The sequence below is a fragment of the Oculina patagonica genome, chromosome 2 (genome assembly GCF_052425735.1).
Source record: "Oculina patagonica isolate OP01 chromosome 2, crgOcupat, whole genome shotgun sequence".
Classification (NCBI taxonomy): domain Eukaryota; kingdom Metazoa; phylum Cnidaria; class Anthozoa; order Scleractinia; family Oculinidae; genus Oculina; species Oculina patagonica.
This window is the reverse complement of record NC_135759.1, coordinates 31,997,116-32,138,084: the sequence shown is the minus strand read 5'-3', so window position 1 is coordinate 32,138,084 and position 140,969 is coordinate 31,997,116. Positions and strand designations below refer to the sequence as shown.

At 38.4% G+C, this 140,969-nt stretch overlaps 14 protein-coding genes and 1 long non-coding RNA gene across 17 annotated transcripts in view; 6 read left to right on the top strand and 9 right to left on the bottom strand.

Annotated features, from left to right (window-relative positions):
• Positions 1–7,909, bottom strand: part of LOC144644191 (carboxypeptidase Q-like) — an 8,195-nt gene extending 286 nt beyond the window's left edge. The window contains exons 1-5 of the mRNA XM_078503618.1: positions 7,753–7,909; positions 5,544–6,048; positions 4,096–4,273; positions 3,062–3,237; positions 1–871 (exon numbers count right to left, since the gene is read on the bottom strand). The exon at positions 1–871 is cut by the window's left edge and continues 286 nt beyond it. Of these exons, the coding sequence (XP_078359744.1) occupies positions 302–871; positions 3,062–3,237; positions 4,096–4,273; positions 5,544–6,038 (1,419 nt within the window). The 5' untranslated portion in view covers positions 6,039–6,048; positions 7,753–7,909 and the 3' untranslated portion in view covers positions 1–301. The remainder of the gene's footprint in view (positions 872–3,061; positions 3,238–4,095; positions 4,274–5,543; positions 6,049–7,752) is intronic.
• A 2,950-nt stretch (positions 7,910–10,859) lies between these two features.
• On the top strand, positions 10,860–40,001 carry LOC144644188 (cleavage stimulation factor subunit 3-like). Its single transcript, XM_078503615.1, has 26 exons — positions 10,860–11,277; positions 12,024–12,137; positions 12,909–13,004; positions 17,371–17,403; positions 17,978–18,075; positions 19,991–20,057; positions 20,449–20,483; positions 29,181–29,241; positions 29,469–29,534; positions 29,803–29,880; positions 30,986–31,066; positions 31,762–31,843; positions 32,629–32,738; positions 33,660–33,776; positions 34,319–34,393; positions 35,325–35,426; positions 35,675–35,716; positions 35,822–35,863; positions 35,995–36,055; positions 36,324–36,387; positions 36,960–37,056; positions 37,185–37,283; positions 38,023–38,164; positions 38,536–38,627; positions 39,157–39,229; positions 39,472–40,001. Exons 1-26 carry the CDS (start codon positions 11,212–11,214, stop codon positions 39,660–39,662), a joined length of 2,184 nt encoding a protein of 727 aa, XP_078359741.1. The 5' UTR covers positions 10,860–11,211; the 3' UTR covers positions 39,663–40,001.
• A 136-nt stretch (positions 40,002–40,137) lies between these two features.
• LOC144644196 (BLOC-1-related complex subunit 5-like) lies at positions 40,138–42,069 on the bottom strand. The gene has a single exon (XM_078503624.1). The coding sequence runs from the start codon at positions 41,973–41,975 to the stop codon at positions 41,343–41,345; it is 633 nt and encodes a 210-aa protein (XP_078359750.1). The 5' UTR covers positions 41,976–42,069; the 3' UTR covers positions 40,138–41,342.
• Positions 42,070–43,160: 1,091 nt separating this feature from the next.
• On the bottom strand, positions 43,161–49,742 carry LOC144644179 (E3 ubiquitin-protein ligase MYLIP-like). The gene is made up of 4 exons (XM_078503602.1): positions 49,522–49,742; positions 49,177–49,367; positions 48,537–48,992; positions 43,161–45,655 (listed from the first exon to the last, which is right to left on the bottom strand). Exons 1-4 carry the CDS (start codon positions 49,606–49,608, stop codon positions 44,929–44,931), a joined length of 1,461 nt encoding a protein of 486 aa, XP_078359728.1. The 5' UTR covers positions 49,609–49,742; the 3' UTR covers positions 43,161–44,928.
• A 2,776-nt stretch (positions 49,743–52,518) lies between these two features.
• On the top strand, positions 52,519–55,837 carry LOC144644178 (protein LTO1 homolog). 2 transcript variants are annotated; one of them, XM_078503601.1, is made up of 6 exons: positions 52,519–52,583; positions 52,650–52,755; positions 53,505–53,575; positions 53,911–54,025; positions 54,365–54,499; positions 55,615–55,837. In XM_078503601.1, exons 1-5 carry the CDS (start codon positions 52,525–52,527, stop codon positions 54,428–54,430), a joined length of 417 nt encoding a protein of 138 aa, XP_078359727.1. In that variant the 5' UTR covers positions 52,519–52,524; the 3' UTR covers positions 54,431–54,499; positions 55,615–55,837. The 2 variants fall into 2 exon arrangements, with proteins under 2 accessions (XP_078359727.1, XP_078359726.1); XM_078503600.1 differs by lacking the exon at positions 55,615–55,837 and having other exon boundaries at positions 54,131–54,495.
• A 367-nt stretch (positions 55,838–56,204) lies between these two features.
• LOC144644176 (uncharacterized) lies at positions 56,205–57,596 on the bottom strand. The gene has a single exon (XM_078503598.1). The coding sequence runs from the start codon at positions 57,497–57,499 to the stop codon at positions 56,462–56,464; it is 1,038 nt and encodes a 345-aa protein (XP_078359724.1). The 5' UTR covers positions 57,500–57,596; the 3' UTR covers positions 56,205–56,461.
• LOC144644177 (transmembrane protein 19-like) lies at positions 57,563–62,841 on the top strand. Its single transcript, XM_078503599.1, has 2 exons — positions 57,563–57,941; positions 60,516–62,841. The coding sequence occupies exons 1-2, from the start codon at positions 57,692–57,694 to the stop codon at positions 61,151–61,153; spliced, it is 888 nt and encodes a 295-aa protein (XP_078359725.1). The 5' UTR covers positions 57,563–57,691; the 3' UTR covers positions 61,154–62,841.
• A 1,852-nt stretch (positions 62,842–64,693) lies between these two features.
• LOC144644175 (bcl-2 homologous antagonist/killer-like) lies at positions 64,694–69,635 on the bottom strand. The gene is made up of 2 exons (XM_078503597.1): positions 69,054–69,635; positions 64,694–67,149 (listed from the first exon to the last, which is right to left on the bottom strand). Exons 1-2 carry the CDS (start codon positions 69,615–69,617, stop codon positions 67,045–67,047), a joined length of 669 nt encoding a protein of 222 aa, XP_078359723.1. The 5' UTR covers positions 69,618–69,635; the 3' UTR covers positions 64,694–67,044.
• Positions 69,636–71,108: 1,473 nt separating this feature from the next.
• LOC144641995 (uncharacterized) lies at positions 71,109–72,516 on the top strand. Its single transcript, XM_078501001.1, has one exon. The coding sequence runs from the start codon at positions 71,497–71,499 to the stop codon at positions 72,469–72,471; it is 975 nt and encodes a 324-aa protein (XP_078357127.1). The 5' UTR covers positions 71,109–71,496; the 3' UTR covers positions 72,472–72,516.
• Positions 72,517–76,495: 3,979 nt separating this feature from the next.
• On the top strand, positions 76,496–87,562 carry LOC144644174 (CUGBP Elav-like family member 3-A). 2 transcript variants are annotated; one of them, XM_078503595.1, is made up of 13 exons: positions 76,496–76,804; positions 76,873–76,955; positions 78,217–78,265; positions 80,146–80,274; positions 80,390–80,469; positions 80,828–80,992; positions 81,783–81,861; positions 82,330–82,545; positions 83,132–83,302; positions 84,016–84,087; positions 84,662–84,805; positions 85,179–85,314; positions 87,112–87,562. In XM_078503595.1, exons 1-12 carry the CDS (start codon positions 76,621–76,623, stop codon positions 85,304–85,306), a joined length of 1,500 nt encoding a protein of 499 aa, XP_078359721.1. In that variant the 5' UTR covers positions 76,496–76,620; the 3' UTR covers positions 85,307–85,314; positions 87,112–87,562. The 2 variants fall into 2 exon arrangements, with proteins under 2 accessions (XP_078359721.1, XP_078359722.1); XM_078503596.1 differs by having other exon boundaries at positions 76,497–76,804; positions 81,795–81,861.
• A 2,543-nt stretch (positions 87,563–90,105) lies between these two features.
• On the bottom strand, positions 90,106–92,159 carry LOC144641994 (D(1) dopamine receptor-like). The gene has a single exon (XM_078501000.1). It carries the CDS (start codon positions 92,011–92,013, stop codon positions 91,033–91,035), a length of 981 nt encoding a protein of 326 aa, XP_078357126.1. The 5' UTR covers positions 92,014–92,159; the 3' UTR covers positions 90,106–91,032.
• Positions 92,160–93,095: 936 nt separating this feature from the next.
• Positions 93,096–95,421, bottom strand: LOC144641993 (adenosine receptor A1-like). The gene has a single exon (XM_078500999.1). The coding sequence runs from the start codon at positions 95,201–95,203 to the stop codon at positions 94,184–94,186; it is 1,020 nt and encodes a 339-aa protein (XP_078357125.1). The 5' UTR covers positions 95,204–95,421; the 3' UTR covers positions 93,096–94,183.
• Positions 95,422–98,636: 3,215 nt separating this feature from the next.
• On the bottom strand, positions 98,637–100,397 carry LOC144641991 (adenosine receptor A1-like). Its single transcript, XM_078500998.1, has one exon. It carries the CDS (start codon positions 100,185–100,187, stop codon positions 99,168–99,170), a length of 1,020 nt encoding a protein of 339 aa, XP_078357124.1. The 5' UTR covers positions 100,188–100,397; the 3' UTR covers positions 98,637–99,167.
• Positions 100,398–101,094: 697 nt separating this feature from the next.
• On the top strand, positions 101,095–102,609 carry LOC144642316 (uncharacterized). The gene is made up of 5 exons (XR_013568720.1): positions 101,095–101,102; positions 101,367–101,444; positions 101,535–101,618; positions 102,044–102,174; positions 102,431–102,609. It is a non-coding gene; the product is annotated as an uncharacterized LOC144642316 (long non-coding RNA).
• A 16,368-nt stretch (positions 102,610–118,977) lies between these two features.
• LOC144642315 (uncharacterized) lies at positions 118,978–120,275 on the bottom strand. Its single transcript, XM_078501282.1, has 3 exons — positions 120,153–120,275; positions 119,965–120,075; positions 118,978–119,559 (listed from the first exon to the last, which is right to left on the bottom strand). The coding sequence occupies exons 1-3, from the start codon at positions 120,186–120,188 to the stop codon at positions 118,978–118,980; spliced, it is 729 nt and encodes a 242-aa protein (XP_078357408.1). The 5' UTR covers positions 120,189–120,275.
• Positions 120,276–140,969: the final 20,694 nt, after the last annotated feature.

The following is a 140,969-nucleotide window of genomic DNA, read 5'->3' as shown; positions in this document are numbered from 1 at the left end:
CTAATTTTCAATATGTCAACTTCTAAAAGGAATATGTTTTGCCTGAAAACTACTTAAACAACCTGCAAAGTAATAAACACTTCAAAATAAACTTAGAAAACAATTCTAGAACACAATTCTAATACCAACCCCCCCCCCCACCCCCCCACCCTCCCCCTACAAAAAAAACCCTCATCCAAAGCGTCTTTTGGACAAATGTAAGCTTGGAGCTTAGCTTCGTTTTGGACTTTTACGATATTTAGTGTCACACAGAAATTCTGGTGTAACTTTTAGAACATACTCTTACATAGTTCTATTGCCACTACTGCCGTGGCAGCATCTCATCTAGATCTGCCACTGTATAAGCCACTACAGCCCACACTGCGGCACACAGGTCCATTGCATCAGGGTCCTGGACGGTCATGGTGTCACCATCTGAATGGTGAAAATAGAAGTATTTGCTGTTTGCATTGTCCAGGGATCCACCCGGTACCCCCTCACGGACCCAGAAGGTGATGTCACCACCAACATCAACAATGCTAAGGTTGGTGGCATTGATTGGTTTTAATAGACTCATGATTTCCCTCATTATATCGACTGCTTTGTCGCTGCCATGAAAGGCTATACCCTCAGGCATAAACGTTCCAATGTCAGACTCCATCACCAAGCTGAAGTTGCTGGCGTTCACTTTGTGACGGTTGTAGTACTGCTGTGCCCCCAGAAGACCCTCCTCTTCACCTGTCCATAGCACCATACGCATGGTGCGCTTGGGTCTCAGATTTAACTGACGGATGACTGACAGTGCTTGCCATGAAATGAATGCACCGCCCCCATCATCCATAGCACCTTGGCCAACATCCCAGCTGTCTAAGTGACCACTAACAAGAACAACCTGTGTGGACAAGAGGGAAAGACAAGATCTATGACCCTATGTCATGTTTATATCATACGTCTTGAAAAAAATATCACTCCTATGAGGGGTGGGGGCGGGGGGTGGTGGTATTCTCTTGTGGACTATATGGGAGGCTCCACCTGAAAGGGGTACCTTTTTCAGGCTGTAGGTATATTAAAAGGTAGGGGTTTCACTAATAAAGTATACAAAAGGGTAGGGAAAACTGTCATTTAGGTGACCTTTCAAAATATCGCAAACAGACGCATGTAACCTTAAGTATTTTGAGGGGTTCTTCAAGTGAAAGAGATGCAGTATCACTTCTGTAGGTATGTGAAAAGGGTACCATTTTCCTATCAAAGGTATCTGTCAAAAGGGTAAGGGTTAAAGCCTCGGAGTGGAGCATCCCCCCCCCCCCCCCCACCCCCAGAAGACACATAGCCCATCAGAGTTTTAGAAATCAAAATGCCAAGGATTAAAGTGAACTCTAATTTCAGTTTGAGATGCTTGCAAACATACTCAAACCTCCGCTAATGGCCACCTCCCTGCAATAACAGCACTCTACAATGGCCAAGATATTTTGTCCTGATCATGCACTTTAGTCAAGTTCTTGAAACCTCCCGACAACCATCCCCCTCTTTATGTAACAGCCTGTTCGTTCCACCACAAGGTGGAAGTTGTAGAGAGGTCCAAATGTAATTTGTTTGATTGTATAGTACATTATCCTCCCTGCTTACTCATTACAGGGTTTTCAATTTAAAAAAAAGTAGGAGGTGGAGATTTGAAAGTACCCGGAACACAACTGCGGCGCGCAAGCGGCGCCGTGCGGCGAAGCCGCACGGGGGGAGGGTGCGGGAGGGGGGTACCCCCTCCTGCCGTGGGGGTCTGGGGGGCCTCCCCCGGGAAATTTTTAAAATTTACATCCCCGGAGATGCATTCTGGTGCATTTTCAGTGCCAAAAAGTGTTTTTGGAGGCCCCCAGTTAACTTGATTAAACCACATCAAAAGAAGACGATACACTGTTTTCTGAGATTTACATTTCATGCGAAATGCTATCTCTTTTGCAGACAAGGAGCTAATTCAATTAGCATGTTGCTCACGTTCAGTCACGAAACAGGCAGTTGCGAAATAAATTATACGACATATTTAATGATTTGAATGTCTTGAAGCCGAAAAAAATTTAACCTAATGCATATTTCATTATTTTTGACCACTGTTTCATTCACAACAAACGAAAAAACCTATTTTTAGTTAATTAGAAGCTTTTGTTACAGACAGGACGGCTACAATTTGTAGTCGTTCCTTTCGACAAATGTCGGCAAGCTTGTTATTTTTATCACAATACGTGGGATCGGAAAACGCTTACCATCTGTCCTCCTTTGCTGTTTGAAGCCAAACTGGGTTAAAAGCGGCTGTGAAATCCGTCTTTTCATTTGTGGTAGGCTAAATTTCTTGTAGAAAGTAAGAGCGTCTTGAAAGATGTCTTTTTACCGAATCACAATTACCGAGTCGGAGGAGTGGAGACGAGTTTCACGATTCGCTTACGCAAGATCATGAAAAGGAAAAAAAGCGGGTGTCAAATGTCTAAGTATACGGGAAATGCAAATGGTTCCCGAATCACGCTAAATACTGTTGGAAACAACCAAAATCATCACTGAATAAAACTATAAAAAGCCTGTCAACAAGCAAATGATGTGGATTAATTTAATTATTACAGCAAGAGTTACAGTCTGTGCAAAAAAATCTTTCTCTTGAATCAGCTACATCATTGACGTGAAGTAATACTTTTGAGTACAAAAAGTAGCCGACGCAAATGTTAAAAGTAGCCGGCGACTTGCGTCGGGCGTCGGGTGCTTTTGAAACACTGTCATTAGCATTTATTATTGGGTAGTGACCCCTGACAGGCAAATTCCAGGAGGTATGCTAAGAGAGCTAAGAGCAGCAGGGGGTGTGGTGGGTGAGGCACATCGTCTGCCATTGGCTAAATGTTCACAACAACTCACAATTCTAATTAATTTTACTTTACATAATGCTAAGTGACATCACCAGGGAGGCTAACGAACTATGAATAGCTCTTATATTTTGATTTGTGCTGATCTTAAACTCCAGTGAAAAAGTAGAGTAAAATCTTTTCTAATGCCACAGAGCCAACTTTCCATACAGTAAAACCACCGATAAACAAAATTCACTTACCTGTTCTGGATACTCACTGCCTTTGATCTCAGCAACGGTGTTCCTAGAAACTGCAGGTGGCAAAGTTTTAGCTTCCATTTTTAAATTGATAACTATTTTTGTTCCTCTAGCAGCCATCCGTGCTAACATTTCTGCATCTTCCACTGTAATGCAAGCTGTGGGAATTTTCTCTACTCCTAAAGGAACAAATCAGAAAACAATAAAGAAATAATTGGAGTTGAACCTCCCCTTCAATGGATGTGAACAGTGATTAAATGCACAATAAATCACTGCAGTCTGCCCTTCTTCCACCCCTCCCAATGGCTGATAAAATTCCAGCGTTAAGAGTGTTCTGTCGGCCAAAGACATTGTTTTAAAATTCATCATCTTTGTGTATGTGTCTGCCTGAATAATTAAAATTGCCTTGTCATGACAAACAATACATGCTGCTATTCTTGGAGGCCGTGTTTAAAAACTTATTTAAAACTGCGGCAACTCAACTTTGCCATAAAATCACTTAAGGAAGTCGCTTGCCGTAATTCTAGGGGTAAGCTCTTCCACAGCTGAGCACCACTGTATGTAAAACTTCTCTTTAAATAGTCAGTGCGTGGTTGTGGAAGAGTCAGTTTGTTTTCAGTGTCCATTAAATGGTAAGAATTCAGGCTATTGCGAAAAACAAAACTTGATGTCAAATTATTCTGGAGTCAGACCATTAAAGGTCTTATACATCATGATAGCTTTTCTTTTTTATCTTTAAGTTATAAGACCGAGTTTCTGCCACCCAAGTGCCAGGAACAAATTGTTCAAGTTTATATATATGTTACTTTCATAGCTAGCAGACATTAATTACATTGTGTTGTTCCAAAAAATATCCATATGTGATACAACTCCCACGAAAGGCTTTTTGTATTAAATCCCCCACCCCTCTGAAAATTCCAGATAATTTCCAAACTTTCCTTTAAAAATTTGGGCTTTTTGACCCCCTCCCTCCCCCTTGGAAATTCCGGTGACGTTCCATGGGGTGGGTATAAATATTTTCTGGAATTACATATTACCTGTTTGATAATCTTGCCAGCCAGTATGGGGACTGTAGATAGAGAAAGGAGTCACAGAGCGAATAAGAGAGGCCAGTCCACCAACTTTGGCTGTTTCTGCAGCACCAAGCTGTCGATAGATCACTGATGTCCCATAATCTACATACTTCTCATTAAAAACCACAATTTTACCCTTAGCCTGAAAGTTGAAAAAAATAAACAAATGCAGAGTAAGAAAACTGTTATTGTGTAGAGCTTCAGAAAGGAGAGGTTTTGATGACCTTATTCTTTCTTTCTTCTGTGATATGAGTGCTTATATAGCACATTTACAAAGCTTGTGATCAATGTGAAGATGGTATCAAAGAATTTATAATAAATATTACATATTAGTCACAACCTTGGCTGTCTCATAGCTGAGGCCACTTATCTTGGTTTCTGAAGAACAGATCAGAGTGACTTACAGTATTACAGAGCCGTAAACCTATGGAACAGCCTTGATATTAAAATCAAAAACGCTAAATCTCTGTACTCTTTTAAATCAAAGCTTAGGGATCATCTTCTTTTAAACTTTTAATCATTATTTTATTTAGTTTTCAATTTTATTTGTAAATATTAGTGTTTAGTAGATCAGGGTTGGAAACTAAAATTTCGGAGCACTCGCCATCTGGGCGAGTGACCTTCAAATTGCGCTCGCCCAGATAAATTTTCTCTCGCCCAGTCTCCTCCATTAAAGAAAGGAAAATTTAGCCCCCCTCCTCTAACAATTTTAATCACGTTCAATACTCATTGTGCCACAGTGGTGGTCGATCATGATACAGACTGCAATCTAATTCTTGAATGAAAAATCGCCAAAAAAGACCTTACTTTACAATTTAACCATGAGCATGCTTACTTCAAAAGTTGATACGCAGTTTTCAATTTGATACATCTTCCCAAATTCCTGTATGTTGCAAGCAAAGTGTCGAAATTGTACAGAAAAAGAGGCAGGAAAAGCAATCTTGCCGCGTTTCGTGGATCAGTGGACGCTTACTTTGAAAACTATAATCTGGATATGAAAATCGTACTCGCCAAACTGGGCGAGTGATCCGTGATTTGTACTCGCCCGACAGTTTTCACACTCGCCTGGGCGAGTGGGCGAGCGCTAATTTCCAACCCTGGTAGATTTATTTTTTATTGTAAATAGTTTCTGAAAAGCCCTATGGGGAGATTACTATTAAAGTTCTTATTCTTATTTCTACTCAGTCCCCCCTGGATTGGATACTTGTCCATCCATCCGGCCCATGGAGCATTTTAATACACTTAGGTGGAGAGAGGCAGTATAAGGGTAAAGTGCCTCATCCAAGAAAATAGTAAAATGACACCATGGTCAGCCAGGGCTCAAACCCAGACATGAGTGTTACCAGAAATCCTGCCGTTTTTGTACAAGTGTTTGAATGTATGGTTATTGCACAGTAAAACATAAAACACACCTTTGAAGCATTAGCATGAAGTTCATCAAAGGAGTTGACCACAAGAACCTCCGCGGTAATACCATCTGGTGGCGTACCCACACTACCTCCCAGGCCAAGCAGGGCAATAGGTTGAATTCTTGGTTCAATCAATTGCGCCGACTCCTTTCCTCGCACCCAGTGCGTGACATTTACATCTTCACCATGTACATTGTCAAGCTTGTCATTCTTAAGCTCATCTAACATATAATCTATTGCATGTTCAAGATTAGCAGAACCTGCGACTCGGTTACCAAAAGTGTCCACAAATGTTGCCAGTCTGTTATAGACTTGATGCTTTCCTGGCCCTTTAGTTAGGAAGTCTATTATCTTGTTTGCATCATCTTGGTGCTTTGCTATCTCGGTCTTTAACTGCCTGGAGATGTGCGAAGCTTCGTCAACTCGACTGGCTGATGCCAGTGAACATAATGGTGAGCACAAACACGAAAGGCATAATGCAAAGTTCCAAAGGTCCATGGTGATCTGCCTTATAATTTAGAATGGTGAACATGCATGAGATGAGGAAAGAACTCTGGTTGGGTCAAAAGCAAATTACTTTTTGAAAAAACTGTTTGGAAATTGTGGACTAGCTAGGTTTTGAGGTAGGGTGTTAACCATTTGGAAGAACAGACCACTTTAGATGATCATTGATTAATGGTAAGTGTTTTTCCAAAAAAACTGCAATCCGACCAAAAGAGATGGCGTTCCAATTTATAATTTAGTTTGTTTTCCTCCCGGAGGGAGGCTCCACCCCTAGGTCCAACCCCTTTACCCTTTTATATACCATTTTGACAGAAAAGGCACCCCTTTCGTATACCTTTTATTGGAAAAAGGTCCCCCTTTCATATACCTACATGACATGACATTTACTTAAAACAGGACGTTTTCTTGACATTTTAGTGTAGGGCTTAAAAAATTAAGACGATACAGCCATAAGTTGTGCCTGTTCAAAATATTTAATTTAAAGGCCTTTTAAGCTTGTGAAATCCCTACCCTTTTTGCGTTAGACGAAGGAGAGCGCAAGCCTAATTTTGTTTTTGCGTCCTGTGTCTTTTGAGTTGGTATGCCTGTGTACTGTTATGCGGAATGAATCGAGCCTTAATGTGCGCGCACATGTATGGACGCCAGATTGGCCGCCCCGATTGATTTTTGCAGGGGCAATTCTCGACCGGGAAACTGGTAGCCACAGATGGCCTGTCATGGAGAATAGAAGGTTATCATCCAAGGTAGCAGAGTTGTCTTCAGCCACCGAACGTCATAAAAAGAGTGGAAAGCGAGTAAGTCGATGCGTAGTTTCGTACGGAGTTCGTTCGTAGGTAAACCAGCGTATTTCGTTGTGTGAATGTAATCTGCGTATAGTGGATTACTGTGTGAATTATGTCTGTGGAATTTTAAATCGAAGTAAAACTATTTCCAGAAGTTTGTGGAAAACGATAGTGCCAAACGATAACAGGTCAAGTGAAATAAATAATTATTTTTGTGTACATAATATTTCATTCATTCTATGTTCTTTTGGCACGTCACACAATCTTTCTCACACTTATCCTCCTCGCGTTTGGTTCGGTACTGAAGCATAGTAACTAACTTTGACATAAGGCATACTACAAGTAGGCCGACCATGTCGGTTTTTTTGCCACTGCCTGCTTACCTTGGGTCTATTTTACCTATAGGTCGAACGCACTCCCCTGATCTCTGATTACTACTAGTATATACCTGAAGCCTGCAAATGGTAACCCTTTCAGGCAGAGCCTCCCCGTATAAGCCATTATAGGGAGTAACCCCCCCCCCCCCCCCGGGCGGTTCCTTTGATGGGAGACTGGATCATGGAAACGGTACAAATGCCCGTACAAATGCTACCGAATTTTTCTACAGAATGAAATAACTACCTCAAAACGAAGTCCAAAACTCCTGATTTCACAAGCTTTTACACCGAGGTTAACCCTAACTTTAATGACTACCTAGTAGTATATTTAAAAGAAGGTTTATTACAGAAGACACAAAAATGTCGGAAATGTTTTATAAACACGAACAACCGGTAAGTTATATATGAAATGTGTTCGCCATGACTGTACCGGTACCCGTCAATAAACTGTGACACCTAAACATTCTGAAAGTAAATAGCTTACCGGTAGTTAACTCTACCACAAAGTACAAAACCAGCAAGTTATCAGAATATTCATTGATCGCTCACCTTCTTCCGCGCTGAGACCGCTGAGACTGAAATAGAAGACCCCAGCGGTCAGTCACGTGTTACGATTTCATTTCCCCGATCTTTTATCACAAACAAGGGATCCCCCGCTGGCATTTGCACGGGTTCCTTTTGTGTTCTTTTTCACTCAAGCGAAGTTTTCTATTAATTGTTTTATCGGTCGTTTCTGTTACGTTTAAAGCGACCACAAGAGCCCTCAAGCCGAACATTCTTTCTGCACCATCCCTACTCCCCTCCCCATTATAGCACCACCCACACAGGCAGAGTACAGGCGTTTTTCACCATTCTCGTCCCAGCCGGCTGGCTAAGAGAAACGATAGGGCTATGGGGACGAGAATGGTTTTTCACGTTCCCATAATACACCGTGTTTGTCCCCCAAAAATTCTGCACATACATTGTTTTCAATTTATCTTTATCTCCTATAATAATGTAGCATGTACCGTTGGTGTTGTAAGTAGCGTAAGTTTCTGTTATAAGAATGGGCGTCTTTGTGTTGCAACATGAGCCTGGTTTTCCCAAAAAAAATTGTCTTGGGACGATCGTAAATCCCAAGAGAAATTAATACTGCTTATGCAAAAATTTCGGGGGGGGGGGGGGGGGAACAAGTTGTATCATGGGAACGGTGAAAATGGCGAATTATAGACTCCTTTAGATGTTTTGTAGACTCAAGTTCATTCATTACTGCCACAGGAGCCCATTACCCGGAGCGTGCAACTTCGGTATATTTGTGCAACGGCGTTTTTACAAATAAAGTTTTTTATAGCTAAGCCTTTCCCGCGAAAATTACTGCTTCCGATGAATTCAGCTACTTCTTTGCGAGGAAATACTGAAATCATCGCTTGATGAAATGCTGTCAGAACACTACGAAAAAGTTACCTCACATGTATCCGCTATGTTAACTTCCCAGGTGGACGAGGTACTGTAGTTACGTATCAACAGTCTATTAGGAAATCACTTGTGATTGGCTATAGGAAACCAATTCGCGGGAAAATCTTATCTAAAAATAACTTTACTTGTGAAATGCCGTTTCACAGACAAAGTATGGAAGTTGCACGCTCCAAGGTTCGCAAGTCGTCGAGATATCTATTGCGGAACCCGCTTCTAAATGCTAAGCCTAAGGCTCACAGAAGAATTTCTTGCAATTAAATAGGAGAAACCAATTGGACCGAAATGGGAACAGGTGAATTTTTCTGCGCTTCGTATTTACTTCTTGTCTTTATTCGATCCCGTTGAAAGCCGGGATATAAAATGAACGAGAAGGCCAGAACGAGAAGAATAGTTGCTCTGTGATCGAGAGAGAAAGAGAAATATTATTTTTTTTATGTCTTTTTGTATCCTATTTTTGGTAGATTTAATGTACCGTTATTTCGAGAAAAAAGTATTTAAGCGTTCTGGTACCAGTTAGGTGTTAACTTAAACTATCAAGATCAGCTACATCATCTAGCCGTTAGTCTATAAAACGTATGTTACTTACTGCAATGTGTTTTTCTTATTCACTTTGTTCTTCCTGTAACTCCTCCGCGCGCGACAAGTGAGATCTTCTAAGTTACCGACAGTTGATTCTCTGTGGAGAATTCAGTGGATGGGATCTTTAGCGTTTTCTCTTTTTAGGAGTCATAGTTAGAAAAAGAAAACTGACAGTTGACACCTGACAAATACGGCAGGTTACAGCTTGCAAACTGCGCTTGTCTATAAAGGGCACTTCTCTAAGGAAAGGAAAGTTTTGCCCATTGATATTTAGTTTACTAGTCAAAGATTTCCGTGGCGCTGCAAAAATAAAAAATAAAAAAAATACGACAGTCCAAGCTCTCCTTGCTTTCTTGCGACCACTCTCTCAAAGCGACCAGCTCTGAGCTAAGACCACCATTGTAAAACCCCCTTCTATAAATTAAAAGATCTTGAAAGCGGCCGCTCCCGTAAGAGCGCGCGACCATCTCTGGTAATTAACAGCTGGTCTTTTCCTTAGTTTTTAAGCTCTCTTTGCGATCAGTCTAAGATTCAGATTCATATTGGTCAGCACACTTGCACAAAGGTATACAATACTTGATCACTGACATAACACAGCATTGCCCAATAATGTTCGTTGATAATTTCGAATTGAAAGTTGAAGATGGTTTACAGCTGGAGAAAGAGTGTTACCCTGAGACTGAGTTAAAAAGCTTGTGAGGTCGCTTTTGATCAGTTCGACTGTACTTCACTTTAGATAAATGTTAACAAACCTCAATAGTGCGAAGATCAACGGCTATTTTCACAATTCTTAACTTAGGTTTGACTGAGACTAATGATCAGATGTGCAAAAAAAAAAAAAAAAACAAGCTCAAAAGGTCACCGTGAAAAAGAAACTGAAAAAGAAACTGTCAACAAACAGGTGATACTTAGGGACGGACCATTATTTTTTTGGAGGGGGGGGGGGGATGAAAAATATTGAAAAAATTGTTTGCAGGGCCTGGAAAGACAAAATAAATTGTTTGCAAACACGATATGTATAACAAAAAATAGTAAGAATTTCGAAAAAAATGTTTGCAGAGGTGCATAAATTAAAAAAAAAAGTTTGCAGAGGAAAATAATGGTCCGTCCCTTATCCGGAGCAAACTTGCTGGCGCTACTTGCTTAAAAAAATAATCTTGCTTGCGCAACCAGGGGCAACTGGCTAGCAACGTATACCTTGTCTGTCTGTATTGATATTTACGTGATGACTGAATATGTTTGTGAAGCTGACCGCTCACAGTACCATATATTAAACCTAAAACTAACTAGAAACAGTGTCAGAACAAACAGCTATCTCCAGTGGATCTTGATGAGATTTATCTGATAGTTAAAAATTGGTCCATATTAAAGTACCACCTGATGACGCGGCGTTTTTAGCTGGTCCGATAGCTGAGTCGAGTCTGCGCAATTTATTAAAAGCTGAGAAGCAGTCTGAAATTTAACAAAAAGCAAAGAAACCGCTAAATTTTTTTTACTGATATATGAGATTGCAGCACCCGCATATAGACTTCGAGAATTCAAAAGGGTCCAAAAAAGAAAAGAAGTGATCAAACGTGGAAATCTATTGAGGAACCCACTGATTCCTACTCGCTTCCAAAGAGAAATACTGAGGCAAATCTAACTGGAGAATTCCTTCAAATTTAATGGGATGGAGTGCACTGAAAAATGAAAATGGAAGTTGCTTTTCTCTAGGTCTGCTGTACGCGTTTTAATATAAAAGAAAGAGACCCTCCCTTACCCGCTAAGGAGCCTGGGTAACTATGTGCTCCATCATTCCCACAGTTCTTTGCAAGCCCAATCGCCATGCTTGGCGCCGCCGCCATTTTTTGTTCGAGTTCGGTCTGTTTTTCGCTGTATGTTGTATATAGTTTAGTTTCAGGGTTTTTCCACATTGCTGACTAGATCTTTAGGGGTTTAGGGTAATGGTCTAGACTCGTTGTAGAACTTTAAACGATGGAAGGAGGCGGAGAAGTCGTCGGAAATGGCACCAATGAAAGACGAACAAGCTCAGACCACAAGGTGCAGTAAGGTTCTAAAACGTTCTAAGGCTATATTTTGGAGCTGAATTTTCCTTGGCCATAGCTTTCTGGTTGGGTTTTATACACTTAACGTATGTAGATTTTACCAAGTTGTTTAAAAAGTAGTTACTGGTAATGGAATCAATGCCAAATGAAATCTGTTTTTTGTAAATTAAGTTAGAGCGGCTGCACATGTAGCTCAAGGTCACTTTAACTTCATATTAAGCTTATTTGTTGTTTTAGGAATGTTATTTACATCGGTTTGATGACATGGTCTTAGGTATTTTACTAAATGCAAAAACTACCTCTGCATTTCTATGATCAAATGGAGGTTTGAGAAGTCAAACTATTTTGTTGAATCACAAATTTGAAGTAACCATACTGTTACTGCAGCATTTTCCCTTGTGTCTCTTGCCATATGTTATTATATTATGATTAAAGTAAAAGTAATTATTATTTTGATCAAAGGTTAAGAAATAGAAAATGTTTTCTGTTTTTTTTTATCGAGTTATAGAAACACAAGTGGATGTTTTGGAGAACAAGAAAAGCTGTCTGACTATCTAGAATTCAAACAAAGCCAAAAATAACTATATAGTCATTTTGTGGAAATAAGTTGATAAATATTATTTCATATCATGGCTAGTTACAACATACAACAAGGTGACATCAAAAAACCACAATACATGTAAGTTATGTGTGTTTGGAGCAAAGGAATTTTAATGAGTGACATTGACTTTGTATGTTAAGGATGGTGGTGTCACATTCTGGAGTAAAACTGAACGTGGAATAAAAGCAGAATTGCGATTACAGCATCATCCGTATGACACAGAATCCTGGGGAGTTCTGATCAGAGAGGCACAGGTAAAACATACATGTATGTGCATGTGTCATAAAAAAAAAAAAAACAGAAAAGTTGTTGTCACTGACTAAAAAGGTTTGAAAATGGACATTTTGGTTAAAAATACACTAACCTTCTTCAGCAAAAGTTCAAATGGCCTCCAGATGTAAAAAAATATATTTTTTTAGAGAAGTGAGAACCCACTAGCGATTGGCCAGGATTTTGTACATCTCAGGAATGTTGTATGTGTTTGTTGATCAAGTTCGTTTTGCGGATGGAATGCCATGCTTCTCAAAAAAGTCTGTATGACCACTGTGAACAGCGGTCCACAATCTCGTTTAATTTGTGATTAGTTTGTGTGCAATGTTATGCCAACAGGAAGTTCTTGTCACCTGTGAAAACAGCTCTTTTGTGTTCTCTAATTCTGGATCTTAGTGCGTGTGTTGTTTGTCCGATGTAAACTTTCTCACAGTATTTGCAGCTAATTTTATCAATGACTCCCATCAATAAATCTTGTTCAAACTTGTCTTTAGGTTATTCCCCTAGGATGGGATGTTAGTATAACTGTACATCAAAGGCTTACCCCTGGCATTATTTTGTTTAGTTATTCTAACAGTCTGTAAACATCTGGATGGAGAGAGATACTGTGAGAGTGAAGTATTTTACATAAGAACACAACACAATACCCCCAGCATCTGGAGTCCAGCATGTTTAGCATTAGGCCACTGCTGCTTCTCCCATATTTATGCAAAAATTCCCAATCTTTAACAGTCTTTTTGTCCTTCTTCTTTTAGAATACTCCATTAGAAACATCTAGAGTGCTGTGTGAAAAACTTGTAAGACGATTCCCTAATGCCGGCCGTTACTGGAGATTGTACATTGAGCAAGAGGTTTTTAGAATTTGTAGTCTATTTAACATATGTTAGATCTACATTATACTGGTTTCCATCAGTTTTACAATTTTAAGTCTCCATTCTTGGAGTCGACTTGTGTCTTCTGAGTGGTCTTACTTACTAAAGGCCATTTTATACAGGCAATTTTTGCTTTATTTTGAGAAGTGATTTTAAGCAGTATTTTAAGGTGACTTAAATCACTGGTGTAAACTGCTGACAATTTGTCTGTAATTTTCACATAATTTCTAAAATTGCTGGTAATTTACACAAGAATCACCATAAAATACATGTATCAGTACTGTTGAATTTGCCACTCAAATCCAAGCAATAATGCCTGTATAATTGGGTCTTTGTGAAGACAGATTTGAAAGACACAAATTAACATAAGAGAGACTGAGCAAATTCAAAGGTGTAGGTCCACTAAATTTGTTTATTTAAAATTTACTTCACATAGGAGAGGTTAAAGGTAGGCAGTTGAAAAGTATCTAATGTAAAAGCGACACAGAACATAGTGTTTTGGAATTTTGGTTCATAACATACAGTGAAATGCTGTGTTGGTTTGCCCTCTTTAGGGCCTAATAAATGGGCTCTTGTGAAGATTGTGTCCATTCTAACACTAAACAGAGATTGACTCTCAAACTGGTTGTGTGGTGTTTACATTTGTGTGCAGTCTCATTATTTGTCTCAAGTGTGAGTTACTTATATTATTATTGTCAACAGTAGTCTCTTTAGAAACTCTCCCTGAAATCCCTGTTTTTTGGGGGTCCAAATGCAACTTCCTATCCCTTTGCCATGGTGGTCGAATGTCAACTCTTAAAACGTTTGTGGTGAGCAGGTCCTTATTTTACCTAGAAGGTTGAGAACTTTCTTCTCATGTTGCTTTCTTTTTCTGAGATGTTTGATTACAATGAGTATAATTTGTCATATACAGACATCACCTTTTTGGGCATTACCAACTGTGTGATAATCTGTTAAAAGACATGCTTGGGTTGCTTTTCCTTGACACATGTGAATTAAATTTAGTTTAAACAATACCAAAAGACTGAAAAATTGTTTGACTGTATGAATTTTACAAGTCCCTTTAATACACTTTAAGCCAAAAGGGTGCCTTCCCACTGTTTAAAGTAAAACACATAAAAGTCACTTTTAAAACCTTTTTGTGACTTCCCTACCCGCTTCATCCCCAGACCTGAAGCCCTGCTCACCCAATTACTATTTAGGTCTCAAGATTTTGAGAATAAGGTCTCGAAATCTTTTTAAGTAAAAATCATTTTTTTAAATTGAAGGAGCTCAGTCACGGACAACTCATCTTGAAAAAACTGGCAAGTTTTTTCAAGTTTGTCAGTCGTAATCTGTCTTAATCTTCGTCAGTCAAAACCATCCTTGGTTATTTTCGCATTTTGATTACTCCTTTGTTGTTTTCGTACATTACACAACTATTATTTTAAGGTTTCCTTGAATTTGAAAGTAATCAGAAAAATGACTTAAAATGTCGTGACAATGCCCCTTTAATGGAAGGTCATAACAAGTCTCTGCCTTGACCATTCCTTGCAAGTGATTTCTGTTGTGGAAACATTTGTGGAAACATGCCCATAGCACTGTCATCAAAAGCCTGTTTTGGTTTTGTTTGACCCTGGTTCAGGTACTAATCTCAGTTTGTAATCTTTGGAGCCATGTGGATTTTTTCCTCAGACCCCTCTCTGAAGACAAAACCATAACTGGTGGCCCTTGGTCAGGTAAAAACACTGCTCCGAGCAATGATGCCATCATGTCAGTGCTCAAAGTATCTATGTATGTCTGTAGGAAATTCTTGATGGGAAGAGTTTTAAAAAATATGAGTGCACTTGTTTGTTCAAACTGGGTTGCTATCATTGGTTTATTAGGGCTTCAACAATCCTGCGCTTGTGAAAGGATTGTGCTGTACAAAGAATTTGCCAGTTAAAGAAAGAGACGTATTTTCGCATTGATGGTGGGCATGTTGATATGCATTAGAAGGGTTTGAGTGTTCAACAGTGAACCAAATTTCTCATGGTCTCACCAATTTAATTAACAATACAAGAACATTCTCCTTTGACGAGATGCAATCTGTGCATGTTTTTATCTTTAGGTTGAAGACTTTTCCTTTGTCCTGTTTGTCAAAGAATGATTTTAGACTTGGTGATTGACCAAAAGGGAGCTTGATAAAAACCTTCTTACAAATAAAAATCTTCTATAAACACTTCACCCATATAAACAAACTGATGGATAAATGGGCAACCCATTATCTCAGTAAACATCACGACTTTGAACCAAAACATTTTTTCCTGATACATAAGCTCCACAAACCCAACCAATCAAAACCGGTTCAGTTTAATAGAATATGGCCTATATGTAGCAGTCATTTTAATAGTTATTCAATTTAAAATATTAATTTTGAAAAAATGTTTTATTGGTGCACTTTATCCAAGTTGGTCCTAGTATAGAATTACAAGGCCCCACCAAAAACATGTTTTCAAGTCTTGATATGCCATTAAAATATTGTAACTAAAATAAGAGAATTGAAATTTTGACCCTGGTAGTGAAATGATTACATACAGGCAAGTGTGTTAGCGGCCTTTCAATGGAAATTTTGGTTTTAATGAAAGATATTTGCAACCCGCAAAAATGATTGGACAGCATTTAAGGTTTAGATTTTCAGTACTGTTAAAAAAGACTGCAGGTATGAAAAAGAATGATTACTCAAGACTACATGGTATAACTTGGACTATATTCACATAAGACTAGAAATTATGGGAAATCTGATGAATAACGTGGTATCAGTATGTAGACCAGCCAACCTGAACTGAAAATCTCCAGGGTGGAAAACAAAAAAAAAAATGGTGCAGACAAAAAATTCACTGACAACAAAAATATTGTATCAGACTGATAAAATAGTAGCTGCTATAAGAGGAGGTTGGACAAAACATGGGGATCTAAGTGGACTGGGAGACTTGCCAGGTGTGCTGTCTATTTTATGGCAATCAAGGGAAAACACTACCAATTGATAGTAGAAATTGGTCTCTGCTTCATGCTAGTGAACACATTGAGGCCTTCCCCTTCTAGAGTGCAGGTTACACATTAATAATCCTTAAACAGAAAATGGTCAGAAAACACTTTTTAGTGTTTTGGGCTTAGCCCTTCTTTAGTCTGGTCAAATACGAAGTCACACTGTGCACATGCATGAAGAGTATGCATTTGTACATTATACAAATGAATTCTATGAATTACTATGTACTACATGTAAAAGTTTTTGACATTTAGAGAGTCTTTAAGTGTCACGAATCGTAGAATTTATTTCATTCTACGAATAAAAATCAGAACCTCTATGAATGAATGTAAATTTGTCAATACTGCACTTTTTCCTGGACTGATGGGGTGTTGTGTAAATTAGCACCTGTAACTTTTCAAACAGTCTCAGATGATTTGTTAAATTTGTCTCATATTAACCCTTACCGTACCCAAATTCACAAGTAGCCAATCAGAAGTGCGATCTAATGTCCTGATATCCTACGATATCAAGTCACTGACCTGATATGCCACCATATCATGGTCACTTTGAAGTAAAGTAGTGTTACTGTAAAGCTAAGATTATTTCACGCTAATAAAGTATCTATCATCTATCTATTACTGTACGATGAATTGAAAGGAGGTTTTACCAATAAAACAGAACCTCGTAATTTAAATTTAGCAGTGTTTAGCGGTCGTAAAAAGAGAAAAACTTTCCCGCCAAAACTAAACTTGAGCGCGCTTGCCAATTGCGCGATGTTTGCCGCCGAGTTGAGACATTCAAACTGAAAAAATGGAGTCAGAATTTCCAATTTTTTCGCTTAATTTTGATTTTGAAAATTTAGAATATGAAACTCTAAACAAACGAGTGGAAAAAAGCAGAAGAAGAACTTGGTAAAAGTGTTGAAGACCAAGTCAACACAATTTGCAGTACGTACCTTGTAAGCACGCCTTCAACAGAACGATAAGTTTAACCAGATTTTTGGCTGAATTTGGGTACGGTAAATACCTAATCGTACCTTTTTGGTACGCTTCGGCTGCATATCAGGCTCGTTTGGTCTCTCCATGAGTATTTTGGCTCGACTACGTCTCGCCAAAATACGAACCATGGCTCGACCAAACTCGCCTGATATGCTAGCGAAGCGTACCAAAAAGGTACGATTAGGTATAAATATTAACAGTTAAAATGGATCTTTATGGAGACCAGTGTGAAAGTTGTATTGGTGTTCTAGAATCACTGCCTGAAACATACAAAATATTACATACAATGTAGATCAAGATTTGTAGTGTTACCGTTAAGGATCTTTAGAATGAATTTTTGTGGTTGGTTTTCTTTCAGATGAAACATAAGAACTATGAACAAGTAGAAAAGGTAATTGAAATAGTTCTTTGATCCTGGTGTCTCTTTGCTTGCTCTGAGCAGCCGTGCCTTGGGAAGGCCCCCTTGGGAGGTGCAAACATTCCGATGTTCATATTTTGTCCAAAAAAACTTAAAAACGGCAAGGGGTACAATCAAGTGTTTGGAAAGTTTTTCTTTTTTTACACATGATGATTGAATTGACATTTGTTTACCGTAAATGTTCAAATCAGTGCCCAGCTTCAAATAAGTGTCCCCCTCCCTTTAATTTACATGTTATGCCCCTCCTAAGACTAAAAATATTGAATAAGTGTCCCCTTTGTATAAGCGTATGAGATGTGAGAGTAAGACGTGGTTCCACATTACTTACTTCCTTGTAAAACTTTATTCCCGGCTTCTTGTTGTTGACTTGAAAGTGTTGAAAGTTCCAGGAATTATATGAGGCCATTTTTAAGTTTCCTGGCTGAAGAATGTCTTAAGAATCTCCTGGGCAAGTTGGCAATAACTGCAGATGTTATTTGGCTAACTAACTAGCTTGCTGGTGTGAATAACCCAACTTTGTACTGTCTTTTGACTTGTATCATTTCAGCTTTTCCAGAAATGTTTGATCAAGGTGTTAAACATTGATCTTTGGAAGTGTTACCTGTCATATGTTAAGGAAACAAAAAGCTCCCTCCAAAATTTTAGGTAGGCTTTCTTAGCTGATTTATGTCTTAAGATCTGTTGTACCTTTTGAGGGATGGTGACTATAAAAAAATTGCTACCTCTAATGGTAGTTAATTGTTAAGAAGTTCACGATAATTAGGAAAGTAATAAAAGAGAAGTAGTGTTGATGCATGAATGTTGGCTATGGGTATAAAACTTACAAAGAATCTCACTCTTGAATCATCTGTGAAGAGTGGAGTGAATAGGTTCCCAGATTGACAAATTTGGCCCTAAGAAGTGCCCAGATTGCAGATTTCTGCAATGCATTGCAATTGAGCAGATTTTGAAAATACAGCGGATGGCTGATTAGCTGAGAATTTTGGCTCGGATTCCAGACTCTTTATGTCAAAGTTCGGATCACTTTGGTTGGTCTTTGGCGGAATTGTCGCAAAAAGCAATTAAATAAAATGGCTTAAAAAATTCGCATAAAAAAGTCTTCAAGTAAGTGGGTTTCAGATTTGAACAAAAATAGTGTCAGATTGATGGATCAGGCCAAAAAATTGCACAGATTGGCAGATTTTCTTACCCCTATTCACTCTCCCCTGTCAACAAACAGGTTGATCCATTTCCTTTATTAAAATAACAGTTATAGACAAAAAAGGTTCACCAGCAAATTGCAGGTGAGAAGGAATTATATTACTGATAATGAAATTACCTGCAAGTTCCTTAAAATACAGTAAATAATAATTCAGAGAGCTCCACCCCCTCCAAAGAGCACTACCCTGTTGGGATCTCTATATCATGAACACTTGTGATTTTTCTGCTCCCCTCACAACACAGGACGTTTTTTGGTTTGTACCCCCACCCATTTGGAAATTCCAGTTTAGTTCCATACTTCATCATAGAAACCACACAGACCTTTGTAGAGCTATATAACCAGCACAAAATTGTTCCTGTCATCACACTCACAGAGGATGAATTAAGTAAATATGATAAAGAGAAGTTTGATCTCTCATCTCCACACCATAATGATTATCTGTGGCCATTTTCCACAATCCTTTTGGCCCATTCCAAATTGTTTTGTTCCAGAAAATATCAATACTCCTCCCATGGATGGTTTTTTGGTTATAAAACCCCATTCCTTAAGAAATTCCAACCAAGCCTTATACATTCCCTTAAAAAAATTGCCCTTTGAGACCCAACCCCTCACAACATATTGAAATATAAAATAACCTTTCATGGGGAGGGCCTGCAATTAATGGGCTTCTGCTCAAATCTGACCGGCTAGCAGTCAAAAAATAAATGAGTTTTCTGTGATTACTCAAAACATTAAAACCAGCCAGAGCTGATGAAGTTTTCAGGCCAAGTCTCACAGTGCATTTAATTTGTCCCCTGGAATAAGGATAAATCACGAGCAATTTCTTTCAGGGGTGGGGGGGGGGGGGGGTCATATTGTATCTCCAGTATTTGGGGTGTGGTCAAGTTTTGAAGATATTTGGAAGAGGTAGGTGAAGTCTGTGTCCGAGTCAAGTGGCCCATACAGCCAAAGCTTATCCTGGTTTCCAAAGCATTAAGGGACTAGGACTGGAGTTTGGCTACTTCCCCCTGAATGGGATGCTAGTCCATTGCAGGGTTACCCCCCAGGAGTAAATTCACTGGGCTCGAACCCAGGTCATTCGACTTGGAGTCAAGCGCGCTTACCATTAGGCCACTGCCCCTCCCTAAATTTGGAAGAAGATAAATAATTTTCTGTCAGGAAAGGGGGCAGGTTTTTCTCTGTCCAATCAGGATGGCTCCTGGTCCAATTGGGTGTTGGTTTGTTTTGGGGGTTGAATTTCTATTAGTTTCCATATTTCCCACCCCCTTGGAATTTACATTTACCCTGAAAGAAATTAAATTGAAGATTATCAAGCATATCAACTGAGTTACAAAGATCTCATGTTCTTATTTATTGCAGAGATAAAATGCTGCAAGCATATGAATTTGCCCTGGATAAAGTTGGGCTAGACTTTAACTCTTACCAGGTAAGTGTTTTGGCCAACATTTCAGTGTATCTTAAAAAGTCATGTAAAAAGGTAGTGGAAGTCTGAAACAACAAGCAATTACAAAGAAATTATTTTCCTTAAAATAGTAATTTACTATAGTAAACTTTTGTTTGTTTTAATATAATAATGACTTACACTGAGGCAGTCATAGCATGTGGAAAGTCTGAAAATGACAGTCTGTCACTGTGACATCTCCATTTTTAAGCAAACTGGTTGCATGGCCATGGAAAAAAGCACAACAGAACATTATTTTAGACATAATACTATAGATGATAAAATAATAACACTTGACGGTGCATTTCAATATTTTTATGAAAATTCAGTCAGAACTGTTGTACTGATTCCTACTCTACTGTTTTGCTTCCTACAGATCTGGATGGATTTTGTGAATTTTCTGAAGTCAGGGTAAGAACTATTGTAAACAGGGTTCAATTTGTTTTCGGACTCCCAAAATGTTTTCGGACTCCAAATTTTTTTGTTTATTAAACAAGTAATCAGTCTTTTTTGCTTAATAAACAAGTTTGACTAATGAAAGTTGCTTATTAAACAAAAAAGACCCTATTTTTTAATTGATAGACAAAAAAGGTGGTATTTTTTGTTTATTACACAAAAATTTTTTGCTTATTAAACAAAAAACCCGCGCGCTTTTTGCTTATTAAACAAAAGTTTCACAACATTTTGTGCACACGAAAATCTTTACCTTCGGCCGCCATTACATACAAAAATATTGAGAGGAAAAACATCGCTACGGATGAATCATTATTTTAACAACATATATATTAGAAGTCTCTACTGCTAAATCATTCCACTGAGGGAAAACAAAGGCATGACTTCCCTTTTAGGAAGAATATTTTCCAAAAGTTTGACTACGCAGCGCGATCGATCGGCTGCGTTCAACGAGCTGCTTGTTGGATGCTCAAGTTTTAAATCGGAAACGAGCCCTCGTCATTTTATTAATTACAAAATAAAAACATCAAGAGATTTCTAAAAGCAGAAAGAACCGGGGATTTGAACGAAGATGGCCTGTTTGTCGTCGAGTTTGTTGGTGATATTAGATCTATTTTATAAACGACGAAATGAACAACTTTCTAGCGATGTGTTTTACGCGGTCATGAAATTTGTACTTTGCAGCGTAATGTGGGAAAAATAAGGCTCAACTCCGTGCAAAACCTCGGCAGCAATGGATAAATCATTGTTAAATGAAAAACTTTTAACAGAAGACTTGTCTGCTGCATCCTATTTAAGCGACCTTTCTTTTTCTGGAAGAATATTTTCCATGCATTAAACGTTGTGCGATTTCGCGGCGAGCGATCGGCGATTCCGGAACGAGCTGCAAAGTCGAAAGTTTTTAAGCGATTTCTAGCAAATAAGGAGCTTTTTGAAGGCAGCAAGAGCAGAAGATTTAAATAAACACAGCTCTATAAATATAAAGTCGTAGTATTAAATATGCAGTCGAGATAGCCGGTGATAAAATCTATTTTTAGACACGTTGACAAAATAAACAGCAGAGCTAGCTGTCATGTTCAAACGATTCACCCGGCAGACAGGGAAAATTACCACGGTCAGAAAAAAAATTCTTTTCGCGTCAACTTTCAAAATTTGTGCTGAATTCCCGTGCAAAAGCTCGAAAGGACTTAAAATTCCTAGGTTCATTAAAATTAAGCGGAGTTTTCATTCAAGAACTGTATGTATGAAGCGTAAGTCTAGCTAACGATTACTTTCACCACGGACTTTTTTTACAACAGACTTGAAATGCCAGCTTATGTTTTGAATATCAAGCAAGAATAGCGCCTTTTGTTTATTAATTAAAAAAAGGTATAGGTTTTAGTTATCAAACAAAAGTGCCACAACATTTTACGAACTTCATGCAGTCACGAGTACGGTGAAATCGATCTTGCAAAAGAAAACAGCGTAATGTCATACATGTAGACAGCTAATTAGAGTCACCAGTTTTCTTGAAAATATTTATAGGTTTTAACCAAAACGTGGCACGTTTTGTTTATTAAACTATTAAACAATTTGCTTTTCAACCGAAAACGGGTCATAACAGTCTAGTTTGCAAACACATTCGTATCTTCATGCAGCTACGTAACTACGGACAAAAATATTTGCGAGCAAAAACAACGCAATCATTCCACCCGAATTTAATACAATGAGGCAAAGAGTTTTCTGAATGTAGCAAAAATGGGTCACTTTATTCTGGACAGGGCGAAATAAACAGTAGCGTGGTTTGTATATTTCCGCGATTCACACGAAAGTTTTACCCGGTCTGAAATCAAGTTTGTACTTTACGCGACAACTGGACAAATTTGAACTGAATTATTGTGCCGAGTGTCGGTGAAGTAAAATTTAAATAGAGAGAAGGAACTGTAAAGCGAAAACTAGTGTGAAAACGTTACTGAAAAGAAACTCATGTTTTCAGTTCAGTGTTGACTTCTCGACGCGACTGAAACGAACACTTCGGTTTGATAAATAGAATTTAAAGGAAAGATAAAAACTCTCGGCTTTTTGCAATTCGTCGAGTTCGTTCGTACTGTAAAATTGACTTAGGTGCAGACAATGTACACAGGAGAATATTCATTCAAAAAACAATCAAAATAGACTTGTAAAATCTGAGAACACATTCGATTCGTAAACCAGAAATATTTACGAGAAGATCGATCAAGAGATAAAATGTGTGAAGTTTTAACGCATTCCGTCGAAATGGATTTTGGAAATGAAAGCTGGTGTTTAATTTGACGGACAATCTGCTGGCCAAAGATTTAAAACAGTTCATCGCACAAGAATTTATTTGTACTTGTTTTTATACGCTGCCCAAAATAATAATAACAAAAACAATCAAAACAGACTTGTGAAATCTGAGAACACATTCGATTCGTAGATCATGCAGAGATATTTACGCGAAGATCGATCAAGAGATAAAATGTGTTCTTCGGTGCGTTTCCGCTTGATTAAAAAACACACGTCCAGTAGAACAGAAAAATAGCAATACAGTTATTAAAAGGCTTTTACCACTCAAGTAAACAAAGTCTTTCAACTGAAAGAGTTTTTAGTTTGAATCAGGATTCCTATTTGAAAAGTAATGTCACGCAACTCGCCGGCTAAGAAAACGCGAGAAAAGGTCGTTTTGTTAAATCTAATTGCCCTTTATTTTGAGCGAAAGTAGCTACAGAAACTTTTAAAACATCTGGAGATTTTTGAATGATCGTTTCGAGCGATCGTTTTGCCGGGTAGAAAAAAAAACAGAGCTTGACAACTGGAAGCAGTTTAACTTACAGTTTTCGTTGGCGCCAAAATGCTTTGCGCGGGAAAAATTTCAGACAGCTTTTAAAAAAGCTTCGGCAATTAAATTCAACACGACAATGAAAATACAATTTTTTGGTATCAATCCACACTTTTTTAATAAACTTCAATATCAACTGACTGATCGAGAGAACAAATATGAGACATATGAGCTCACCTCTTAACAAGTCACAAGAACATCAGGGCCACGGCGCGGCGTCCTTAGCACAGAAATTTATGCACGTCTGTAGATTCTTTAGTTGTCTTTCCCTTTAAATATTTAAACCGCCATCAGTGATTTGACCTGCTAAAAGTGATATGACTTGCAATTTCTATGTTATACGCTTACAAACACTGTCCGGCCTGGTACATGTACGTATTGAACAGTGTCCAGCACTCCGTTAGTAAGTCTTGCTTACAAACAGAACAAAACGAATAGTTCTCAACCAAAATTGTTTTAAAGTTCGCTCCTGTTTTCTCGAATACGGTAGTCCCGGAACTCGCATTATAAGTCGCGTATGCACGTGTAGATTTCAACGGCGGTTCACCGTCAAAAATGACGACGAATTAAGTCCAATCAGCAAATCGCAGAATAGGCCATGTCAACAAATCTTGATTCCCCGACTGAGTTGAAGAAGGCACTATTTCTCCAATTTAACCAATTTTCGTAGCCAAAACATTTGCACAAATGTCGCCACCGCCGCTATAAAGCACAGAACTGTCGACTAGCCGAAAAACTTACAGAGCTCCAATGTTCACCGTTAAACCGTTGAATTGCGAACACGCTGCTTTGATCGCTTATGGCGCGTCCACAGTGACCAATGACAGCGCTTGCTGTCATAAAGGCACGTGACGGGAACCAATCACGGTGCTCGCTGTCATAAGGTGTCAGTCACAGATTTGGATGACACGCCTATAATGATGAACGTGAGTTCCCTAATAAGGTGGCTCCATAGGGTTTCTTGACCGCGCGAAGACTGGGTACGAAAGGGCGAGCTTGAAATGCCGGCAAATCAAAACAAACATGGCAGCTTCACGCGAGCGTGAAATTTTCGGCGAGAAAACGCGAGACTTGCTTCCTGCCAATGAAATAACACCTGTACTTTCCTGTGTTGAGCAGATTAAAGAGTTTACAACACCCTAAAAAGGTTTTTACAACGTCCGCGGTGCTTCTGGCCGCTTTTGCGAAGTTCGTACGATCGAAAGCAAAAGACAAAATAAAAAATAGTCTCCGCGATTGTGAGATACTTCGAGCAGAATTTCAGAGATTCTGCTACATAAAGGATTAGGGTATGTCTCTAACTAACCTTGGGGTTAACAGATATTCGCACAAAAACCGACAACAACGGGAAACGCTCGTCTTTACACATCAACTCGTATGGTTCGAAAGTTCGCGCATGCTCAAATAGCGATCTTGGACAATTTCTATTCTGATGACGTAATTATTTCGGGGCGAAAATAAAAAATTTCGCCTGGAATTTACTAGAGTTTCCTTCGGTGAAAATCCTTAAAATTTGGCAGAGATGTGATACCTTTTTAACTGCCCATTTTGCCGTTTTTTTAAAAAAATTTGTAAGCCAGTTTTTTTGCTTGGTCAAAAAAACACAAAATAACCAAAAACGAAAAAACGACCTGGACAACCCCCACTTTTTTTGTTTTTAAAAGTTACTTCTCATCAGATTCAATTAGTTGGGAGATTTTCAAAACTTTTCACCGAAGAAAATTAAAGAAAATTAAGATCAAAGCCACAAAAACACCCACAAAATAGGACTTTTTAGGAAGATGTAGCTCAAAAGCAAAGGCTGTTATTTTAAAAAAGAATAATGCACAACATATTTTAGTCCTTGTTTTTAATATTTCATCAGCTTTTATTAAGCTAGTTTAAAAAAATAACGCGAAAATGATCTCTTGATGGGTATCACTTGTGCGCGCGCCGTAATATCTCAAAACCCTACGGAGCCACCTTAATCGTTAGAGCTCTGTAAAGTTTTTCGGCTAGTCGACAGTTCTGTGCTTAGCGGCGGTGGCGACATTTGTGCAAATGTTTTGGCACGAAAATTGGTTAAATTGGAGAAATAGTGCCTTCTTCAACTCAGTCGGGGAATCAAGATTTGTTCACATGGCCTATTCTGCGATTTGCTGATTGGACTTAATTCGTCGTCATTTTTGAGGTGAACCGTTGAACCGCCGTTGAAATCTACACGTGCATACGCGACTTATAATGCGAGTTCCGGGACTACCGTATTCGAGAAAACAGGAGCGAACTTTAAAACAATTTTGGTTGAGAACTATTCGTTTTGATCTGTTTGTAAGCAAGACTTACTAACGGAGTGCTGGACACTGTTCAATACGTACATGTACTAGGCCGGACAGTGTTTGTAAGCGTATAACAAAGAAAATGCAAGTCATATCACTTTTAGCAGGTCAAATCACTGATGGCGGTTTAAATATTTAAAGGGAAAGACAACTAAAGAATCTACAGACGTGCATAAATTTCTGTGCTAAGGACGCCGCGCCGTGGCTCTGATGTTCTTGTGACTTGTTAAGAGGTGAGCTCATATGTCTCATATTTGTTCTCTCGATCAGTCAGTTGATATTGAAGTTTATTAAAAAAGTGTGGATTGATACCAAAATAATTGTATTTTCATTGTCGTGTTGAATTTAATTGCCGAAGCTTTTTTAAAAGCTGTCTGAAATTTTTCCCGCGCAAAGCATTTTGGCGCCAACGAAAACTGTAAGTTAAACTGCTTCCCAGTTGTCAAGCTCTGTTTTTTTTTCTACCCGGCAAAACGATCGCTCGAAACGATCATTCAAAAATCTCCAGATGTTTTAAAAGTTTCTGTAGCTACTTTCGCTCAAAATAAAGGGCAATTAGATTTAACAAAACGACCTTTTCTCGCGTTTTCTTAGCCGGCGAGTTGCGTGACATTGCTTTTCAAATAGGAATCCTGATTCAAACTAAAAAACTCTTTCAGTTGAAAGACTTTGTTTACTTGAGTGGTAAAAGCCTTTTAATAACTGTATTGCTATTTTTCTGTTCTACTGGACGTGTGTTTTTTAATCAAGCGGAAACGCACCGAAGAACACATTTTATCTCTTGATCGATCTTCGCGTAAATATCTCTGCATGATCTACGAATCGAATGTGTTCTCAGATTTCACAAGTCTGTTTTGATTGTTTTTGTTATTATTATTTTGGGCAGCGTATAAAAACAAGTACAAATAAATTCTTGTGCGATGAACTGTTTTAAATCTTTGGCCAGCAGATTGTCCGTCAAATTAAACACCAGCTTTCATTTCCAAAATCCATTTCGACGGAATGCGTTAAAACTTCACACATTTTATCTCTTGATCGATCTTCTCGTAAATATTTCTGGTTTACGAATCGAATGTGTTCTCAGATTTTACAAGTCTATTTTGATTGTTTTTTGAATGAATATTCTCCTGTGTACATTGTCTGCACCTAAGTCAATTTTACAGTACGAACGAACTCGACGAATTGCAAAAAGCCGAGAGTTTTTATCTTTCCTTTAAATTCTATTTATCAAACCGAAGTGTTCGTTTCAGTCGCGTCGAGAAGTCAACACTGAACTGAAAACATGAGTTTCTTTTCAGTAACGTTTTCACACTAGTTTTCGCTTTACAGTTCTTCTCTCTATTTAAATTTTACTTCACCGACACTCGGCACATAATTCAGTTCAAATTTGTCCAGTTGTCGCGTAAAGTACAAACTTACCGTGGTAAATAAAACTTTCGTGTGAATCGCGGAAATATACAAACCACGCTACTGTTTATTTCGCCCTGTCCAGAATAAAGTGACCCATTTTTGCTACATTCAGAAAACTCTTTGCCTCATTGTCTTAAATTCGGGTGGAATGATTGCGTTGTTTTTGCTCGCAAATATTTTTGTCCGTAGTTACGTAGCTGCATGAAGATAAGAATATGTTTGCAAGCTAGACTGTTATGACCCGTTTTCGGTTGAAAAGCAAATTGTTTTATAAAAAAGTTACTGTTTAATAAACAAAACGTGCCACGTTTTGGTTAAAACCTATAAATATTTTCAAGAAAACTGGTGACTCTAATTAGCTGTCTACATGTATGACATTACGCTGTTTTCTTTTGCAAGATCGATTTCACCGTACTCGTACGACTGCATGAAGTTCGTAAAATGTTGTGGCACTTTTGTTTGATAACTAAAAATGCTATACCTTTTTTTAATTAATAAACAAAAGGCGCTATTCTTGCTTGATATTCAAAACATAAGCTGGCATTTCAAGTCTGTTGTAAAAAAAGTCCGTGGTGAAATTCCACCTCTGAAAACTCCGCTTAATTTTAATAAACCTAGGAATTTTAAGTCCTTTCGAGCTTTTGCACGGGAATTCAGCACAAATTTTGAAAGTTGACGCGAAAAGAATTTTTTTTCTGACCGTGGTAATTTTCCCTGTCTGCCGGGTGAATCGTTTGAACATGACAGCTAGCTCTGCTGTTTATTTTGTCAACGTGTCTAAAAATAGATTTTATCACCGGCTATCTCGACTGCATATTTAATACTACGACTTTATATTTATAGGGCTGTGTTTATTTAAATCTTCTGTTCTTGCTGCCTTCAAAAAGCTCCTTATTTGCTAGGAATCGCTTAAAAACTTTCGACTTTGCAGCTCGTTCCGGAATCGCCGATCGCTCGCCGCGAAATCGCACAACGTTTATGCATGGAAAATATTCTTCCAGAAAAAGAAAGGTCGCTTAAATAGGATGCAGCAGACAAGTCTTCTGTTAAAAGTTTTTCATTTAACAATGATTTATCCATTGCTGCCGAGGTTTTGCACGGAGTTGTGCCTTATTTTTCCCACATTACGCTGCAAAGTGCAAATTTCATGACCGGCGTAAAACACATCGCTAGAAAGTTGTTCATTTCGTCGTTTATAAAATAGATCTAATATCACCGACAAACTCGACGACAAACAGGCCATCTTCGTTCAAATCCCCGGTCTTTTCTGCTTTTAGAAATCTCTTGATGTTTTTATTTTGTAATTAATAAAATGAAGAGGGCTCGTTTCCGATTTAAAACTTGAGCATCCCCAACAAGCAGCTCGTTGAACGCAGCCAATCGATCGCGCTGCGTAGTCAAACTTTTGGAAAATATTCTTCCTAAAAGGGAAGTCATGCCTTTGTTTTCCCTCAGTGGAATGATTTAGCAGTAGAGACTTCTAATATATATGTTTTTAAAATAATGATTCATCCGTAGCAATGTTTTTCCTCTCAATATTTTTGTATGTAATGGCGGCCGAAGGTAAAGATTTTCGTGTGCACAAAATGTTGTGAAACTTTTGTTTAATAAGCAAAAAGCGCGCGGGTTTTTTGTTTAATAAGCAAAAAATTTTTGTGTAATAAACAAAAAATACCACCTTTTTTGTCTATCAATTAAAAAATAGGGTCTTTTTTTTTTAATAAGCAACTTTCATTAGTCAAACTTGTTTATTAAGCAAAAAAGACTGATTACTTGTTTAATAAACAAAAAAATTTGGAGTCCGAAAACATTTTGGGAGTCCGAAAACAAATTGAACCCTGTTTGTATTGGTATTGGGATTGCTACTGAGAGAGGAATTTTTAATGTGATTCTTAAAGTTTTATTTAGAGAAAGTGCTGCCATTTGTCATTGTCTTGATATAATCATTTGCAAATGTTTGTCACACAATTGGGCAGCACTGAATTCGTGTTCACCAGACACAAACTGCTTTAAACTGGCAACTATTAACATTGATCATTCCAACTGGCTTAGCATTTCTGTACTGATATGTTATTTAAATTGTTTCGTTCTTAGTGATGCAGTTGGCAGCTATGCAGAAAACCGCAAGATTATCACCATAAGAAAAGTCTATCAGGTAATATACGATATTGGTGACATAAATGCACAGTCGCAAGGGTGCTTGCATTTTATTCTACTTTTAATTTTTTGTCTTAAACAGCAATAAACTTTCTTCAGAAATTGGAGATCATTTTCACTTTTTTTCTATCAGGAAACTAACTTTATGTTAAAATCATTTTGTGGTCTTTCCTGTGCCCTTCCCAGATTAAAAGTTACTAATCTTAATAAATGTATTTCTTTTAGAGAGCTGTGGTGACTCCCATCTTAAATTTAGAAGCACTATGGAGAGAATATAATGCTTTTGAACAGGTGTGTAGACAGCCCTCAAGCTCTGTACATATTACGTATGTCATGAAGATAGTTTAATTGTACCCTTTAGTTGTGGACTCCAGATGTAATCATTAATTTTCATCTTACACAATTTATTGCTGCATAAGATAAATTAAGTAAGAAAATATTTAAGGGGGTATCACCAAATTATTAGCGATAAGCTACCAAATGTATCACTGACACTCCAATAAAAATGTGAATCTAAAAATTAAAAGATTGCAGCTAAGCAAAAGTGTTCCCATTTCAGAATGTAAACAAGCTTTTAGCTAAGAAACTGATTGATGATAAAACAAGAGACTACATGAATGCCAGAAGAGTTTCAAAGGTAAATATTGCTTATTGTGTGGTTTGTAAATTGGTTATTAAGTGGTATGCTAAGGGACCAGCCATTATTCAGAGAGGGAGGCTAGGGTTGATGATTTTAATGCAGGAAAAAAGGGGGATTACATAAATTTATGCACACAGGGACCTCTAAGGGAGTGGGCGAGGGGGGAGGGGGAGTGACAGTAAAAAAATGTGCTTCCAAAAAGGGGAGGGTCAGGAGCATTTGAACATGGCCTCCCTCGTTTCTACCAGCCCTTCCCTCTCCTATAAATAATGGCCGTTTTTATACTTAAGATACGAGTTACCCATCTGGACGAGCTTTGGCAAAAAATTTTTTTGTTTGTCTGGTTATGCGTCTCTAGTATAATGACAGGCACAAGACGAGTTACCCGTCTAGACAAGCTACTTTTCGAAATGCATCTTGAAAGACGGATAACGAAAGGAAGCTCGTCTAGAAGGCGTAATGTGTCTTGTGCCTGTCTTTATACTAGAGATGCATAACCAGACGAACAACAAAATTTTTGCCGAAGCTCATCCAGAGGGTTTTGGGAGGGGGTTCCCCCCCTTTTTAGCTTTCCCTATTAAGAAAACCCTGCAGAGGTAACACTTCTCTAGTATAAAAACAGCCAATGACCAGCCCCTAAATGGTTTTAGTTATTGTGATGGTTCAACCCTTCAATGTCAAGTTTTGGAAAGGATGATCTGTAATCATGTCAATAGGCTCATTTTTGTAAGAGTAATGAGTCCAACAGTACCAGGGCTGTTAGTTAAGATAAGGCTGCCATAATTTGTCTGTCGGCTGTAAATAGTTTTAGAGCCTGCAGGCCCCAACACGGACTACTGGTACTGCAAAACAGCATGAAGATACATGGTATTTTGCACTGACTAAAAACTACACCTGTTTAAACAAATTTGGTGATATTGAAATAAAAAAAAAAGCAATTTAAAGGCCATGTGAGTTATGATATTTTAGAAGTAATTTAAGTCTTAATCATTGTCTACCTTACTTCCTCTCCATTAAAAACCAATTAATTCATATACCTATTACATAGTAATTTAGAAACAACTCAAGTTCGGGAAAATTCACTTTAGCTTCCCTTTTTTAGGAGTATGAAGCTATAACTCGTGGATTAGTGAAAGGAAACCCTGCTGTTCCTGTGCAGGGAAGTGCAGATGAAACTAAACAGGTATTTTTACTAGTATATTTTATAAATTTCTTTGCACTCAACTGTTAATGCTAGGCCTGACTAGGAAAGAACCACAAAGTTGCTTTCACAGAGATTCCAACCCTCCCGCTCTGATCAGGAGTCTCCGGATTTGATGCGTTGCCTCCCGCTCTCCCGATTTTTATCAGATTCTCCTGATTTATCATGAAATTCTAAAAACAACAGAAAAAATGCTAATCTTTTGTACTTTTTTGCGATCTGAGCTTTACCAAACTAAAGAAAAGCTCCAAAAATATCTGTGAAAAGAATAAAGACCTTATAAAATAATTCAGAAATAATGTCAAAATGCCAAAAATGGCACTTGAGAGAACCTTAATTTGCAAAATTTCCCAGTGGAACATGCCCCAGACCCCCCTAGAGGCTCACACCTTCAGCGCTAAAAATTTTTATTAATACTCCCTATTTTCCTTAAAAAAGGGTTGGAATCTCTGCTTTCATTATTTGGGATTTTATCCACAGACTTTAAAGTTAGAACCAGTTAGGAAGTGACACTAGGGAGCCTCCCACTTGGCACAAGTAAAGTTGTATACCATTACATCAGATGTTCTGTTGTGTCAGCGTTCATTTTGATTAATATCATTCAAAGTGTACTAGCCGCAGTGTGTTTAAGTATCAGTCTTGTGAACTTCTTGTTTTTTTTTTTTCAACCACTTAAGTTGCAAATTTGGAAGAAGTATATTGCCTGGGAAAAGAGCAACCCATTGAGAACAGAGGATACAGCCCTTCTAACTAAGAGAGGTTTGTAAGATATTTACAGTTGTAACATTCCAAAAGAGTGGGTAGGCTTACTTTACTGTTGGCATAATTTGGGGATTAGTGTTTTTGGAGAGTGGTTATGGTTGCAAGTTATTGTGCATGGGACATAACTGATTGAAATTCCTTGTAGTAAGAATTGTTTTTTTTTTTCATCCTATTCAGATCAACCACGAAATATATAGTGTTGTTTGTAGCTCTCAATAGATTTCTAAACATTCACAACAAAACAATACATTGCTGTCCAAGCTAAACCTTTGTTTTTGCACATTCAATGCACTACTAAAATTAATACCGGTAGTATTTTTTTGCAAACTTCTCCTGAGTTTTAAAGTTCATAGTTTATAGCTTAATGCTGAATTTAAGTAATATGTAAAGTGAGGTATCATTTCTGCAAAGGGTTCACTTAAGTTTTCTCTGTAAAATACATACTAGTTATTATGCAACACTTTCGAGTGGTATACTATGGAATATCCCACGAGTCACTTGTATTTTCTCGGTATACACACGACCCTTTAGGGGAGTGATACAAGAAAAAACAAGTGAAAAGTGGGATATTCCATAGTATACCATGAGAAAGTGTTGTGTAACTATTTTATACCATACCATAGAAAATACGCTTACTAAATTTCGTCGAAAATACAATCGCAGCGCACGATGGGAAGGTTGGGTTGAATACCGTCGAATATACAACGGCTTTCCTGTATTCTGATTGGCTGTATTTTCTATGGCATGGTATAAAAGTTAATTATCAATGTGTTTCTTTGCAGTGGTGTATGCCTATGAACAGTGTCTGCAAACAATGGGATTTCATCCTAACATATGGTGTGAAGCAGCTCTGTACCTGGAACAAATCAGTCAAAAGATGATGGACAAAGGGGTAATTACAGACTCTGTTGGCAACAACAGCGATAATTTATTATGTTGGAAAAAATAGTTAATTTAACCATGCAAGCACTGCCTTTTAACCCCTTGCCTACCAAGGACGTATATATACGTCTTCTCTGTTGTCACGCCGACCGAGGACGTATTTATCGTCCTCACAGGACATCACTGCCTGGTTGTTCCGATGCCTTACAAATCTCCCCGTTGCTGTAAGGTCTGGCACTACTTCAACACCGCTGACCCATATTGCTTTTCTCGACAATTCATGGCCTTGTGTGCGTGAGGCAGATGGACACAGATGAGCTTTGCTATTGTGCCATCCCACTCTATGTGCGATTAGTCACAGCGAATCAAGCCAGTGATTCTGAGTCTAACAAGATGAGAGGGCGAGGGCCTCGATCGATCGAGAATGCCTCCAATGCACTGGTCAGGAGTTCGACAGGCAGCGTACGAGCCAGTACAAGGATGCAGAGGGGAGGCTCATGTAAGCTATCCGGGTGTCAGGCCATGCGCCAAGATCTCACAGGCCGCCGGTGCTTGTGTGTTCTCTGGTAGGCAGGGGTTAAAATGCCTGAGAAAATCCTGCCCCGAGTCTTACATAGATTACCCATGTCAGTCTTTAGACAAAAATTTTAACAGCTATGTGCTGACCGTTTGAAATTATGACATGACAATATTTTAAATTCAGGTGGGAGACATGAATACCCCTCTCCCCCCAGCAGGCCCCAATACCCTACTGCTCCAGAGTTGTTTCCCAACTTGACAAAGGATTCCTACACCATATTATACCTCAATGGCACGGGTTTTTTTTTGCAAGATTTTGTGCAGTCTCTATTCTGAAGTTCCTTTATGCAATCAGCACACAGTTTTATCTGAACTCTTTTACATGTGTGTGTTTTTACATGTAATATTGCAGGATATGCAAGGATCAAAAGTGCTTGGAGATGAAGCCGCAGCCATGTATGAAAGGGCCATCACAGGACTGATGAAACACAGCATGCTGTTGTATTTTGCATATGCTGACTTTGAAGAGGTAACAAAAAAAGTTTGTTTAGCACCGACACCAAGTTCTAGTCAATTGGGCATATGCATAAAGGATAATTAAGTCTGAAAAAAGGCTAACACATAAAAACTACTGCTTATCTTGCATCTGTTAAGATAGTTAAACAAATTCAAACCACACCAAACTTATATTGGATCAGGTTGACCAAATCGGGATGAGACTTGTTAGGATTACCGCCACCCTCGAATAAATGCTGCATATTACAGCATAAATTTTAATTAACGCCACCCTTGAATTAAGAAAAAAAATAATTTATGCCACAGCGCTTAATCAATTTAATACCTACAGTAGATTGATCTGGTGGCTGTCATGTTCTTTTATAAGTATCAAATGACTGTACATGGTGTTAGTATTGTTGTCACCAGATACACTTCCTCAATCACTGTTGTTAAGGGGATTGTGACCACGTTTTGGTAAAAACTTGATTCAAGTCTTATTGGTCCAGTCCAAAGTACTTAATCTAACCCTGCCAACCACATGTAAAATACTCTTATCATTGCTGTTTTCTGTAGGGAAGGATGAAGTTTCAGAAAGCAAAGGAAATCTACGAAAAATACCTAGCCCTTGAGAATATAGATCCAACTTTGGTGAGAACATAAATTTTAATTTTCCTGTGTTAGACCAAGTAACTAGTTTTGTTTTTAATTCCATTGTTTGGATCCATTCCAATGCTTGCAAAAGCTAGTTTAATAACTTTAATATGGTTCAAGTATGTTTGGGGTTTATAATTTAATTAGTTAGGATACTTAGGATGTGTGTATTAGGATACTTACTTAGGATGTGTGTATATTATTATAAGATTTTATTTGCCTCTCCAAAAATGGGTTTTCAGCGTAAATTACAATGAAATGTACAGCTAAAAAATAAAATCATTCTTACTAAATATTATAAAGGGTTACGTTTATAAGGGTTCTATGTATCAATAAAATTCTTCCAAGTGCGACGTTTTATAGCATCCTTAAAAATACTCAAACTATTTACATCTGTTAGAGTCCGAGGTAGTTCGTTCCAAAGCCGAGTAGCTCTGAATACAAATGACTGCTGGCTGGTAGCCGTTTTGTATAGCGGGACATCCAACTTAATTCTGTGTCTTGTATTGATAGAATGGACGTCAGCTCTAACAATAAATTTGCTGCGCAGATATGCTGGGGCTTGTCCGTGCAAACATTTATAAGCCATTACAGCGTCTCTGACTTCAAGCTGCCAAGCAACCAGCAACCAATGGAGTTGCTTTAACGTAGGGGTGATGTGATCAAATTTCCTTGTTCCGGTGGCAACCCTAGCCGCAGAGTTTTGCACTTTCTGAAGTCGAGCTATGTTTTTCTTTGTTGTACTGGCCCAAACTGATGAACAATAAAACATTTTGCTAGATTATTATAGATTTTATAGATATTTTCTGGTGAAAATATGGTCTTTTTTCAATCTTTTTCCTTGGGCGATAGCAATATTGCTACAATGTATGCTAATTATTCTGTATTCTGATAATAATGTCTTTTTTCTGGTGTCTGGCACTTTCAGGTTTATATCCAATACATGAAATTTGCAAGAAGATCCGAAAGCATTAAAGAGAGTCGAGGAATTTTCAAGAGGGCAAGAGAGGATTCTAGAACAAACTTTCATGTAGGTATCAATAAAAAGAATGTAATTCCAGGATGAAAAGTTAAAAAAGGAACCATCCATCTGCATCCCTCCATCTTTCCAATCCTTTGTCCATCCATCCATCGACTTACCCATCCGTCCACCCTCCCATCCCACCCTCCCACCCTCGGTCGGTCGGTCCGTCAGTCTGTCGGTCCGTCGGTCCGTCGGCCGGTTGGTCTGTCAGTCAATCAGTCAATACATCCATTAATCTATTAATCTGTTTGCAGGTTTTCATATCTGCCTCTCTTATGGAGTACTACTGCAGCAAAGTAAGGCCTACAATTTTTTATTATGTGTTGTCACAATTATTTAATTAAACAGCAGTTTTAAGGTCCATGCTAATAACAGAATGCTTCCTTATTATTTTATTTCAGGACAAAGCAGTTGCATTTAAGATCTTTGAGCTTGGTTTAAAGGTATCGTTGAAAATCATAATTTTCTGTAACCAAGAGTCATCTATTAACCTCTGTTGTTAGTAGAGGTCCATCTAAACTTTGATTTTATTCTTATTGTTAATAACAATTTTGTGCTACCTTTTTGATGACAGAAATACATGAATGAAACAGACTATGTGCTGGCTTATGTTGATTATTTATCACATTTAAATGGTAAGTGCACTGAAACTTAAAATTAATACCTATGTTTTGTTTATCGGAGGGAAAGATTTTTTATTGTACTCCAATATGTCACGAACATCATGGGATGTGTTGCATGCAGTTTTCAAATTATTTGAATGACACTTACCGGTAGTTGTATTGATCAAGATCCTTTCAAAGTTTAAAATTTTAAACAAGAAAACTGTGCCTAGGCATGAAAACTTTACTTAGTTGTAGTTTGGTGTATTCTTAATTTTGAAGACTTTCATTTTCCTTGCAGATGACAACAACACGAGAGTACTGTTTGAGAAAGTTCTGAGTTCTATGCCCAAAGACAAAGCAAGGTTTGTCAAGTGTTAGCTAACTTTCTGACTGTGCCAGGGCTGTAACCAGACCTTTGCCTTAGACGAGGCATGATCTTGCTGGGGGGTTCTCCATAAAAAATTTAAAATCTTAAGAAGCTCTGAAACTCTTTCAGAGACATATTTCGTGATGTATTTCTTGAGAAAAATCAGTCTTGTTCAACGGGGATTATTTTTCTGACGAAACATATTTTGTTCATCATCAGAGAGGTAAACTCTGATATGCCTATCTACATATTAAACAGAACAATTGTCAGAAAAAAATCAGATGCTCCAAGCGGGCATCTGATTTTTAATCCCGCCCGGGTATCTGATTTTTAATCCCGCCCGGGTATCTGATTTTTAATCCCGCTCAGGTATCTGATTTTTTTCTGACATTTGTTCTGTTTAATATATAGATAGGCATATCAGAGTTTACCTCTCTGGTGATGAACATTTGTTCATCATATTTTGTTTTTAATTTTGGGTAAAAATCTAGATGAGGCAAGTGCCTCGTCTTGCCTCTTGCTAGTTACGGCCCTGACAGCTGGTCATTTTAACAATCTTTTTTTCAGTGACGTTTGGGGGAAATTTCTGGAATTTGAAGCCACAAGTGGGGACTTGGCCAGCTTAGTAAAGGTGGAGAATAGAAAACTTGAACTCTACAAAGAGGTGAGCCTGCTTGTCTAGATCTGTTGTTCAGATTTTTCACTCATCAGGAAGACAGTCAAGTATTTTCTTGGCATTTGTCTTTTCTCCCTATGCATCCTCTTTTTAACCATGTTATTTCTGCTTTATAGGAACTAGAGGGCCATGAATCGTCAGTACTTGTTGACAGGTACAAGTACTTGGATCTCTTCCCTTGTACTCCTTTGGAGCTAAAAATAATGGGCTATGTGGTAAGTGACAAAACTAGCAAAATTAGTTCTTACTATTGTAAGTCTGTAACATTTATATGCAAAACAATGGCAATAAATATGTGGAAAAAAGTTCTTACTATTGTGTTGTGCAAGCAACTTTAACTTTTCTGTGTAGAATTACCTATACACGCTGCATTCCCTTTAATCCAGGCTATAACATACCACCAGAGCTTATCCCAGTTTCTGTAACATTTTTTCTACTCATCTCCATGGATGGGATACTAGTCCATTGCAGGGTTACCCTCTGGCATTAATTCTCTTGTACCCAATTAATATACCCTCAGGGGAGAGGGGCACTTTGAGAGTAAAGTGTCATGCCCAAGAACACAGCACAATGATCTTGGCCAGGGCTCGAACCTGGACAGCTCAATCTGGAACCCAGCATACAAACCATTAGGTCACCACATCTGGTGGGGCTGTACAGTACAGTTCTGAACACAAAGTAATAGAGTCCTATAACACCATATAAAGAAAGCCTGTTAACCACTGCCCCTTGCTGTGCATGTATGCTGAAATACAGCGGTTGGAACTTGATGAAAAAGTTATTGAGAACGTTGCAGCCTGCGATGCACTTTGAGTCCTCTGAAGAGTTATTAAAAAGTTGATTACTTGTGGAAACAAACAATCAGTCGTAGTGACGATTTCATTAGTGCTGCATGCAACGTCATGATAAATATTAGACTGATATATCATTTTTTTTTTAAACTTGCATTTGAAGGGTTCCACAAGACAGAGTGGTAGTGTGCCAAACATTCTCTCCTCTGTTGCTTCTCAAGAGGAGCAGAGTGAAGAAAAGCCAGTTAAATTTCCCAGACCAGACACATCACAGATGACACCATTCAAACCAACAGCAGGGGCTGGTAAGAAGATCAATTGAAAATGGTCATAAATCATGTACCTTACTCATTGAAAACATTCTCCTGCAGACTCAGTTGTGTCAGCAACAATTAGTGGGGCGTTCTTTCTGTCAGTAGTTTCTACCAATATAAAAGCCCCCTTTTACAGTCATAAAACCCCAAAAGAATAATTATTCCCGGACTCCCCCCCCCCCCAAAAAAAAAAAAAAAAAAAAAAAAAAAAAATTTGAAGTAATTTTTTTAAAACACGATTATTATGCAAAATAAGTCTGTTAAGGTTAAAATATTGCACATTATTTTTCCTGAGGACAGTTTATTATTTTAACACTTTTGGTTTCAATTACTGATAAAAATAAATGTGCATTACTTTGCAGTTGGCCTTCATTCTGTGCCAGGTGGAGTGTTTCCTGTACCCCCAGCAGCTGCACATCTTATGACCTTGTTACCTCCTCCCTCGTGCTTTCAGGTAATTAGTCAGCCACATAAATATATTTAAATTTAAGGGTTACCACCACACTCAGCACCAGGGGAGGTTTCTGTGACAAGGTGGTTTCTCAGATGATGTTTACTGCTGCTCTTAGTTCTATAGTTCCATCCAGGGTGCACTGTGAAAATCTGATATGACTTTTGTAGTCATTGTCAGAAATACCAGTGCCATAATAACCAGCAAAATAGGCAAAACCACTTCTGTTACTAATTTAATAAGAATTGTGGTGCCCTTTTTGTTGAACATGTATTTAATGATAAACATAGATGAATTATAGACACCAAACTCATTATAAGATGACAGATTTTTCCATCTCACATTGTCTTATTTTGTAGACAATAACACATAATTTATCCAACCTTTACTGTCATAATTACTCTGTGGTCCCCACGTTAGTCAAATGACATCATACAAGCTTTACAGATGATGGCGAATTACAGTTACTGTGAAATCTTCTGAAGTTGCTAAGCAATTATTTATTGAGTGGAATCTCTGCTTTTGTGTTCAGGGTCCATTCGTGATGATTGACGACTTTGTCAGGTTAACCTTGGAGTGTCAAATACCAGATCTTCCACCCTCAGGTACAGGCTACTTTGACTTTTCAAAAGGCACCAGTCTAATTTGCTGCTAAACAAGCTCAGCTATAATAAATTTGCTTGTAACAGTTTGTCTAGTGTCTTACAGATTTCTTTGTATTGTTTTAAATGGACCTGGTAGTTCTAAAACTTTAATTAGAATTTATAAGGATCTTGGTCACAATAAGAGTCTTGGTATCCCATCACGTCTTTAATTTGCACACATTATATTCATGTTGTGTCCACAGGACTACCTCAGGATGCCGAGTTAGGTCCTGTAAATGGTGTTGAGCCAGGCAGTGAAGATGGAATGGAGGTTGAGCAACACAAACGAGGGGTCAAAAGACCAGGTGCTGATCATGAAAGTGATGATGAGAGTTCTGCTGCACCTCCTGTCAATGACATCTACAGAAGTCGACAGCAGAAGAGAGTGCATTAAAGCAGAAAGATGCCATTTCTTCCTGTCATCGTAACCACCAAAATATGAACAGCATTTACTGAAAATGCACCTGTGTAAAAATATTACCTTCCCAACCAGTCCTGTATAAAGTGATGGCCCTTCAATCCTTCCTCCCCCTCACCCTATCTTTCTATAGGGGCCAACAGCCGTCAGTGTATAGATAGCCCATTAGAGTGATAGTATTGGCAATCTTTATTTTAACGTGGACATTTTTTACCTGCATTCCAGTTAATGCAAACAAAACAATTACGACATCAATCTCAAGTTAAATAAGTTATGAAACTTCTTGTAATAAAGGATAAAAACAATTTTATTGAATCTCTCTGTGTCATTTGTGATTATATACTTAAAGCCAACTAATCTCCACTACCAGCATGAATTTTGGTGAGCTCCCCTGAAAACTGTTTTCAAACTAAAGCTGAGATACCGCAATAAACACCTCATAGTGCTTTTCATAGTACTTTTCTAGGTTGCATATTTAATGGCTGTGTATACGTGTTATCATTCATCATCTGCAAAAAAATGACTGTGTTTAATAGCCTGGTCACTAAGCAACCAGAGATGTCTCTAGGCTATATGTTTTGCATTTTTGGAGGATGTGAACCATAATGGCAAATTATCTATTTTAATTTGAAATTAAATGCTTTCTTTACATATTCAGCTGTACTTTGTAAATTCATAAAATAATAGTCACTATTCTGGGAGCATGTACAATAACATAAAGGGGGGGGGGGCACTCCCCTATATGGCCTATATGGGGACGTGCCGCTGGATAGGGTATGGTTTTTTGACTCCTCTGGCCCTGAACAGGGTATATAATTTCAAGCTCCTCTGTCCTAAACAGGGCCTGAACCTGTCCTAGACAGGGTATGTCTGCAAGACTGTCGTCGAGTATTTACATTGTTTTCACTTTCGCTTCAATAAAAAGCATTATTTTATTTGGTGGGATCGGTGTTCTGATTTCAATGCATCGAACGTCACGTATGGGACGCAATCACAATAAAGCGTAAATGATTGACGATGTTGTCCTTTGTCCTAAATAGGGTCTTAAAATAGGGGGTTTAGAGTAGGTATTTTAAGTTTTTATTGTCCTAAACAGGGTCAGGGTTTCAAACCCCCAGCGGCACCCTTATACCTAAACGTAAGTCAAGTACCCCCCCCCCCCACCCCCCAGGCCCAACTAAACGAACACCTCCACCTATTACGTCCAAAATGTTACAAAGGTGTGAGGAAAGATACACAGTATCAGGGCTGTAACTAGAAAGAGGCAAGACGAGGCCCTTGCCTGGTCTAGATTTTAACCCAAAATTAAAAACAAAATATGTTTAGTTGGGAAAATAATCCCCAGTTGAACAAGATTATTTTTTTTTTCAAAAAATGCCTCATGAAAAACATTCAAGGAAGAGTTTCAGAGCTTCTAGATTTCAAAATTTTCCAGAACCTCCTAGCAAGATCTTGCCTTATCTATGCTAAAGGTCTGTTTACGGCCCTGAGTGTTGGGTGGTGGGGGGGGGGGGGGGTCCTTTAAGTTTATTCTTTTGCGCTATTTGTACTGGTATGCGTATTTTGCATGTGTCAATTAATTTCAAATTTAATCATAACCTCTCGGCTATCTTTCCATTTTCAAGAGTCACACTTATTAAACCCCAAGCACATCTGTCAGCTTTGTATACTTCCTATACTGTAAGGAGATAGAGAAAACTCCTCCAAGCGTTCTTCATCCGGTAAAACGTTATTAAGCCTTTCCATCATGGGTACAAGCCGTTTAAGATTAGCATCAATTCTCTTCAGGTTTGCATTCATTTCTTCAACTTTCTTCAGCTGCACAGCTGCCTGGGATAATCTCTTATACCTGTCGTTTACCCTTCGCAGAACTGAAACACAGTAAACATCCATTTCTCGAATCTGTGATGAGAGCATGTGTTGATCAAACGACACGGCTTCTGCACATTGTTTCAAGTGTTTTTCGTACCGCGAACACAAAGACAATCCAGGACGCGGGTCGAATTTATCAAAGAATTCCAGCTCTCTCGCTGCCGGGGCATTTATCGTCCCTCGAAGTAGTGGATAAAAGAATGGTATTTTGTTCAGCTTTTTTATGTCACGATCTTCCTTTTTGGAGACAAGTTTTGTGCTTCCAGTCGGGGCATTGACAACCATAATGTCTTCGAGCTTGGCTCTCTGTTTTGACTTCGATTTCCCGTCGTCATTTTTCTGTACGGAATACGAAGTATAAGGCACATTTGGATGGCCCATCTGACCCGACAAACTACTGCTTTGATCTTGTCCCATGCTTAACTATTATTGAAAGTCTAACTTTCCTTTCGAACTTCAATGAATGTGTTTAGACCAATCTTTTCCGTATCGTCCGCCATCTTTGATTTGACGAAAGGTCTCAGTCTCCTCACGGTATTTTGCACTTGGATCCAGTCAAGCTCCGTTGGGAGCAGTTTGCGAGCAGTTGACGTTTCCAGAGTTCATTCCCTATAATGGCCTATACGGGGAAGCTCCGCACGAAGCGGAGTCGAAGGGGGTACCTTTTTCAGGCTTTAGGTATATAAAAGGGTAGGAATTTCACAAGTTTAGGTGCAACTTATGTCTGTATCGTCTTAATTTATTAAGCGCTACATAAAAATGTCAAGAAAACTTCCTGTTTTAAGTATATGTCGTGTCGTGTAGGTATATAAAAGGGGTACCTTTCTCCAATAAATGGTATAAGAAATGGGGTGCCCTTTCTGTCAAAATGGTATATGAAAGGGTAAGGGGTTGGACCTCGGGGCGAAGCCTCCCAATATAAAACTTTTTTGAGTATCCCCGGGGGTTCATTAGGTGTATTTTAGAATAAAATGGCGGTGAAAGCAACTCCAAGTTGAGCTAGACTGTTCACAGTCCTATTTTTCAACGCAAAAGAACATGACAGAAACAGCTTAACTTAATTTATACACTTCTTAGTAGTTTTTATTTTTCTATTTTGAATTTTTATTTCGTGTAAACTTGCTTTCTAGCTAAGCGTGCTGACCACGTTAATAAAGATTGTATTGGTATTGTAGCAAGCGCGAGTGTTTCTCCAGCGGTTCTTTTACCGCGTGCATTAAGAGAAATTTGAGAAACAAAAGGGCTGTGAACAGTGTGAAGTTAAGGATTTTCTTCTTCTTTCGTGTGGCCAGTTTTATTTTGACTGGACAGGAGGCACATGGGGAACCCTTACCCCCTAGGCTAGGCGTTGGAGGGGCGGGGGGGGGGGGGGTTGGGTCAGGGTCGGGGACGAAAAAAACGATTCTGGGTTAATTAGGGAAGAACAAATTCCGGCGTGCCAAGGGACTTCTTTGAGCACAGTTCGATGACTAAGATGGAAACACAAGGTTAGATCATAGCAAAGAACTCAGGTCAAGTAATGGACAATTAAATCAAAAACAAATCCTACTGCTAAAGCCATCTGGTCAACTCATAGTAAAAGAGATTGATGACATCAATATAACACATTAGCACTTTTATTATGGAATTGTAACTATTTGTTTTAAAAATCTACATCATCTCTTTATTTTAATACCGGGAACAAATGGAATTATTTCGTGTTCTGTATCTGAATTATCAAAGTTAAATCGCAACCCAATCGATAGATATTGGGTATACCATAAATACCGTAACTGCAATGAAATGTTTAAAATGCTAAAATGAAATACTTTATAAACACAACACTTCTTATACCTATTGTGCAAAACCTAACTAAAATCTTTATCTTAGCGCGCTCTAACAGAGTCATGAGTTGTTTTACAACTTTCACAACGCAAAACATAATAAATAACGAGTAGTTTTGGTTTTTCACCTGACCCTGACCGGCCAACTAAAAAATCTTCTCGAATCTTCAAATGATTTGGGATTGCAGAGCTTGAAACCAAACACTACGCTCAATGAATCAAAGAAAAATACGTTGTCACGTTCGCGGCAGTCCGTGTAAAACCATTCAGCGCAAATAACAAAATCAGATTTAAGTCGAAACTTAAATAGTGCGACGCGCCTTACCGTGGCCACCCAACAAACGTTTTTACAAGTGTCATCTTGTATAATTGATTAATAATATACATACAAAAATTTCTGCACGCTCAATGGCTGAGAGCACGTCAATTAATCCCAAACAGGGCAGAAAGTTGAAATTGATTTGAAATTGATTTGATCGTATTCAACTTTGCAAGCGGGAGACGAGTTCATCAAACAAATAATAATATTACGAGAGCATACTTGTAAAAAAGTTTGTTGGGTGGCCACGTTAAGGCGCGTCGCTCCGCTGTAACCATGCCCGATGTTAAAATTAACTTTCGAAAAGGCAACCGTAGGCCCTCAAAAAATCTTCGACTGACTTTTTTTCTCCTCTACACTCTACACTGGCTATAACTAAACAAGATTCAAAATAACTAAAAAAAGGGTCAAGCCAAACCTTTTAAACCTGCCGAGGCACTTATGGGCCCTCAAAAAAAAAATCGATTGATTTTAGCAAATGAACTACACTCTTCGCTAGACAATGGAAGAAAACTTCAGTACCTCTCAGTGGTACAAGAGTGTTACATAATGGTCAATCCATTCATTCATGTAGAGCTCGATAAGCTTTTCTACGCTTTTCTTGCGTAAACTGAGTTTAGGCAACATGCAGCTTTATACGACCAAATTATCTTTTCTTAGTTCTGAACTCGCCAATCTAATCTTAATAGTTTACACAATGTTTCTTGTACAAAACCTTAATCTTATTCATGCATTTTTCTTTTGCTGCATAATAAATATGAAAAACTTTTTCTCTAAAAATTTTTTAGTCTTCTTCTAAGTGACTTTCTAGACTCAAAATAACTGTTACTATGTCGTTACCGATAACATCTTCTGGTACTTACTCAATTTTTGTATAAAACGCAACCTTTTTATCTATAATTGGTACTGTTTACAGAAATATTTTAAGTGTTTTGTTAAAAAGTAATGTTACTGTTTCTCTCCTCGTGAAGCTGAGAGACAATACCTGTTAGGGACTGCGCTGTCTTTTTTAGTTAATTTATATTTAGGTTGCTATCGCATAGCATCATTACCGTATAACTAAGCTTGTTTCCATCCCACAACGATATAGTAGAGCGCATTTTTATTAAGTTCCCATTGGCAATAGATTGGCGTAGTTGATTAAGTTCTATTTTAACCGTAAAACAACGTTCGCCCTTTCATGCTACTGTCACGAGGTTTATGGACAAGGAAGAATCGATGTGCCATTTTATTCGCAGGGAAAGAACACTCGTTGTGCATAAGTGATTTGACTTCGACATAATGGACATTCCTTGCACATGGCTGAACACTCCACACAACAAACCACGTGACCACACGGGCAGAAAGCAGTGGCGACCTCGCTATCCATGCAAATCTGGCAGATTCGGGCGTCCTGTAGATGTCGCACCATAACCTTGAGTTGATCTGGAGACATGTTTTCCGTGAACTCTCTCTCACCTAAAGCCCTTCGACCTTCACCCCTTGATGGTCCGGCTTCGTCAATTCTCTTTGTGCTGTAACACTTGCGATGGGAGAGGGGGGACTGGACAGGGCGATACTCTGCTGACGCACCAACTGAACGGAAACTTGCGGAGGTGGAGCTTGTCATGTCAATCATCCGACACGAGTTCAGCTCGCCCCACGCGTGGCTGTACGCCTGACGTCGCGTGCGCTGTACGTCAAACAAGAAAATCCTGCCAAACTCGTTACGAGGCACAAACACGGAAAACAGCCGGCCGGCTAAAGTCCTCGTACACTGATCGATAACGGATCGTTTTACAGTGTTACACTGGAAAAATGTGTGGTACTCCGTAAAAGTCCGGAACAAGGCCACGGCATCGCTTTCGCACTTCATCTTATAAGTGTCTCGTTGAGCTTGGGGCCCAGTTCCCCCGTGGACGACAGTGAACGAGCGGTTATTGTAGGAGACTGTGGAGACATCTTCAAAGGACACCCTGCAAGACAAGACAAACGGCACGTACGGGCCAATATCAGTGTTATACACCTGTCTCACTAATAAAATGAAAACCATAGCTCTTTTCCTTTTCTGCATGTTAATGAGATCGTTTAAAAATTATTGCCAGGGCAAACAACATTTCCTGACAGATATCCACCTTCGTGTGTGCAATATGGTAACATTTATTAATAGCATGGGTTTGATGAAAGGTTCACTACCGGCGCGCAATTTGAGTTCACTTTCTCTACTCACTTTATATTCAGCGGCCTAAGTATCTGTCTGTCACTAATAGCCAAAACAAGCGACTTTCCTAGCAAAACAATGGCAAATTTCCGAATCCTCGAATAGAAAAAGAAACATTCCGGAAAAATACTGCCATAGCACAACAGCGTGTTAGTCCGGAGGAGGAGCATTGTGAAGGCTGAACGCCATCCTTATAGGGTTTAATAAGCGTCTATAAGAGCTTAAATTTTAATTGTCGTCAAATGGACCGTTTTTTAAAAAAATTCAACCCTTGAGATCCCATGCTAAATGCCAAATCGTGATTGTTGCTACAGTGAAACAAAGGGATTAGGAAAATGAGCTCGTTATGCGGGGGTTGTTTCCACATATATTTACTGTTAATTACCCTGGCTGGGCTGAAGATTATCCTTCATTATACCTGGGATTACGCTGTTTAGAGGTTCTGTTTTTTTTGTCGCTTTCTCGCGTGTTAGTGTAACCAAAGGTCTGAGCGTGTATTTTATTTTGGAAATTAGCGCATCCCCTGACGTTTTTGGCCATTGAAACTAAGCATCATTTTTCAGACATTTTGTTTAAAACAACAAAAATCCATAAGAAGCTGTAACTTTGGTTTCAGCAAGAATTCCAGGTAAACGACCCTCAAATAAAAATCAGCTCGGCACAAATCCAGTTGTACTATTTTCAGTGATAGCTTTGCGTGTTGCTACTTTTTCATTCATCTGCTTCACTGGTTAAGCCTGTCGATGTCTGATAAGAAATCGTATTTGTACTAATTAGAGATTTTCGATCGGATATCGCAATGAACACCAGGGTTTCAGAACTGGAATCAGTAAAAGCAATATACTTGTTTCTTGTATTTCGATTTCCACTTTGAGTGACTATTGATTTGTTAATACAAAATCTGTCAGCCTAAACGACATGAATTATATATTGTATGCAATTACATGTAAAATTAAAACAGGAACTCGAAATGGCAGAGGAAGTTTTCTTTAGCGTAAGTTGTGCTTCACGTTGGGTACCCACTTTGGCAAAGACTCTTTCAATTGGTTATCGCTAAGCCCGCCAGCTTGTGAGTTTTTTTTTTTTTTTTTTTTTTTTTTTTGGTTCTTTTCCGCTGTTTTTTTTTTTTATTGTTTTTTCCCCCCCTTTTTTTTCCCCCTTTTTTTAAAATTAATTTTTGGGGAAATGTCTCCCCCCCCCCTGGCAAAAGTTGCCCGTACGCCTATGCTTGTGAGGTTAGCTTTAGAATTGTAATAAAACACGATACGAGTGAAGCAATACTTCATCTGCCGCTGTTTGGCAAAAGCACTATTACAAAAGCAAACAGCACGGAGTATATAACAACACAAGGCCTCTTCTCATTTATACCGGAAACTGAGGAAAAAGTTGTTAGTCCTTCGTAGATATACAGGAAAAACTGTAACACAAACTGACCAAAAAGGAAACGAAACATTAGCAGTTCTTTTTCCGTCACCACCGATTTTTTTTTTATTTTTTGCATTTCTGCATGCAGTAAATTTAATACTGCCGCGATGTAATCAGTCGTTCTTTCATTTGCCTATTTATGGACACAGTTAGCACTGTCAACACAATGTCGCATTTGTTTGCTTGAAGTCCAACTTTGTTATTTAATATCTGACATCCCACTATTCTGCTCTGTTGAGGAGGCTTTTCAATTGTGTTGCCCATAAAATTATATATTTCTTCTTCAATGCACCGCCGCAGAGAAGACAGAAATAAATGAAATGAAATGTAATGAAACAGACATAACTTTAAGATCGTTTAGTTTGTAAGCCCACTGGTTTCTATCGCATTATTTAGTTAGTCGGTTGAATGCAGCTTATACTTTCCCCGAGAAATATTAGGAAAGTCCTCACAGCCAAAAAATGGCATTCTGCGGTTTTGACTAATAGGAATTAATTATGCAAGTTAAATAATATCTTACTTCTATAACAGACAGTTGGTATAACGCGAAGCTGAAATACTTAATTATTCTGCTTGTGTTTTTGGAAGACTCGAAAGTTTGCGGAAAATTTTTATTGGCACCAAAGCCGATCGAATGATTTTTAAAACTGAAACTAGACAGGAAACAATAAAACAGTGTTACATAAATTTCTCGTTCAATTCCTGCTCTTTGTGTTGACAAAACACCATTCCAGTTGAAGAAAATTTGCTGTTTAGTAGATATAAGCTCTGGTATAAGTTCATTGCTTGAAGATACCTTACCGCTGTTGCAACAGAATTTCAAAACACACTTAGAAAGGCAACTAATGATTTTAACAAAAAGTTTAACCTTTTCAACTTCACGATATTAATAATTTTGTATATGATAATTATCTGCACTCACTTTGAAAGAAAAATAAGAATAATAAGTGATAGGTAGTTACGGGCTATATTAAAACTGTAGTTAACTATGGTGGTTGATCCGCCAGTACGTATTATAGGTTTTATAGCAGCTTTCCACAGTATTGTAAATACCTCACCACAGGCTTATTTAAAACGCCGTCTCCATCAGTTTTATTTAAATATCGTAAGGCCAAAACGATTTTCGTGAAATAATTTTTAATATTACTAATTTTTTTTTTTAACCGCGGTCTTGTCATACACTCAATACACGAGACAAAACACAAGCTTACCTTTTTTCAAGAATTCTTCTGGCTACATCTTTTCCTTGTTTCAAGTCGTATTCGTGGTTAATGCTGAACACGCGTATACCATCATTGCCAACGTAAATATCCACCTTTTTTAGCGCTTTATCATCGCTCAATCTGCCATGAAAAAGTTCAATACCATAGCCCTGTATACCACAGACTATGTGTAAAAACTCTACTTTCGATTCACTGACAGGAACGCCGACTAGCTTGCTGTGTTCGATCGCTGCGTCCTTTTGAAGGTCTGAGGTTTTGGCGTACACATTGTAAACAGACATGGGAATGTAAGATGAATATTTTGGCACCCGCTCTTGGCTAAAATCGCCGCACTCTATATGAGCAACCAGAGCGCACAGTCGAGCGATGGTTTTCGTTTGAACTGACGACAGCTCTAGCTTCCCTTCGTTTAGAAAGTTCTTTAAAGTCAGATAGTACTGGTGCCTGAAAGAAACGAAAAAATTCAGAGAAATATAAACATGTGAAAGTGAAAGCGGCAGTTAAATAAAATAAAGACATATGACAAACACCATCCGCGAGAATTGTGTATATTTTCAGCACGGCGACTCGGCAGGTACAATTGACAGAATGCAAAACATACATCAAAAATTTCACCTGTTTCTCTTACCGTGTAATTTCTTGCTGAAGTTCTTGTGGTTTGACGAAGAATTTTACCAAGAAATACAGTCGATAAGGCGGCTTCCCAGTCAGCTGCGACGACATAGAATTTCTCAAATTCAACCAAAATTTTGCTCCTTTCGCGCCACCGAATTTCAAACCGAAATAATCTTTCTCGACTAGCTTCAGCTTTTCGCAAACCTGTAAGATTTGACAAAGCATAAAATAAGTACCGAACAAAACAACGAAAGCAAGTAATTCGAAAGTGAAGGAAGTCGACTGAAATTCAACTGGCATACAGGTGTCTTGGGAATATTCATTTCACGGTGAGAATCGCCGAGTTGTAATTCCTCACCTTGTCCAAACACTCTTGGCCGACGGCATTTTTCGGGAGGAAAATCTCGTGAATTATGCCGTTCGGCTCCGAAATAAAACACCACATCGTTTCCTCCAGGTTGTAAGTTGTTTCAGAATCACTATAATGACTGTTTCAGCCGCTGTGGCTCGTCCTTTCCTGAAGCTTTTATCTCCTCCATTCACCGGATATTCATGCACAAAGAGAAGCGACAGGCGAACAGCTGAACGCAACAGCTTTGTACTTATTTTGGTCGCCAGCCAATCAGAAGCGTCGATCGACACAAGTCGTCTCATTTGCATAAATTACGGAAAATAGATTACATATTAATTATTGATATCGCGTTGTCATTGGATACATCAGCTCTCTTCTTGTGAAAGTAAAGGAAATCTTTGATGTGAAAGATGATTTCGCATATATTACTTATTTGACGGACAAGAAATAATTTGTGGTTGTTTTATTTTAGAGGCCCCTGAACATAGAAAAAACATAATTTGTAAAAAAAAGGTGGGTTACATTTAGCATTCGTTCAGGAGTTTTATTTTATTTTTTTTTTTTTTCATATTTTATTTTTAGTTCCCTTCGATATAAAGATATCCACACAAAACATTATATTAACACGTCCAGAGTTTATTTCAGTTTGCTTTTCACCTGTTGATTCAAAATGAAGGTACTTGTTGTTATTACGATTTGTTTTCATTTTGACAGAAACCGAAGATTGTTCGATTTTTTTTTGTCCAATCACAAAATGATCCAATGATATTAAACGGAATTCAATTTCGGGAACTTGGAGAACATTCTCTTTCTAGTCAAAGTTTCACACAGGCTCTGATTCCAAGAAACTTTCACCAACTGTTGCACTGTTGTGCTTCCCCTGGAACGACGATATTTTGACATGTCTGGCGTGTTCTGATAATTTTGAAAGAAATGTATTGAATCTTATTTGAGATTATATGTATTAAAATATTTATATCGTTTTGGACGGTATGAAAGACGGTGCATGTATTAATTTTATCTAGCTCCAAGTTACGAGATAAATTATTGACGACAATACAATACAGGATTCTATGAAAAGGATAATAATTAAAAATGTCTTCGTCTAGGTCCAGATTCATTAAGTTTGTTGTAAAATACAAGTAAAAAAACCCATCAAGGTTTAGTTACATATCTCCCTGAATCGCTTTAATTTTCTAAAAAAAAGATTTACACATGCTTGCAACAGGGCAACCTAGTTTTCACCTAAACAAACAGTGTAACTAAAAGAACAGTTATAACCGGTTTTCAAATTAAACCAAATGTTTCATTTAGCTTCATAAGCAGAAACGTGAATTTTCCTCTCCCATGATGGATGAATTGTACGATCACCAAGATACATGTAGATTTTTCAAGCATCAAACATCTTTGAAAAGATGAGAGATTTGCTCAGGGTCATTTGTCAGCTACTAACAAAAACGCTTTGTTTCTTTTTTCTCATTAAAAATCTCCCCGCGGAGTCCAAAGAAGTCATTAACAAACGCTGCATGGGAATAACAAATTGTATTTACATTCGAACTGAGTATTACAGACCACCTTAAAGATATCACGACAATGACCCGACTAGCTATAATTGCTTCACTTGGTATCACAGTTTACTATCAGCCACAATGATGTACTACCTCAGTGTAGGCATGTACTAAAACCCGAAACAACGAAACGAAACGACCGAAACGAAACGACCGAAACCGCCGAAACGACCGAAACGAAACCGCCGAAACAACCGAAACGGCCGAAACGAGCGAAACGAAACAAAATTACCGAAACAAGCAAAACATCAATATTTTAGCCACTTACCGTACTATACACTCAGGTTAGCCTACTATACACTCCGTTTAGCCTACTATTCGCTCCGGTTAGCCTACTATACACTCCGGTTAGCCTACTTTTCACTTAGGTTAGCCTACTATGCACTCCGGTTAGCCTGTTTACGGTTAGCTCTCAATAATTGTAATGGGTTTTGCTTGTTTCAGTGATTTAGTTTCGTTTCGCTCGTTTCGGCCGTTTCGGTTGTTTCGGCGGTTTCGTTTCGCTCGTTTCGGTGGTTTCGCTCGTTTCGGTCGTTTCGTTTCGGTGGTTTCGTTTCGTTGTTTCGGGTTTTAGTACATGCCCTCAGTGTAACGTTGCCCCCGAATAGAGAGCCTGCTCGCAGGCTAACATTTTCTTCGAGGAGACATTTCAGTAATTGATAAAATCTCCTAGATGACCGGACTAAATTGTAGAACTGCAACATTTCGTTTTAAAACTAAAACTTAAACACTATTTAAAACTGAATAAGCTTGTAAACAAATTAACTTACTTGTCGATTTAGTTTGCTTTTTGTTTGTTTGTTTGTTTTTGCCACACAGCCTGTGTAAATTTTAACTCACGCGCGATGAAAATGATTCAGTTCTAAGTTCTCGTATAAACGCGGAACAGAAAGGTTCGGCAATGTTTTCAGACTTTTCTACTCATGGTGAAAGACAATCAAACTGTATTTGTTTGTATGGGAATGCAAGTATTCTCGGACCTCGGTAGGAATTTGAAATATTTATGGAAAGAAAAAAAATGGTTCGACCTTGTTGTTTTCCTCTTTACCTTTTGTTTTGTTATACAGCCACTTCTCTCGAAAACAGACACCTTCGGGACCTGCTTCAACTGTCTGTCTTAGAGAGGGTGTCTGTTTTGGAGGGAGTTGAGTGACATTAATTAATGAAAAACGGCAGGGACGGGACCATCACCAGGTGTCCTGTCCGTCAGAGGTGACTGTAAATTGCTCTAAAACAACACCAATTTCAGTCTTACAGGGGACGGTTGGAGCCGGTCCCGACGGTGTCCGTCTTAGAGCAGATTAGAGGGAGTTGCTTCAGTCCTCAAATCGTTTCAGTTTTTAAAGTCCGTCATTCCATTTCCCAGAGTCCACCATTTCATTTTCAAATTTCCAAGCGACAACTCACCCGCAATGCTGTCTGGGTAACTAGAAAAACCAAGATGGCGTTCAGAGACGAGATAGATGATGCATTTGATGCCGTTGTTTTTCTGGAGGAAAGGTGCTCTTTTACTCTTACATTACTTAGCAATTGAAAGCAAAATAAGTAATATTTCTTTTGTTTTAGGTGTTTTGAGGGTGGTTACAAGGAAGGCTATCAGGATGGTAAATTGAAAGGTTTACAGGAGGGACGTCATCTGGGTTTAATAAAAGGCTGTGAAGTTGGTGGCGAGGTTAGTTGCTAGTGAAGGCAAAAGAAAATTAGTGGGTATTCATTAAGAATAAATTTATAGATAGGGGTGATCGTAAATTATTTACATGTAGTAATTCAGAATCGATCAGATAGATCTTGATAGTTTGGAAGAGAAACTGATTGTTGATCACATTTTAATACTATTGAAAGGCTGTGCACTATGTATTTTTTTCATGTGACTGCCAATGTGATCTGGTTGCTAAAGGTGTTTTGCATTACTTTGATCTTATTTGGCAGCAAAAAGAATGGAAATTACACAGATCCACCTGTGAAGAAATATTACTCAAGTAGCTCAATAACTTCTGTATAAATAGTAATTCTCTTGTGAGGGTAGCAAAGGGTTTATGCGTGACACGTGAAAAGGCCAAAAATTAAATCGTGTCACGTGAAAATAGGGCAAAAATTACCCATGATTCGAAAATTTTGCTGTTTTAAGTATATGTAACGTGAATTTGGTTATAATTTGTGTGTGAAACAGGATGACAACACCCCCTTTGCTATCCTCTCTTGTGGCTCTGCAGCTGGCAAAGGACTAAAAGAATACCACAAATCCTCTATTAACCCCTCCTCGTTTCAAGTTAGCCTCCTCTCTATTTAAGCCTCCCTCCCTGTTCACTATTATCTGAGCCCCCCGAGCCACTCCTGTGCCACCACCTCTGACATAACCCTGTGTAACCTGTTCTCTTGTTGCCTGTTTGTTAATGCTGACCAGTATCCTGCACTTCTCAGGTTGGATTCTATCTTGGATTTGTTTCAATGTGGCTGGAAATTTTGCAGGAAAGTCCTGATGCAAAACAGAGGTACGTGCATCTTTTCAGCCTACTTTGTGTAACCAAACTTTAACTCATTTACAATGTTAGTGAATTTTAAATAGCAGTTGTGGATCTAGGGGAGGGGCTTGGGGGCCAGGCTTCCACCTTGCCCCCTCCCCTGAAAGACTGCACAACTTGGTTACATGTGACAAGCTTATGAAAGTCTACAATGTGAATTGGTTCTTGTAGATGAAACATGTTAAACCCTTCCAGAATCCAGAATCTCAGGCAAATAGTACGTTAGTGGTGGGAGCTTGTTCTCGAGTTATGAGTTATCTTAGACGTGGATGGATACTCACATCTGTTTCTCACTACATTTTTAGGTGCGTTAAATTGTTGGAAACAATGAAAAGGAAGATCTTGGCTATTCCTGTTAATGATGTCACAAATGAGGAGTTGTTTGTTAATCTTGAGAATATACGGGCCAAGTTTAAACAGGTAGTGATGTTAAGCTGTAGCTTTGATCACTCAATCAAAGTATTTATTTGATTTCTCACATATTTTTGCTAGCTTCTTATTCAGTAAGTTAACTTGATATTATAGATTTCAAACTCCTGTATAGGACAGACCATGATTACTGCACCAAACTTGCAACAATCAATGGTTTTCATTTTTTGCTGCTGTCAATCATGTTAGTGGACCTCTAAGGAAACAGAAGTTCACTTAAATGAGTTCAAAAGGTCATGCCCATGATAATGATTAGTTACGTTCTGAACTTCAGTTTTGCATGTTATTTAAAGGTGCAGTAAGTAATTTTTTTTCTTTTCTTTGCCTTAGCTCTGTTCATTGTTAGGAGTTAGTGCAGAGTACAGTGGTGGTGGTGTGGCAGGAATGTCCTTCTGAAAATGGAACATCAGCATTGTCAGCAGGAAAAAGTGAATTACATGGAGATGGAATTCAAATCACTTTGAGGTAAGTTTTTCCTTCCATCAAGATTCAAAAGGTTAAAAAAAAATTAAATTATTTAATTAAAGGACAAATAAACCATTGTTTGTAGATAAAATAATTGTCATATCGTTAATAAAATACAAAATGTTACATCATAAGTTATTGATTCAGGGCTCAAAAAAGCGCCATCTGGTTGTGCAGGACAAATAGATTTTTCCTGCTGGGCAGGTAATTTTTCATTCTTACTTGCTCGATGGGCATGGGTCCAAGCAAGTCATCTGTCAACTTAACCCCAAAAAAAGGAAAGTAGGACAAGCAAGAAAAATTCAGAGCTGCTTGTCCAAAGGGCAAGCTGGAATCCAGGTTTTTTTTCAAGCCTTGAGAATGCAATTAAGAATTTAAGTGTCACTAAATTTTCATTAGTAATTGTCAACTTTTATAATATATATTATATTTTATAATATATTTTAAATTATTAGTTTGAAGAGGTTTATGCTGTTGCAGTGACAGATTGTATACTTGCAGCAAAGAAGTGTAGACCATCTTTTTAATTAATAGAATATTTTTTCTGTTTTGATATTGTGGTACGGATCTTTTGTTGTTACCCATGCTGATTGCCCAAGATATGCCAGGAGGATAAGCTTCTGCCAGGAGTCATTGTGTTAGTTGGATGAATATTGTGCACGTGGTCAACACACCTTATTGTTACTTATTTTTGCGGGAACTTAATTGTTTTTGGTGGGACTTAATTTTTTGCGATTTGGCCGAAAATACGTAATAAATTATTGCAGTATGGGAAACCTAAAAAAGACCATTAAAATGGTTTAATAAAAAAAAAATTTAATTTTGGAATTTTTGAAAATTGCGAAAATTCAGTCCCGCGAAAATTAGTAACAATAAGATAATGGGGGATTGTTTATTCAATATTATTCCCAATTCAGGAAACCTAAGTTGCTGCTTTCAAGAGTGTTTTTATTTGAAATTTTATTAAATTGTATTTCAGTTGTCAACATGCATTGAACATGTTTAGCTCTCTGTATCAGCCCATTCCTTTGAAATGACCCTCCACTTTTTAATTTAAGCATCATTTAATTCATGTTATTTTAATATTTTTATCATTCTTTTACAACTTTTTTCAGGTTCCTGAATAAATTATACAGAAAGGATAAAGAACAGGATTGCAGAGCTCAAGTGATAGTCCTATTTTCACATTTATTTTAAACACTTCTGGAGAAAGATTAAAAGCCGGTCACAGTTGACAAGTGTGCATCTAATGTATGCTGGCTGAATAAGAACTCCAATGGTTCAGAATTTTAGTGTGCATTATACTGGTTGAAACTCTTATAATAAATCTTAATCATGTAAAAAATTAAAAGAAAAATAGTTAATTGTGTCCTTAGTTACTTTTTTCTATTTGTGCTTGTGTGTTTGATGTTAGGCCAGTTCTGGTCCTCTCTCTGTTAAGGCGATATATTACACAACGCAACGATGAGGACTAAAAAACATTGCAAGTTGCAGAGGAGGTGTCACAGGCACACTATTTTGTTCCAACTTGTTGCAGGAAATATTGGGTCGTGTAACATGGCCTTTATGCAATGTTACAAAGAGGTCCAGAACTAGACTAGTTTGATGTAAGTAGTTTTATAATAACCAATAAACAGACCAAAACTTGTCTGAAAGAGTTATCATACTAAACTTGCTTTTATTCGCTCCATAATTATTTATGTGAGGATGGGTCACCCTGCTTGCAGAGCCTTTGCCATGAGAGTTTGGGGAATTAAGAGAGGCTGTAATTGCAGGGTGGAGATGTGTGGGGAATTTACAAAAATATAGTATGTTGAATAAATTTCAAATTTAAAGAAAAAGCATCTTGCTTACAATATTATTAACATGATCTGTGAGGCCTTGCTTATCAGTATTTACTTAATTTTTGCATTAAATGGCAAAAAACTTTCCTGGATTTTAACAACAGAAATTCCCTAACAGTTATTTCTTCTTTTCCTTTGCCTTCCGATTGTCAATGTCTCTGAAGAGAAGAGGTGGAGATGCTGGCTGCATTTCCAGTTTTCCTTTTATTCTATCACTGTTTCTTTTAACTTTTGGCGGCATCCAGGGAATAGGATTACAATAACTTGGTGCAGGATATGAACCCCATTCATAATACCCTGTTAGCATCCCTCCTGTATAACCAAAGCTGTTATAAACAGGTCTAGGTCTTTCTTTAACTTCTGAAATCCATTTATTGTAAGCTTCCTCATTATTCAATCTTCTTGTCACTTCTTTGTCTTTCTTTATTCTTGCATCTTCTTCCTCTTTTCTTCTCATCTCATTTTCCTTTATTTTCTTCTCTTCGATCCAGTTGTTGTATTTCACTGCTGCTTTCTCTTCAGTCATGCGGTTTAAATTCTCTTTCTTTTCCTTTTCCAACTGCTCTTGCTGTTGTTTTATTCTCCTTTCCTCTGCCGTCAACTTCTTTTTGCTTTCCAGCCATTTACTATACTTCTCACTTGCATCTTTCAAGAGTTCTTCCCTTTCTCGTTTTGCCTTCTCATTTTCTTCCCGTGCTTTCTTCCTTTCAAGTCTTTTCTGTTTCATCTTCTCACGATCTTCAGTAGTCTTTTTCACGAGCCAGGTTTCCCATGGTGAAAGACAGTCGCCTTTATTCTCAACCGTTTTAGAGCTATTAGTTTTGCAGCCTTCTGTATTTGACCTCGAGCCTGATCTAGTGCTTTTACTGACGGATTTTTTAGGTCCTGAAAGTGACGAAGTTGGAGTCGTATAGCTTCTTGATGTTTTGGCCTTGTGCTTAGGTGTGCTGTGAGATCTTTCAAATTCAAGGCTATAATCTTTTTCGTTGTCTGTCTCGTCATCGTCGCTCAAGGAACCTTCAGATAATTCTGGTTCTTTAAAACGGCCGCCATTGCCATAAACTGGAGATAGCAGAGAACGAGTCGATTCGCCAAGGGAATCATCTGAAAATGTGTCTGTAAAACCACGTCTCTCTCCTTGTTGTCCCCCAAACATTGCTGCTTCTGGATTCTGTTTATTACGATGTCCTTTCTGTGCCTGAACTTCGAGCTTGTCACACAACGGTCAACAATGCCGCCGCCATTTTGAAAATAACGGTGGGAGACTAAGGCGAGAAGTTTTGGCGGTGGAGTTCGAGAGAAGCGAAGAACGTGTAAGAATGTCCGTTCTTAGAACTGAACGAAAATTATGGATATCCATTTCTTAATAGTAAGAGCTGTATTCGCTGTTTTTTCGTGTTTGGTGATCGTTCGACACGGTCTAAAGAAGAAATCTCTTGATTTGACGGGCGCTATTGCTTCCGTTGTGGTTGGATTCATATTGACCTTGAGCAACCTTTGTTTTTTCGCCTCTTGTGTGACTTTTTTCCTTACAAGTTCTAAACTAACGAGGTTCAAGTCCGAAGTCAAGGAAAAAATTGAAGACGATTTCAAGAAAGGTTTGTATATTGTTAAGATAATGCTAGAGATAGAGGGCGTAAATTGTTGAAAAACTATGTACACTTTGCGAGAGGCGAGAACAGACAAACAACCTGATGTTCGAAAAACTTTTCATTAAATTAGCAACCATCAATAAAAGTATTAAGTCTTAAGCCCTTTTATTGATGGTTACAAGCAATCGCGAGAGATTCAAATGACAATGGTGTGACGGCCATGTTCGTGGAACACAATTAAAATTAAAATCTTTTTTGTGAATGACATGCACCAACATGGCGGCACCAGTGTCATCAGTTACAAATCACGAAATATTTATCATAAATATCATGGCTTCACCACTCAGCAGAAATAAGGATGTGAATATAAAATGCACGTTTTAGTCAGGAATGAGCAGTAGGAACGAGCTGCTCTTAAAAAAGGCAAACAAATTAGTGAAAATATTTCATTAATCGGGCGGGGCCTGGGCCCGATTCATAATCTGTGTCAGATTTTGTCGTTTTTTTTTTGTCGGTAAATCGTTCCAGAACCTCGCACCCCAGCCGATCCCTTGGTCACGGTCACGCAAGTTTTCATTACTTGCGAATGATTACGTTCAAATCGTACAAGTTTTAATGTTCACTCCCTGGAAGCTGTGTTACAAAATCATTCCCGTCTAATTTTACGAGTACTCTATGCTCTGTTAAACGCGAAATATATATATATTTTTGTGTTCGGCATTTAAGTCTTGACTTGGAGCGAGTACTGGAGATTCGCATTGCAAAATATTGCTTTCTTTGCCATTTCCAAACTATTATTGTGAACGCAATACTAATTAATAAATTCCACGGCTCAGACATGCACAATTTTTACGGCTTCAAAACTTTCGAAAATCAAATACTTTTCGAAACATTTCTTGGTCTTATCTTGAAAAAAAAAATCAATCTGAAACATCTTTTTAGAGATTCTTACGTTTGTCTCAGAGCGAGTACAAAATATTCAAATTGCAAAAGCTATTTTTTTGTAGTAAACACTACGTCATTCACGTAATTTTGTCCTCACCGGAAACTGCAAGCGTCACTGCTTTTTACAGTGCACTTTTTTCAGCCAGACTCCACTTTAAAGAAATTTCATTGAGGAAGAACTATTTTATTGAAGCGTTTGGCTCAGAGTGAAAACAAAACGCCGTATTACGTACCCGGAATGTACTGAATACCGCAAAATAACGCAGTTTGACATGTACAAGTGGTGCAAGCTAAAAAAAAAAAACCATTACGTCATGACAGATTCAAAACCCCAGTGTGCTGTGATGCAATAGCATTGTTGATGTCTTCGTTCGCTGTGCTAGTCGAGCGTTTATGGGGAGTTGCTTTGAGCTTTTAATCTACAGCAGGGTTTATTTTATTGAACATTCGGAACAAAATAAATATTTGCATGCGAAGGCAGGCATTTTTCCGGCTAGGCATGTGGTTTTAAAAAGCAAAAGATGACGTGGTAAAGGAAATTCATGTCAAGTTCACTCCGTGACTAAAGCAAACACGATTTGTGTGTTTCTCAAGTGACCGCTTTTCTAAAGATTTTACTGTGCGGCGAAAGAGGTCAGGTGGTCAAACATTACCCGCACGATTATAAACTGCTTGCAGTTCTTGTTAATTATTAAACACTTATAATTAATTCAATTTAGAAGCTTATTACCTGTTTCTGGTACCGGTAACTTACATAATATGGTCCTGAACATTTGTGAACAATAGGCCTGGTTCATACTAGCAACATAGCAATACAACCACATGGACATGAGACACAAAGAAAAGCCCAGTTTTTTCCTTATGTCATTATCTTCAAACTATGTCATTATGTTATGTTGTTTACACTGGTGTCATAAAACATTAACATGAGGTGTTTTTGCATTTGTGTGACCTTGCTATTACCATAAGTTATGTTCCTAATCGTCTTTTACTGACATTATACTTCCAAACATTCATTTAGATGTCGCTAAAAAGTCTTTTTATTATCATGGTGCATTCGTTTTTAATTGTCTTCCGATGATTATTAAGACTATGCAGCCAAATGAACGTTTCCAAGCTATCTCTGCTTTTTATTCTTAGGTTATTTTTAGAACATTTTTAATTCGTAATTTACTTATTTTTATGAGAAAAAAAGTACTTCTTTTAATTTTTTAAACTTTTTTTTAGCATTTTAGCGGTTTCTTTTTTAAAGTAGTTTTTATAGATAGGTAGATATTTTATGCATACTCTCTTTTACTTTAAATTTGTTTTATTTTACATAGGGCCCCGTTGATACCAGTCCTGCGACTGAAGGGGTCACCCTGTTAAAAAATATCGATTATTACTGTGATCCAGGCCTTAGCTTAAGTGATCGGTAACCGGTAAGCGGTACATGTTTCTTGACAACCTTTGATCAGTCAGCTGTATAATTTCCTAAACTGAACCGGCATATTTCAGCTCTTAGAACAGGGGCCATACATTAAGACATAATCTAGACTGTCACTGATTGTTTTCTTTTTATTCATTACCTATTACGGTAGTTTTGATAGGCCGATCACTGCAAACAAACTACAGTTTTTCCACATTATTTTGCAGGAGGCCAGAGAAACTGGATTCAAGTTTTATGTAATGGAGGCGTGCCAACACTTCTTGCTCTGTTTTACATGATTGATGTTGGTATTGGTGAACATGCAATTAATTTCGCTAAGGATTTCAATGCATCAGTACTTTCTATTGCTGTGCTTGGATCCTTTGCGTGTAGCTGTGGTGACACCTGGGCATCGGAAATAGGAACAGCAATAAGTTCCCATGTTCCTGTACTGATAACAACATTTTGTAAAGTTCCTGTTGGCACAAATGGTGGCATTACAATAACAGGCACAATTGCAAGCATTCTTGGCGGCACAGTGATTGGAGTTGCATACTATTTATCCTTGGTATCAATCTTGACAATTCGTAGAATCACCGTCGTTCCACCTCAGTGGCCAGTCATTGTGATTGGCTGCTTGGGAGGCTTCCTGGGATCTGCTTTTGATTCATTACTGGGTGCCACAGTACAGTACTCTGGATATTGCTCAGTAAAGAAACGTGTTGTGTACAAACCATCTTTAACTGCAAAGCACATCTCAGGACGATCAATCCTGGACAATCATGGTGTTAACTTTGTGTCATGTCTTCTTACAAGTATTGTAATGCCTATTATAGGATACTTTTTATGGAAAGGAATGGAATGAGTATCCGTGGAGTTAACTCATGAGTTTTACTCATTAGGTTCTTGGTCATGAATTTTATCTTCTTGGCCTTAGGAAGTAAATAATAACCTTATATATTATAATACAGTGTAGTGCCCTCTAAGGTGAATTACCATATTTATTTGATTAAGCGCTTGGGACACTTATTACATTTTTGGACCTTGAGAGTGGGCGCTTATTTGAGGTGTGAGCCTCTTTGAGGATGGGTGCTTAGTAATTTTTCACCATTTTTAGCAAGTCGTAAGTTTATTAGCGACACAACACTAAAAAACAAAACGTGAAAATGTACCAAGCAGAATTTTAATTGTTCAATGACAGTTCCTTTAAAATACCAGAAAACTCTGTCTTCAGGGGAATCTCTTAGCAGTACTTAATCAATTTCAAACTGATTGTCACTTAGGACAATTAGTGGACTTTTTTAGGTGTGTGCTTATTAACTTTTCCAACCTACAGGGTGGGTGCTAATTTGAGGTTGGGCACTTAATCAAGTTAATACGGTAAGTTGTTCACTAGTACATCTAGGGAAGCAAGGTTGGCCGCGGTATAACACTTGGGTATTATAATTCACTCTTATAGTGCCCTTCTCCATCCAGATTGACAGGGTACCAGCAAATTATTGCAATGGAATCACATCCCATCCAGGGGGGAAGCAATGCCTCTAGTTTCTTTATGCTATAGAAACAAGAGTTTGGCACTGCCAGGCACACAAAAGCATCCCTGTTGAAACACTATTATTATTTTTAACAATTAGACCCGTTGCCTGCAAAGGCGACGGGTCAAAAGCCCATGAGGCGAAAAGTTAGTAAGAACTAAATACATTCAAATCTTTACTAAGCAGAGGCCCTCAGAATGCTTAGTGTCTGTTGAATAAGGGTCCATAAGTCCTTCTTTCCATGATTGCAAGAATATTCCAGTAATATCTTGGCCTCATTTAGGCATGTTAGACAGATTATGGTAGAATCACATTGAAATGACTATTTCAGCCCTATTTAGGTGTCTGTGCCTGCTTTATAGAGGTATTAAAAGCAGAGGTATAATATAATTTATTTTGGGACCTTTGCTACAGTGTTTGCTTAAAATACAGGGTTTGACTGTACTGGTTTTTACCATTAACAGTACCCCATAGTATATGTTGTGATAGCATAATATTTAATTGATGTCATAGACTTTGAGTTTTCCATCATGTTTCTCAGGGTCAGTGGAGTGGGCAAGCACAGATCACTTCCCACAAGGAGACAGCCCTCACATGTTGTATCTCCTCATGCGAAGTAATCATCTTCCGTGCCTACTGACTTTGACTGATCCTTCAGATATTGAAGGGTTCGAGTTTGAGCACAGCCCAGTAGGTTTTAAGCTTGGGGAGTTTTTGTGCAGGCTTACATTAGAAACCACTTGAAATGAATCAATCATTGTGATCTTAAATTAACTGCAGTTTATCAATCAGGTCTTTGACAACTTCAGATTGAAATAGGACTTAAACAAAACTGCCCATTGTTTCCTATTGTCAAAGTTTTAAATTGGTGATGTTATTTAACTACAAGAAAATAGTATAATCATTAACATGTCTGCTAGAGTGCAATTGCACAAGATTAATTATTTATTATTAGACAATTTAAGTGTAAGAAGTCTTTATTTAACATGTGGTGTATATGAAATAAAAATCACCGTTATTACTGTGGACATTCATTCATCGTGTGGGAGGTGCGGTGGCCTAATGGTTAGTGCGGCGGACTCCAGATCAAGCGGTCCAGATTCGAGACTTGGCCGGGGTCATTGTGTTGTGTTTTTGGGCAAGACACTTTACTCTCATAGTGCCTCTCTCCACCCAGGTGTATAAATGGGTACTGGCGACATAATGCTGGGGGGTACCCTGCGATGGACTAGCATCCCATTCAGGGGGATTAGAAATATTCCTAGCCACTTAATGCTACTGAAGCTCTTGCAGTATGGGCCGCATGGCTCAAGGCTTCCCTTTTTACCGAATGGTAATGAGGTTATGTTATGGGCCGCATTTTCTCACTCAAACACTCACTCAGTCACTCGATTCTGATATCAAACCGCAATTAATTTATCATTAAACGAGAAATGTGCTGACAGAAAGGTCCTTTAAACGCATTCAGCACATGTCAATCAGGAACAAATTACTTCTTTTTCAACCTCGTTCCAGGGTCTCTCTCTTTCAGGGAACTAAATTGAATTTCACAAAACAAATCGAAAGAGGATCACTTACACTTATCCTCTGCTGATAAAAGACAATAGAATTTGCTCAACGAAGCCTCAGAGCATAGCTATCAATGACCCATTCACGTAAGAAAACATTCAAAGACGTGTTTTAGTAAACACAACATTCATGCACGTTTTTGTTTTGCGTCACATCATCTTCGTGTCACGTCATCCGTTCTTCATCTTTTTGAGTCGTGCAGAAACGCGCATCTTTCTCTCAAATTTTATTCGCTGCTTAAAATAACGCTATACGTGCTGGCAGAAAAGTAAACATATTCACAAAACAAATTTACTTAATGCTAAAAAGGATCAAAGGTTACACTTAAATATTTTTGTGAAAAAATAGAATTCGGGCTACGAAGCCTGAGAGCACGAACCATCAATGGAAAAATAAAACATTCACAGGGAAATAAAGTGAGATTGTGTTACATTATTGAACGCTTATTTGAAGAAAAAAACTATCAATGACCCATTCACGCAAGAAAACATTCGAAGGCAAATTAAGTGAGATTGTGACATTACTGATAGCACCTATGAACTACATTTTGTTATGCTTAAACTGTTAATATAAAAAACTATTATGCTCGCCCTGTGACGTGTTTTAGTCAACACAACATCCACGGCACGTTTTTGTTTCGCGTCACGTCACCTCGTGTCACATCATCCGTTTTTAAAAAAAAAAAAAAAAAAAAAAAAAAAAAAAAAAAAAAACATCTTTTTGAGTCGAGCAGATACACAAAGTGCTTTTCTCTCAAATTTTTTCCGCTGCTCAAAAATAACGCTATACGTGCTGACAGAAAAGTAAACATATTCACAAGACAAATTTACTTAATGCTTAAAAGGATCAAAGGTAATACACTAACCGGTAAATATTTTGGTTGTGAAAACTGAATAGCGCTACGACCCGAGAGCACAAGCCATCAATGACGCAACTCACATGGAAAAGTAAAGCAAAGTGAGATTGCTTTACTTTATTGGACACTTATTTAGAAAAAATGCGGAGGTCGGCACTTCATTCATCGAATAACCAGGAGGTTGCTCAAAGAGCCTTTGATTTTTTCCAAATTCTATATTGTCTGGTTTTTTAACAGACAATCTTGCATTAAGCCACAGAAAGTCTCTCTGTCAGCTACACCTGTACTATTCAAATTAATTTGAGAGAAAATGTAAGGTTTTCAGCTAAAAACAGAGCAGAAAGGGGGTAATATTATTTTATTCATTACAACCAATTTTCATCTACCGGTATGTTAATCAGTATCTCTACACAGCAGTACATTAACACCAATAACAACAACAACATAAGCATAAAAAAGTTTATTAGTAATCACTATTAGGAATCTATTAGTAAGAATCACATTTTAGCTTTGAGCTCATTTTCAATTTCATTACCAATACGATATCTCAAATATAACAAAAAAATACAATAAACCAAATAATAAAAATATTGATCCTGTACAACCTTACACTCCATCATAAATACCATATGACAATGAAAGGAAATCAAAATTACAAGCAATTTAATAAAATAAAGGAAACAATTTTTAAATGTTCAAAGCTAGTGCAATTATGTAAAAACTACCACATGAAGAGTTTAAGCTTAAGAGTTGGTTCTTGTGCAAATTTTTGTTCAAGTCTTGACACTTAAAATTATTTTACAACAAAAAACATATTTCAAAGTAAGAAATTTTTGTATGTATTGTTACTTTAATATTTATACAGGCCATTTATATGTATATCAATATTGTATTATATTAATTTGGTGTAGTGAAAAAGGGGCTTTTAGTCTACAAGAGACTATTTGAAGGGTTTCAATGCTCCAAAGAAAAAACTATTTTAGTTATTACAAGCGGTATTGTAATAATATTAATACGATTATTAACAATAAAAAACAGTAATATTGAGCCTTGAAGATTGACCCCGGAAGGAAGACCGGAAGGAAGAAACCAACAAACCTAGGGATGAGACCTTTGAACCTGCCGAGGAAAGCTGACATGTCCGTTTCAAAAACTAAAAGCAATGAAAAATTATGCAGCTTTCAGTGGTTCTTAGCTAAAACGTTTGTATTTTACTGAAAGGCACAGCAAAAGTTCATATTTTTACCACGTAAATTCCTACTTCCATTACTTGACAGTCTTGGAAAACACTTGATGTGGCATTAGGTTGAAGGCTATTAATTTTTTTATGTTTAGCTAATCTGTGTATTACTACTGATTCATTTACACTGATTGTTAATACTTTGTTACTGAGTAGTCCTGTTGTGAGATCGACTTAGCTGTGCCAACAGTGAAATGTACTTATTGCGTCTTTCAGTAACACACAAACTCCGAAGTTCACCTGATATCACTTCCATTTTAGGTGTATGGCATTATTACAGGTAAGCTCAAGCTGATCAAGCTGGTATGTCTCGAAATGTTTGGAGAAAGCATATCGATGGCACTTAGAATATTACAACTGATTTCCCACTGTAATTTACAGATTTCATCATAAATGTTACTTATGCTTTAAAACATTAATAATAACAGAATCTTGGATTGACATAGTCTCCTTCGCAGCCGCTTTTTGGGACATCACGCAACGCACCCCCCAAAGAAGCTTCTTTGGGGGGAGCATTGCGTGACATCCCAAAAAGCGGCTGCGAAGGAGACTAGGATTGACAGCAACAAGTTACAATTTAACGACGCCTGAAATGCCCTAAGCTGCCCATGACCAGCATTGGCCTTTGTTACAATTATGGAACTCAAACTTTGATTTGTGCGCTTGCCTGAGTTAAAATATCGTAAAACACGATGCTGATGGCAAGCAAGCTTCTCATGCTGCTGTGGTTTGAGTAGTTTAATCTAATTTAGCTCATACATGTAACTGACCATAAAATGTCTTTAAAATGCATTTTTTTAAAGAAACTCTAGGTCAGTCAATGGGTTAACTAATGTTACAGTTTGTATTCATATCTGATATAACAATTTTTTTTTAAATTTCCAAAAAAACTTTCATCAAAAAATTTTTATATCTCCATCTAAGGGATGTAACTTTACCACTCTGAAAACTTCAGGGAGACTTGCAACCAAAGATTGTTACCATTCATACCATTTTCGAGCTACCATGAAAGGATAACTTTTTTCTGCGTTTTCTCACATGTTAAACATTCAAGTTTTTCTAGACAAACTGTTGCGTTTTTTTAAGTAAACCATTTAACGTAGCTTGACAAAAAAATCCCCCCAAAATATAAAAAATAAATAAACCAGCAAAGATTGCTGTCACAGCATTTAATAGAAATGTAAAACTGCCTTTGCTATCGACATTCAACGAAGAAATATAAAAAGTCGACGCAAAAGTTTTCAAAACCACTGTTTCATGTGCAGAAACACACAGGCAGAGCTGTCAAACTTGACATGTTGACGCTTCAAACTTTAAGTTTCAGTTGAAAAACGCAATGATTTGTTTAGACAATCTTGAATGCTTTATGTGTGAAAAAAGTGAAAAAAGTTGTCCATTCATGACAGCTCAAAGATGGCAGTATGTGAGCTATGATTGTTTGATGGTTGCCATTGGAAACCACTTACCAATCATAGCCCATTTGCCGAAAGCTAATGTTCAGTCTCTTCAAGTTTATAGAGTGGCAAACTATTTGTAAGAGTAACTATCCTTTAATTTCATGTCTTCCTTGCAGCAAAGAAAGCAGCCATGGTTCCTAACATAAGTACAATACCAACTGTGTACCAACTGGGCTCTGACAGCCGAAAATCTAGCACAGCTCTCTGTGGAGGAAAAATCTCAAGATTAGAAAACACATATCATATCACAAAGGGTCTTACATAATTTTGAGGAAAAAACTTAAAGTAAATAAAATGAAATTCTTTGTAAATACCCAAATTAGCCCCACAGTGCTTAATTGAGAGCAGCGCTCAATAAATTATATTCGTTAAAGGTGTGGTGTTTATTCCAGTAGCAACGCTTAATGGATCATTTACAGTAATGAAGAAATCCTCCACTTATACTTGTTGATGCAACACAAAAGTTCCTTTCATAGAAACCAATCATTTTTGTTAAGGTCATTGCCCTGTATTGCATTGTGCATCCTTTCTCACAGAATTTTATGCGTAATAAGCGCGCTCACATAAACAAAATGGCGGCTTTTTTCTATGCGGCTTAGTCCACGAGAAAAATAAATCGTCCCTTTCTAGCAAACCAGTATGGTGACCTATCATTTTTTCTCATATTTTGGGTGTAGCGATCAAGTTCTTTCTGTAAAACGAAAATAGTTCAATTCATATGTTTAAAAAATAAATTATCACTGAAAACATGTACTTTTCCAGTACTTGCAAGGGAATTATTAAGGAATTATACGGTATATACAAGGTCCTCGAACTCCTAAACGAATATGGGGACCCCACTTTTTTATTTCAAAATTTAAGTCCTCTTGAGGTAATCAACAAGTAGGCAAAGTTTGGTTGAAAATCTACGTTCAGTTCTATTTTGGGGCAATGACCTTAAGTGACTAATGACCCTCTATCATGTCAAATGTGTGCACAGACCACGAGTCCCAAGTCAAACATGAAAATTCTCCTGTTTATGTATTTTTAATAAGTTTTCTGAGACTTTCAGGGTGCTTCACTCTCCTGATCTCTCCACTTGAATTTGCTATTATAATCCCGGCCTGACCAATCGATGAAAATCGATGATCGGAAATCAATCAATCAATATCAATCGATGATGGTTAGTTAATAGTAACAGTATATCACGAAAATGAATAAATGAGGTATTGATCACTTTTAAGAGCCACTGAGTTGATGTAATAACACCCATATTTGAATCAAACCAAATAAAAAATGATCGATGAGAATCGATGAAATTAAAAGTCACAAAATTTTCCGTCATCGATTGGTCATCGATTTCCAATATCAATCGATTAATTGGCATAGATTATTATCGATTGGTATCGATTATCATCGATATTTATCGGTTTCATCGATTGGTCAGGCCGGGTATAATAAAAATTCAACTAAAGAGTTATAATTAATCATTCCCATGGATTGAAATCTAAACCTTCAAAATTCCTCCCTTCTGCGTTTTCCTTGTGACTCTAACATTTTGTACCAGGTCTGTTTATCATTTTTAAACCTGGTTAATCTGTGGCCCTAATATTGTTTTTCACAATCACTATAAAGCGCATTACATGTAAGAGTAAGAAACAAAAACACTTCATAAAATTCTTACATCTGTCAAGTTTCAACTTGAAGTCAATGATAGCAATTATGAGGATTGATCACATTAAACGTTTAAAAAATTATCGGTTCTATGATAAACTAACATGACTTCACGCTGAGCTATGGTATAGAAATTGCATTGTCATCGAACATATACATCGACTTAGAGGTGTGAACCTAAGTGGATGTTAAAGTGACAAACAACAAGAAAAATCAGTCACACAAACGGCTTAAGTTCTTATGATGATTTGCCTAAGAAATTATTTATCAGACAAATCGGCATAAAATGAAGGTAAGGAAATAACAAGTGCCAAAGAGAATGTTTGATTTATTATAAAGTCAAAAGAAGGACGCGTTTGTGGTAGATTTAACAAAAGTCATTAGCTAAATTCATGCAACCCTCAATATCAAGGAAGCGATATTTCATAATTATGTGGCAAACAATCTTAACTCACCCATCCGCCGTGCTGAGCAATCCAGCGAGCGATTCTCTCATTGAATATAAAATCCACCACAAATCGTATGATTCTCCGTAGAAAACTCCCACTGAATCCTCTGCGTATGACAGTCACGGCAATTTCGTAGCCAAAACAAAGTAAAGCGACTACTCTTCCCCAGTTAATTCCTGAGCGAAACAACCTTCGAGCCACAGCGGCGAAAGTCTCGTAAGCCGTTGCAGGCGTAAGGCTTAATGAATCGATCATATCCTTGAATTGGTCCTTGTATTTAGCATCTATTTCATCGCCTATCTCTCCCAAGCGTCTACCAATAACAGGAACATGCTGTGAAAATGGATGAACGTCATTACAAGAACGCAGCTCTTCTAACGCGTCTGGACGAGCGCTTGCCGAAGGGCTGCTCATTTCGCCCAGTTCTTCGTCTCTTTGCGTCTCATCCTGAAAACGCTGGAACATAAAATGCCGGAAAACTCCTTCAGTGTCTTGTACGACAGCTATTTCATCTTCTTCAGGCTGATTTTCCTGATTATTTCTGCTAGACTCTTCACCACCTGAAGCCATTTTTTCCAAAACCACCGACTCACCAAACCGCTGAGCCGACAATCGTCCAGCGGAAGCTATCATCAAGAAACCCGCGGAGACCCGCCAGACGACCCGCCAGACCCACTTTTATCCCGCACGATCCCGTACTATTTTATTTCCTGCCCTTGTGGCCTTGTCAGGAACAAATCAATCGATCTGCCTTCCAAACATTTCCATCACAAATGATTACAACTAGGTTGATTTTCCTTCTTTCCTCCTATGTAAAATTAAAACCTAATGTCGGTCTACAGACTGTATTTTAAACTACAGACTTGTAATTTACAAGCCGGAAAAAAAGAAAGCTAAAAAATGATAGTCAAAAAAGTAGTTTGATTTAACATTAAAGGAACTAAATTATTGTTAAACCGCCTTGCTTTTGATTTACGATTTTATAGCTGATTTATGTTTAGTGAATCGTTCACGAAGTGTACGTGTACTCTCATGTATTGTTTCTTACATTTATTACATTCTACTATGCAAGTCAGGTCGAAGATTTGCAAGTTATGCGATGTTTGATTTCTGCAACTCTCTCGTGTTGCAGCGAAAAGTTGCATGAGGTTGGTTGAGTGGAGTGTTTGCAGGATTCTTGAGTTTTGCGCGAACTAATAGGTCACGAAGGTTAGTTAAACGTCGGTAAGCTACAACAGGTGTTTGATGTTTCTCTGTATATTTCACGAAAGCATTCTGTGGAATTTTATAAGGTTGTTTCTTGTGCAGTATTTCGTTGATGTTAGGTTAGGCTGGGTTGTGGGTAATGGTGAAATGGACTCGGCCAGGTTTCTTGATTTTATGACTTTGTTTTTTCAAAGTGTCTATTCTTGGAACTAGTTTGGCTCTTGAGATTTGGCTTTTTACGAAACTGAAACGGGCTTTATATCCTCGTTTCGTTAGGAAATGTTGTAGTTTTTGCTCCAAAGACGATTTCTTCGAAAGCCAATCAACAAAACTCAACTCTATATACTATGAGAGGCGTTTGCACGAAACAATGGTAGTTGTGTAAAAAAGTCCTAGACAAGGCAACATTGAATACAACTACCATAATTCCCTGCAGCTGTGTCTTACAGTAGGAATATTACGCATTTATTCTTTCCTTGATTCCCTCTTTCCCGTGATCCTTTCTTCCTCTCCACAGAAAAAGGGAATCAGTGAGATACTGGAATCGAATTTGCCCTGAGTGAATGGAAAAAGCATATCTTTAGATTAATCAAGAAATAAAGTCGCTTCTTTGAAAACAGTGCAATTTGTATTAAAAGGAGCTATTTTTAGAACTTAATGGCTTTGTGGCCCATTATACACTAGCAATTATGAACATTTGTATGACCACCTTGTATCACACTCCGCGCCAGTGAAAAATTACAATTGCCACCTGCTCGTTATACCGGACATCATTGTCAAAACCGTTGTGAAATGTTTACCGTTAACATATTAAATGCATTGACGACACTGCTTTAATATTCTTGGCTGGAAACGGCGGTCATGTATACAGACAACCTAAGGCTGTTGATATCTGCACGCTGAATGGACTCGATGGGGACCTTCAGAAATTCGAAAATATTTTTCTTCGCCATTGATTAGAAGGGTTGATATTGCTTAAGACTGCGATTAAACTCTCGTGGCTTAATTGGCTCAAAACAAAGAACGGAAGATCGCCTTTAACACATTTTCAATTCTATGATTCCGGGGCGTCCGAAAGTTATCATAAATTTATGAGCTTATATACTGGCTTCTCCATAGATACGGCTAGTTTACAAGAAGTTACTCTCAGATAACGATACATCATATCCGCAGTGTTAAGATATCAGTAGCGCCGGAACGTGTCGGCATAACTGTTTACCATTAAACCAGGTTGCTTTATCTAATGCAAATGTCTGCCACAAAGAAACAAGTACGCTTCAGCGACACCGATGGAAGGAGTCCATCGGTATTGAGTGAAACTTTAACGACGCAGAAAATAGAAACACCGAATTCTGAAACAAGTTCCAGTCGAAAGAAAAAGAAGAAGAAGAAAAAGACGCAACTTCAGCAACTCAAAGCGGAGAAGAAAAAGCTTACAAGAGACTTGAAGGATGCCAAAAGAGGAATTTTGGAAGATAATGAACGAAAAGCAAGCCCGGATTATACTCCATACGAAAATCGACAGCGACTTGCACGGACAACAAGCGACCAACTTTCCAAGCTCCAGCAGCTAGAGGGAAAAATTATGACGAAGGAAAAAGCAAACAAAATGAAAATTCAGAATAAGCTGCACACTAAGCTAAAGAAAAAATCCATTAGGGCTGATAAGCAACACAGTCGTCTTATCAAAATGACTTCAAAGATGGAAAGGATGAAACTGGGTGAAGAAGAACTGCGCGCTGCGATAGCGCGAGAGCTGAGAGAGAGCGAAGAAAATTTGCCAGCCGCAGAGCCAACGATTCGTTTGCCTCGCTTAAACATGATAAACGCAAACTCGGCTGATTGGATGAGGGTCTCCTCGAGCAAAAGTGAGGCATCAATGCCCGACAATAGCCTAGAAGGCGAACAAGAAGACTCCAGGCCCGCTTCTGTGTTGAGTGAAACAGCAATTCATCTGAGCCCCAGTGGAAAGAGAATTGTGGCGGATAAACTCGCTCATAAGTACGATATGACAAGGGAGCTAAGAAACACTATTCACGAACACATGATTTCTCGCTCTTATAGTTTTTCGTACTTTAATATTATTCCTCCTTACAAGCGGAGAAAACCGAAACCACAAAAAACCAAACAAGCTTTCAATCGCATGGTTTACGAGGACAAAATAGGAGTAATGGCTTTCAGCAAGTTGTACCCGAAAAAAGTTGTACTTAGCGCTTAACACTTCTACTCGGTTTCCTTCGAAATAAAATTTCAATTTAAGTAACCCTGAACCTTTGTTTCTTAAAATAATCGGTATCAATTACTGAGTTACGTTTAAAGTAACAGTGCGTTTTCTGGAAGTTTCAATTAAGTGTTAAGTCGTCAAAATAGTCACACCTAAACATTTTTCTTCAGTAAACAACTCTAAAAAATGTTTTTATTACAAACAGAAAAATATCCTTAATCAGACTATATAAAGCGGAGAATGGTTTCGATCAGTAAACGCGAACTGATGTTTCAGAAATGGTTTGTAACTAGGCAACCTAATGATTGCTGAAATACTCTTATTACTGATGTACCAGCTTTTACCAGCTATTAAGCAAAATTTTTTGTAATGAGAATTAAATTTTAATGTGCTTGTTTGTGACTTTGCCAAGGTATACGTGTTGAAACATACTAACAGGGTCTAAGCAGAAATATGATTTTTTATATATCGTTACCTTTCATTAGTTTTTGCCTTTAAACGAAAAGCACTCAATAACCAAACAAAACGACGAGTTAAATGGTAAACTTAGAACTTGTCAACAAATATAATAGTTGGTTATTATAGCTGCTGTTGATGACAATTATTTATTAATGCGGGTAAGTTTTTTTTTTGTGGCAAAATGGTCTTCAGCATCTCCCATCCTCAGCTGCAGCCCATGCCTCCTTTCTTGTCTGCCTGATACAACAACCAAAAAAGTATATCACTGCTTAGCGTTTTCTTTTGACGAAATCCCTGATACCCAATGAACTTTTGAATGCAGCAGGTTCTTCATTCTAAATGCGCCAAAGATTTTTTTTCGCTTTTTTGTGACCGTCACTTCTGAAGATGCGTGCTGTAGCATGCGAAACGTCAAGTAAATTTTAGGTTCTTTTTTTCAAACCATGATTAGTCCATATGTTATGTTTTTCACAGCTGTTTGTATTTTATTTCTTGCAAGGGAACAAGTTGAACCGATTGCGTCTTACTATACGTCCATAATATCCGAGCAAGGGGCTACGACCGAATCTAATGCAGATCTTCTAATTCAGTAGAGGGCGTTGTAAATAAATTTAGTTTTCTTCCTTCTCGCACTCCGCTTCGCGCTCTCGATCTTCCTTGCTAACTCGCCAGCTGATGTGCAGGCTATGGATCCGGAGGGGGGGGGGGGGGAGGGGGCGTCATTGAGAGCTCCGGCGAAAAGCTTGTTTTTTTTTTCTAGAATAGCATGCATGCATAAGGTCTGTACTGGAAAAATAAGATCTCATTTGTTTAAGAAATCCGGAGAACGAAATTGTCACAAATAAAACGTGGCAGATGAAAATATATGGATTGGGTGGGGGGGGGGGGGGGGGCGCCGATTGGGTATATCTGCAGATTGAAGTTCCATGCCACTAGCTAAAATCCTAGCCTGCGTATGGCGGTTTTATATGAAAACCTCGCATTTTGAATTGCAGTCTAAAAGATAACAAGAGCTCTTAGAGCTTACAACTGCGCTGGTCTCTAGCCTTTGGCCGGGGACAACACCCCCCTCCCCTTTCCCCTTCCTCGTCATTTCGACTCAAAATGTAGGCACCTTCTCTTTCTGTTACTTCCATCCACATTTTTCTTTTCTTGTGCCAATTTTTCCTCCTATCCTCTCTTTTCCATTTTCTTTTCTTATCAGCTCAATATTACAACTAAACACTCTTTTTTTTTTCAACTCTTCCTCTTTTCATTTCACATTAATTCATCACTTTAGCGACTCTATTTAGCTACTTTTCCTTTCTCCACCCATACTTTGATGTTTCCTCACACTTCACTTCATTTCATCGAGCATTTTTAGCTCCCCCTTCAACTACGTCATATTATTATTCTCTTCCTTTTTTCCAGAATCTCTAGTTTCAACTCCTCCTTAGCATTCCCCACCCATCCACTCCTTTCACCTATTTTCTTTCTCTCATTCTCTCCTCAACTTTACAACCCCTCTTCCTCTCTCTCCCATCTACTAAAGTGGTAACGGGGAACCGGGAACCGGGAACGACCGGAACGACCGCAGTCTGACGAGTGTCAGCTCCTAGTCATGCGACAACACGAAGGTTAACATTTCTCTCGAAATAGTCACTCTCTGCTTGTTTCAGTTCGGGCACTGTTTCTCTCACTTCACAGTAGCAACCTGATTGTGACACTTTTTTCCCCATACTCTACCACTTCCACCATCTTCTTCTCCGCCTTCTCTTCCACTTTTCGCTACCGCATCTCTTCTCTCACTCCCTTCATCCATCTGAGCTGCTGTTGCACAGAGAATTCTTCTTCCATCCTCCACTTCAATCTGAGTCCTCACACTCTCCCTCCACTTTCTCTCTTCCCAGAACCTTCTACCATCAACTACCCGTCGCGCCCGCTCTGGCTCGGGCGCGTGGCTCGTGGGGGGGTCTCCTGGTCCCTGGGCTCGCGTTTTGTCGGTGTGGCTTGCTCTGCGGGCTCGCTCCCGTGTCGGCCGGGCTCCGTTGATCGATCGGACGCATTGCTTGTCCGCTAGGTTCCTCCTGTCTCCCAGCTGTAGTGGACGCTTGCTCTCCTTTGTGCTTTTCGTCGGCTTCCTCGCCGTCCGCGCGGGGCCCGCGGCTCTCCTCTCGCTCTCTGCGGTCGCGGCGGCTTCCCTGGGGGCCGTCGGGTCTGGCTGGCCTTGTTTCTGTCCTTGTCCGCCATTTTCTCTTCGGATCCGCTGTCCTCGTTCCCCTCCGGTTCCCGTTCCTCGTCCCGTCTGTTCCCCGTTCCACTGCTCCCCCTGCGTCCTTTCTCTGGCTCTCGATCTCTGGCCGCTCCCGCTGTCGTTCCTCTTGTGCGGGAGCCGTGGGCGGGGGCATGCGCGCGCGTCGGGGTGGCCACGACGGGCTGCTTCGGCTGGTGCTCGGTGTTTGTGCTGCGTCTGGTCCTTGCTTCTCCCGCTCTTGTGTCGGCGTGCCGTTCTGTCGCTTGGGGTCTGCGCGTGGACATGGCGACCGGCTCCTCGTTTGCTGGGTCTCGGACGCGCTACGGCTCGTCCGCAGTCTCGTTCGTTCCGGTGGCGGTGGGGTCGCCTCTCTCCCTCTTCCCTCTCCGTCTCGAGGGGCCTGGTACTCGACTTCGTCTTGCTGCGAGGTGCGTGGTCTGTGGTGCTTCGTTCTCGGTTCCGCTTCGTGTGTTCCGCTTGGTCCTCCTCGGTTCCTTCGGGGCTGGTCGGTCTTTGTGTGGGCTGGGTTGTCGTCTGCTCCTCCTGCCTGATCACGTCGCAGCGCGTTTCGCGCTGTCTGCGGTCCCGGTCGTCGCGACTGTTCTCTCGCCTGTGATGCTGCGTCTGTTCGGCCCTGTGCCGTCGGGGCGTTGTTGCTGGTCTCGGGGCTGCTCGCGCCACATGTCCCCCTCGACCCTCGTGGCCGTCCCTGGCTCTCACGCTTTCGCTCTCCTGTCGCATGAGAGGTGTCTTTCCCTCCGCCCGATGTTTCCTCCGGCCTGTGTGTGGTGGGCTCCTCCGTCCCACTTCCCTTCCGTCCGGCGGCCGTCTGCTGGTCACACCCACTTCCCGTCTTTGTGACGATCAGTACCACGTTTGATCTTCCGCGCCATTCCCGTCCGCGGTCTGTGCGGGCCGCGCCCGCCCTCCGCTCGTGTGCGTCCTCGGCATTGCGTGATCTGCGATCGTGCCTTGTGGTGTCGCCGCACTTCCGGACACAGTTGTGATGTTCTGCCGTTGCGTTGCGTGGCTCGCCTCCCTTGTGTCGGGTGCTGATGCTGGGACTCGGGTCTGCGATCGAGGACTGTCTCGCACCTCCCCTTGGTTCCGCGTCCGCGCGCGTTCCTGAGCTCTCGTTCACTCTCTTCGGCCTTCTCATGGCTCGCCGGACGGCTACGGGGGGTGCGGTCACGACAGCCCGTGCGGCAGAGCGCAGCGCAGTTAATAACATGTACTGAGAGATAAACTTAGCTTCAGCCGGGAAAATGGCGGGATTTTTTTTTGTTTTTCAGATGTTTTTCAAAACCCCGTCGTGAAGGGAATGGGTTCTAGAGGCCCAAAGCACACTGGGATACCCACATGTAGTGTCTGTCATCCATATTTTTCTTCGGTTCTGTAATTTTCTCTTGCAAACTTTCTATTTCTTTATTTCTGGCCTAACTAACCTTGTTATGGACATGACCTCGATGGACAACGGTGGAACTATTCCCATGCGAGATGCAGATGCAATCAAGCTGTTCATAGGGCAGGTCCCGAGAACGTGGGATGAAAAAAACCTGAGGCCCTATTTCGAAAGCTACGGACAAATCCACGAGCTAACTGTGTTACGAGACAGATTAACGAGAAGTCACAAAGGTAATTTCTGCAGCATACTCTTTGCGGTTATTTGTGTTAGCAGTATCTGATGTTTGTCCTGTTTTTAGGCTGTGCATTTCTTACTTTCTGTTCTCGCGAAGCTGCCCTTGCGGCGCAAAAGGACTTACACGAAAAGAAGACCTTACCAGGGGTAAGTAACTGTATAAGAGTTTCGTTGTAAAATACGCGTACAAAACGTACATTAAACATTCAATCTTATAATCTTCATTTTACAATGTAAATTTTCTTCAAGATCAATAACAAATTCATGATCTGGAAGTGGGTTTCTTGCCGAACTTCGACACAGATTATATACATTCGAAGACTTGTCTGCAAAGTTTCCGCTTGGGTTGGCATTGATGTCTTTGAAACCACGTTGCCTTTGCTATCGGTTTCGTCTGGAAATCCATGTTGTGTCTGGAGTCATAACAATAGTTCAACAACGTTTGATCTTCTTAAACTGGATTTTAAAATTAAGCGAAAAATCAGCTAGTGTCGGTAGTATTTTCCTTATCGTAGAAAGGTGTGATAAGGATCGAGATAAAAGTCTGTTTGCCCATGAAATCGCGGATATTCCAAGAGTTTCCTGTTGCTTGTGTATATTGGTGGAACGAAATTTGAATAATGTTGTATTGGTCTTTTTCTTGATAAGTTCTAGACCAACTGGAGCAAGATTAGTTGCATCAGCAGGCATGAAATATTGCAGGCTATATGAGTTCAGGGAAATTGCAGCAACATGTATAAATTGAAGGGAATTTGTTATAAGTTGGGGGCGAACTTTAGGCAAGGTAAATTAATAACCCTTGTTTCAAAATTGAACAGCTGATATTTCAGGTCTTCTTTCTCCATATTAAGACAAAGTACGGGCTATTTAAATCTAAAACTGTGGTCAATTTATATCATTAACCTTGAATTGTCAAAAAACTATATGCTATTTAGTTCAACTTGTTTTTCAAATTATTTTAGTCTTATGAGGCAGGTGCTGGGTTAGACCTATTAACATAAACACAAAATGATGGTTTATAACCTAAACAGTTTAAGTTGGTAAGAAAGCATTTGTAGTGTAAATAGAAGCCTTATTCAAAATAATATTTAGTTTACACACCCCGAAACAAAAGTTGTCAAGGTACTATATAGTATGCAAAAAAGTGTTTTTTGTTTATCTCTTTCTTTGCATTCAGATTTTTTTTTAGAACTGCCCACACTCCCTTTTTCAAAAATGCACCTGTCCTACAGTTCCTGACATGGTATTGCGATATTTCCCTGAAAGAGGGTGGGATAGGAGAGGCAAATAGAAAGAAAGTACACAGAATTTGTTTAAAAATGACCTTCATTTTATTGTTGTTCCAAGACTTCTGATCTGGATTGTGTCAGATGAGATATTTCACATTTTCTTTTTCTTTTTCTCACAGATGCCAAATGCGATGCAAGTTAAACCAGCAGAGGGTGAATCTAGATCTGGTGAGTTGAGAAATTTTGTGATAGTAATGTGTTGATACTGAATAAATCACGCAAACATGTTTAGTAGTAATCCTATCTGACTTAATCTTAGTACCCTGCTGCGATGTCTTAAATTTTGACTGCGTTCCAAAAAGGTTCTGCAAAAGTATTTAAAGTAAAAAAGTATATGGCAATCAGATTGAAAATTCAACATCCTTTTTTCCCTTGGGTTATCTCCTGCTTGGGGATTTATTAATTGTTGTTATTTTTTGTTATTATTTTCTGCTGGTCAGATGTAAAAATTAAATTGAGGCACTCATCATTTGTCCACAATCTCTTAAATTTGAAGATGAGAGATGCCAATTCCTTCTCTCTCTACTAGGCGTCCCTTGGTGTTGAACATCAAGGGCTTGTCCATGGATGGGATTGTTGAAGTTTCAAATTGATTAACAGACAAAAGAGAAAATCTTAATATTGTGGACACTTTAGGAGGAGCAACACTTAAACTTTCAAAACTTTAAACCAGGTGTCACAGACTACCTTGCTGCTGTGCAGCAGACAGTCTGCTTACTTGTTGTTGTAAATTTTATTTTTCAAATTATGGCAACTGTATGATGTGACATTGGGCATTAGGGTTGGAAAGTTCTGGTGAGTTAGACGTGTTTTGAGCTGGGCACTAACTATGCACTGACAATGGAAGTACAAAATTTTGGAAATAGTTGTACACCTTCAGTAACTGAATTATAAACCATTTGTTGACAAGTTATGAAAGTAAAAAAAAAATGTAAATGTTGTTTATAGTGGTGATGCACTTAGCTTCACATCCCTTTGAGATAGCTAGTTTACAGGCATGCCACTTGAACAGAGGAATCAAATATTTTAAATGAACATAACATAGTTGAAAATCCCAACTAGCAGAAGGAAGGCCAGTTGGTTATATACAAAGCGGGACTGAGGGTTTGAACTCGGGAACTCCGGATTACAACACCAGCGTCCTAAACCACTCAGCCATGCTGCCTCCTTAAAGTGACAAGCATAGGTCCAACACTAAATCAATCAAAAAAAAAAAAAAAAATATTTATTTTCTGGGGGGGGGGGGGGGGGGGGGGGCCCCGGAAAAAAAAAAAAAAAAAAAAGAAAAAAAAAAAAAAAAAAAAAAAAAAAAAAAAAAAAAAAAAAAAAAAAAAAAAAAAAAAAAATAAAAAAAAATTAAAAAAAAAAAAAAAAAAAATAGCTGCGCACAGCAATAAGAAAGGCCTGTAGTGTAGCAAATGTTCTTACTCGGTCTGGCAGTTGATTCCAGGCGTTCGCCGCCCAGTATCTTACAGACTTCAGTCCATACTTGGTCGTATTGACCTTAGGTAAGACAATCTTATTAATGCCTCTCAAGTTCTTGATATAATGAAAAACACTGTGTTTCCCAGAGTGATCAAGATCTTATTTGTCTTTATAAATTAACCAGTACATTATCAGCAGACAGATGACAAAAATAATTACAATATATTTTTAACTGGGTGCAAAGAAAATAGATTTTCTACATTGTCCTTTGGGCAAGTTGAAGCCACTGTGTACTAGCCCAAAGGCTTTTTTCAATAGCCTCCTTCATCTGCTGACAAACAAATGTCCAATTACATTACTTGCCCATCAAGCAGGGGATGAATATAATCCACTTGCCCAACAGAAAAATCTACTAGCCTCAGGCTGTCGACCAATGGCCTATTTTCCCCAATGGGGTAAAGGTCGAAAGTCAAAGCCAGGCTATCGGACAGAACTTTCTTTGCACACTGGATTCAAATAAATTATATAATCTTTGGGTTCCATCAAACTCTGAGTAACAACTTTAGCTTTTAGTCCCTGTTGTTCTATTCATATTTTATTTTGTTGTTGCTGTTGTTTTACAGAGGACCGTAAACTGTTCATTGGCATGATATCAAAAAAAGCGACAGAGGATGACCTAAGGATGATGTTCTCCCCATTTGGTACAATAGAAGAGTTGACAATTTTAAAAGATAGCGATGGCAAAAGTAGAGGTTTGTTATATCTGTAAAAGTGATTTGTTTGTTTTAGGATGTGAAATGTATTATACAAATCCTCAGAAACTAAATATTATTAAGCAGTTATCTAAAACTGTCATGATTTTTTTAGGTTGTGCCTTTTTAAAGTTCCCAACAAGAATGCAGGCTCAAAATGCGATTGCGGAGATGCACAACAGTACTACAATGGAGGTTTGTTGTTACAATTTATTTTCTGTTTCTCTAGAATGCCATGGCAAGTCTGAAGAGTTGCTTTGAAACTTATCAATTAGCCTGAACTTAAGCTTGATTGAACAGATTCTCCGTTCATCTCCTACCCAGTAGATGCCTCAGCTTTGATTTCAAAATTCTCTATTGATAATATGTAGCATCTCAAAATGATTCTTACTGAGCTTAAAGAGACACAACATATTTATTTGTGGAGCTAGATCATCAGCGTGGAATTTTTGGTTCAAGTTGTTTGGGTCAAATCTTGGACATTTCTTGAGTTTTCATAGGCTAATCGAATTTTCATAGGCTAATCGCTGTTTAATTGCTGTTTCTTTTTCAGGGCTGCCCGTCACCTATAGTTGTTAAGTTTGCAGATACTGAAAAAGAAAAGCTTCAAAAGAAAATGCAGCAGATGGTAGCTCTTGGTGGTATGGGCATGAACATTGGATTAGGAATGGGATTTCCTTATTTTCAACATGCAAATTACAATGCTGCCTGTCAACAGGTGAGAAAGAAGCACTTAATTATTAAATTTTACTAAACAGGCCTAGGTCTGTTACATCTGAGGTCTCGCCATGGTGTTTGAGAGCGCTTTCCAGTTGTCAGAACTGGCGGGCTAGGCCGGTACATGTATATCCGAGAACAGAATTTTGTTGTTAGTCAGATTTGTCCTGTCAAAATGTAAATATTATACATTGTTATGGTGGACTTGTGGGACAATCTCGTGTAAAAGGCCCATTTAACCACCAGACCAGCTGGCCAGTTCTGACAAATAGAAAGCTACTGGTTGGCAAATACCTGCAGCTAAGAAAACTACATGTACATGCGAGGACCAACATATTTTTGGAAAATCTTTTGGCAGTGAGGCATGAAATTATGTGTATGGTACAAAGGTAAATGAACAATCACAGTGTTGTAAATAATAAAGAATAATAAAGATATTTATTACCGAGCTTAAATTTACCATCTTTATTATTTACTACAAAACTTGATGAATTTGACATTGCTGATCCTAGCAGTATGCAGGACGCGTCACATATCAACCTAGTAAAAATGGCCCTAGCTCACAACGAGTCTCTCGTAGCTCAGTTGGTTAGAGCGCCCAACTGGTATCTGGGAGGCCATGGGTTCGATTCCCGTCGGGGACTCAGAATTTTTCTTTGTCCCATGCTCGTGTCATGTAGAACATCTTATCTTTATTATTTAATCACAGTGTTGTTAGTTCAAATGCAAAGGTGTGAACTTGAGGAAGTTGGTGACTCGAGTCTTGTTCGCTCATGTTTGATAATTAATAGTTTCTTCAACAGCAAACTAGTAACCCATCAGCAGCAATCCAATCTGGTTTCAATGTCATCCCAGGTGTCACAGGACCAGGTAAATAAATTACATGACTCTTATATAGCTCTTGGTGCAGTACCAGTCAATAGTAAGCTGACCTCCTGAAATGAACAGCCACCTTTATGTAAAGCGTAAACTCTTCAAGTCCAAAGGGTGACCAACATCAAATTTCTCCTCACAATATCAAAACTTCATCAAAGAAAAAAAAAGGTTATGAGAATAAATAAAAATAATAAAAAATTGCTCTGATATTTCAATAGTTTCTCCCAACTAACATAAGAAAATGTATGGAGATCAGTCAGAACAATTTGTATTTGGAGATATTGGGGAAGGGTAAATTCTGTGTCAGGGTGGCAATTGTGGAGAGGTTTGGCTTTAAACTCATTCCATTCCTTGTGTCTTCAAATTGGTTGACGTTAAAGTTGTTGATTTATCATTGCCAGTTTTCATTGAGATTTAATTTGACTTTGTCATTAACTGTCTGTCATTTTGTGCTTGCTTTAGCTATGGCTCCTGGAACGATGGGTGCTCTTGTAGCTGCTTCAGTGCTCGCCGCACAACAGCAACAGCACCAAGCAGTACAGCAATCAGTATCATCACAGAATAACATCGTAGGAGGAACAGCTGGTTTAGTGAACAGTAATGCCTTATCTGCAGGTGGTGCTACCAACACTTCTTCTATGATAGGAGTACAAGGTGTTCCAGGAATGACTGGCCTTGGTAAGAACTATGATCAGTTTAGTATTGGTGATTCATGCACAACTTGAAATCTTGTAGAGGTGTGGATGTTGTGTACCTAATTATCCAGGCAAAGTCTAGGGCTGGGCTGTGCAAAGCACGATAACGCTAGTCCAGTAGAAGTGAAGATTTTGATTTCAGTTTTTTTAACTTTTTGGTGAGGTTTTTCTGTTTAAATTTTTCTTTCCTCCAATTTTGATGTGGATTAATCTCAAATTCCACAAAACATGAGCAATAAAACACTTTTACACACGAGAAATTGAACCCTCAATCTTGCTACCTGTCAGTTTTTAGGTTTTGAAATAAAAGATTTGCATTGTATCGGTTGTTATATGTTAAGAATTAAAAATAATATTTCAATCTTTTGAAGTCTTCATTTTTCTCCTGTGTGTTATAAATCCACTTATCCCCCATCCCTTTTTTCTTCCTTCATAAATGTTGTAAAATTCAATGAAAAAATCTCCAAGTTTGTGTGACCTTCATCTGCATATTGATTAAAACGTTTTTCTTTTTTTATTATTGCATGTTCATTTCATTACTTGTAACACTAGAACTTGCTTTACTCTAGGTATGAACATGTCTGGGATGGGTGTTGGTAATCTTAATACAATGGGGGCTGGTGCCCTTGGTATGGGAATTCCTGGACTCAGTAATGTCGCTGGTGTAACTAGTGTTGGTGGTAACATACAGACTGGAGATGCGCTTACTCAGGCATACTCTGGAATACAGCAGTACAATGGTAAGAAAGTATACAAAGATGTTATGGAGGCAGTCTGAGGGCTTTGTGGGTGGCCTAATGGTTAGTGCGCTGGACTCTGGATTGAGGTGTCCGGGTTCGAGCCCTGGCCAGGGACACTGTGTTGTGTTCTTGGGCAAGACACTTTACTCTCAGTGCCTTACTTCACCCAGGTCTATAAACAGATACTGGCAAATTTAATGCTGGAGGTAAACCTGCGATAGACTAGCGTCCCATTCAGGGGGGAGTAAAAATACTCCTATTTGCTTCATGCTCTGGAAACTGGGAAAAGCTCCAGCCTGATGGGCCAGTAGGCTCGAATGCAGACTTAACCTACCTTACCTGATGACTTTGTAGCAGAAATGTTGGTTGAGGTCCTTTTTTAAAACTTTTGTTGACTGAGCTGAAGATGAGGTCCAATAACAAGTTTTTCAGTTTTGCCTTATGAACCAAACTACTTGTAGTTAGTTCAGTAAATTTATTATGATAATTGTCTCTTTTCAACTTTGCTTTGGCTTCAACTTTTCAATTGTGCATAACAATGTTAAGTTCATTCAAGTATCCTACTCCCCAATCCAAAGTGAGTTGCAGTACTCCTAGTCACATCATGCTATGGAAGCCAAGATAGGTTCTAGCAATGTACTGTAGACCACTTTGACCCAACTGCAGACTTTACTTAGCCTTTCCAGTTTAATACATGGTATCATTTCTTTCAGCAACATTTCCTGGCGTTTATGGTCAAACTATATTCCAACAGCAGCAAATACAACGACAACCACAAAAGGAAGGTCTGTGTAACTAATTAAATTAGGTGGAATTATTAGAACATTTCATTACAATAATAACCAATAAGAAAACGTTTCCACATCTTAAAGACATAATTATCAAGTTAAAATGCAAATCTCAGTTTGTGCTTAAATAAATCTACATCACTTTTTCATCACTTATTTCTTTGTTGAAATGTTTTCCACAAGCCTTAATTAGTCAGAAAACAAGAAAGAAACTTGAACCTCACAGGGATGTACCAATAGCTAAGAAAAAAATACTACCCATTAAAAAGCCCAATTGGTTTTAAAGTCTTTGTTTTCTAGTGAAATTTCAGCCGGTGATAAGCTCCCTTTGAGCTGGTGAAATTAGCCAGTAGCTGGCTCTTAGCTACATCCCTGACCTCATAGGATATATTCATAAATTATAAACAAGTTAATTAACTTGATCAAAGAAATCACAGCATGTTCAATACCATGAACATTTTATACAGTGCGAACTGTACTCTATGTTTGCCTTTATGTACAACTTATTGTAACATAATATGCGAAATAATGTTTCCTCTAATTTAATTGTATGATTATTTTTCCTGTCCAGGTCCTGAAGGAGCTAATTTATTTATTTATCACTTGCCACAAGAATTTGGTGATGCTGACCTAATGCAGATGTTTATGCCTTTTGGCAGTGTAATAAGTGCTAAAGTGTTTATAGATAAAACAACAAATCTAAGCAAGTGTTTTGGTAAGTTCTGTTGTTTATAACAAGAAATACATGTATACTCATGGGAAGAATCTCATTGATTTTGAATTATTTGTCTGGCAAGTATCTTAATTTGAAGAAACAGCTACACTGTAGAGCCCTTCCATTCTTAATTTAGGGAAGCAGAGCATTTACAATTTGCTCAGTATATCAGACTCTGTCCTATTGACTCTGTTTCTGTTTGTAGAGGAATGACAGCAACTTGCAAACAAGAAAAAAAACATGTTTAAAGAAACATGATAACTTTTCTACTGTGTTTCCCTACTTTTATTTGTGTTTATTTCCCCTGTTGCATAATATTGTGAGAACATGAAAAAGGCTAGATGTTTATTTTATTCTCACTGGTATTTTTCAGGCTTTGTAAGTTTTGAAAACCCAGTCCACGCCCAAAATGCCATTCAGTCAATGAATGGTTTTCAGGTAGGGCCAAAGAGACTTAAGGTGCAGCTTAAAAGACCAAAGGATGCAAACAGACCTTACTAGCGTGTTTGGTAGGTATAAGGTTGATTTCAATATTCAGGGCTTTCAATGAGAGCCAGCACCGGCCAAAGCTTTGGCAAGTATTCTGTTATGAATCAGCGGCTAAAATTCATGCAGTTCCCTAGAGTGTAGATGTTTTCAGCTTCCTTTATTTGCCTCAGTCAGGTACCGCACAAGAGCAGCCACCTACCGTAATTACTCGAATAAGCGCCGCGGCGCTTATTAAATTTTTTGCGCCTCAAGTGCGGCGCTTATTCGAGGGCGGCGCTTATTTAAAAATTAGACGCCACAAAGAATCAAATATTTTGCAGTTATCGAAAATAGCGTCTTCTGATTGTCAGTATTCGTCTCTTGCTGAAGAGAGAAGTAGCGCTGGCTGTCCTGGCAAGGTTCACGGCCTTCACAACATTTACAGAGCTACGTATTGTAAGAATGTTGGATAGAAAACTAATAGGCGAGCAGTTAAACGATCACTGTAAACTGCAAAGCATCGCTCTTGATGAAAAGAAATGTCCATGTTTGCTTTAGAGTTGCTTTGAAGTGCAGTTTTTAGTAAAACGGAATTATTTGAATAAGCGCCGCATCGGTACTGCGGCGCTTATTAACTTTTTTATCCCAAATGCGGCGCTTATTCGAGGGCGCGTGGCGCTTATTCGAGTAAATACGGTACTTCAAATCTTACTGACAGCCCTGAATATAAAGCTCTTGATCTTGGGCTGTAACTGCCAACAGTGCATAGTTCTTGTCAATTTGCTTTTCTTTGTGTCATCGCTGTATTATTAGATCATCACACATTACTCAGTATCTTCAAAATATTTATCAACTTGTATCGTAGAAAATGTTTGGGCCAGTGTAGAGAGTTTATTGTGATGGATTCAAGATGGATAGGAAAAGAGCAGATGGGTTCTCTAACCATTTCGTTGCCTACTTGAAGTTTGAATTTGCCTTGTCATGTTTCGTCAAAAAGTTTTCTTTATCAGACAGACAAGAATGCTGAGAAACATTTTTTGTCATTGCATTTATCTTTTTTGTAAAATGTAAGATGCGCTGTGTAAATTGTTTTCACCCCAAAGGGAGTCTCTTTTTAACCACAAAAGCCTTGTAGCCTTGGTGGTAGGCACAGATAGCTTACCTAAACAGGGTTCATTGGATGGAACATGATTTGAAGCCCTTGCACTGTTGGATGCTGTTTGGCATTCTTATTAACCAGGTCACTCCTGCCTGTTATGTTTTATGAACATATGACAAGGAGCAAATCTTTGTACAGATCCATTACAAAGGAAAAGCCCAATGAATGCAAGAAAGGAGAGGTGCTGCACCCACACTAGCACTATTGAACTGTGATTGGTTTACAACATGGGCATTCGGTGTACTATAGTTTCCCAAAAGCCTTTGCTGGATAATTCACTATCCAGTGATTTATCCAGGTAATGTTGTGCCTCCTTGTGTTAAGGTACCTACTTGAGAAGTCTGATTTGCACCTCCTGGAGTTTGGGAACACTAAGCTAGCTTTCAGCACTGAGACTTCTGGCCTCATTTATGTAACCAAATTGAGTTATGATTGGTTGGTGGTTTTGAAAGATTATCTCAGACCAGTCGCAGCCCAGTTTGATTACCAAAAGGATCCCAGAAATTGTAGTGCCGAAAGCTGGCGTCGACTCTCTGTGTCGGTGCCTTGTTGCGAAGTAGGGAGAGAACCAAATGTCATTGCCTTGCGACCTTCTTTGCATAAGTTGCTTGTAGTAAATGTGTGTTACTGTCCACTGTCCAGCGCTTCTAACACGTTCCCTTGTCTCTGTCTCGCCTAGATCACGTGACTGTGTACGTTTATTCGTCGTCATGGCGGTGACCTTTTGCGCATGTGCTTGTTTGTGTACCACAGTTGGTGACGTCACTTGTTGTGCGGTGGCATGGTATATATCGTCACTGTTGGTGTTGGGATTCAGTAATACGTCACTGTAAAGCAGTGTTACATCATTGTTAAATACGTAATCGGTGCATGTTTAGCAGTATTGTAAGCTATTTTTCAGTTGGATTGTGCAGTTATTCGTTATGTGACTAGTTATATTATCGTCAGGCAAGCTCACTGTTTACTATTTATAGAGCGTGGTCCGTGTTAATGTTCTCGTTTAAGTATGGGCTCTAGTGTGTTTACAGTACATGTGATGGTTTTCAAAAAACCTTGTATTGTCAGTGCCTTGTAGATGGAGTTTGTTGTTAGCCTGACTTTTACTAAATAAAAGAGATTGACATTTATAATCATGCCTCGTGTTGATTGTTCATGTCTAGTGTCATTTCTGTTAAGGGGCATCAGTTATCTTTTGTGGCCCAGGGGTGGTTACTAAGGGTAAAACAATAAACTGCAAATCAATGACGAAAGAGTATAACAAAAAGAAGCACTCTTTTGGCATTTCTTGAAAATTTTCCTTCTGCCGATTTTTCCTGATAAGGAGGGGCACGATATTTTAGGCAATGAAGTCACTAAATGCCCTTGCCCCAGAAGTTTTCCTCTTTCTTCTACTGACTTGATTGATATGATTGAGAAATAGAAAAGAAACAACTCTGGAACCAGGGAAGTCACTGAATGGTCTTTATTTGTTATGAAAAATAATTATGACCAGCAGCCCATGTTATGACCAAAACCTGACTTATTTTGTATATGATTTTTAAGCCCGTTTAACAATTTCGTTCATCCCCCCCCCCCCCCCCCGGGGGGGCTCCCGGGGCTCCCCCTCCCCCCCCCCCCCCCCCCCCGCCCCCCCCCTCCCCCCCCCCCCCCCCCCCGCCCCCCCGCCCACCAAACACATTTGCGTTACGAACATTTTCTTTCTCGATTACTGATTATAATCGACAGCAGAATAATATTTTGCAACAATTTCCATGATCTGCCTAAAAGACTACAAACCACTTTCATAATCAATTGCGGCTGTACAGGTCTGTTGTTTGATTGCTGGCACAGACACTGCGATGGACTAGGATCCCCTCCAGGGGGAGTAAAAATACTCCTGGTCGCTTAATGCTACGGAAACCGGGATAAGCTCCACCCTGGCCACTAAACTCGTATGCAGACTGACGGGCATTGTAAAAAATCTGTTGACCTGCCAACAAATGGTAGTTGTGCAATTGTGATATGATTGTGAAAGTGGTCTGTAAGGTTTCGTTCTTCCTGATCCAATGGTGCCTTTTCCCCCACCTTTTTCCTTTGTATCATCTACAATGGTTAGACCACTAATTTTGGGTGAGGAGGGGATTTTAATTTCCAGATCAATTTCCTCTATCACTCCTTAATGTTGACCGGCAAATTAATGTTCACCAAAATGTGTGAAATGAGCTTCACAACGAAGCCCGGTGCATAACCTTTTACATGCAAATATACATTCTTGTACGCTCACTGTCCCCGTCATTGTCTGCCAAATCAAACTCATTTGAATGTGAAAGGCTGTGCACCGTCTGCACCAGGACCCGTTTTGAAACAGAGGTAAAGGGTTTATTGCTTGACCAGCATTGTTCAAAGTGCGACATTCTCGGCTGGTGTCGAAAGGGTCGTGACTGGAATAGACACTCCAAAATCAGAAATCCGCCGAGAGCCTGAGATTTCTGACTTGAGTATCTATTCTAGTCACGACTAGTCGGAAAGACCCCGGGGACAAGGTTGCGGTTTCTCGTCGTCAGTAATTTACTAATATCTTGCGAACCTAACACACTCAGTAGGTACAAAAGATAAAGAATGGTGTTTCACGAATGATTGCTGATTTTACAATCGATCAGTGACCAATCAATACTCGTGACCAATCATAGTTTTCCCGAGCATTCTACGCGCGTCACGTCCTTCAAGTTCAAATTGGTTCATCGTCTAATTTTAATTCGTGTTTGCAATCCACTGTACCGAAAAAAGATGGCGATAGGTATATTTACCCGTAATTGTTAGCCCATGAAACCTCTGAAAAACTGACCTACTAATGCCCGAAGCTAGATTCAGTTTACTGAATGCAAGCTAATCGTAGATGAGATGAAGGTAACTCATTTGCGGTCTTAACGCGGTTTATAAATTCAGCGTCGGTATTTAATTGTGAAAAAAAACTTTCTATAACTCACAAAAACGCAAAAAAAAAAAATCCAAAAAACTTTAAACCAGGCTTACAACCACGTTGTTAGTATGGCAAGCCAGGTACTTTTTGGCGCTTTGGGAAATATGATGCTATCACATCGAGATACCTTTTTGGTAAAAAAAGAAAAATTATACATACCCCAAAATCAAAACTATTACCTCAAAATAACAGAACAATAAAAGATGATAGTAAAGCCAAAGGAAAAAAGCATGGTTTAAAATAATACTTTCTACCTGTAAAGCAGGAATTATAGTTAGAGTGATTTTATTAAACCCGTGAAAAAAAAAATAAAAAATAATGATAAAAAATAAAAAAAAAAAAAAAAAAAAAAAAAAAAAAAATATATAATAATATATATTTGAATAATAAAAATTTCACGGTTGAAATAAAATCACTCTATCATGCTCGCAAAAACGTCTCTTTTTGCACATAAAGGTGGCTGTACAAGCATGCTTCAGTTTTGCGTTTTATGAACGCAATGATAAGTTGAAAAGCGTTAAAAAACTGAGCTGCTATTTATCAGATATCACCTGAACTTATTAATAAATTGCAGAAAAGAACGAACGATGCTGCAGGATTGCCAGGTAATAAAGTTGGGCGTGGCTGTTTGGAAATGTTAAGAACACATACCACAATGATTGCAAGACTGAAGATTGGCTTGTCGAGGACACGACCAGACATCAAGAAATGCATTATGGCAAGACCCGAGATGGAGTCAAGGTAACAGTAGCTTTATATTATTTTCACCAGTGCCTCGCTTTCCAAGGTGCAAGCCAGTAATGTTTCTCATCGACAAATTCGTAAACCAATAAAGACGAAGAGAAGACTTACATAAAACTGAGTAGCGTGAAGGTGTATGTCAAAGATTTGAAAAGAATCGCGGGCAAAATTTTCGTATCGAACCATTAATTATAATAACAATTCAGTTGCGAGTCTTGTTCTTTTCGTGATACTGTCCGTGTTCGTGATCGAGGGGTAGTGTGAAATCTTTGAAACTGTAGCTCTAATCTTTTCGAGACTTGAAATGACTTCATAGAACGTCATATACAGAACTCGTCTAAATGTATTTTTCATGTTTTTTTCATTTTTTAGATTGATGTGTTTCACGAATTCTTGGTGCGCGGTTTTATATGTTCCACCAAAATTAGTCAAAATAAAAGTTCCGGTATCTGGAACAATCGTACAGATATCTGAAACAACCGTTTGTAGTTTTAAAGAACAAATCCATAAATATTTTCTTTAGTTATTACTGTAAATACAAGTTAATTGATTTGTTTGTACATGGTAGCATTTAAGTGTAGTATAGCTGTATACATAATTAATTACCATCGGGATGACAGGGGCTCACCTAGATGAGCCCAGAAGGGTTTATTGAGAGCTAGCTAATGCTCCATAAAATATATCCACAATTATGAAATGCCAGTATAGTTTACACCGAAAAGAAAGAACGGTAGTTCTAGCCTCGCGTACACTTGAAGGCTATGCAAGCAACTGTATAATAGGAAAACATGGACAAACGGCCACTTTAGAAAAGAGGAGGGGCTTGCTATCGAAGGCGGCAAGTGATATGGCATTGCGAAATTCATAGACTTATCGATTATTCATAGACTTATCGATTAACTAAAGTCTTGTGTCATACTCCGAGAGTTCAATCTGTACCTCTGGCTCATGTCGAGGGAGCCCTTGGGGAGCTTTTGATAACCAATGCTTGAGCGAGTTTCTAAATCTCGCCAAGCGCCAAGAATACAGAAAGGGATTCAATAAAGAATTAAAATAAACAAAAATTGATGAAAATCCGAGCCCTTTCATGAGAGAGTCGAGGTTTGGGCGACATAACATGCACAAATACAGCAGTGCCTCTATAAACAGCCATGGCGTGAAACACACTACACTTGTGCACACTATTAAAGCTATGGCCTTGCTAAGATTTTTCTCTCTTTGATAAAAATGTCGAATTGGAATCACCTCCATTGAATTTTCGCTCCTCGTGGAACCCCTTAAAAAATGGCACAGAATCACAATATTTATACAAATGATGGCGGAGACAGCTACGAGGACTTGCGCAGTGTATATTATGCTGAAAATAACGAAATGATCAGCAAGTGAAGCATGAAAAACTCCCAAAACCAAGGCGTAACACCAAATAGTGCAAATCACGAAACAGACGCGTCCACTGGTGACTTTGACTCGATACGGCAACGGTGCAAGCAAAGCGAAGAGTCTATCGATGGTTAATAACAACACGTGACCGATCGATACGCTTATCAAGATGGCGTTTATCGCGAGTGGCACAAACACGGTGTAAAGTGGTTCATCTCCAACAGCTGTCACAAGCGACCAATAAGAATGCATAGGACACAAGATGGAACCCACTAAAAAGTCTGCCACAGCCATTGACTGTAATATGTAGCTGGAAGTGAACGAGCGAAGGTTTCGTAAAGGGTCCTTCCACACAACCAGGATAATCAGGGTATTTCCCACGACAATCATAGGACACATTATAACCATGATGACGCCCACTGCCAGTGCCAAGGATTTATCCCTTTCCAAGAAGTTCCAGACTTCATGTGTGTTTAAGAAACTGGCGTTTTCCGCCTGCATTTCGTGGTCTTTCACCGGTTGTTTGAAGTCACTTAAAGTCTCTCCGAATAAATTAAGAAGTGTCGTCGAAGTGTTTACTCTCAACGTAACACGTCAAAAGATTTGTCGTAAACAAACCACTGTCTTGTTTTGTGAAATGATGAGCAGTTTCCGTAAACCATTAATCTCAACACCAATCATGTAACATAAGTCTTGGTACAAAAAACACAGATCGCAACTTTTTGTATAAAATTACCAGAATTTTATGTCGTTCTTGGCAACGAACACCCATAACATAAGTAATCACTAATATAACCAATGATAGCAAGACACAGCAAACAATAGCCAAATGCCAAGGTAAAGGAAGTTACTGAAAGCGGAAGACTTAAACGCTCTTTTAGCTTATTTTTAGCTACCATTTTTTTAAATTAACCTATTTTTAGCTTTTTGTTACATTGTTAAGTTACAAACTCAAAAATATTTTTTTTTAAAGTTCACTATTGGTGTCATGACGCCGGGTTGTTGGAGATAAGATGATGAATGTATATATTCTTTTGAGACATTGTTTGCACATCAAGTGAGACATCTCCTAAGGTTGATCGAGATTTTCCGAATGTCTGCTATCTTATGCATTGCCAGACATTGCAATGAGAAGTAAGATTTTGGTTGCTGTTGCATGTTGATGAGTAATATTCTTCACTTACACCGATTCACCCACAAGCTCCTTCTCATATCGGGGCAATGACCACCAACTTACCCTGACAACCTCCTATTCAGTAAAAAAAAATTCCCCAAGACCCCGAAAAGGTTTGTAGAGTCGCCGTTAAACTGTAGTGTGTTGGTACAGAAGGCATTTTGAAGTGTTATCAAGTATTTTTGTTCATCAAGACGTCAAACGAATTGCAAACCAAGTCACTGAGTAGAACTCTAAGTTTTAGTAAATTATCTAGCTCACTTTATTTAAATTAAAAGTTAAAACGAAGTTAATGCTATTATGCAAATTAATACGACATTTATTTCCACTTCACTTCAGCTTTAATGTTCTTGTCTTCCTAGGAAAGTAAATATCAATTAATGTTGCACAACAATTATATAAGGCAAAACTGACTGATGTAAGACGTATGTTGTCACCGGTCGCTTTTTATAGTTGTTCAGATGTTGTCACCATAGAGCGCTTTTGTCAGTGATTGGTTGAGGTATCTTGCCTAATGCTTATGCCACAAAAAGCAGAAATATTTGAACAGGTGAGGCTAAAGATTAATTAGCAAAACGTTCTGCGGGAAACGTTCAAAGAAAAGCTCTTATTTTCCTGCTAAGTGGAAAGTTTATTAGTTTTGATGTAGTGTTTACTACTCCTAACAAACAGTAATCTGTCATCAACTTGCAATCATTCAGAAGAGGGAACTAGTGCTTTTGGGGGGAATTCCCCTTGGAGCATTCGGGGAGTTGCCTTGCCTTCTGTCAGAGTTGCCTCTGATTCAAAACCGGTCCTGGTGCACATGGAAATGAGTCTCACAAATCAAACTCATTTCCATATGAAAGGTTGTCCATCAGGACTCGTTTGGAACAGATGAAAAAATACATGGCTTAATATTGTTTTTTTTTTTATCTTGTTTATATTGTTCTACATAGTTTATGAATTAATAACCAGTTAAGATAGAGGATCACAAGTTTTTTAGTGTTGTTTACTATTTAGTACTACCCTCTAAAAAGTTTTTATCACATCTGATCTTATCTCATCTTATCTAACTACCCAATCAAAAGCTTAAGCGAACACTCGACAACCTCGTATCCAGGGTCTCTCTTCTAGCCGCCTTTCGCTCTCGTTTCAGGAAGCAGGAAGAAGAGAGTTACCCTGGGAACGACTACCTGAGATGCGTTTAAGAGTTGTTTTCATTCCGTATTTCTACACCCGTCTGCGAGAACAAGATTTTGGCGAAATTTCCGGTTTTATTTTTACGCTACGTAAATTTAACCTCAATCTCTCCCTGTTATTTTGTTCCCCTTTTGTGTATGCATATCATTAAAGAAAAACGTCATTTACAAGATGTCAGTAATGATGATTGTCATATCGCATCACCTGCCAGCACAGTGATCACAAACAACTGGAAAGTGTATTTTGAAAATTCAAACCATACTCGTTTGTTCATAGTTTAAAACTACAAATGCAAAACATTGTCACCCCTGGCCGTCAAAGACGTGTGTTAAATGATAACCTTCTTTCAGTGATCCTGACAGTCTGATTTCTTCTTCCTTTTTGAGAGAACTTATTCCAGAAATGTTTGAAAGTCGCTCGAAACTTTGAAAACCTCCAAGAGTAAAGAAACGGGTTTAGGGCAGAATTCACAAAAAGTAATACCGTCGTTACGTTATAACAAATGATCACCACTCTATAATAGTTATAGCAAGGTTTGCAAAAATATAAGACAAGTTGTGTTACCATCCACGGAGAATAACAGATATCATATACAAAAATAACCGAAACAATTACCCGAAATACTTTCTTTTCCCGTTGATAAAGTAAAGCTGCATTTGAGTGAGAATTTTCGACCATATTTCTTGCTCTAGAATGTTTGATTAGATTTACTAACGTCATAAGGTACAAAATATAGACAGTCTCGGAAAACAAAAATATCACTACGACAGCGATGAACCAAATAACAGGGAAGTATTGCTGTATGATGCTTGTCGAGACTGCATAACAAAAACAGCAAATCCATATCGCAGACGTTGTGATGATGACTCTTCTTTTGGTAATTCTTGTTCGATATTTTAAAGGCGTGGCCAAAGCAAAATACCTGTCTAAAGTTAAAAATAATACGTGACTAACAGACACTATTAGCAAAGCAGAGGTGAATATAAGAAGTATGGACTGGAAATACCATGGGTCTGTTTTCTTTATCCCGACACGAAGAAACCACGAAGCAAGACCAGGAGCGTTAATTATTCCAACGATGAAATCGGATATTGCTAACGACAAGAGTATAAAGTTAGTAGGCGATGTTCGTAGTATCTTTAACGGGTCTTTCCAAACTGCAAAGATTACCAATGCGTTTCCTAACACAGTTATCACTGATACGAGTACGTAGACGATACCAATAATTGTCGCCTGACCATGTGATTCCCAATCTATCACTTGTTTTTTAAACTCGTTGAAAACTATTTTTGCTGTTGCGTTCCAGTAATACGTATGACCAAACAGCGCTGCCATGTCGCATCCTGCTTTTGCTGTGGAACAAGATGCTTCGCGATGGAAATACAACTGACGAATCTGTTTCTACCGTTCTTCCGTTCAGTTCATGTATCTCTATCAAATGGAAACAACCTATACGGTAAAAACCAACAACTTCCACAAATTTGCTGACAATTTTCCTTTAAAATACCACTACTTCGTACTCTGGAAGCTGTGCTCAACAACCATAAAACAGAGGTTTGCCACTTTCTTAAAGAGTTGGTGTTTATCCTATAACAAGGAAGTGTGATAGACACTCCTTAAAAGGGTGTAAATGAACCTACTGCTAGTTGTGCAAGCCTATTGTTTTCCAGTCCTCTTCCCCTCTCAAAATACAATTACTGCAGAACAAACAGTACGCTGCAAAATGTCTGAAAACCCATATATATGCAAATAATGTTCAAGTTATTTTCAAATTTCGACCATATAAACGAGTATTATGGACAAAGTAGAAGAAACGGGAAGCAATTGCAAGAGATAATTTCAACGATGTGTTATTGAATTATCATCAGAAGTAATATAAAGGTAGTTTTTTTACTGCGATAATATGTCTGATAAAATTATACAAGTAAATTATATCCCGGGGCTATTTACTTAATTCACTCTCACTGGATTGAAATTATAATAATAATTACTTCTTTGACCGAAGTTTACCGACCATTGTGATATGGCCCTCTAGTATTGGTCGCCGAGGTAGGAACCAAACATAATAGAATAGACTTGTTAGTTATTGAAGAATTTTATGGCAATTTACAGTAGGCTCCCATAACTGAAGTAGTCAGGCCCAATACATTCACGCGAGTATTTTTGTTAATTGGATTTTTATTCAGACTGAAGTGAGCATAATTCTTCACTGATGACAGTGAATAAATGCGATTTCAGTAATATCAAGACTTAAAAAAAAATGGAGAAGCGACATACCAGGGGTGTACTTATTCGGATGTCGCTTTGCAGGTCGCTGATTGGAGGATTTTACATCAAACTGAAATGCTCAATCATGGTCTATTTACCCCCTGTACCTTAAATCACCATTTCATAGATAAACACTTTGGTTTGTTCTCGGCTTATTACATTCTCGTCTCTAGGACCGCCTGTTAGTGTTAGCCAGCGCAGCCTTTGCAGAACAAAATGGTTGCTCTGTGGACACATGATTTTATTTGCTGGATTTAAATTCCCTTTTCCACGTACAAAGGCATTGTCGGCTAAGAGGTACAAGCAGCTTTGGGAAAGAGAATAGGCTCATAAATTCCAAGACTACGTCAACTTTGTTTGGCAAGTGTGCCCCATGGGGTAGAGGTAACCAAAGTTTGTTTGTTTGTTTGTATAGATCCAATATTGAAAGCTCTAATGCTGAGGGAACACAATCCTCGAACTCTTACCTGGTGTCCCTTTTCTGTTTTTCTATTATTTCTGTAGCTGTCAGTAAGTTGTGTTACGCTTGAAGATCAATGAAGAAACGTCTTATACCAAATTAAGCATGTTTTTACAACACGTGTTTACGTTTAGATGCAACTGACTGAGGATGCCTTGATTTTTAATATATTTTCTTTCCGAGAGTCAGTTACACCCCTTGAAGAAGGCAGTTTCACTGAAATGATTAGCTATGATTGGCACAGTCATAAAGTCTTTGGATTTTGAAGAACCTTCTGGAAACTTTTGATAACCATTTAGAACATGTGTTGAAACTTAGATGCAACTTACCGGTAGATTTACGAATGACCGCAGATAAAACCAATTTATTACAAGGCTGGCACTAATGCAAAAAGGCAAAGGAGTATTTATTGTCACATACCGTATTTACTCGGCGCCGCCCCCCCCCTCTGCCCCTTGCAGTTGCGCGCCCCGCGCCGCAGTCTCCGGCCTGTTCGTCTCACTCACCTCTGCAGCTGCATTTCCATCACGGTTGCAGTGGGGTGCTCTCCCCCCCCCGTTCTTCGCCGTCCCCCCGCGCCCTCTCTCACCCTCATCCGCTCTCCTGATACTTGTCGTCCATTCTGCGCCGCCCTCAAATGCCCCCCCATCCCACCGACTGAAACGCGGCCGAGTAAATACGGTATGTCAACTGGCAGAGCTAGTCTTCTTCATGGCTAGAACTATGTTTTTGAGAGGTTTATCTTTTCTAATGTTTTTTTTGGTCACAAATTTTTGTACTTACAGATAGGAAACTTTCACAACATCACATTTTCCTGTTTTTTTTTTTTTTTAAATGGATGGTTCTGTTCCTCAATTCAGAGACTTGAGTTTGCTTGTAAGCAAAGACGTCAGTTGGAAAGCTCGTGTCGATAGTATTACCGCCAAAGCCAATGAGTAGTATAGTGCGCACCGGTTAGGCCGTTTTCTAGGGGGTGGAATCTCATTACGGAATACATTAACTGGTGTAACGTCATTACCTTTACCTTTATTTACACACGGTAAGGATTAAAGCTATAAGCTTGTGGGGCCGTGTATTCCCGATCGAATTGGAATTTGGAAGTGTTGGTTTTTGTGGAGGGAGGAAAACCGGAGAACCCGGAGAACCCGGAGAACCCGGAGAAAAACCCTCGGAGCAAGGAAGAGAACCAACAACAAACTCAACCCACATATGACACCGGGCCGGAATCGAACCCGGGCCACATTGGTGGGAAGCGAGCGCTCTCACCACTGCGCCATCCCTGCTCCCCAAGTCATAGACTTGAATAAAATGCGGTGGATGTAAATAAACCATAGGTGATGTCATGTTCTATTCCCAACTTTTTCCACCACCAGTTCCACCTTCACTGCCACCGTGGTGGAGGAGGAGGTTGAGGTGGTGGTGGTGATGGTAGATTGGTAAAGGACGAGAAAACATTTTTTACATCACCTACTTACCGTTAGTGGGTGACAAACCACTCCGTCCCACTGTGGATGCACCGCAGAGGTAAGATTGGACACGGCGCGAAGATGGGCTGGGAGGTGGGAGCTTATAAACGTAATAAGTTTTTAAATATGATGGTTCTTTTTCCTAATGGATTCGTAATGTTTACTTTAACTTTAATTTGTGGAATTGGTCATCTTAACATTGTGGAAGTGACCATATGATCTGATCTCATCTTATCAAACTATCCAATCAAAAGCTTAAGCGAACACCACCAACCTCGTGTCCACGGTCTTTTTTTCTTCCCGCCTTTTCTCTTTCTTTCCAGGAGAAGGGAAGGAGAGAGACCTTGACAAAGACTGCTTCAGATATTTTTATCAGTGGTTTCTTATTCTATTTTGTATAAGGGATGACGTCATGAGCGCATCGCTTAATGTTATCAGGCAATGCACTCGATCTGTTGCGCGCGCAATCGACCAGTCAATAGAACTGAATACGACTGGGAACTAAATATAGGAATAAATGGCATTTAGAAAGGAATGATAGAAAGTATTAAGAAAAGAGACAAATTGTAATGATGAATTCTATTTTATTACAAGACAGCGTTTGTCTTTCCTCACGAGAATTATCCCATATAGGATGTCACGCAACAAGATAAGAAAACTGTTGAACAATCATTCCTCACAGAAGTTGTCAGTTACTTTTATTTACGTTTATTTTTTGACAAATTTCCTGAAAATTATTTAAGACACCCATGTGAAATGACATCGCTTCTTTGCATTGGATGCCGTTAATTACACCTGTCTGCTAGAACTAGATTTTGGTCAAATTTATGATTTTTATTTTATATTGTGTTAATTTAATCTCATCTCTCGCTAGCAGATAGAACAAATCGCTGTTTCTTTGTTCCCCTTTTGTGCGTGAATAACATGAACGGAAAACATCATTTACATGTAAAAGGTACAAGATGTCAGTAATGATCATTATCATTTTGCATCACCTGCCAGCACAGTGATCACAAACAAATAGGAAGTGTATTTGGCAAATTCAAACCATATTTGTCCGTTCTTAGTCTAAAACAACAAATGTAAAACATAGTCACCCCGTCCGTCACAAATGTGTGTCAAATGATAACCTTCTTTCAGTGATGCGGATTGTCCGATTTCTTCTTCCTTTTTGAGAGAACTTATTCCAAAAATGCTTGAAGGTCGCTCGAAACTTTGAAAACCTCCACGAGTACAGGAACGGGTTTAGAGCAGAATTCACAAAAAGTAAAACCATGGCCACATTATAACAAATGATCACCACTTTGTAATAATTTTGACAACGTTGGCAAAAATATAACACAAATTGTGTTACCATCCACGGAGTAAAACAGATATCATATACAATAATAACCGAAATAATTACCCTAAATACTTTCTTTTCCCGTTGATAAAGTGAAGCTGCATTTGACTGAGAATTTTCGACCATAATTCTTGCTCTTGAATGTTTGATCAAGTATACTAACGTCATAAGGTACAAAATAAAGGCGGACTCCGAAAACAAAAATATCACTGCGACAGCGATGAACCACATAACAGGGAAGTATTGCTGTATGATGCTTGTCGAGACTGCATAACAAAAACAGCAAATCCACATCGCAAAAGTTGTGATAACAACCCTTCTTTTGGTGATTCTTGTTCGATATTTTAAAGGTGTTGCCAAAGCAAAATACCTGTCTAATGTTAAAAATAATATGTGACTAACAGACACTATTAACAAAGCAGTGGTGAAGATTATAAGTATAGACTGGAAATACCATGGGTCTTTGTTTTTTACTCCAATACGAAGAAACCACGCAGCAAGCCCAGGAGCGTTAACCAGTCCAACGATGAAATCGGCTATTGCTAGCGACAGGAGTATGAAGTTGGTAGGCGTTGTTCTTAGTACCTTTAATGGGTCTTTCCAAACTGCAAAGATGACCAATCCGTTTCCCACCACAGTTATCACTGATACGAATAAGTAGAAAATACCATAAATTGTCGCCATCCCATGCGATTCCCGCTCTACCGTATATCTTTTAAACTCGTCCATAACCATTTTGGCCGATGCATTCCAGTAATACTTATCACCAAACAGCGCTGTCATGTCGCTCCCTGCTTTTGCCGTGGAATAAGATGCCTTTTTTTAACAAAATTCGTGAAGGGAATAAATCTATATTTCCGTTCAGTTCTTTTTGTAGCTCTAGCAAACCTATGCAGTAAAACCCCACAGATTTCCTAAAATTTGCTAACAATTTCCCTCTTGAAGCCCACCTTTTTCTTTTCTGGAAGGAGTGCTTCACGACCGTAAAACGAAGGTTAGTGTCCACTCTCTTAAAAGAGTGGGTGTTTTTATCCGATAACACGGACGAGTGGTAGACACACTTTAAAAGGGTTTTAATGAACCTACGGCTGGTGCTAGCCTATTGTTTTCGAGTCATCTTCCCTCTCAAAATACAAGTACTGCAGAGCCAACAATATCTCGAAACAATAGGCCGTTAGATTTTTGAAAACTAATATATATGTAAATTAAAATTATTTTTTAATTTCGACCATATTACAAAACAAATATTATGGAAAACGGTTTGCCTATTTACGTTATTCCTGTTTGCGCGATGCCCTTTTGCGTTATGGCTGTTTGCGCGATGCCCTTTTGCGTTGTTTTTGTTTGCGCGATGCCCTTTTGCGTTATGCGTATTTGCGGCCCCATCAGCTTTGGATTGATGCATTCGTGTTCTCGATGATTTTCTTTCAATAACTGAGATTTAAATTTTGTCATAGATATAACGCCGTAAAAAAGGAAAAGAAACAAAGAAACGAATGCAAAAGATAATATAAATGTGCGTGAATTCCCATTAGAACTCAAGGTAGTTTTTAAAATATATAACAATTATATCCTTAGGTTATTTTCATACTTGTAATAAATATAACAATTGCTTATAATAAATATAATTATTATTTTGTTTTCTCTGAGTTTTTCTTTTTTGTATATATGAACTTTTGATGCGTGCCGCATGTACCGGTAATTTATCAGCACTCGAAATTTTCACAATATCACATTTTTGTGGTATTCAAAATTTTTTGTCACAAAATAGAGCAGCTTACTTGATAAAAAATCTTTAACAAAATTTTCTAAATTTAAAATTTCGCGAAAGAAAACTTGACCAAAAATTTCGTGTAATCTTTCGGAAACCCGTCGGTGATTGCTACACGACGTACTTACTCTTGGTGGGGGACTAACTGCTGACCGAAAGGTCCGCTGTATTGTGTGGATTCACTGCTGAAGTGCATTATGGGAAGAGATTGAACACGAGCAATGTGTGGCGCGGAGATGTGTTGGAGAAGGCGGGAGCTTTGAAACTTTGTAAGTTTATAAATATATTGGGGTTTTTGCCTGATGGTTACCTTGTGAGGTTGAGTTAGCGACATAACTGTGTGGAAAATGTTTTACCAGGTCATTTCTGCTCGTTGAACATCTTCGCCTGGCTTTCTGCTCGATAGACGCTCGAACTCCCGGAAGGCGTGTCGAATTTCTGAGGTAAGCTCGGTCATGTTTTCATCCGACTTGTTGAAATTCATCGTTCATGTCTCTAAACTAGTGAAACTAATTGCACGTTTCAGTTAATGGTGCTTTATTTTTTTTGAAATATATGTTTAGAAAATGTCCTTTTGGCTTTAGAAGCTCATGGCGGCCAACACGTGTCTCTTGTTTCACCTTCATGACAGTCCAGCACTGTTCTGAGAGTTCTGCAGAGGTATTTTCAAAACAACCAATAACTGTTTGAATCAAACAAGTTTAAGCTTATTTAGCTGCTTCAAAGGAGACGTGTTTGTATGAATATAATCTGCCCATGAAGATTCAAACGTGAAGAAAGCTCTGCAGTCAAACAACATAACAAATTTGGTCATTTGATACTTGATTTATACTACCTTACATTGCATTTCTTTGTTAATATTTAATAGGACAGATTATAACAAGATGTCAGCCACCGAAGCGAAGAGGGACAGACTGGGACTGATTTACAGGAGGAGTACAAGGTTGTTTACTTTAAAGTACTGTGGGAAAAGTCGTCTTGAAGGAGAGAGTTAAACTGGTAGGCTTATTTATATATAAGAACATATTGCAGTCAGGTATCTTAGTATCTAGTAGTTGTTGTTTTTTCAAAATTCTACACTTCACCTAAAGTTAATTGACAGTAAAATCTTGGGAATTAACTCAGTTACAAGTTTCTTTGTCAAAATCCAAAAAAAATCATACTTCCTTTTTTGAATAACCAAGCCTGCAATTTGTTATTTGAGTTGCAACGAGAAGATAAAAAAATACATTAAGATTAATCCTTTTTTACACAGGGTTTCTAAAAAAGAGTGGCAGATCAGGTTGCTTTGAAAGTAAATGAGTAACTGAACAAGGTCATCTGTGTTGAGAGAGAGTTTATGACTTCTTGAAATAATCGTGGTAACAGGGCAGAAAGGTGCAGGCATTTATTGTTTTATTAAAAAAAAAAACTTAGGTGAAACTTATGGTGGGACCTCAAAATGGATATGCAAATTCAAGTGCAGAGTGCAATTTTCGCACTGTCATTCGGGTGCACTCCTCCCTCCGCTCTCTCTAACTTTTTTTTCGGTCACTTTAATTGCATGAAATAAGGTAATCAATTAAGAGAAACATTCAGAACAGATTGAGACATGGGACATTCGGGACAAGTGATTCTGACTCACCAATGTTTAAAGTTCCTGAAAGACGTATTTACCAGTATAATATTTTTATGAATCACCGATATCTTCTGTTCTATTCTTTCTTCGTTTTTAATGATGTACCTTTCACTGCTGTCCATAAAAATTTTTATGGCCCTTGAAATGGCTGACATTGAAATTTGTTGTCCTCCAAACTGCTTTAATTCATCTGTGATTTCAAAAAGGAAATAGCCAGGGAGTGGACTTTCAACACTTTGATGAGTGCAAGGTCATCTTCCTGTAATTTTGGGGATGTCAAGCCCTTCTTTCAGCTTTGCTTATGTTGCATTGCAGTACGAGTGTGTACCAGAAAGATTGTATTGTATCGTATTGCATTTTACAGTGTTAACTGATGCATGCAACTTGTCTGCCAATTGAGATCAACCCCAGGGAATTTCATTTGGTTAACTTCACTCCAGATTTTGAACTAGGAGACAACATTAAAAGTCTTTGAAAAGAATTTGAATTTGTTTGGTTTAGTTTTATGAACCACATGCCAGCATCGCCCAAAAACATGTGCCAAGATGGCTAAATTAAGTGCTATGGTAATTATCCAAATTGATGAATGAGCAGCTGTCGAGATGTCAGATCAGAATTCTTTGTAAGATAAGGACGGTAGTCACTTTGCACTCAATAAAACGCTTTCGTTGTAGCCAGTATGAGAGATATGGTGGCCTAATGGTTAGTCCATTAGACTCTGGATTGATCAGTCCAGAATTGAGCTGTGGCTGGGGTTGCCATTTTGTGCCCTTGGGCAAAACACTGTTCTCATAGTGCCTCTCTCCACCCAGGAGTCTAAATAGTACTGGCTAATTGTTAGGGCAACCTAACAAAATGCCGGGGAGTTACCTGGAATGGACCAGCATCACATCCAGGGAAGAGTAGCAACACTCCTAGGCATTTCATGTAGCAGAGACTGGAGTATAGCACTGGCACTGATGAGCTGTCTGGCTCTTCCAATCCCTGGGAATGGAACAGACCTTTTTACCATGTAGTTTATGAATTATTCACTGGAATGTTTTCATTCCTAGCTACAAAGACGGAAAGAGGTATTTGTTGTCCTGTGTGAAACAAAACCTTTCACCATTTAAGTCCAACTCCTTTCACTGGGTGTACCGCAACACTCTCGAGTGAAGGAGGGAGGGGCATTTGTCAACACACTCTTCTTGCAAGCATTTTCATAACAGCTGGGTGGAAGTGTGGAATGGCAGATTGGAGCTAGGGTAATGTTGGATTGTGGAATGGGGTGGGAGAATTGGGAGAAGGTATCCCTTGAATTTGGCTGTACAATCAGGTTGATTTAAGAACCCCAAATAAAAGACAATCCCCCAGTTGTGGTGTGGTTAGCACCTGGTGCTGGAGACACCAAGGCCAGGATTTGAATTTCTGAAGGGGCACTTTTTGTTGTAGAGAAATGATGGGTGATAAAATCGAGTGTTGGAACAACAGTTATTTATGCTTGATGTTTAGATGACACATCTGATTTGGATGAAACTTGGCCTCTGATTGGCTGCTGAAAATTGGGGAAAATGATGTGTTGCATGCTTGTTTGGGATGATGTCACATCTTTCAAGTCACAACAAGGCAGCAGATTGGATGGAAAGCGAGTCATGGCAGGTGATCTTTTCCATTTCGGAGACTTCTCCATCCTTTCTGGCATTTAGTTCGAGATGTTTAATGTATTTCTCACAGGATCTACAGTGCAAGGATGTTCTGGTTGTGACGACACATTATTTTCCATATATTTAGGAAGAGTATCGAGCAATGAACTGATCATCTTTATGAGGCAATGGTTAACAACACTTGCATGAATCGGGGAGAATTCACCATGTATCTGAACGAAGGTGTTACAGGAGGAAAGATGCATGCAGTGGTGCTTTCGCAGTAGCTGAGGTGCAGGGGCAGAATTGTGTGTGTGTGTGTGTGAGTGTGAATTTAGGATGGGCTGCTTGGTGTTGGTGCAGAGCTGGCGCAGAAAGGGGTGCGGCATCTCTGCTGCTGTAACACCTTAGAGCAGACATGGTGAACTCTCCCCGGTTCAAGTGACGGTTGTTAGCCACTTCCTCATCAAGATGTGTCAGTTCATTGCTTGATACTCCTCTTGAATGCATGGAAGACTTTGTGCTATCACAACCTGAACATCCTTGCACTGTAGGTCCTGCAAGAGATACACTTGAACATCTTGCACTGAATGCCAGAAGGATGGAAACGTCTCCAAAATGAAAAACAAGATCACCTACCATTGCTCACTCTCCATCCTATCTACTGCCATTGTGGCCTGGAACATGTAACATTATTTCAACTGAGTATTCAATGCATCATTTCCCCCATTTTCAACAAAAAATCAGAAGCTGAGTTTCATCCACATCAGATGTGTCATCTAAATATCAAAATGAATAACTGTTGTTTCCACACTGCATTTTGTTGCCCATTTTTTTTCTTATAACAGAAACTGTCCCTTTGAGATTTGAATCCTTGCTTTGGTATCTACAGCACCATGTACTGCCCATACCACTACTGGGAGATCGTCCCTTATTTTGGGCTCTTCAATCCACCCGGTTGTACAACTAAACTCAGAAGGCACCATTTTCCAATTTGTCCATTCCATTCCACAATCCACCACTGCCCTAGTCCCAATCTGCCATTACACATTTCCACCCTTCTGCTGTGTAACGTGTCTGTTGGAAGTATGTGTTAACAAATGCCCCTCCCCTCCCTTGCTTGATAGTTTTGTTGGTTCATCCAGTCAATGGAGTTTGACTTCTATAGTGAAGGGTTTGTTTTATGCAGGACAGTGAATCCCTCCTCCAGTCTCTGTGGCCAAGAATGGAAACACTCTGGTGACTGATTCACTGGCCGCAGGGCAGGAAAGTTTGTTTCAGTCCCAGGGATTTGAGGAGCTAGATGGCTTTCCAGTATTAGTGCTTAACTCTGGTCTCCGTTACATGACCTGCCTAGGAGTATTGCTACTGCTTCCTGGATGTGATGTTAGTCCACTGCACGTTACTCCTGAGTATTTTATCAGGATGCCTTAACAATTGGTTAGTTCCATTTACAACTCCTTTGTGGAGATTAGCACTGTGAGAATAGTGTCTTCCTTGAGAGGACAACATGGCCACCCTGTCCATGGCTTGATTGTTGACCTCTCAATCCAGAGTCCACTGAACTAACCATTGGGCTGCCACACCTCGCACACTGGCTGTAGAGTTAGTGTTTACTGAGTGTAAAGTGATTGACCCTTTGTTTTTACAGAATTCTGATCCAACATCTCAATTGCATGCTATTTTAGTGGCATAATTTTAACCTGGTGGGGATTGCTAGAAATGTCAGATGTGCCCTACGAATTGATGAAACTATGTTTTCACATGGAGGAAAGATCCCAGATTAAACGATTTCTATCTGAAAGATAATAAAATGCAAGTCTGGGAAATGTTTTGAAAAGAAAGTCAGTCGAAGTAAATCAAACGTAACATGGCCAATTCACAGGTAAATGATAAACATTTTATTGGAAACAAAAGCAAAACTTAATCGATGGATAATCTATTCTTTTTTGTTTATGGCTGTATTTAGTTTGATGAACCGTCAAATCAATGCTAAATTGTGCTAGAAACATTGAGAGTTGTACACCTTCTTGTTGGGAACATAACTGTGAAATTAAAATACATTTAAAAGTAATTAATTGGCCAAAAAAGTGACTTTGTTTTTCATTATGTATGCATGTACTGAGCGACCGGTCACTAAATGATCTTGCAAAATAACGGCTTAAAGGGCTCGGGGCGGCAAAAAAACATGACACAAGACTCAGTCAACATTTCATCTTAACTTTTATTGAAACATTTAGAGTAAATTTTATATTTTGTAGTAAATCGAAGCGACGTAATTATATATGTTCCTCTATATATCTTCTATATGCGCCATTGATTTCAACGTAACTTTATGTCAACAATTATTAACCACGAACACATAGGGTGGTCTGCCTGTGGCATCAGTTCAGCCATTGTGGTAAACAATCCAGTGTTTTAAATGCAACTCAACTTGAACTAAATTATTTGGAAGATTAAATAAAAAATTCATACATCTACACAGCATACTGATCATTTCATAAATATTAATTAAAAGAGTCAAACGCACTGACTAAATCTGTGTCTACTGCTAGTATAGTGGATAGTTTGCTTGAAAGCAAAGTCTGTGCTTTTTAACAAATAAATATTAGGTTTAACTTAACCCTTTCAGTCCCAAGAGTGACCAACATCAAATTTCTCCTCACAGTGTCAATACGTATCAAGAGAAAAAGTTATGAGAATTAGTAAAATGACCACCAAAGGGAAATTGCTTTGATCTTTTCACAAATTCTCTCAACTAATACTATAATAAAATGCACATGGAGATCAATCAGAAGAATTTGTATTGGTATCGTTAACTATTTTATTTATCTTTTAGCACATTCAACATTGTCGAGTATTGAGTTTCACAAATTGTGCAGGTGCAATATACAACCCTACATCAGCTCTTTGCAGGGAAGCTCTGTGTTAAAAAGATCTTGGTATATTTTTCCAGTGCCTACCTCCTACATGTATAAAGGAAAAAGGTATCTATTGCTTTGTCCCAGTTCAAAACAAAGGAAATGCCCAGACTTATTTAATCAAAATTTTACGTCAAATAATGGACTGGCCCAGCCCCTAGCTCTTAGCTTGATACTGTATCTATACTTGATACTGGGAACAGTTTAACCCCAAATGTTCTGGAACATGACTAGTGATCAATTATTATTATGCTTTTTGCTATCTAAACAGGGTAGAGTTACTAAGACCATGTTCAGGTATAATTATTATTATGCTTTTTGCTATCTAAACAGGGTAGAGTTACTAGACCATGTTCAGGTATGATAATATGCTTTTTGCTATCTAAACAGGGTAGAGTTACTAAGACCATGTTCAGGTATAGATTATTATATGCTTTTTGCTTCTAAACAGGGTAGAGTTACTAAGACCATGTTCAGGTATAGATTATTATTATGCTTTTTGCTATCTAAACAGGGTAGAGTTACTAAGACCATGTTCAGGTATAGATTATTATTATGCTTTTTGCTATCTAAACAGGGTAGAGTTACTAAGACCATGTTCTCATAAAACACTGCTAATCATTATCAGCAGATTGAATTACCAAGCCATGTATCAAAAGATTGTAAGGGATTGTGCTTTCTTCATGATGTCTTGTACACATAGAATTCCATAGTGTATGCAGAAATGAGAAGCCTTGTGTACACCCAGGTACTGATAGAATAGATAAACATAAAACTTACACAATATCTTTGAGATACCTTGTAACAGGAATGATTCATGGCAAGCAATTACAAGTGGAGTGATACCCCAACAGGGAATCCTAGCTGTAGGGATGAAAAAGGTGAGAATGCTATAGAATTCAGCTGTGTTAAGAATCTGCTTAATAATTCTATGTCCACTAGTTAGTATCAGCATTGAATGCACTTTATATATTTAGGAAGCTTTTATATTCCTCTATGTTTGGGCAAACACTACAAAGAGGTACATTGCATGCACTCAGGCGGTGCAGAATTCTGCAGCCTGCATTGCAACTGCTGTAAGAAAGTACAATCACATGACGCCATTTTTAAAGCAGCCTCACTAGTTACCAGTCCCACACATAATAAAAATAAGAGACATTGTAATGACTTTTAAATGTGGTAAACAAGAAGTTCCGGTATAAAAGGGGCCTGGCCTGGCCATTCTCACGCCCAGTTGTCAGTCAATAATCAAAGCGTAAACAACTTGCAAACAACCTGTGTATTTTCGACAACTGTTACTGATGAAATGTGTTTCATTTTTGCTAGGAATATTCTGTTAAACGTTAGGAAGTTATTTTTCATATTTTTCAATGATATATCTGGTTTTTTACGAGATTTCAAAGCAAGTTCAGCTTGAAGGATGCTCGGCACCACAACGTGCCACGAATGCAAAAGTACAAATTTGCATTTTGCGCCCGAGAAGTGTAAAATGTGGGAGGTGCCATCCCTTTTATAGCGGAACTTCTTGTTTAAAGGACTTTCTCTGTCCCATCTCAAGCCATATTAATGGAGACAACTAATAAACTTGAACTTTATATTTAAGGCTTCAGAATGGAAATCTTTGAACTTGTGGATTTGTCAGCACAGTAGTTCAACAGCTTGAAGTTGATGCAAAATGAATTACCAGGAGAACTAAACCTTGCATATCATGTGTGGATGGGTGAATTTGCTCAGGTAAATCAATTTACATTTAGCCCTTTGAATGCCAAGGACATATTATATATACGTCCTGAAATATGAGCCTCAGCTACCAAGGACGTATATATACGTCCTCTGTTAGCCCTTGTTTTAGTTTTCTCGGTTGCCCGAGGATTTTTTCCGTGGCTGTTTCAAAGGACCTGGGAAGCATTTTAGAATCCGCTGACCAAAGAATTTTGCATTGTTGGCACAACATCGGCACGACATAGTAAATCCAATATGGCGGCAAGATCACGTCGGATGAAAACCACGGAAGTTTAAGCTAATTAAGTTTTTGCCGATTGAGCGTCCGATCTTAGTGATGAAAGTGATAATGTTTCCGAGTGCAATTGAGGTAGTTCAGGCTCAGAGGACGACAAAAGGCAGAGAAAAAATCGAAGGTATCGAACAACATCAGTGTTTCGTTGTAAATACAAACATTTGTTACAGAAAACATTTGAAACTGCGTAGCGAGTTCATATAAATACTTGCTGTAGTGGCATTAAGCAAGTGCTTAAATTGTCAGAAACATTTTTTTGTGAAAAAGCCAATATGGCCGCCAGTCGCAGGGCCTGTACCTGGGTTGGCATTCAAAGGGCTGATTTGTGTTAACACTATGTTTTCAAATGCTACACTTTCTCAACCAAACTTGCATAACCCATTGACTCCTAAGGTTTAAATATGACAAATGCTCATTTGGAGCTGTCAACTTGAGAGATTGCAGCCAAAGTACCAAAACCATCATTTGAAAATAATTTTCTACTTTATTGTCAAGAGAGTGAATATTTTTTAATGAAGAGTTCAATAGTGACAAACGTCAAGTTTTTTCTTGCTTTGAGTTGATTAACAAAGTTTATTCTGAAGTGAAAAGTTATGACATCTTAAGTGGTACAAGTGCCTTCGTTTTTAAAGAGCAGTTTGCCAAATAAGGAGTCAATGGGTTAACGCAAAGCTGGCTAATATATCATCAAAGTTATTGCTCAAAGAAAGCAATATCAAATGGGCCATTTTCGATTCCCTCACCTCTGTTTTAAAACGGTCTACGTGCCTTCACGTGGTGTCACCTAAGTCCATTTTTCTCTTTTTCATTTGAATGGTTTTGCGTGGCTCGTGAAACAGAGGCAAAGGGTAACTCGGAAATGGCTCATTGCAATCAAAATGTTTGCTGGTGTTGCTGTACACTTTCTTCAGTGTGAATAAAGTGGTCAGCGTTCGAAGAAGTTAGTTTCTGCTAGCCTGGGGCTAGTGGATTTTGCAGTCAGGCTAGTGGACTTACTCCTTCACTTGCTCAACAGGCAAGTTAAGTATCATAAGCGTCATGCTTACGATAATTTTCTGTGCTAGTAAAAGTGGCTTTTGGGCTAGTACATCCTAGTTACAGGCTGCCTGAAGGGCAAGCTGGAAAATTCAATAGTGTCACAAATTACAGGGCTCAAAAATTTTTCTAAAGTCTTTCTAGCCATGGGCTAGCTGGTATTGCTACTTTACTAGCCCAGAGCTTGAGAGCTCTAACCCAGTACACATTTGTTATGTGAGCCATTTCACAAGATTCATGCTCTCGCGAACGCTGATGGATAAGATGGATATTTGCGACAAGTTTGGCAAAACATTACACCCTTTTCCTTTTCATACGTGTACCACCCACGGCCATTTTGTTTTCCGCGGTGGAAGAAACAAACGTTTTTACTGCATATCATCCTTCTTGTTTTTGGTCTGAACTTCATCTGCGGCAGCTGGCCCATTAGCACTACGCTTACGCTAACCTTCAGCAACACCGTCTCCTTTCTTTTCTTGTGTGAAGCCAAAATTCAAGGCTATACAATGCTTTCATCCTACCTCATTTCGAGTATTGCGCACTGCTGCTCCTTGGGATTGGAAAGGGCCAAGCAAAGCGATTGGAAGACGCAAATTTCTATGTCATAAGAACACTATTTAACTTGCCGAAAACGTTTTGCTATGACGATGCCTTAAAAGTAATTGGTTTGAAATCTTGGAAATATCGTAGAATCTTTTTATCTCTAGTTTTATTATTAAATGCCTAAAAAACAACGCCCTTTATATCTGCAATCGTTTCTTAAAATACGGACATGTGTTAAGTACAACTTGCGTGGCTACGGCACAAAAATGGGACAACAAAGCGTCTCAACAGCATGGCTTGAACATTCATTTAGCAATTCGATTAGACGCATTTGGAATGGTTTACCTATTGAGTCCGCAGGCCGAAGATCTCACTTCTTTTAAGAAATTACTGTCCGAATCCAAATTACCTATAGAAGAAAGCTGCAGTTGCTCTTTCTGTTGACTGTAATTTTCAAAGACCTTTTAATTGTAATTTTAGCTTCATTTTTAATTAAAATTGTAATTTTTTAATGAACTTTTAATTGTAATTTTAATACCTTTTTAATTGAAATTGTAATTACCTTTTAATAAATTATATTTATATAGATTTCTATTTATTCATGTCATAATCAAATTTTGTATTATACACTTTTTACCTTTTTAACCGTCTTTTTTTTAATTTTTAAACCTTTTTCATTTCACGAGAGCGTTTTAACGAGCTCGGCTCCTAAGCTCTTCGTGTATAAATAAATTATGTCTATGTCTAAGAGGCTCATTGAAAGAAACAAAGCTAAATACACCCATTACATCGCACATGCTCTCACTTCTTTGTACATGTCCAAGTGGTTCCCAGACTTCTCCCATCCACATAGAAGGCCTTGCGAATATATTCTCTTTAAATCAAGTACTTGCCGTCTTTTAAACCCGCTTTTGACTCCTTCGTGGTATAGGTGGTAATAGATAACAATACTAGTGACTTTTCATGTAATTTATTTCATAAGAAACTATTTCTTTATAAATATTTTAATGCAGATATTGCCAGTCAATTTAACAACTGGGCTTTTTAGTGGCTTGCTAGCCCACTGGGCTAGCAAAGTACTTTAATTACTAGCGAAACGAAAGCTAACGTTAGCCCCGGGAGTCGGGCTAGCAGATTTTTTGAGCGCTGAATTATCCAGAATTCTGTTGGCTTTTTTTTTTCCCCTTTTTCCCTTCCCCTCCCCTTCCTTTTTTTTTTTTTTTTTTTTTTTTTCTTCTCTTTTTTTTTATTATTTTTTTATTTTTTTTTTTTTTTTTTTTTTTTTTTTTTTTTTTTTTTTTTTTTTTTTTTTTTTATTTATTTTTAAAAAATTTTTTTAATTTTTTTTATTTTTTTTTTTTTTTTTAATATACCTACTTATTTTTAAACCCCTGGGCTGGATAGGCGCTATAAAAATGTTTATTATTATTATTATTGGTTTGCTTAACTTTACTCCATGACTTATGTTGCAACACCAACTGAACTTATCAGGTAAAAACAATTTACAAACTTAGCCCTTTAAGTCACAAGGGTGATCAAAATCAAATTTCTCCTTGTAACATTAATACATACTTCATTAAACAGGCCACAAGAATTAACCAAGTGGTCAGCACTGTGAAATTGTCTTGATAGTTAAGCAATTCTCCTAACTAGTACTGTAAGAAAAGTATAGATACCATTAAGGAGAATTTTAATGTTGACCATGGGGCTGAAAGTGTTAGTCATGCACATTTTTAAGCAGTGATGAAGGTTAGTGCTTTACTTTATGGGCTGTTGACCTGTTTCGCACAATTGATCAACTGAATAGGACTGGTAACTAACTACAGGAACAAATGAGAAGTGAACAGAGATCAAGTTTAGCACAACAAGAAATCGCTGTGAAGGACACAAAGCAAAATACTTATGGGAAGTTAGAAATGACAAATACAAAATAAAAACAAAGCAGTGATTATATTTGACAAGTTCTTTTAGATTCAGCCCCTGTCCTGTGTAACACAATTACCAGACTACATTTACTTTGACCTTGGTCACTTGAGGGAAGTATCGTATATCGTGTATCAATAAAAACCTTAAACCAGATGTCACACTACAAGATAACACAATGTTTGTTCAACAATAATAATAATAATAAACGAATATTTTTAACAGGATTAACCCATCAGTACTTGAGAGTACTGTTATCTTAGGGGTCCTGTAAGATTTTAAAAATTTAAAAAGGTAAAAAAGTTTAAAATGTCAAAACTACAGTAGTCAAAAACATATAAGAGCTTATGAATAAAAATGACAAATAAAAATGTTCTTTATTCAATACAGAAGTTGTCAGCTACTTTAAATTAAGATGCTACATATATTTTTTGACAAATTTCCTGAAAGTTATTTGAGACCCCATTGGGAAACGTCATTGCTTCTGCATGCACTGCATGCTATTTACTGTATTTATTTGATTATAAGCGGAGCAATTTTTCCATTAAATTTTAACATCCAAAGTAAAATTTCCACCAGAGAGGGGTTCGGCTTATAGCCAAGATTTTTTGGGAAAAAAAATAGACCCAAAGACAATAATAAAATGAGAGAGGGAAACAAGTTTCCTGTGTGATCATTGACTTAAATATACGCGGTGGCTCCTAAAAGAGACTTTGTTTGTGTTCCGAATTCGCCTTCCATTTCATCTTGCTCAGCTAACTCTGGCATTTCTTCTGAATAAACAGCATCGTCTTCAGTCCCGTCTAGTGAGTTGGAGATGCTGCAAGATTTAAACGATCTCTCAACCATCTCTGCAGGTATCTCTTGCCAGGCGTCTTTCACCCAGTGGAGTACTTGGTTACCGTTTGGGGCTTTGTTCTTGTCAGCTGGTGTAAACTCAAACCACCCTGAAATCAGCCACGATAGGTACTTCCTTCTGATGTTGTCTTTGAATGGTTTGTTTAGGCACTTGTCTAATGGCTGGAGGAAACTGGTTAAACCACCAGAAATAAATGCAACATCGATCTTTTGCCGCTGGAGATCATGCTTCACAGTATTTTTATTTGCTTTGAGTCCTTATTTGTATGGTTTGAGTCCTTAAAAAATTTATATCCAATTTACACATTACAGCTGTGAAAATTAACATAAAAATCACAAATCACATAAAAAAAACACTGACATGAATTTGAATCAAAGCATGCCTTAGAGTCTTGTCACCTTTGTAATTACTGTATCGCCAATAGGCAAATGTGAACATTGGATTTCAGGTGATCGCCTTAATTCGCTTTTTGACGAGATCAGGAACAAGAGAAAGAGACTTGATGGTGTAACAGGACACCATGTCCTAGCCATTCTTTTTGTCCATTAAGTATGCTTATTTGCATCAAGAAGCTTATCCCTTCAGGTTTCTCTCCTTCAACTTGCTTGTTTTCTCTTCAGAGCCGGTTGCCCCCAAGGCCTGTGATTTTGCATTGCATTTTGTCACAAGCGAAATGCAATTCTGGCTCCAGAGCTCGTTATTTTGTAGTGGTCCTAGGAACTTCAGAGATCTTAAATGGGAGACACCTCACGTCTGCTCAATGCACCGTGCGAAGCATGGACGTTGCCAGAATTGCGATCTTTTGAGTGAGAGCTTGTACTGTGATTATACAGTTCCAGCTTGCGAACAGGAATGGCACAAACTGGTTTTACTGAATCTTTAACTATTCCACGATGCCTTGTTAAAAAAATAATAAATGGTTTTTCAGTGTACAAAAGAGTTATAAATACATAACTGTTCAACCTAGTATTAAAAGGTCTTAGTATAAAACAAAAGGGAACATTACATGTTAGTGCTTGAAAAACTGGTCAGTGAACATTGACAATAAAATGTACAAACTTTACAATTTTTATGACAAAATAAACAAAACAACCTTGTTGAATTTTTCTTCATTCTTGTTAACTGTCTGGATTAAAATCAACTTAAATTTTAACAAGAAATTAAATGTTGATCAGTAACATCACTACTTTACACAGCTCTGAATATTTTTGTACCAAATTTTCTTTTTATACAATGTATTTTGCTCTTGATTGGTTGGGGCAAACAATTTTACCACCGTTTGCAAAAGTCTTGAAAACTCTAGAATGGAGAGCTTTCTTTCCCTTGTTAGCTGTTTCTCTCGGTGAAGTGCAGAGTTCATGCACTCATTTCCGTTCTTGTCGTACACACCTGGAGGCCATCCTAAACCAGCCATGGAATGCAAATCCGCTGTCATTGATTGTTTTATGATATCCGCCTTGTACTTACAAAGGTACTCAACGAAACGCTCTCCAAGTGGGTGTAACGAAAGCCACTTCTGTAGATAATTTTTCCAACTAAGTTGTGCGGCAGACTGACTTTGAGTTTCTTGTCCTTTGAGGATGAATGACCCATGGCATGCTTAGGTGGTATTGTGGCTTGGCCAGCGAGGTTGATTGGTCAAAAAGGGAAGGAACCAAGTAAAATTCTCAGATAAGAGGCGCGCAGAGATGGTATGTTAGATTTTCTTGAGCTCATGCTGTAATGGAGTTTTGATAAGAGGCACATCAAGTGAAATTACAATGAGCGAAGGATTAAGGCTAGCTACTCTTGCGACACAAACATGCGGGCGAAAGATTACACCATAGGCTAATGACAAGCAAATAAATATAAGTAACCTTGTTTTGATGGTTGTCAAGTTTCAGATTTGATGGCTTTGCCAATTTATAATTAACCTTGTTTTGATGGTTGTCAAGTTTCAGATTTGATGGCTTTGCCAATTTTTCGAGGTGGCACCCTTGATGTAAAAATGCTCTTCCATTAAAAATACATCTATAACCCAAAGGAATAGCATAAGCCATTTGAAACGAAGCTAGAAAACATGAAAAAGTTTAGTGAAATATTTTATATACTGTCAGCCACAAAACAGTTGTTCAACATGTCTTTTGGTGTAAGCTTTTAATCACACCATAGATAAAAGCTGTGGACAACTGCTAGCTTGCAATAATTTTTGTGCACTGGCATAACCCTACAAGAATGAACCAGGGTATGTTTTGCCTGCACTAAACAACTGAACGCAGTTAAAAGGCTTTGACACATGGGTGCATTACTCAGCCAGGCCAAGATACATTTTTATTGACTCATCATCAAAAATATTTATATGATAAATGCAAATGCGGCCTTACACTACTGAAGACCTGAAAAAAATTTTCAGGCTCTGAGCGGGAGTCGAACCCACGACCTTTGCGTTGCCAGTGCAATGCTCTACCACTGGGGTAGTTCAAGAGAGAAACGCCACGGATAAAGTTCTGTTTGCAACACGCACGCACACGCGCACACACAAAAACAATCATGTTATTCATTTAAAAAATACAAATTAGATAAAGCATTAACATCAAACTGTATGGTATTAACATCTAAAAAATTTTGCTTAACCTTGTATTGATTATAATTGTTTAAATCAAAACAAGCTAATAACATAAGGTCAAACCGCCTCTTTAAAAAGAATTGATTTGATTGCTACATAAAGAAATCACAAATGCATTAATCCTCAACCTATTTAAGACACAAAAGAAATGACCAATTAGCTTAAAAAAAAACCCTTGCAGCCAGGGGTGGGTGGTGGGGCAAGTGCAAATGCAAATGGAATAACAACAACAAAACTTTATTTAAGCAATCAAATTAATTACAATGTTTTTCACTTCCGACAATTAGCCTGGCTATTCGAAGCGGGAGGTGAAGAAAAAAATGAAGAAGAGAAAATAAATAAATAAATATACAAATAAATATACAAAAAGGTGACAACTTATCTACATAAAAGAAAAGAAATTAAAGCTACATTAAAGCTACATTAGTCAATAATTTTATTGATTTTAACATAGTCATTCTCAGCTGAAAGTGAATTGAACATTGAGTCACGAATTGTTTTTCGGTAAACTGTCTTAGGTTTGTCCCATAAGAAATTTTTTTTACTGGGAGCAATATGGATATTGTAAAACATTTAAAACTCATGTAAAAAATAGTAACAAAAATAGAAGAATTTGATAACAAAAGAGACTTGAAGAGAAAGAAGATTCCGCTCTACGAAGCACACATCACTGGCTTCAATCAATGATTTCAACTCTTCGTATCTTCCATCTTCTTGTCTCGTTACGTCATCCTTGAACTCTTTAAGGACATCGAGTTGATCATTCTCCCCTTGGTCTTCTATTTCTAGTACATCTAAGATGTATAGTCTCTCATAATCATTCACCTCTCTCACGAACATGCACTAGTCAGTGATGTGATCGTTTCCCCCATGAATAACCCAGCCGAAGGTTGTACCTTTAACACCAGGCTCTCCTGGCTTCCCTTTGTAAATTTCCTTGGTCTTGATTTTGCAGTAAGTGCTGTCTCCTAGAATGACATCAATCTTGTATTCGTCACCAGGTTTCACATAGAACTTTGTATCTCGAGCATGTTCATATTTGAGTTTCAGATCATTCATGTTTGGCCATCTCACGGTTGCGAATTCCGGCATTTTGCTTCCAGTGACTTCGATTCTCTCTCTTGTTTGCCCATCCAAAGAATCCATGGCGATACGGAAGACTGGCATGGACTGTTGTTTTGTCCCATTCAGCGTGATCATTTGACACGATTCATGATGGTTAGGGGTTAACTTCGGCCGCTGAAGTGTACACAGAGAGTACAGTGGAATTCTCCTTGCTGGTGTGATGCTTTCCATTACACTTGTAGCAACAATGACTTCGACACTTGACTACTGGGTGTCTAGGTTTTCCACAGTTGTAACATAACTGATGATCGGAAAAGAACTTCCTGCAAGTCTCCAAGGTGTTGAAGGTTGTACAACTGTCGCTCCAATAGTCCTTCTTTAAATACGTGCACACAGGCGTTCCTCTGCTTCTTTGTAAATTGAATGAGTCCTTTTCTCTGCCTTCCTTTGTTCCAAATAAAATAGGTTATGTTAGGTTAGGTTAGGTTAAGACGGTTTCCGCCGAACATTCGAGCAATAAAGGAAACTTGTTCGCAAATGCAGCAACGGTCTCCAGGTCAGTTAAAACCACTGTACCTCTGGCATGCTGTTTCTTTAACTGCACCCTTGGTTGCCAATCATCTACCCCACGCCCTTCATTGAAGTCTGCCGGTAAGGAAGGTAGTGGTATTCTGGAAGACAAGAGTGGTCAGGATATGGTTTACGACATCTTCCCATGGGTGGTCTAGCCCATTCAGAACAAAAAGAACAAACTTGACCTACCTTTCCTTGACACGAAAACTTTAAAAACTCCCTTAAGTTTTCGCCCTCTTCATAATGTTCACTCATGAACCGCTCTATCTTAAGGTGGATTTCCACTGACGCGTAAATTTTTACGTACGTGAAAAAAAAATATGTAATTAATTTTATTAATTTTTTATTTTTTTTTTATTAATTTTTTTTTTTATTTTATTTTATTTTTTTTTTATTTTATTTTTTTTTTTAATTTTATGTTTAATGTTTACGTGCGTAAACATTTACGCAAGTCGTTCATACATTGTCTCTAATTTTTTTACGCACGTAAAAATTTACGTGTCAGTGGAAATCCACCTTTATGGACGTAACTATAGGCTGGAACAATCTTTCCTCGCTCTTGCATTGTGGTACGTACTGTACCATGCAGGTAAAAAAAAATAGTATAAGACATAATCACATTTTCCAAACAAACGAACCGAGGGAATGATTAGCATTTTTGTGTGAAGTGAAAAAGCGAGGTGTGCTAATACATTTACATAATTACATATTACATATTTCATTTCTGGATTATATGATCATATAATTCATAAAGATGATACTTTTCTCTTTCATTTGTGCTGGCAAGAAAGTTAACCTATTCACATTCTTCAAAACAACCCTCCAAACTTCTATTTAAAACAAAATTCCTTATTCCGCAGTATTTGATACAATGTGCCTATAATGGGGGGGGGGGGGGGGGGAGGGGAGGGGGCTTATAACCAGAATTCTACAGTAGGCATGCGGAGTATATTCTAATACAGGGCACTCCCAACAAGGCTCTATGATAAAATAATGTTCAACAATATCAAAGTTACTTTTTTCATAAATGGCCTATTGAGCTCGAAAACCCATATATACACCAGTCGCCGAGGGATAGTGCCTCGGATGCAAAGAACACAGCAATCCCTAAACCTAAGGGGAAGGAGGGAACAACTTTCCTTTTCCCAAGGTAGCCATGTGTGTCTAGAATAAAGTTTCTATAGGCAGCTTTGCGAAAAGTATGAGTGCTACTGTCTTGCCTATCATTTCGGATGTCCGCTGTATTCTTTGCGCAAAGTTGTAAATACTCCGCATCCAAACAAAGTTTGCAAAATCGCCTTGTTTGAGAAGTACAGTTTCTCCGGTTACAACACTTGTTTTCAATGTCTTGTGTCATTGTGCGACAGCAACTACATTTACACCATTCCGGAACGGGTTCTTGGTCGATCGACTGTTTACTTGCTTGTGGCACTCGTACAGGTGAGCCATCCCCTGCAACATCATGTTCTTGGTCAGTACTGTCATCATCTTCTGTTTCCATAATCGGAAGTGAGTCAACAAAATCCATGCTTCCTACGCCTTTTTGTAATGCTCTTATAGCCAACTTCTTTGCCATCTCTTCGTCCAGGGTATTTATAAACTCCTAGGGAAATATAACATTTATGGACGATTACACACATTTCTGCATGACAACAGTGCCATATGTCCTATCCTCATTCAAAGTGGAATATTTTCAAGATGAACATAAAATTATACCATTTATACAAAGAAAAAGGGGAATCAAGTCTAGCCATAGTTATGATATCACACTGAACACATCTAACTACTGTATTGAGACCTATTTTATTACACATGGTAAGCATAAAGCTAACGAAACTTATCAGCCAATAAGAAATCTGAACTGCACGTTTTCTTATCCAGTAAATAATATACACCGAACGATTTGCTGCATGTAAAAAACTTGTTACTTATCCTTATCGGCCCCACGAGGACTCTTGAGGCCGGATGTAAACAACAATGAACCAAATATTCAGGTTTCGATTGTTACCGCAACCCGTTGATTTTCCAGTCTTGCCTCTTCTTCTTCGCTTATCAACTGCTCTTCATTCATAGCCTGAGGCACATTTGGGGCAGCTGTTTGCTGATGTGCACTTTCAGCCTGATATAAAAACATTTCAGAGTAAATTATCTGTGATGTGTTACATATGTTCGCTGGTTTGTAACGCAAAATCTCACCTTGTTTTTGCATGGCTTTCTCCACGTTCTGCACATACAGATCGCAGTGTAGGGTTTTTCTTCTGTCTTGCAAGGACATCCTTGATGTCAAGACCAGTTTTGGTCATGCTCGTACTTGAACAACTGCACGAAACTCGTGCCTATGTAAATTACAGATAAACGGAAGGTAAACAAAATATATTTCCATCGACGAACTAAACTCAGAAATTTCAAATTTGATCGCCAACGCACAAAACAAAAGCAAACTTTTTTCCCTTACCTGTTCCTCTTCATCGTGTGTATTATCTACAACGTTACTTGCCATTTCAAAACATAAATATCCTATAAGACCATAAAAAATGCTAAGCGAAGAGGTTTTCGAACGCACACGTGTGAATTTCCAGGCTGCTTGTTGTTGGTTCGCGTTGCGTGCGGTGTTGGTATAACGATTTCTATTGGTTAAAAAAAATTGGTGTCAATCAAGGTCGCATTTGCGCAGTATCGTGACATAGATCCTTTAAGCTGGCCACCTAAAATGCCAAAGCTACAATTAGTAAGTTGTCATATTTTCTACATCAACCATATGTTGTTGTTTTTTTTTTTGGGGGGGAGGGGGGGGCTGTAATATATGCGACTTTTTAAGCTCATAAATAACACAATGTGTTAGATTTGAAACAATAAGACACCCCACTTGAACAAGGTTATTTCCAATTAAAACAAACTTCACAAATACATAAACACTCAAGCAACCACCTGTCCCCCTGTCCATGTATACCTGTATGTGACTCTCCATGTATATCTCTATGTGACTCTCATCCACTGCAAGACTGCAACCACCTGTCTGTGTATGTATGTGTATGCGACTATCTGAGCCTGTCAACCAGCATTTGTATATTCCTGTCCGCGCTTTAAAAATGAAATTAAATAATACTTGTTTATCCAGTTAAAGGAAAACCAACCAAAAGCTTGCTACTGATGCAACAAAAGTAGAAAAAAAAAACAATTGGCTGTGCTCTTCACGTTGAATTGGCCATTAATGGAAGTTTATAGAAGAGATGTCAGCCTCAGTGACCTACAAGCAGTAAAATTACTATTCAAACAGTGCTTAACAAACTGCAGTGATGGTTTATAAAGATACGTAGGTATCCTCGCGTTGAACTGTCCATATGCACCACTAAACTTCAAGTTCTTTTCAAAATAGCTTCTTTGTGAATAAGGAACGAGTGATTCCACCGACATCGTAGAAGTACCATAAACCAATTTGTCAATTGATTGTGAAAGGTATTCATACTTGAATAACTTCATTTGCGCCTCAGTACTGTTATTGGTTTAAACTATGTTTGTTGCGTGCTGTTTTCAAAAAGTCTGTCCCCAAATGAACTTCCCATAATTCTGTAAGTTTGAGTTGTCTTTACAGTCTGGAATCTTTTAAAGCCTTACCCACTTGTAGAATTTCTCCTCTGTACGAGCATAGACAGTGGTATTCACGTGCTGTAGAAATAACTCTTGCTCAACAGACTAAAGGCTGTTTTTCTCTGCCTTCTCTGCAACACTATCTGTGGAAATCACAATTGTAAACTAAACTTTGGCAAACTGTTTTTGGAGGGTAGCTATTTCTGTGTTGGAATAGTTAACCATTAAGTAAGTCAGATTCCATGCTGGGTTCTACACCTTAATGATGGCAAGTGCTTCACTTATATAGGCTTGATCTTCTGACTGGTATATGAATTTGGCGTCAACCTTGTATTCAACATTTGTGAAAACGGATAATAGTGGAATTGCATAACTTGTCGTTTCAGTACTGTCATAAAATGGCTCTTCGCCTGAAATACATTAAAAAAAAAATATAACTACATGTGATTGATAAACATCTTGTCACAGATGTATTAAAAGGGCAACTCTCGGGAAAATTCGTCCAATTTTTTATACTCTCTATGCTTGTACTGGAACCATGCCGCTTGTAACACCCAGTGACTCAGGGAAACTACCTGAAACCCAGGGTGAGCAACAATACACTTAGGAGGCTCGTCAAGCTTCTCAACATCAACTGCCTCTAAAATTTTTTCGTAGCACTGCATCAACCTCCTGGCAGCAAATATTCTCTTCTTCTCAACACATTTGTTGGCAGTTACCACACAAGCACCTTGCAAACAATCAATAAGAGTATGACTTTCTAATTAAAGGAAAGGGACTAAGATTGCTAGAGGAAAACGAGAAGGTATTATAAATTATACTAATGCCTAAAGTACTTTGAGCCAGCCCAACAATATATTTGTGTCAAAATACTAAATATAAATAATTATTGTGTCCAACTACTTAATGCATTTTGCGTTTTGAATGACCGACTATAGCGTTTATATTTGTAAAAGAAAATTCATTTTCCCAGTTTCGTACGTATGGCTTCTTTTCAGATAACTAGGGATAAACATGTCAAGGTTGTACGACACATCGACCCGCTACAGCACATTAACCATCGATCTCAAATAACCACAAGATAAAAACAGCAAACAAGAAAATTAGATCACTTTTACAAGAGCAACTGAGTTGAGTGGGTGTTGTGCATTGAGCTGGTGTTGAGTGGATGTTGTGCATTGAGTTGGTGTTGTGGGATGAGTGGATGTTGTCTAATGTTTGAGTAGTATCCATTGAATGGGTGCTGTGCGTTGAGTGTAGAGAGGGTGTTTCACACATGTTGTGTGCTGTTGTGTGTGGATTAGCTGACAGCTGGTTTGTTTGCTGATTTTAGCATATAATGGTGCTGAAGTACATGTTAAACGTACATTTTGGTGAGATGATAAAGGCAGTGGTGTGGAAGACCCATTTCTTCAATGAAGTATCACTGGTATAAAGTTGGCACTTCAGGTGTGACAATTGTATCATCAGAATCTGAGGATGTGGATGACCATCTTTGTGCTGCCTGTGTTTTTCTTGATTTTTTTTCTTGAAGGAGGTTTTTCCCTCGTTGTTCCTCTTCTTTTTTCCTTTTCGTTTTGCCTTTTCGTCCACCTGTTTGTCATTTTGAGCTTGGCTATCTGACTGTCTTTTTTTTCTGCCCTGCAACATCCCTGTGATTCTTTCGTTTCTGTTCACCTTTTGGATCTTGGGTTCTTTCTGATGTGGCTGTATCACCATTCGTTTTAGCTTTCTCTAACTTCATTCTTTCCTTCATTAGCTTACTCTTGTCAGCTACAGTAACAAAAGGTTTCAATGCGGAAAGTTGTAAACCTTACATGCTCTCATACTTAAATAATTTATTAATGAGTATGTCATTGGGGTTAGAAAACTGACTGGTCACACTACAGGCCTGTTTACATAAGTGGGTGGAGAGTGACTGTGATAATTAGATTACATCTGCCTTTAGGAATCCTTTTTGTGCCCAGCCTTGTCCTTTATGGACTCCTTCAGTCCTTGCCAAAACAAGAGCCTCGGGTGGTGATTGACTGCTTCTTCGTTAGGAAGTAACTCAGCACCATGGTTCTTGGCTTGTTGGATTTGATTATCCAAAGGACTCGCAAACACAGACACTTCCTTGCTTTTGTTTTGACAAAAATTGTATGCTGGAGACAACAGCTCGTCTCCCATGGCTGCGCCCAGCTGGTCTCCATAACATTAGTCAAGCTTCTCAAGTATCTCCTCTACCAACACTCCATGGACAAACCCAATGATTTTTGTCTTGGCTTCACCGTGAAGCAACTTGCGGATTTGTTCCGCGACTACTTTGTGCAAGTGGAGATTTTCTCGGATTGTGCTGTCAATTTTGAATCACCAGACACTAAATGTGACACCTATTTCGTTGCTAAATCCAAAGAATGAGGAGAAGTGTGGGTGAGTAAGGTAGCCAACCATCAAGGACTGAAAAGATTAGGAATTTGATGCAACAGTTTTTGAACATACAGGATGTATCAACAATCAGGCTTACAAAATTAACATGCTGTAATTGAAGACACAACAATAAAAATGAATTGACTTATATGTCACAATACAATCTCAATCTCTGATAAAAACCAGATCACTTATACGGGACAATTACCCACTTTTAATGAACTATTACCAAACCATGTGGCTCTATTATCACACCGGTCTGTATAATGTCACTATTAAGTGTCACACAAGTCTGAGCTCACTTGCTACATTTACTCACCCAGGAAACAAGAGAAATTAAAAACTTAATCTTGAAATCAAAGCATTAGAATCGAATGCTTCTGCTCCTTCTGGAATTTCATTGTCAAGGTACTCCTGTCTTTGAACACATTTTAGGCAGTCTTGGAAGTGATCCATAACAGCTTTCTCGATTTGTCTTCTCCAAGAACCAGCTGGTGAGTAGTATGGATCTATCAGGGAGAACTAGTGGACACCAAGAGTCAGCTACTCCTTTACGTTCGCACTAGAAAACAGTGCAGGGTTCGTACAGGTCTTGGAAAACCTGGAAGGTCATGGAAAATGGTATTGATTGCACAAAATAAATTAGGCAGGTTATGTTTTGTGAAGAAAAGGGTAAAAAGGTACCTGAAATCAAGATAATTTTTGAAGTTTTCCAAGAAAAATGGTCACATTTAGGTCATTGAAAACTTTGAAAAGTCATGGAAAAGGGTATGGAAAGTCATGGAATTTCAAAAGCTCTAAAGAGTACGAACCCTGCAGTTGCTAGCACACAGAATGAGTATAGAAATTTTGGAAAAAAATATACAGACAAAGTTTGAAGTTCAAATGACGCCTCAAGTAAAGTTCTATTGGTAAACGAAAGGGCAAACAAGCACGGTTTCAAAACACTGACATGGCGGCTGTTGCAATGTTTAATATAAATTAAGTCTTACAAAACGCGAAATTTTACTTGTCATACCTTCTTTTTAGTTTGAGTTCACAATATCTTAAACTTGAATACTCTCTTGACATCATTTTTTCGAGGTTACCACTTCTAAACACTCCTGAAACACAGTTGTACTATGTGATTCGTACGGATCTTTACGGTACTTTTGTAATTCACTCTTTCTTTTCAGCTTTTAAAGTAGCGTTGCTCCCTCTCTCTTGCTTGTCTTTTGGTATTCTTGACAGCGGCATGACATTAATTTCTTTCATTTTTATCCAGTAAGCCATGCATGCTTCTTTGTGCTTTTCTGGCTATTTGCCTTGTCTGAAGTGGAGTTTGTTGGTACATCGAGGCTTAAAAGCTCGCTCACAAGCAATTGCACAAAATTGCACAGGCATGGTCCCATTTGGTTTTAGGAAAAGACAATTCTGGTTCATTCGAAGTTCAGATGAATGCTATGATCCCTGATCTGTAAGTGATCCAATCGACAGCTCCAGTTTTATTCACATTTGAGCGTGGAAACTGTAACAGCCACATTTTCGTCGGCAACATTCGTTGGCTCATAAAATAGCCTTAAAGGAATGTCTTCTCCGGCTTGCTGCTTAAACTTGCACAACTTAAGCGCTGCTTGGAAATGCTCATGGTAAGTGCACCCCTTTAACTTGACGTATACAGAATATAATGTCACTTCCAAGTCCAAGACATCATCATCTTTTTCATCATCATCATTTGCCACAGCCACATCCTTGGCCACATTAACAATGTCTTTGGTGGTATTTTCTTTTGTAATAATTACATTCTTTAGCTCAGGGAACCTACTGCAATTGCATTCAACTGTTTCTGGGTCCAACCATGGCATTTCAGGATACTGATTTTCTTCATAATCACTCCTTGGAGGTAATGGGGCAGAGACTTAACTGTGATTTTGAAGAACTTCTATTCTACTGATAAGAACGACCACTTTTCCTTCATCCATCTGTAAACAAAGACAGGAAAAATTGTTAGATGAAATACACATGCATGGACAAATGAGTTGTATTACAAATGCAGTGTAGTAAAGTTAACAAAAGAAATCAAATACACAGTATGACAGACTGGTCAAAAGACAAACTTTTTCCACATTTTCACCGAAGAAATGCTTCGATTTGAAAGCTTGCAAAACCTTTGACAAGTCATTACAGGCTGTAGCCTACATATTTCCGAACCAGGGATGTTTAATAAACATTAAGAAGACATTTGGCGTGTCGAAAACTTGAGCTACTACGAAGGAAAGTTAAAGAAGCTAAATTTCGAACTCAGCTGGGTCACGAACACATCGCGACATTTACCGCATTTTTGACTCTGCAAACGAGAAAACGTTGAACAAGACAACGGAAACTTGACTTACCTCAAAGAAACAACTTGCTTTCACTCTACAAACAATCGGGGATCTCTTGTTTTCTAAGCAATCCTTGATTTCCTTTGTCTTGAGCGAAGATCTGACGGAAAACTCACGTGTCCAAGCACAGTTATTAGGTTTAGAGAAGCTACTCCACTAAAGGAATATTTGAATTGAACATTTGGATGGACATAGCAAAGCATGCCGGTGAAACGTCCTCCTTTGATCATGTTGGTTGAGAATGTCTTTAAAACTTGAAAATTGGCCTTGATAAAAGTTTAATAGTTTGTTTTACAGTTTTTTCTTATACATATCCATTAACCGCCAGAAGGCGGTTACTTGCACCCATCATATTTACATGTGCTCATGCTTATACTGATCAAACAGTTCAGCAAGGTCTTCCTCACTTTCAATGAACCCTTCCCCATCTTAACCTGCCCTAACAAAATGAATGTTGTTGCAGAGAACGAAATCAATATTGACTTTGTCAACATCTTTTCTTTTAGGCCATGAATAATCTTCATGTTTAGATCTTGGCATGAAGTTTACTTCCACTTCCTTTTCATCTACGTGTGATCTTCACCACCTCCCCAATGTAATATGTGTCATCATAAGCAACTGCAGCCACCATGTCATGACAGACTATTTTATTGCCCTTGTAGTTCTAGAAAGGAAGTTAACAGTACTGAGTGAGGATGTGTACACTGTACCTATAATATTTTCTAGAAACGTTTCAAAGATCATAAAATTGTAGAAATTTAAATAAATATGAATGTATGTCCGCATAAAATACCCATATCAACCCCACACAACGGGTTATCTAGGGGCTCTAAAGAAAAGACTATGTGCAATGCAGTATAGATATTTTTGGAGCAAAGCAATAACATATTGTACCACCAAAATGTTTATCCAAAAAAATCACAACCCTGAGTTAAACTTAACAGTAAAAGGTTACTATATTTTTATTTTATTTTGTTACCACATTATTGAAATGTTTTTTCTTTATCTGGGAATTTTTAGCAAAGAGACAGGGCTCTCATTACCACTGTCTCACTTTTGTTATCAAGTTGTCTTTCACTATGAATTTCATATAAAAGACAGACATACATACAAACAATACAAACACACCTTTTTAACTTCAAGTGCTTTGGGCTCCTGATCATGAACTGCAACTACTTTTTCAACAGACGTTGTGAGTTTCTTTGAAGGCTTCTGTTTCACCTGATTACTCTACAACAAATCAATTTGCAGATTGTTGTAAGATAATTTTTATTATTAAAAACCAGGTTTTAAATACTGTAGTTATGCACATATTAATTAAACCAGTAAACATCTTATATCTGCGGTTTCAGGAGCTGTTTTCTTTTTGACCACTGAAGAACCTTTGTGAATCATGTCGATCAGAATCTTAAGCCTTGGCCAGGTGGTACGCCTTGAAATCTTTCTCTTATGCTCATTTTATCATTTCTCCAATATCCTCCTTTAGAACCAGAACAACATCTTTTGCTTGGGTTACAGCTGTAAGATCTAAAAAAGCAGTTAAGATTTTCCTTTAATCTGGAAGTATTGATCCTTCCATGCTCGACCTCTAGCTTCTCCAAGAAGTCAAGTGTTGCATGTAACCATCAATACTCTCGGTTACTAAATGTACCAGAAGTTTGTGACATGAAAGTTTTTGTGCTTTTCCTTCATGACCTTTTCGTAGGATTTAATTGCAATACTCTCATGTTTACAACCGTGTTCTGTGGCGGCATTTCTAAATTTAAAAATATTTGAATAACAGATTTTTTGTAATAATAAAAATATTAATAATAAAAATAATAATTATGATTTATTGCAAAGTAATCTACACTATAAATCGAAAAATAAAAATAAGATACGATAAGATAAGATAAAATACAATACAACATAATATCTCTATATTTACAGTTGTGTTGGCTGTTTAGGATTCTCTACATAAAAAGTGTCTCTTTACAGTACAACAGAAGAAATTGTACTTAGTTATGTGACTGAAGGCTGTGCTTGATTTGTGTAAGATGCTGATTTACAAATTGATGCCCCAACTCTACCGGTTCTGTGACTATAGAAACTAGAACCTTTTTATTGACTTCGGGTATCTTCCTTTATGAGTTTCCTCTCTTCAGCTGTGATTTGAATGTTAACGTTTGAACATGCCTCCAGAAGATGGTGATACTCTAAATCTAGGTACTTTTGTCAAATAAGTCAGGAATAGTTGGTGTGTGTTTCTGATTCTTGAAACAAGATTCAGAGAAAGAATGAGTCAAGCTTAAGGTCACAGGCTTTGTCTTACAAATTCAATTCGCATGAACTAGACCTTGGCTGCCTTGTCGGTTTTTGCAATTCCTTTCCTTGCGCGACCTGAACAGTGTATAATCAAACGTATCGGAATCGTGGTTGCCACCCTCTAAAAATCTCACTACATCAATAAGATGAGTACGAAGGCATTCGCGCACTTCACCACAATCTACCCTCGTGGCGGCCATGTTTTTGCTGAGTGACCGCTCCTTTTTTCTTTTTTAAGCAAAACCGCTGACAATTATGTTTGAGGGTTTAGTGAGTTGAATTTCGCAAAATTCGAGTGACCAAATTCTGTCGAATTTGGCTTCCTGAATTCTGCTCAAATTGAGCATCCATGGGTGCAACTTAATGCATAATTTCACAAAATGTGCCTTTAGCGGAAGAGAAACGACTAAAGCGAAATGACAGTTGCTACAATAAAAAGAAGAAGAACACTACCTTAAAATGAAAAAAACAATTATGGCGGGGATAACCCCTCATAGGTATCAACCAGTTACATTTTACTTGAGTACATGATAAATAAATAAAAAATAAAATAAATTAATAACTTTATTTAAGCATCTATGTATTTAGCACTGTAATGTGCTAATTGTAGACACTATAAATAAATAAACATATATTGCAAATCGAACATCAACTTGTTAAAAACCCCGACTGGCAGGAGGCTAACCAGTTGGCTATTTAATTTAGGTAATAATGCTTTTTGGGACAATCGCTAGAAGAGTAGTTGTACCCTGTCCACTCGTCACAAATTAGGCTGCGTGGGATGGAAGTCATGGGAGGGGTTTAAGAAATTCGCTGGGACTGATGGCCAAAGGAGTCCTATCTCAGCAAACGAGCGTATTAAGTGTAAAACTTTGTAATGGAATGCATAAACCAATGACCACTTACATTGAGGATAAAACCATTAACGAATGGAAATGAACAAAGTGCTTAATGGTTTCTATTACCATAGAACACTAGAAGACTACCCAGACTAGGTCACGCAAAGATTTATGAGTTTCCTCATAACCAGGTCACGCAAAGATTTGCGATTGTGTTGAACCACATGGTTTGCACATTCAGTTCTCTTAATGCACCCTACCATACAGCAGAACGCTGTCGACAATAGCCTTGTGTACACTACTGTCTCAGTCACCACTAAGCCCAGTATACCGAATACCATGTGTCAGTTCACTTTGCTTAAACCCTTCAATGATAATGTCTTTCTCCATAGCCAATAAAGACTAATTCCAATTTTTGTAGCACTTATGAGTCAGGGGTGATTGATTCTTGCGTTCAGAAATTGCACAAACACTACAATACCTATTCCGGACATCGAGGAACAGTGACGTTCTGGTGCACTCCCTGATAATGACAGCCACCCGTGACACCGATATTGAAAGCTCCTCCCTCATTGACCACTCTCCATCTACAATTATGTTAATCGCAGGGATATTCTTATCTTTAACATCTGCTGCTTTTGCAAGTTGCTTCTCTTCCTTCCGGTGTCAATCATGTCAGTGTTTGTACATGTAGCTTCTTTCCACAATGCGCAGATCTAATTCTCAACATTAGAGAAACGTTTCTCTTCAGGAGATGGTATATTCAAACTAGATAGCACTCCTTTCATCAATTCGTCAGACAAAGTGGCGCGATCGCAAGTTTCGGGAACCCCGTATTCTTCAAGATGGTGTTGCTTCAACATGTATGGTTGGCCGAATTTCAGGAATTTCCCCGGGGAAATTTCGCGCGCTCTATACGCAGGCAAATGGTTTTTCCGGGTAGTCTTCTAGTGTTAACACGCAATGGTCCGGGTCTTCCACATTGATAGAGCACCAGTCGTCACTTACCGGTACGTTGCAGTGATACACTTCAACTGCTATACCTAGTAAATTTAAAGTAACATGCATTTTTTTAAGGTACCTTTAACTTGTAAGACATTCATTTCAAAAAAAGAAATGGAGGAAATGAAGAATAACATTATTCTTGTTGGCAAGAGAAAAGGAATCCGGCAATTATTCCTCTTACATTTTACTTGAGTACATGATAAATAAATAAATATTAAAATAAATTAAAATAAATATCTTAAATAAATAAATTATTTAAGCATCAATGTATTTAGCACTGTTGTGCTAATTGTAGACACTATAAATAAATAAACATATATTGCAAATCGAACATAAACTTGTTAAAAACCCCGACTGGCAGGAGGCTAACCAGTTGGCTATTTAATTTAGGTAATAATGCTTTTGGGACAATCGGTAAGAGAGTTGTTGTACCCTGTCCACTCGTCACAAATTTAGCTGCATGGGATCGAAGTCATGGTAGGGGTTTAAGAAATTCACTGGGACTTATGGCCGAAGGAGTCCTATTTCAGTAAACGAACGTATGAAGTGTAAAACTTTGTAATGGAATGCATAAAGCAATGACCACTTAACATTGAGGATAAAACCATTAACGAATAGAAATGTACAAAGTGCTTGATGGTTTCTATTACCATTGCTTTGCTGAATGATTATCAAATAACCAGGTCACGCAAAGATTTGCGATTGTGTTGAACCACATGGTTTGCACATTCAGTTCTCTTAATGCACCCTACCATACAGCAGAACGCTGTCGACAATAGCCTTGTGTACACTACTGTCTCAGTCACCACTAAGCCCAGTATAGCGAATACCATGTGTCATTTCACTTTGCTTAAACCCTTCAATGATAATATCTTTCTCCATAACCAATGAAGACTCATTCCAATTTTTGTAGCACTTATGAGTCAGGGGTGATTGATTCTTGCGTTTAGAAATTGCACAAATACGGTACTGCAATACCTATTCCAGACATCAAGGAACCCGACCACCCTCCATCTACAATAACGTTAATTGCAGGGATTATTCTCATCTTTAACATCTGCTGCTTTTGAATGCTGCCTTTCTTCCTTCCTGGCCTCAATCATGTCAGTGGTTGTGTATGTAGCTTCTTTCCACAAAGCGCAGATCTAATTCTCAACATAAGAGAAACTTTTCTCGTCAGGAGATGGTATATTCAAACTAGATAGGACTCCCTTCATACATGTATTAGCGTTACATCTGCCAATGCTTATAAATCCCCACACTGCTGCTATGTTCATGCTGTGACGCATTTGTCCACTTGGACCTTTTGATTTAGGCTGTGTTTGAACAGCCAAAGTCATATCACAACCTTTGTACGTGAACTGGAGCACACAGCCCAAACCCTTGCACCCTATTTCCTGTACAATACGAATTTTTCCATTTCTGGGACAAACTGAAGCATGGTTGATAACACTTCAAACAATTTTATTTCCTGTCAATTTGAAAGTTGGTCTTTTCCCCTTACATTATCTGAAGTCTGACCAGAAAGCAAATTTTTTTGCACTTGCTTCAGGTCTAATGCAGCCTTTGCAATGGAAGCTTGATCCTTACTGCAACTTTTTTTAAATTCATCCCGACTTGCAGTATTTTGTTCCTCTAGCCATTCTAGCCATAACCACAAGAAATGGCCATGTGCAGCAAATGCTCTTTTGATTTGCATTTCAGTTATTTTTTTTGAGAAAACAACAAGCAATGTCCGAGCCAGAGGCTCATGTATAAAACGTAGGACTAACATTAAAATACACTCGAGTATATGCTATTAAAACTAGTGGTAACCACAGGTTAGAAAGTGCGGGCCTAGATACACTTAAAGATCCTTCACTGTCACCTTCACCTTCCATGTGACAGAAGCGTCGAGCTCACAAACTTTTGTGATTTACACTTCGCATTTCTTCGCATTCTAATCGTTCTTTGTGGAGGAAAAAATTCTCAACTTCCTAATTGAACGACACAATTTCGGATCCTTTTGCATTGTAGCCGTTCATGGTGGAAGAACAAATAACTTAAGTCACCTCAGTTTACAGCAATAATTTCAACAGGTCGCGAAAATTTCTCAGACGGTGTCGATAAAATCACTGGACAAGAGACAGTTATTTCGAGTAGTGCGTCACGCAAGGAATGCATGATTTTATCGAACATGCGGTGTAATTGAGACGCGATTCCCGGACGCGATTTTCCTCGGTCGGTGAACTCGCTATGTTGTCAGTGTTGTAAGGGATTCGAGATCAATCGTTGTTGGAATCATTCGTTTTGCCGTGGTTTATCTGTTTCGACAATCTGTTGTGATTGACACATTTTTCGCATTCTGATCGTTCTTAGTGAAAGAACAAAATTTTCAACTTCCGCTTTGCAGCTGGTCTTTATAAACGTGGCGCGCACGCGTAATACGCAATCCGCTGGTCACTGTCAAGATTAGGGTTGCGGGCCTCTCTTGGGCCCGCAAATATAAAATTATCCCACCCATTAAAATAGAATGAAAAACAAGAACAAAACTAATACCACCCCCCTCTCCTTACCCCATACTGTATAATTAGTTAAAATCAGTGGATCAAGTGATTAAAAACATATATATATATATATAAACGCACGAGGATAAAAAGATAAAAATACATCAAAGGGTTCAAATATAAGTAGATCTAAGATAAACAATAGCTATATTTACAGCTTGTCTTAAAATTATCGAAATTAAAAGTGTTCAACCTTTTGCGAAAATCGTTTAAGTTCATTGATTGTTTTATGTAAACAGGCAGTTGGTTCCATAAGTGTGTTACTTTATATGTAAAAGAATTATGGTAAAATCTGTTATTATATGAGGGTTGGACAAGGTTGTGACCCCCGTTCCTTAAGCTATAACGCAAGGTACATTGTTCAAATAGGTTTGAAATGTAGTTAGGTTCGTAAGATATGGGAGACGGTCCGGAGCAGGGAGCTCCTGGTTTAGTACTGGTTCATTGCAGTTACACTTTCTTCCTTCGTCTTGCTGTAGTGTTGTTACTTCAGCTTTCTTTAAAATAGCTTTGTTATGGCCATTTATAATTTGTTTTACGCTCGGCATGCAGCTGTAACTGAGTTTTAGGGTGTTCCTATTGAAAAGTTTTCTCAGCTTGCGGCCCGGTGGGAAGGATCTTTCGATTAGGCTGATGAACTCACGCCCGATGTTGTTCCTGATATTTATGTTGTATGGTGGATTAAACCATATCACATTTCTCTGACGTTTGCACTTCTGTGATGGTCCATCCTGTGGCGGGGTTTTGAATTCAAGTTTGAATGCATAGCCGCTCTTCTGTAATGCTTCTTGATACGGGGGCGAAAAGACGTTACTTACTTAATTACTTACTTACTAGATTGTTGTTCGCAAAGATTCGGCATGTTTGTTTCTTTGCATTTTCCATCTCTCTTGGCGTTTGGTTGAGGATGGCAAGTCCGTCGTCTCTGTACAGGCCAATTTCAATGCTGTCTATTTGTTTGAGCTGTGACAAGAGGTTGCATCCCACCAGTTCGCAAGTTTCCACGCCATCGTAGCTACCCATGGTTACGTCGAAGTTTGATGTTGAAGTTCTCTTTTCCCATGGTTGCCCTTTGCCGAATAGCAGGGAGTGCTTGGAGTTGATGATGGTTAGTCTCTTGTCTGCTGTAATGTTCACGTGCTCTGCGGCAAAGTCGAGGGCGCGATCTAAAAGGGTTTCTGTGATTGATGGATAAAACTCAACGACGTCGAAGCATATAAATGCTGAGTCCCCTTTGTTGGTCAGTTGTTTAAACCATTGCAGTACAGAGAAGAGAAGCTCTCAGATGTCAAAAGTTGTATATAAGGCTAGTTGTTGGGACTGCCAGGATTTCTACATCGTAAAAAGTTAAACTACAATGGCCAAAGAAAAATAGTATTAGAAGGAAATGTCTAGTTTTCACTTGTTACACTGAAGGCAAAAAGGTCCTATGAAGTGGGTGAATTACAAAACTTGAATAAGGTGAAGGAAAGAGAAGAATCACCAAATCCCCATGGCCCAATTGTAAACGGGCATGGCTGCAAGCAATCAGGATAGGCCACCAAAACGGGAGTGGGTAGAAATTGGAAACGACAACAGAGAAGCATAGTTTGGATTCAACCAGGAATCTCAAAAGTGAACCAATGAGTACAAATGGAGGAACGAGACACATAAACAAGGTAGACTCACTATAACACTTCAGAGAGGTAAACTCACAATAGACCTATGGCGAGACAAACTCACTTCAACATTTCGGTGAGACAAACTCACAAAAACACTTTGGTGAGACAAACTCACTTCAACACTTCGGTGAGACATACTCACTGACCCTTTGGATGAGAAACTCACTAAAACACTTCGGTGAGACAAACTCACTAATCAAACACTTTGGTGAGACAAAGTCACTAATTAAACACTCACTGTAATCACTATAACTTACGGTGAGACGAACTTACTACACCAATCCGTAAGCGAGATAAACTTTCAAAAACGCTTCTTAGCGAAATTAAACAAACTCACCGTAACACCGCAGCCAAACTAGCTATACAACGATCGAAGCAAGACTAACTTGCTAGAATGGTTCGGGTGACATGAATCCTAACTGAGTACGAGACTTCAAATGAAACTAGTCACCACAACAAAGAGCAGAACAAATTCAATACAGCAGAAGGGGCGAAAGTGACTCACTATTTAACCTATTAACAATAACGCTATAATCGAGACAAACTAGCAAACAACAAATTCGCCTATAAAGCTAACCAAACAACACACTAAAGCTGCAACGTTCCATAAAACATTCATGCTAGCCACCGATAGCCAAAAGAAAGCAAAGCAGGCGAATGTAAGGCAAGAATGACTTACCAACAGGGATGGCAACTTGCGCTAGTGCAGCTGGATGTTCGCCGCCATCAACATTCTGCGCGTCCTGAGCAGCTTGGGCTGGTGGTACTGCGAGAGCGCCTTGTCATTGTTGAACATCAGGAACAACAGGAACTTGGTAAGCCATAAGGAGACAAGTACGTCACAGCGATGATGCGATTACAAAAACGAGAAAAGGAGCATTGGTAACACCGAAAAGACTGAATGAGCTATCACGACAAGGGAGTGGCCTTATATAAGAGCCCCAAACTATTGAGACACTTGATGGATTGCCATGGACTGAACGCGGAGCCCCTAGAGAGAATAACACATGAAAGAGAGTAAAAAAAAAATAACACATGAAAAAGAGAATAACACATGAAAGAGAGAATTACAGATGAAATTAATTTATGGAACAAATTGTTAGGGATAAATTTAAATGATAGACTTTCAAATAGTTTCGGTCTCAGTCGTTGCAGTTCGCACATACGTTTTAAATAAATACAGACACAATGAGAGCTAGGGTCCTGCGCGACCTTAAATCAATCTTGCACAAGCCTCCAGCGGTAGATTATAATAATAATAACTTTATTTAACGAGGGTAAAAACACTTTACAGTTAAAAACTGAGAAACAAGTGGCCCTCATTATATTATACATAGAAAATTATAATTGAAATGACTAAAAACAAAATATTAAAATAGAGTTTAACTTAAGAAATAGAGAAATAGTCGAGACCTATATATGATTCCTTAAGGTAATTCACATAATTATTTTTAAAAAGCTTAACATTCTGACTAGATCTAATGTTAATAGGGAGCTTATTCCACTCTTTCACTGCCGTGACTGCAAAAGTCCTTCCTCCCTCGGTTTCACGCGAGTATTTCGGGCATCTCAGGGTTATGCTTTCATGCCTTGACTGTCTCGTAGAAATATCACTAACCCTTGTCAGTGTATTGGACAAATACTCGGGGCATTGGCCATTAAGGCATTTAAACACTAAGCATAACTTGATTACATTAATTTCGTCATAAAATGGTAGACATTTCAATTTCTTAAAAAGGTTAATTGTCCTCTCCTCTTTTGTTCTTACTCCGAGAATTACTCTTGCGGCTTTCTTTTGCAACCTTAACCTAATTATGTTTGTTTGTGGACACAAGTCCTGTCAAGAATTCTTTATCCTCTTCATTAGCTTTTGACCTGTCTGTAGTGATGCGTAAAAGCTTGTGGTGATTTCTCCACATTCATCAACTGAACACTGTGGTGCCTTACAAGCCCCTGAATTGTGGAAAATGCTTCCTAACTGTAGACAATAAGTTACTTTTGTGTCATTAGCATATCCTATCTCTCTTTGGTGCTTTTACTCAGGGCAGCTGGGCACTTTGTTGTCAGAGGTATCAACTAGTGATATAACTGACATTTTCTTTTCGTCATCATCCAGATTCTTTGATCTTCTGCTCTGCCATTCCTCCTTCTGTGCTTTGGCAGACCATCCCACCTGAAACAGGAGTCTGAAATTTGTTTGTCAATTTATTGTCTCTCAATTTAATAGGCATTGATGGAAGAATTGGCAAAGACTTTTGCATCATGTACACTTCCTGGCCAACGACATTCAACATCCAAAAATATGCCTTTGTTGTCACACAGCCTTTGTGCACAATGAAATTAGGAATAGAATTGTTCAACAGAAGAAATCTTGCGAGATTTCTGATGGGCATTTTATGGGAATGTGTGTCCCATAAATGCAACCAAAGCCTTGTGTCTTACCAAATTTTGCTTCAAATTCTGTCACCTTTTCCGTCATGCTTTCTCCATCTTTGGGTAGATGTAAATTTAAGGGCCAAGATAGTTTGATATAGCCTGACAAACCTCAGTTACAACATCTGATGCTGTGTTGAGTGCTATTCCAAAGCAATTGGCTGTCATTCTCAGGGAGCCGGTGTCTTTTCCAAAATGAAATGCAATATATTGCCACCTTTCTTTTAGCCCGAGTGCCCTGTTACACCTGTTACATTATGGTAGCAGACACTTGGTACCAAGACTCCATTCTATTGCTTTCCAGGCGGAAATACATCACGGGATAAAACTTTCTTCATGTAATCTCCCAAACCTCTTTTCAAGAAGATTTCTTCTGGAAGCTGAGCTAAAATCTCGGCCCGGCTGAAATTTGCCATTTGTCCACTTTTCTACTTGGGAGTATAACTAACTGTGTCCAAATCTGTTGAGAATGATTATCAATTCAAAATTCCCTTTAAGGCCCTTTGCTGTCATTGGACTACTGACAGAATGTATCACGTCCTCAGAAAAAGAGAGGGCAAGGTCATCGACTTCTGGTAAGATGTTTGAAACGTTTTCAGCAGAATGTTTTGACTTTGTTGATAGAATCCATGCTGTCATATTGTAGAGCAGATCAGTTACTATAGTGCTCTCACACTCTAGATCTTCTGATGATGGTGGCTATGGCGTTGTTGGTTTCGTGTTGTGCAACCAGGCTTTTCTCATTTTGTGTATTTGTTAAATCTGCCTTTCTATCACTGATTGCCATTTGTTCTTCATCAACAGACGAAGTACATATAACGCAGTTTCTACCACCTTACCTGTTGTAACGTGTGAACTGTAGACTATTTTTGATTGGTTTTGGTTCAGTGGTCATTGAAAGTACAATCATTCTCCAAAACATAGAACCGGATCTTTAGCTTGACTGCAGCAGTGAGAACTTCTTTTTCAATCAAATCAATTTTTCTTAAGTCCACTGAGAAAAAGAAATAAGTAAAGTTCAAAAATGCATTACTTTGTAATTGTTTGGTCGTATCTATTCCACATGTGTCGATGAGATGTCTAACATCTTGAATAGAAAGGGGCTGTTTCGAGAATGAATTATCTTCACCGTGTTGTGCTTTGAAGTACCTCCTCAAAGAACCTGCCAAGTTCGGAGCATAAGCTTTAAAACCCTGGTCTATAAGTAATGTACTTTTCTTTCGCTTTTACATTGTAATCTCTTAAAACAGATCCCTGTTAGAGCAACTCTCAGTCCACCACTGTTTTTTTGGTTGCATCCTCGCTTATGATTTCAGGGTTGATGTTTGCCAGAACTTAAATTGATCTAGTGTTGGAGGGTATTGGTTGGTTTCCAGTCCCACCCACACATAACAGATATTAAATCTGTAAAAGATGCTTAATAAGGTGAAGAGGTTGTCCTGTGAAGCCAAATGGAAATAGACAATTTGAAACAACTTTCCACTGTACTTGCTCTCACATCACTGAGCAATATTTCTGATGACTTTAACAACAGCGTGGGCTTTGGACAAGTGTGGTCACTGCAAACACTGTTGTATGACGTGCCAAGTACTTTAGCCATTGCACAAATAAAGAAGTCGAATTCATTGTCTACCAGCAACTACATACTTTTAGTCTTCACACTTTTAGTCTATATACATTTAGTCTCATACTTTTATTTTTGAAAGTTTTTTTTCATTGATAGACTATTACTGATAGATTATTGATAGTTTCTCTGACTTCTATGCAAACTATTTTTTTAATACATATGATGTTTGCAAACAATTTATTTTGTCTTTTTAGGCCGTGCAAACATTTTTTTTCAATATTTTTCATCCCCCCCCTCCAGAAAAATAATGGTCCGTCCCTTACACTATGTATCATGCACAAAGTGTCCCATTACAAAACGATGTAAAAACTGTCAGAAATTCTTAGAATCGTTTTTACAGTGCACTAACAATGCTTTGACCGAATTTTTAGATGTATTATGCTTACAATAGCTAAAAGAAAGAAAACTCCTTATTTGGACAATGAGGTCATAATTAAATGCCTCTAAACTTCATCTTAACACAAGAAGTGAACTTGGCAACAATGATTTTCGAAATCAGCGTACTTGATTTAGTAAAAATAGCTATGTTGCCAAAAATCAGACAAAATGCCCGTAGGTATCACATTTTGGGCTCCTGTGTATCTGACTAAGTCAAATAGACATAGAGGTTTTGGGAGTATTGATAACATTAATACCAGGAAGATTTGACACATTAATTTTCAATTCCTGACCCCCCCCCCCCCCCCCCCCCCCCCCCCACCACCACCAGTTTTGGCACATCTTTGTTAACGCACTCGAAGAATTACAGAATTATTTAATCCCATCAAAAACTAGCGCGAGCGCTGGCGAGTAAAGTTGCTAGGCAACTTCTGGGACGAAAAGCACTTCAGTCACTTCTCGGAAAAGTGATGTCGCCATCAAGTTGCACTTGTTCCCCCGACATACATGTAGCTGATGTGAAGCGTGAGAAAACGTGAGTGTAATGATTGGGTTTGGTTTTTCTAACTGGATGAGGAAGTTGCGCGACTTTCACTAAAGCGAATCCGAATTTCTTTCGACACAAGTGAAAACCACCATAAAAATAGAATGCACCAGAATGGTCGGTATAATACACCTCTTTTCAAAATGGTCGAAAAAACCTGTATTCTTTTGTCTTCATGTTAATTGGCCTTTGTTGGCCTCCTTTTAATCCAAAAATTCTTTAACTTCTGCAGATGCGATCGAGGCCACGAAGGCCAATTAACATGAAAACAAAAGAGTAATGTATTTTCCGTCATATTGGAAAGAGTTGTATGATGTAGCTGTACAATTTGTGTTCCGTTTGCACCAACAAAATTGTAAAATAAAATTATAAGAAAAGTGTGGGTTTCCCTTTTCTTTTGTTTTGTCAAAACGGCCAGTTTTCATTTTTTGGCAAGTCACGTTACGTATTTTATTATTATTAAATCACAGAGTATTCATTGGATATCATGGTGAAAGTACTTCCGGCGTGTAATTTGTATACAGTGTTTTTCAGGGATTTCTTTGTTCCAAAACACGTTCCAAAAACATCTACTACAATTTGAGCCCTTTCTTTGGTTCGTGAAAAAAAGTTTTGAGTCGATTTGAAGCTCCGTGAGCAGGATGTAGGAAACTTGCAACTGAAGTGAATATTGACTTTACATTGGGACATGGTTGAATTTGTCTTATTTTTTGTACCTTTCCGACATTGTCTCATCTCTGGCCCTATCTTCCATCTTGGGGAAAAGAACAAAGCTAACCTTATCTCATCTCATCTTCAAATAAACCTTTAATTCACGAAAGCGCCAAATGGTAACTTCGAATCTGCAGAAAGTAGGTTTTATACTTATAGAAATTTGGCCAATTTGGCGAGCTTGCATTTCTTTGTCTTGGTAGGAATTCACATTGAACCTCGTCCAATAATTATATAACAGCTACTTTCAAATTTTCAGCAGCACTGATAAATGAAAAGATAAAAAATGTGATGGCTCTAAGATTAAGTGTAATCTTTCACCAGCATTTTTGGATGCATTTAAAATTAATAAGGACCCATATATATATATATATATATGTGGTATATAAGTAAAAAACACTCACTTCTTGATAATCATCGGTACTTCGGGTAGCACATTAAGGTTGCATTTGAGACAAAAAAGTAGAGTGGAAATCCAGTCATAATAAAGAATTTTATTAGGAAGAAATACCATGCCCAAACCGTTCTTGATCTTATACTGTATGTAAGCTCTGGAAAACTCGTTGTGCACGCAAATTCTAAGTAATTATTTAAAATAAAAAAGA

Coding starts and splice junctions, on each gene's coding strand:
- LOC144644188 (XM_078503615.1), top strand. CDS start 11,212: ATGGAAGGAGGCGGAGAAGTCGTCGGAAATGGCACCAATGAAAGACGA. Junction 12,138..12,908: donor TTCTGATCAGAGAGGCACAG/GTAAAACATACA, acceptor TTCTTCTTTTAG/AATACTCCATTAGAAACATC. Junction 31,844..32,628: donor AGCCCTTCTAACTAAGAGAG/GTTTGTAAGATA, acceptor GTTTCTTTGCAG/TGGTGTATGCCTATGAACAG.
- LOC144644196 (XM_078503624.1), bottom strand. CDS start 41,975: ATGGGACAAGATCAAAGCAGTAGTTTGTCGGGTCAGATGGGCCATCCA.
- LOC144644179 (XM_078503602.1), bottom strand. CDS start 49,608: ATGTGGTGTTTTATTTCGGAGCCGAACGGCATAATTCACGAGATTTTC. Junction 48,993..49,176: donor CTTCAGCAAGAAATTACACG/GTAAGAGAAACA, acceptor CGTTTCTTTCAG/GCACCAGTACTATCTGACTT. Junction 45,656..48,536: donor AGAAGAATTCTTGAAAAAAG/GTAAGCTTGTGT, acceptor CTTGTCTTGCAG/GGTGTCCTTTGAAGATGTCT.
- LOC144644178 (XM_078503600.1), top strand. CDS start 52,525: ATGGCGTTCAGAGACGAGATAGATGATGCATTTGATGCCGTTGTTTTT. Junction 52,756..53,504: donor GCTGTGAAGTTGGTGGCGAG/GTTAGTTGCTAG, acceptor TGCACTTCTCAG/GTTGGATTCTATCTTGGATT. Junction 54,026..54,130: donor TACGGGCCAAGTTTAAACAG/GTAGTGATGTTA, acceptor TTGATATTATAG/ATTTCAAACTCCTGTATAGG.
- LOC144644176 (XM_078503598.1), bottom strand. CDS start 57,499: ATGTTTGGGGGACAACAAGGAGAGAGACGTGGTTTTACAGACACATTT.
- LOC144644177 (XM_078503599.1), top strand. CDS start 57,692: ATGGATATCCATTTCTTAATAGTAAGAGCTGTATTCGCTGTTTTTTCG. Junction 57,942..60,515: donor TGAAGACGATTTCAAGAAAG/GTTTGTATATTG, acceptor ATTATTTTGCAG/GAGGCCAGAGAAACTGGATT.
- LOC144644175 (XM_078503597.1), bottom strand. CDS start 69,617: ATGGCTTCAGGTGGTGAAGAGTCTAGCAGAAATAATCAGGAAAATCAG. Junction 67,150..69,053: donor TTGCTCAGCACGGCGGATGG/GTGAGTTAAGAT, acceptor TTTCCTCCACAG/AGAGCTGTGCTAGATTTTCG.
- LOC144641995 (XM_078501001.1), top strand. CDS start 71,497: ATGCAAATGTCTGCCACAAAGAAACAAGTACGCTTCAGCGACACCGAT.
- LOC144644174 (XM_078503595.1), top strand. CDS start 76,621: ATGGACATGACCTCGATGGACAACGGTGGAACTATTCCCATGCGAGAT. Junction 82,546..83,131: donor TCCAGGAATGACTGGCCTTG/GTAAGAACTATG, acceptor GCTTTACTCTAG/GTATGAACATGTCTGGGATG. Junction 83,303..84,015: donor TGGAATACAGCAGTACAATG/GTAAGAAAGTAT, acceptor CATTTCTTTCAG/CAACATTTCCTGGCGTTTAT.
- LOC144641994 (XM_078501000.1), bottom strand. CDS start 92,013: ATGCAGGCGGAAAACGCCAGTTTCTTAAACACACATGAAGTCTGGAAC.
- LOC144641993 (XM_078500999.1), bottom strand. CDS start 95,203: ATGGCAGCGCTGTTTGGTCATACGTATTACTGGAACGCAACAGCAAAA.
- LOC144641991 (XM_078500998.1), bottom strand. CDS start 100,187: ATGACAGCGCTGTTTGGTGATAAGTATTACTGGAATGCATCGGCCAAA.
- LOC144642315 (XM_078501282.1), bottom strand. CDS start 120,188: ATGTGCAGAACGTGGAGAAAGCCATGCAAAAACAAG. Junction 120,076..120,152: donor GAAAGCCATGCAAAAACAAG/GTGAGATTTTGC, acceptor TTTTTATATCAG/GCTGAAAGTGCACATCAGCA. Junction 119,560..119,964: donor TGGAAAATCAACGGGTTGCG/GTAACAATCGAA, acceptor ATATTTCCCTAG/GAGTTTATAAATACCCTGGA.